This window comes from Oryctolagus cuniculus, chromosome 9, assembly GCF_964237555.1.
Source record: "Oryctolagus cuniculus chromosome 9, mOryCun1.1, whole genome shotgun sequence".
Lineage (NCBI taxonomy): Eukaryota > Metazoa > Chordata > Mammalia > Lagomorpha > Leporidae > Oryctolagus > Oryctolagus cuniculus.
Genome location: NC_091440.1, coordinates 83,569,864 through 83,697,245, shown reverse-complemented (window position 1 = coordinate 83,697,245; position 127,382 = coordinate 83,569,864). Strand labels below are relative to the sequence as shown.

General features: G+C 48.7%; 2 protein-coding genes and 2 long non-coding RNA genes across 8 annotated transcripts; 3 read left to right on the top strand and 1 right to left on the bottom strand.

The window, feature by feature from the left end:
- Positions 1-26,175: 26,175 nt before the first annotated feature.
- LOC138843833 (uncharacterized) lies at positions 26,176-29,348 on the top strand. Its single transcript, XR_011378857.1, has 2 exons — positions 26,176-26,504; positions 28,875-29,348. It is a non-coding gene; the product is annotated as an uncharacterized lncRNA (long non-coding RNA).
- Positions 29,349-43,442: 14,094 nt separating this feature from the next.
- MEDAG (mesenteric estrogen dependent adipogenesis) lies at positions 43,443-67,367 on the top strand. Its single transcript, XM_002720574.5, has 5 exons — positions 43,443-44,043; positions 59,628-59,737; positions 62,828-62,940; positions 64,170-64,455; positions 66,322-67,367. Exons 1-5 carry the CDS (start codon positions 43,763-43,765, stop codon positions 66,444-66,446), a joined length of 915 nt encoding a protein of 304 aa, XP_002720620.3. The 5' UTR covers positions 43,443-43,762; the 3' UTR covers positions 66,447-67,367.
- On the bottom strand, positions 66,823-74,850 carry LOC103352079 (uncharacterized). Of its 3 annotated transcripts, none has more exons than XR_007913753.2 (3): positions 74,626-74,850; positions 73,784-73,887; positions 66,823-67,720 (listed from the first exon to the last, which is right to left on the bottom strand). It is a non-coding gene; the product is annotated as an uncharacterized lncRNA (long non-coding RNA). The 3 variants fall into 3 exon arrangements; XR_007913754.2 differs by having other exon boundaries at positions 74,630-74,850; XR_519610.4 differs by lacking the exon at positions 73,784-73,887 and having other exon boundaries at positions 74,630-74,850.
- Positions 74,851-74,877: 27 nt separating this feature from the next.
- On the top strand, positions 74,878-118,877 carry TEX26 (testis expressed 26). 3 transcript variants are annotated; one of them, XM_008273525.4, is made up of 7 exons: positions 74,878-75,032; positions 83,522-83,603; positions 87,522-87,687; positions 88,605-88,761; positions 108,771-108,947; positions 110,607-110,768; positions 118,250-118,877. In XM_008273525.4, the coding sequence occupies exons 1-7, from the start codon at positions 74,972-74,974 to the stop codon at positions 118,309-118,311; spliced, it is 867 nt and encodes a 288-aa protein (XP_008271747.2). In that variant the 5' UTR covers positions 74,878-74,971; the 3' UTR covers positions 118,312-118,877. The 3 variants fall into 3 exon arrangements, with proteins under 3 accessions (XP_008271747.2, XP_051687798.2, XP_002720654.2); XM_051831838.2 differs by lacking the exon at positions 118,250-118,877 and adding an exon at positions 114,573-116,021 and having other exon boundaries at positions 74,882-75,032; positions 83,519-83,603; XM_002720608.5 differs by having other exon boundaries at positions 74,885-75,032; positions 83,519-83,603.
- The last annotated feature ends 8,505 nt before the right edge of the window (positions 118,878-127,382 follow it).

The window sequence follows — 127,382 nt, the reverse complement described above, 5'->3', positions numbered from 1 at the left end:
CTGAGCCACTTGGCAGGCTCCAGGATGGCTCTGAAACACTGCCACCCAGTGGCCATGCTGAGGCATAGCATCCACACAGTAAGGGAACTGGGAACCCATTCTCCCCTCCCTCCATTTTTTTTTTTTTTGAAAGAGAGAAAGAGCAAGAGTGAGAGACCCTATCCACTGATTCACTCCCCAAATGCCTTCAATGGCCAGACCTGCTCCAGGTCGAAGCCAGGAGCCAGGAATTCAATCCGGGTCTCCCTCTTGGGTGGCAGGGAACAAGTCCCTTGGGTCATTACTGCTGCCTCCAGGGGCCCACGTGGTCAGGAAGCTGGAACCAGGAGCCTGGACTTTGCACTTTGTACTTTGATATGGGCTGCGAGTGTCCTAAGCAGTGTCTTAACCTCTGTGCCCAATGCCCACCCCGCGGAACCCAGTTTTGTAAGCCAAAGAATGAAGTAAGAGCAAAGCCAAAACCAGGAGGCAAGGCTACAAAAAGAAGCAGAAAGACAGGCAGCTACTTTGGAGCTGGTTAAATAGGGCAGGTGACAGAAACGCAGAGAAAGTGGGCAAGATGGAGAGAGAGAGAAAGACAGACTTGTGAGGGGGCGGTGCAGCTGAGAGCTCCTGTTTCCATACCGGAGCGATGCGCGCTTTCCCTAGCTGACGCTGGAGACAGGTGGCAGCAGGGTGAGTCAGGGGACCCTTCGGAGGCTGCCTCTCTAGGGCCGACTCAGCCTCTGCCGTGCCTGGGCCTTCAGATCCCAGGAGTCGCTGTACTTCAGTATCCGCACCCGAGGGTCCGAACAAGACCCCTAGAGCTTCTTTCAGGCCTGGTATTGTGTGGGCTTGAGACACGGAGACACCAGGGTGAGCAGAAACAGACGATGCCAGCTGTGGGCGTTCCTTGAGGGATCAGTGTTTGACTCCCAAAAGGGAGATCCCGAAATAGCTCCTCCGTGATACGGGCCTTGCAGAGAAGGAATTCACACGGGGCGAGGGGGTTCTTAGAAAGAACCTGCGTCTAACTCTCCAGCGCCAACACGTGAGGGTCAGCTGGCTCAGATCTGGAATCCTGCGGCACTTTCAGTGCGTGCAGGGGTGGGGTGCAGAGGAATGGGCCTGAAAGGGTCCTTGTGCACCTTCAACGCTGCAGCTAAACCAGACGCTAATGGGTGAGTAACTTAATAGGTCACCCTATTTTTCAGTAATGTTTTCGCTTTGAAAAAAAAAAAAAAAGACTTCAGTTAGAGAGCAAGTCATTCCCAAGAAATTAGATTCCGCTGGTTGAAATAGGAGACTTCAGCCAGTGGCCCGGGAAACACGTTTGCCAGCTCCTCCGATCTTATCTGATGCCTCCCGTCCTGCCTGGGCCGTGACTATTTTTTGGGAAAAAGCCCATGTGATCGCTCTTTTAAAGACTGTTAGAATCGCTTGCCTCTCCCAGGTCTGAAAGAAGATTTGGGCTCGGGCTGCATTTGAAGAAATGCAGGTTGTATTTCCCCCAGCATTTAGGGTTTGATGGCTTCTGCTTATCTAAAGTGCTCACATTGCAAATATGAGCAGCAGGGCTAGGGATTTAAATTCTGCCTTGATGGGAATTTGAACTGAAACACTCTGCCCACTGCCACTTTATAAGCTGGGACTCATCAAGCCAGCTACAAATACCTCGAGGGGTCCTTGCAGTTACTCAACATAAATCAGCAAAATGACAGGCAATTGACTTTGAAAAGACAGCTCTCACATGGCTGAGTGGCTGGAGCTGCTGGAAGCAGATGCGGGCATTTTCCTGTAAACATGATCGTGATTAGCAGGAGTAAACAGCGGCCTGGGCTCTGCGTGCCAGGCCCCAGCCTGCTCTGGGTATTTCATTAGGTAGAGATCAACGTGCGGCTGGACGCGCAAAGTTGGTAACTCTCAGAACTAAGTTTGTATTTTGACACCTGGCCGAGACTTCTGGTTGTCCCGAAGGTAAGCAGGACGGAAATTCGATGTCGCAGTGTTCTTGTGCAGAGATGAAACAGGCGTGTGGACAGAAGACCTGGCGACGTAAGAGCAGTCCGCAGCCTCGTGCTGGCTGACAAAAGTGTGGCACTGCTCAGATTTGAGCTAAGTGGCAAGGTTCAAAAGGACGGCCTGACCAGTGTCACCCGGGGCCACCAACCTGCCCGTCTGCGGAGGCCTGGATTGTAACCTCAATAGCCAAGCTGGCCAGAGGGGTGGCAGCCAAGTGGGACACGCACGCCCTGTCCAAGGAGGCAGCTGACCTAGCTCTGGCACAGATCATTGCCAACTAGGGCAGAGAGCTCTGGGTTGTCATATCAACTGGGTTCTCCAAAGGAAGCCAGACACCACGATTTTCATGCGAAACACTAGGTGTGCCAAAACAAATATGTTCACAAGTCAAAGGCATCCAGCCAGTTTGCAACCTGGTTCTGGGTGATTACCTTCATATTCAACTCCTCCAAACATATTCCTGCTGTACCAAGTCTCCGGGCCATTTAAAGGGTAGAGAGAGAGAGAGAGAGAGAGAGAGCAAGTGAGCTCAAGTGAGTTTGCATAGACTCTCTTAGAAGGAGTGCAAAATGTATCAGCTCTCCAGATCTAGAAAGGGTGTGTGTGTGTGTGTGTGTGTGTTTAATATCTAATAGGTCTTTCATGCTGTAACTGCTCATCATCACTGGAATAATCGTAACTCACGTGAGAAGTTTAAATGCAGCTGGCATTCACAGAAGGAGACCCTGCTAAATGCTTTGGAATTCCTGTGAATGCCTCCAAGGTAACTTGGGAGTGGGCCTTTGGCCTAGGTGTAGAGACATCTGTATCCCATATCAGAATACCTGGGTTGGTGTCTGGCTCCAGCTCTCTCTCTTTCTCTCTTTTGAAAGGTGTATTTGTTTATTTGAAGGGCAGAGTGATAGAAAGAGGAAAAGAGGGAGGAAAAGGGAGGGAGGGAGAGAAGAGAGAGATCTCAAGAATGGTCTTTCATCTGTTGGTTCACTCTCCAGTTGTTTGCAATGGCTGGGGCTGAGCAGGGGCAAAGCCAGGAGCCTGACACTCCATCTGGGCGGACATCCATGTGGGCGGCTGGGACCCAAGTCCTTGGATCATCATCTGCTGTCTGGCAGGATGCATTAGCAGGAAGCTGGATTGGAAGTGCAGGAGCTGGGGCTTGAACCAGCACCCTCATAAGGGCTACCCTTATTTTTAAGACAGGAATTAAAATAGTGCTTCCTCTATAGCGTTGTGGGGAGGAGCTGCAAGCCAAGTGCGCAGCTCATGTGAGGGTGAGAGGCATGCCTGTGTTCAAGATGGAGAGGAGGGAGCAGTTTGAGGTCATCCCAGGTTTCTGGGTGTTGGAGGATGCTGGAGCTGTCCATCAAGTGGGCGACAGCGAGAAAGAACAGGGTCGGGACACAGGAAATTTGTTGAAATGAATCGGTGAAAATGAGCAACTGCTCATCATGGCTGCAATAATCATAGCTCACACGGGAAATTAAATTCAATTGGCCTGGAGCTGAAGGAAGCCCCAATGAGGCCCACTCCTTAGGGTGGCTGAATTGAAGGCATCAGAATTTGGAGGAAGACAATTGTGGTGGGGAGTTGAGACGTGGCTTTGGATGCTTACCTGGGGGCAGCCTCAGCCTGTGAGCAACTGTGACAACTGTGCATGCGTGAGGTTGCGAGAGACTGGGTGGCCAGAGAGGAGAAGGGGCCTCAGAGACCCCAACCGTAAGAGCAGCCAGGAAAGGAATCGGCGACAGGGCATCCAAGAGGCAGAGGTGACACCTGTGGAAAGGGGCTACAAGGAAACCAAGGAAGAAAAGGAGGATGTGATTCCATCCTCAAGAGGTTTGCAATCTGGGGAAGCAGCCGAAACAGAAACACACGCGGCACGCGGCAGCTGAGAGACTTGAGGACAAGTTAGAGCAGCCCCCGCTCCTATGCACCTGCTGGGGCCGGGGAGCGGGGGCTTCCAGCGAGCAGCACACCCTGGCAGGGGATGTGCAAAGACTTCAAAAAGTGCACGGGGAATAGAAAGAAAAGATGAAGTTCATGTCAGTATAAAAATCGTGAGTCCTATGTAGACTCCATTTCTGCTGATTTCCTGGGTGGGGGTGCACACAGAGGTGGGGAGCAGAGGAGGGACTTGCAGGTCAGAGTGAGCTGGGGGCCCAGGACTGGTGCAAGCCCTGGTCGGAAATGACTTTGGGCAGCACTATCGAGTCGCACTGCCCTCTTGGAGCAAATGTTTTTGCTAAGTAGTCAGGACGTTTCTTCTACTCTTGAGTGCATTTTCGTTTTACAGATTTTCGTTAGTGTGGGCCCCAGTCCTCGGCAGCTTTCCTCTACCTGGTCCCTCCTGATCGACTCCCCACGCAAGCAGACATCGGCTTTCCAGGCTGCTTTGTGTTACAAGCCGTGGGATCCGCACAAGCTGGCCGCCGCTGCAGGGGAGGTGACGCTACAAGGCGCCCCTGGGTTTGTAGAGGAGCACGCCCTATGAGGTCATGCGGCGAGGCCATCTTGGAACAGGGAAATTGTGGCCGCAGAGGTCTGGGGAGTCGACTTGGTTCAAGGACCCACACTGAAGTGAGCTAGTGTGGGCACTTAGGGGTGGAGTCAGTGACACCGCAAGATGAAATCAGAGACTCTGTGGGGTGGAGTCCTAGTCTCTGTGGGGCGGAGTCATGGCTCACAGGGGCGGAGTCAAGGTCGCAGAGGGGTGGTGTCAAGGGCCCTATTGGGTGGAGTCCTGGGTACTGCACGGTGGAATCCCAGACCCTTTTGGGTGGAGTCTCGGGTCTTAGCAGGACTCAGAGGGCGGAGCCAAGGGCTCTTTGGGGCGGCGACAGGGACGCTGAGAGGTGGGGTGCACTTGCTCGGATGGTGTCTGCCTGCAGCCTGCTGAACTTTCAGGGGATAGCTACGGGAAGCAAAGGTGCCTTGTGGGGGACCTGTTTAGCGGTGGGCGCGCGTGCTACAACGAGCGGAGAAGGGGTTGTGTGGGCAGTCCCAAGCAACAGCAGTGAGAGGACAGCTGGGGCCTGAAAGGCAGAGGCGCAGTGCGTGCTGGATCTGCATGAAGGGACGCCGAGGTGGATGGAAAACCCCAGAAAGTGAAGAGTGTGGCCTCAGAGGGAGCCCTCGCCGCGGCATAGCGGGTAGCTCTGCAGAACTGGAAGGGAACCCAGCAGACGGCGCTGGAGGCTGCAGATGGGTTTTGAGGTCTGGTGAGCCCGCACCCTCTGGCCACATACCTGTCTTGGCCTTGGCCTTCCCTGTGGACAGCCAGGACCAGGCCTGCCTCTCTGGAGGAAACAGCGAGGTGGGCTAGCAGGGTGATCCAGGTGCCCAGCATGGGCCCTGTGCACAGGGCTGGGAGCAAGGGTCAGGGCCACATACAGGGATCTGCCCAGGCCAAAGGCAACTGCAGGGGCAGCCCCCAGATAGCCCAAGTCCATCCCAAGGAAGCCCCAGCTGTTGATGCCTCAAAACGGCATGCCTTTTCACTCCTGTGGCTCCCTTTGAACTTGAACTTTGCTAAGCCCAAATAGCAAGAGAAAAGACCAAGGAAGCAGTTGCTGCAGGGGGAGGGACGGGGGAATGCAGGGGCCACTGCCTTAGTCTCTGCGCCCTCCATCTCCCTTTTCCCACATAAAACTGCTCAGGACCCGAAGCAGCTCCGAGTTCCAACGTGGAATATAGCTGCGCACAATATGTTGTTTTGGCAGGAATCTATGAATTTTAGTGTGGAATGTCTGTCACGAGAGCCCATCCAATTAACTCCCTTGTCTAGAAATCAGAATAAATAGTTTAGAGGCGACGGCTGCAGCTTTTGCTCAGACCTTTATATCTCATTTGCTTTCTTGGTGACGCAGGTCTGCAGGCACTGGGATGTACATCTGGGGCAGAGAAGGAAGCCAGCATGTCTTCATGTGGCTTCTCCTCTTAGAGGCGGGGTGGAGGGGCTGCCACGTGAGTGGGGCGAAGAAGGAATTCTGGGAGCTGCTCTGTTAGAGAAGTGTTCCAGAGACAGCCCTGGCACATTCCCGTGTCAGACTTGGTGCAAGGAGTCTGGGCAAGACCTGGCCCTGAACCCAGGAATTTCTCTCCCTCAGGTTTTCCACTGTGGCTGGTGGGCGCAGTCATGCACACTGTGTGCCCAAGGCCCACATCTCGGGCCCAGAGTGCATCAGGATTGGCAGTGACAGCTGGCCCACAGGTGCTGTGTGCACCTGTTGTACCCAGGGACCATTGAGATAGAAGCACCATGGATATATAACCAAGGGATACATTCAGGAGGCCACTGCTCATGCCCAGGGGTATCCGTGTGGGTTCCTGCTCCACGGCAGCCCTAGGCAGGGTGCTTTGCCAGTGCCACAAGTCACCTGTGACATCTGTGGGGAATGCAGCTGAGAAAACTCTGGGCAGAGACGCCTCCGTACACTGAACTTCCTCCTGTAGGGCTCTCTGACTTCAGGTCCTTGCGATGCCTCCATTCCTGTATCCTGAATGAACCTAACGTGAGCGCTTTGGATGCAACCTCAGGAGTAGCAAGGGAAAAACATTTCAGCTGCCCAAGGAAAAAAAAAAACTTGTCCAAGAGCAGCACTCGCGTGTCTTTTTCCAGCCCAGTGCTTCTACAAACCACCCTCCCGGCACCCCGGGGCTCCCTTTCAACTATCCACACTCTCGGACTTTACATCAATATTTCTGCAGCAGTGGCACAGCGCCCTGTCCATGGGCAATGTGTTCCCAGGCCTTTGCTCCCGGGGGCAAAGTGCCCCTAACTAATGAGGACCTGGGAGAAAGGCAGGGCCATCTCTCTGCCATCGCTGCGGTCCCAGGCTGTCAGTCAGGAGTCAAAGGCTCCTCTTCAAGGGCTTCAGACTGAGTTCCTCTTTGTGCTGGGCGCGCTTCCATTTCAAAGGCTCCGCAGCCCTGAGATGCTGGAGTCCTTCCTGGTGCCTCCAGGAGTCTCCATGGTGACGGGGCTGAGTGGGCCTCAGGGAGACAGGCATTCGCTCCGCAACAAGTTCCTCTTTTCTGTTTTTTTTTTTTTCTTCTACTTTTGCAATAGCAGGGGAGAGATGAGCTTGAAGCTTTTTTTGTTTTATAAACAAATTGCAAAATGGGAACTCCCTAAGTTCCTTTCCTATGTGATGGAAAACCTGTAATATGGAAACCTGCATCTGTTGAGACCATTAAAGAAAAAAAAAAAAAAAACAACAGAAGGCAACTAAAGCCACCACTACCTTTATTTATTTATTTATTTTGCATATTTATTTTGCAAGTGTTTGAAGAAGGGAGCTGGTTTTCTTGGTTTCTTTGGTGCAACGACTCCAGGTGAAGTCTCATGGTCAGGGATGGAGACGCCCACGGCTGCAGCTTGGAGGGTGGGAGGCCTGTGCCGCTGCCCCCCTGCACCCAGTGGAGGTCTCCCAGGAGAGAAGAGCTGTGCTGGGCAGAGCAATGTGCCTGCCATATTACAAGCCCCCCGCGTTCACCCTGTGCACGGATCAGTTCACTGTGTAATGGCCAGTGCACTGCCGAGTGCAGTGAAAGCAGTGTTTAATCGCAAGAATGCATTCTGAGAAGTGCGTCCTCGGACAAGGCCGCCGCTGTGCAAATGCCTCAGAGTGCGTGTACACGACCTACGCTGGAGTGCGTCCATCACCAGACGTGGCCTCTTGACGAATCCAAGACCTGCGGCGAGGAGGAGGCTGCTCCCGAGGTCACACGGCCACTGTTTGACAGTCAACTGTGTTCTTTTGCTACGAGTAGAAGGAGCACACTCTAAAAGTGAAAACCTAAGCCGGTGACAGAGCCATTTATTATCAGGTTTCACGCACTGCCTGCTACTGGATGCACTATAGTTTTAAACGACTAAGCACTGCCTTAGCCCTGCTGCAGACTTCCGTGTGAGCACTACTCACCATGTGCCGGGCACACCCGGCCACGGCTGGGCCCCACAGTGGATCACAACATATTCCACATGTGCTCTATACAAACAAGTGCTTCAAGAAATGATTTTCTGTGCGAGCCTGTTCTTTAAGACCTCTTTGAAGCCTCGACTTGCAAAAGCAAATGGCCAAGAACGTGTGGCGCACCCCAAACAGCCCAGGACCCCAGCAGCTGGGGCTGGAGGGTGCCCCTGGCGCGGCTCTGCGAAGATGTTGCCGGAATCCTAAGATGACTTGAATTTTTAAAAACCTGCACTGTACAGTGAAATTTTTCTTCCTATTGTTTTCTTTGTCACGAAGCAAGTGTTCCTTAACTTTTCTGTGCCCTGGTACCTCCTGTCCTCCATTTCCTAGAAGCCCCGAGAAGTTGTATCAGTTCCATGGGTTGCTGTAACAAATGAGCACAAACTTCATGGCTTGAAACAACAGTTTATCTTCTCCCAGTTCTAGGGACCAGATGTTCCCACAGCAGGGTCCTGCTCCCTCTATCTTTATGGGACTTCCCCCTTCTCTCTCTCTCTTTGAGAAACAGTGACACACACACACACACACACACACACTGTACTTCCCTCTACTGGTTCACTCTACAAATACCTGCAGTGGCCACAATGCTAAACTTTATCGGTGTCTCCCACGTTGGGGGCAGGGACCCAGTTACCTGAGCCTCCCAGGGTCTGCACCTGCAGGAAGCTGGAGTCAGGAGCTGGAATCTGCAGTTGAACCCAGGTGTTCTGTGTCTTAACAGCTGGGCCAAATGGCCTCCCGGGTGCATCTCTTATAGGACGCTTGTCACTGGTTTCGGCCTACCCTGCTAATCTGGAGTGATTTTTATCTAAAGAGCCTTAATTTCCATACCCCTTTTCCTAACAAGCCCACATGCACAGATTCCAGCGGTTTGCATGTGGACATGTCTTTGGGGGGCCACCATCCAGCCTCCTCCGGTATCTCTCATTTCTATCTCCAGGATCTAACAGTGCCTGGTACACTGTCAGGGTCCATTAGTCATTCATGTATTTGTGAGGGTTTGGATTTAAACTTGGACCCAAGTGCTGTCTGCTTCATTCCCAGGTCTGAATTAAGGGTGGTTTGTGTTTGGAATCAGCTCAAGGTCTTTGACATTCCTTGACTATGAAAATAGCTGCCTGATTAGTTAGAGTAAATAGTTTCTAGCTTCCCTTAGGGATTCCTGTTAGAGTATTTTGTGCCATTGTTTCAATTTACCGCATTTTAACTAGGCAGCAATCGTGGAGGCACAAAGCAAATATATTTGAAAGGCTTTTCTCCCCAGAAGTGTTTTTTTTCCAGACCCTTAACATATGCCAATAGATAGAGTTTTATTTATGCAACATTCTTTCCTGTGTACATTTCATAATACTTATGAAGATAGAAAGATAATGCATTTATAGTCATCCACAGGTAAACTTAGTCCTGTCCTGCTCTGCTCTGTGGGCACCTATTTAAGTGATTCCCAGGGGTTCCTTTAGGAAGTGACCAGCTTTTTCTTTCTTTACCAACAGAGGTGAGTGTGATGCCCCTGGTGCAGAGTGAGTGAATAGCATCAGGTTTCATCTTATGCTGGAGCACGAATTGTAGGCTTTCAGATCAAAACGTCCCACAGATGCTCTCTGACCTCTGACCTCACAATATGGAAGAGTTTCATTTGTCAGACATCAGTGTGGGAATGGGAGTGGTCTGAGCTCGCCAGTGGGAACTCTCAAAAACAATCTCTCCCTGCACATGTCACTCTCTTGGTATGCACCTTGTAATTCATGCAGCTGGTCTGATTTTATTTGTGAAATGTTTGGGGTCTGGAATCCAAAATCAGGCCCGGTCCAAATTCTTTGTTCCTTCGTCAGACTGAAAATGAGTTCCACTTGCTTTGTTCTGGTTGTTTCCATCCTGTGCTCTTTTAAACAGAAAACTTTGGGGGCTGAGATTTGATTAATCATTTTTATCATTGTTTAGCTGTTTTCTGACAAATAGGCAGCTGAAGAGTGAGAGGAGGGCCGGGGAGAGAGCAAGATCCCTGTCTGTGGTGCTCAAAGCATTCCGCACACATTAGGAAACCGCAGGGCTGCACAAGCTGGACATCCAGCCAACCCAAGCGCCTGGCCCAGCTCAGTCTGGAAGCGCGCGTTGGAGTCTTGGAGCTTTTGATGGCCTTGACACCAGGCCATTCAACGTCAAGTTGTAATAAAATCCAGCAACGGCGCAGCATCAGTCAGCTCAGACCTTGCTAAAAGAGCTCAGCTTCCCCCAGCAAGCCCTGCAGACAGATCCATCTCAGAGCCGGAACTGTGAGCATGCCCACTCCGTGCTGTTTGCTCCGCTCTCTGACACTGTGCAGCTGCCTCTTTTCCTCAATGTGTTTTTGCTCACAGACCAACAGGCTGGCTCATTTGCCAACCAGTCTGCTCTAGAAGTAGTACTTTATGTTTTATTTGTAAATTCATTGACAACTCTGCGCTTTAATGAACTTCTTTGAACTCAGTTGTTTGAGGCTTGAAAGAGGCCGTAGATCAAAATTAGCTTTAGCGGTTTCTGTCGATGTGTAATCTCACCCTGCGTTAAGCTTTTCCCTTGTTTTACGCCCACTGCACACAGATGGGGCTACTTATTCATTAGCGGGATGGCTGCTCCTACGTATTTTTTAAAATGATTTATCTTATCTATTTGAAAGGCAGAGTTACAGACAGAGGGAAAGAGAGAAAGAGGGAGAGAAACACACACACATACACATACACACAGAGGTTTTTTTTCCCTCTACTGGTTGGGTCAAGCCGAAGCCAGGAGCCATCAGCTTCCTCCAGGTCTCCCTCATGGGTACAGGGGTCCAAACCCTTGGGCCATCTCCCACTGCATTTCCAGGCACACCAGTAGGGAGCTGGATTGGAAGTGGAGCAGCCAGATCTTGAACCAGCGCCCATATGCTGCAGGTGAAGGCTCAACCTGTCACGCCACAGTGCCGACCCACCTACATATTATTTTTAATAATTTTTCTTAGTTTATTTGAGAGAGGGAGAGAGAGAGTGAGCGAGCAAGAGAGATAGGATGAATCACATGACTGCTGGCTCATTTCCCAAATTCTCTGGAATCCAGGTCTCCCATGTCGGGGGCAGTACTTGAGCCAAGTACTTGAGCCATCTTCTGCTGCCTCCCAGGGTGTGTTTAGCAGGAAGCTGGATCAACAGCAGGGACTCTGACACGGGATGTGAGTGCCCCAAATGATGTCTTAACTGCTGCACCAAATACCCACCTTGTTGCACGGTTTTGTCGCAAGTACTAGCTGGCTTATTTTGTGTGAAACTGGGTTCAGACCAAACAGGGTGTGTGTGTGTGTGGGGACCCCTGCCTCTGGCTTTCAAGACCAAACTGGGGTCGCTGGTGTGTATGAGCACTAAAAGGCTCATAGAAAATGGAATTAAAAGATTAGTTTGTTTTGGAGCAAAACAACTTCGGAATCCATGCATAGTGTTTTCATAAAGTGTATTTCCTTGTTAGCTAGGCATGTGATGCAGGCTATTAAAGACACAGCTTCTTAAGCATCTTCAATACATCAAAGTGCTGGGCCCCACTTTCCAATTTGCCAGGTACAGGGTGGCCAGGCACATATGGTCCATGCAAGGGCCCTCATGAGAGTGGACAGGGGCACTATGCAGATGGGATGCCAGGACAGCGGGTGACAAGGCCATCCCAGTGATGTGGAACTCTTCTGTCCCCTGGGCTGTGACCAGGGGCTTTTGAAGGCTGAGTTTCCCTCACCCAGACACTTACTTTTCCTGGCATTGTCTGTGACTTCCGGCTTGGTCCTGCTGATCTTGGTAACCCACTATTCTTGGACCACAGGGCCGTCCTCGCTGTCTTTCCCACCTCCACGCAGGGGGTGCTGGTGGTCTCTTGGGGCCTCCTTCTGCAGTGCATCTTCTGTCACCTGAGCTCCCTGAGGCTTCCCAAGTGCTCATCTCGTGCTATTTCGTTATACTTTGGTGTTAGGATAATGTTCCCTACTGCTCTGAGAGAAGGGACCAAGCACAAAGCCAGGACTCCACAGTACATATCAATGAGAACTCCCATTAGAGCTGCTTCTTAGGGGTTTTATTTAAATTCTGTCTTTTTGAGTATATATTTTTTTAAATTATTTATTTATTTTAAAGGGATATATATATATATAGAGAGAGAGAGAGAGAGAGAGAGAAGAGAAAGAGAAAGATCTTCCATCTACGTTCACTTCCCAAATGGCCACAACAACCAGAACTGGGCCAATCAGGAGTTAGGACCCAGGAGCACCCACGTGGGTGCAGGGGCCCAAGTATTTGAGCAATTCTCCACTGCTTTCCTGGGCAAATTAGCAGAGAGCTAGATCAGAAGTGGAGTAGCCAGGACTTAGACCAGTGCCCATATGAGATGTTGGTGCCACAGGCATCTGCTTTATCTGCTATGGCACAGCGCTGGCCTTGAGTATTTTTCTTGAAATGTGATATGGAACAAGTAACCAGAACATTGAAAGCCTTGCTCTATTTGATTTGGTACCCATGCAATTGCTGGATTTGAATGCCAGCTTTTTCTACTAAAGACCTGTGTAGTCTTTTGTAAGCCACTTGCCCTCTCTGTGCCTGTAACCTGGGCATAGCAGTAGCACCTACCTCCTAGGGTTGTTATGAGGACGGAGCCCTCACAGAACAGAGCCTGGCACACTCTCCATGTTTAGTTATTCAGACTGCCTTTCCCTGTTTCTCGAGCCTTTATTCATATGTTTGAGTTGCATTAGAACTAAAAGAAAAGCAGAAGCTACCAGCGTGTGCAGTGTAGTGAGCCGAATGCTCTCCTACACATCGGCACATCACTGAAGATCACTGGTGACCAGGCGGGCTCTTGATGTGACAGAATGAGGAGTCCTCTTAAGTATGAAGAGTTCAGGCCAGCACTGTGGTGTAGTGCGTAAAGCTGCTGCCTGCAGCACCGCCATCCCATATGGATGCCAATTCAAGTCCTGGCTGCTCCACTTCTGATCCAGCTCTCTGCTATGGCCTGGGAAAGCAGCAGAAGATGGCCCAAGTCCTTGGCCCCCTGCATTCACGTGGGAGACCCAGAGGAAGCTCTTGGCTCCTGACTATGGTGCAGCTCTGCTCTTTGTGGTCATTTGGGGAAGGAGCCAGAGGATGGAGGATTTCTCTCTCACTCTCTCTCTCTCTCTCTCTCTCTCTCTCTCTCTCCCTCTCTCCCTTTTATAAATGGATAAATCTCTGAAAAAAACACGAAGAGCCAAATGGGCCCTCTCCATCCCCTCCACCTGAGGTCAGAGGGTTGGAGTGCTGGGTCTCCACTCATCTGCATCCTTGTCAGTAGAAGCGGGGTCCATGGAGGCTGGCGCCACGGCTCAATAGGCTAATCCTCCGCCTGCGGTGCCGGCACACGGTCGGGGCGCTGGATTCTGTCCCAGTTGCCCCTCTTCCAGGCCAGCTCTCTGCTGTGGCCAGGGAGTGCAGTGGAGGATGGCCCAAGTCCTTGGGCCCTGCACCCGCATGGGAAACCAGGATAAGTACCTGGCTCCTGCCATCGGATCAGCGCGGTGCGCCGGCTGCAGCGCACTGGCCGCGGCGGCCATTGGAGGGTGAACCAACGGCAAAGGAAGACTTTTCTCTCTGTCTCTCTCTCTCACTGTCCACTCTGCCTGTCAAAAAAAAAAAAAAAAGGGGGGGTGTCCATGGTAACACCTGCCTCATGGGGTTGAAGCAAGGATGCCATGAGATGACCGTGGTGAGGCATTGTGAATCCTTCTGGTGCATACAACTGCCTGCTTTATGTCTGCGCCTATATGCAACATCGATCCTGGGACATGAGTTGGCTGTTGGGTTGAGGTGTGCTGGGAGTTCTCACATTCCCTTCCACTCTGGGGAACCTTGTGGCCAGACAACACACTGAGAACACAAGTCCCTCTCTTTAAAAAAATTATTTAAGAGCCTGGAGATGGTGGCGGGGGTGGGGGAGAGAGAACCCACAACAGTGGGGGTGGGGCCAGGCTAAAGCCAGGAGCCCGGAAGGCCAGCCAGCACACCACTACGGGAGGCAGGTGTCAGAACTGCTGAACTAAACCCTTGTCTCGGGTCCTCTCTCGGTCTTGGAAGCAATGAGAAGACAGCGCTGTCCCTGCAGTGCAGGAAGGCCAACGTCAACAGGGGAAAGAGCGAAGAGGTCAGCAATGCCGCAAGAGTGACTCTCAGCACCGGAAGTGGTGGCAAGTTAAGGTCGCCAACTGGCCAGCTGAGAAGAGCCAAGACATCTGTGTTTGTCACCATGGAGAGGACTGCAGCGCCCAGAGACACTGTGGGGGGACAGGGGGCTGAGGGCATGCTTGGTTCTGCTCGGTGGGGGTTCTGAGCCAGGGGTCCTCATCAGCATGGCTGTGGCATCCCGTACTCCTACAGTGACCCACCCAGATTGTGGTGGCCTAAAGACCCAAGGGAGGCCGGCACCGTGGCTCAATAGGCTAATCCTCCACCTAGCGGCGCCGGCACCCCGGGTTCTAGTCCCGGTTGGGGCGCTGATTCCTTCCCGGTTGCTCCTCTTCCAGGCCAGCTCTCTGCTATGGCCCGGGAGTGCAGTGGAGGATGGCCCAAGTGCTTGGGCCCTGCACCCCATGGGAGACCAGGATAAGTACCTGGCTCCTGCCATTGGATCAGCACGGTGCACCGGCCACGGCAGCCATTGGGGGGTGAACCAATGGCAAAGGAAGACCTTTTTCTCTGTCTCTCTCTCACTATCCACTCTGCCTGTCAAAAAACAAAACAAAACAAAAAACAAACCAAGGGAATCACACAGCACAGAGTCCCAGGCCCAGGCACACAAGAATGTCTGCTTCCAGGTGCGTCTGGGTCCAGCTCCTACATCTGTCCTGGTCCTGGAGTCCCCAGGGAAGGGACTACACCTCCTCTGCTGATAACACTTGTCCAGCCTTCTTAATGCCCATCCCTTGCTCAGCTGTGCTGGCTGGAAGAGAGCTAAGTTGACTTGCAATCTCCTACGGGAAGCTCATCTCACAGAAGCCAATTGGTAGAGTGGCCGTCGGTTCATCTTCACCCAATCTTAACCTTCGCAGTGTATTTCCACTTGCAGTCTGGATACTAAAGTGGAATTAAGGCTTCGTGACCTTTAAGTAGGGCGCCGGCTGCTTCTCCACCCTGTCCCCTGAGGTTTAGCAAACCGCAGAGTCCAGTCCTGCAATAGCCTTGTTTCTGGAATTCTAAGCTTCTTCCCAGAAGGGAGTGACTCATGGTAAGAGCACACATTACTCAAGGTTTTTACTAGGCAGAGCAAATGCTCCTTTGAGACAGACTTCAAATCCTACTACCTATCCTTGCAACCAAGGTTAAATTTAGAAAGAAAAAAAAAATCTCCAAATTACCCCTACTGCGCTGCGATTCCATGACCCGTACCTCCCCAAGGACATAATGAGGAAGATGGCAGAAGGTCATTCGTTCATCTCATTAGCTTTCGGCAGAGCTCCGAGAGGTCTGCAGCCTTGTGACGCCCGGAGGAGGAGTGACTGTGGGGTGGTCTTGCAAACTCTCCAGTGGCAGAAACTGTCCTCTGTCACCCTTTTTTGGTCTGACAAAAGTCGACTTCAGCGGCAAGCCTAGGAAGGGGCCGGGGCGAGGTTGGGCAGGGATATGAGCACTTTCCCTGGCATTCTCCAGATCTTTCAAGCCAAGCTTTCTTCCACTCCTGGGCGGGGTTTGACGTTGCCGCTGCTCTCAGTTGTCAGACTGGAGGAAGCAGGCAGCTGGGTTCCCGGCCAGGAGCAAAAGGGAATGAAGGCGCTGTGGTCACTTGTGCTAGGATGGCCACAGGCTCCACCCATTCAACCGGCCACGCCCACCTGCTCCCTGTTCCCTCCAAGGAAAATGAGAGACCTCAACGGAGGGACACTTGGGCAAGCCACCGTCATAAGAACTGGAGGGAGGAGTTTCAGGTGGAGTGGGGGAGTAAGAAGTGCAACAGGTGGGAGATGTATGGGGCAGGGAGCGTGCGTTCTTAGAGTGTGCTGCAGACGAGGTATACAGATGCCTTTGCATTTGAAGAAATTTGGTAAAATTCTGGGGGTGATTTTGAACTTCCTCCCGCTTGCAGAGCTGTGTACAACTGGCTGCTCCGCAAGGGTCCAGGCTGGGTCATGGTCATACATGGTGGGTGGGTTCTGGGCACATTCATCTCCGCAGAAAAAGGCTGAGGAAGGTTGTCCCCTCCCTGGAAGACCAAGTACATGGTTGGGAGAGACTTTGGGGGTTTGCGTGTGTGGGCCCAGCAAGGGTGAAGGCGGCCATGCAGTGGTGCAGGGACCAGGCTCGGTTCACAACCACGGCGTATTTGCTGCTGCTGTTGTGTTTCTTCTGCCCTTGAACCTGGAGCCCTGGTCGCCTGGCTGCGGAGGAGTGAGTTCATCTCACAGCATCATGCACGTGCAGGTGGGAGTGGGAGGGCAGGAGGCAGAGACTACCAATGCTTGGTGTCCTTTTTATGACTGACTTTTGCTGCTGGCACCTCTTCCTGGAAAAAGACATCGGCTCACAGCGGAGCAACCCCTGCACACAGAGGTGGAACCGTCCTCCCATCTCTTAGTTCGTTTTTGTTTAGAGGAGCACATAGTTTCCATAGAGTGTCCAGAAAACGGCTCTGGGAAACCAGAGCAGAACCAAGTTGCCGCTTTTATCTCTGGCTCTTTCTCCCTGACGGAGGAGTTGGCAATTTTTGCTGGGAACCATATGGAGCGGGTGCGCGGGGAGGAGGCTGCGGGCCACCCGCTTCTCAGCACTGCTCTGCTCTTCGGAAGTGGACTCTTGGCGCAGCCTTTGCCTACCTCAGATTCTGGCATGAATAATTGCTTGATTGCCTCTCTGTCTGCACGCGATAAGGAATCCTGTCTGGAAATTGTATGATTCTCTTAACAAAACAATAGCCAGACCACCCTGAGCCCCATTTGGGGAGAACAGAAAGAATTCCCTACATATGTTAAGCATTTTGTTCTTTCCAAAGTGCTTTGCTCTGGATTCTTTTGTTAAAGTGGATACAGTATAGGAGGGCACTGTGGACAAAGTGTATCACATAACAAAAGTGGAAGATTTTTGTAACAGTTACTGAATTTTTTTTTTGGAGAGAAAACTGAAATTTAACAGGGAGTGGTGACAGCCCCAACTCACAGTGGTAATGTGGATCCAGACTGGGTTCTTTCTCTACTGTGCCTTCCCCAACGGGGACGAGGAGCAGCCTGGGCCCCACCCAGGGTTGTGCCGAGCCTGGCATTGACATGGGTCCCCCAGCTGTGTTCCCTGATCCAGGGGACCTCTCATCAGCCCTGCTGTCTCGCGCAAAGGCTTCAAGGAGCCTTGTCTTTTACAACCTTGCATTAGTAGAAAGCTTTCCATTTCTATAATAAAATACCTGAGACAGGCTAGCTTTATAAAGAAGAAAGGCTAATTTAGCACACAGTTTTGAAAGCTGGAAATCAACACAGTGTAGTGTAGGCTGTGGCAAACACCTCCTGGTGGCTGGCAGTGGTGCATGTGGAAGGAGGCCAGAGAGGGACTGGGTGGGGCCAGGCCTAGGCTTTCACAACCACTCTCTGTGGGTACTAACCAGGGTCCCATGAGAGCTGCATTAGTCCCTTCTGAGGGTAGCAGCTCCTATGACTCAAGCACCCCCCTCTAGGCTCCTCTTATATATATCACCGATGTCACCACCCTAAGGAGCAAGCCTCCAGCACGTGAACCTTCTAGGGCACATACTCACACCACACCCACACTGTAGCAGTTGCCAACACTGTGTCTTCCACAGATTTCTTTCCCTCAAGCTGAGACAGAGGAGTTGTTGCATTGTCTACATTTCAACAACGAATAGGTTGCTTTTTCTTTATATATCTAAAAAACCTTAGATGAGTTCAATCTGAGTTTCCAAGGGGCTGAACCACATTTATGGACAAAAGAAAGGAAAGAGGTGAGAGCCGGCCACTCCGCTGCTGTAATGGACTCAGTGTTGTGTTACAGGGGACATCCCCTTAGGTTTTCAGTTTGTTCAGGTCCTAAGTCAGGTGGCAGTTGTCCATTACATAGGACTCCACAGAAGCTTCTAGAGCCCCGATTTAATTTCTTTAACACCTTTCAGACCATGGGGGGCTCGGGGCAGCCGAGAAGAGAGGCTTCCTCACTGATGGTGAGGTCTCGAGAGGGTATCATGGACCTCAAAGGTCACAACCAACAGAACAGAAAGGCGATTCGTGGAAGACAGGAGAAGGTATTTGCAAGTCCTGTATCTGACAAGGGACTCATGTCAAGAACCTATCAAGAACTCTTGCCACTCAACAGCAATGGAAATAATCCAAATAAAACGTGGGCCGAAGATTTGAATGGACATTTCTCTAAAGAAGAAACACAAATGGCCAATGAGTGCACAAAAAAATGCTCACCATTAGGGAATGCAAGTCACAGCTACCGTGATCCACAACTCGCACCCATTAGAATGGTGATTATAAGAAAAGATAGCAGAAGGAAAGGGTTGGATGTAGGGAAACTGGAACACTTGTGCATTTGTGGTGGGAACGTGAAGTAGTGTAACTGCTGTGGAAAACAATGTGATGATTTTTCAAGCTGTCTCACAGGATGACCCCATCACCCAGAAGACCCACTTCTGGATAAGTACACCAAGGACTGGAAAGCATGGGCTTAAACCAATGTCTGTACACCCATGTTCATCACAGTGTTTTTCACATCAGCCAATAGGCAGAAACAATCCAGATGTCTACTGATGAATGAGTAAGCAAAACATGGTCTACACACAAGGACTCCATTGTCCAGCCATAAAAACAAAGGAGATTCAGACACAAGCTACAACGTGGATGAACCCTGGAGATACACTAAGTGAAACAAGCCAAACACAAAGGGATAAATATTGTCTTGTTAAATAGAATGTATAGGAAGCCATTGGGTGGGACTGGGGTCCTGCACTAGCAAGGACCAAAGCAAAAATGGTGCTAAATTTCCACAGCACCAAACCAAAACTAGGTCACTTACCTGACCTTCAGAGAGAGAGAGAGAGAAACGGTCGAATTTCCCAATTGGCCAATTTAATAAGGTTCTTTTTGCTTTAATCCTTACAAAAAAGGTAACTTGAAATAACTTGATATTACCCAATCAATTAGTTTTCTTTCCTTTTTTTTTAATTTTTATTTGACAGAGTTATAGACATTGAGAGAGACAGACAGAGAGAAAGGTCTCCCTTCCGTTGGTTCACTCCCCAAATGGCCGCTACAGCTGGCACTGTGCCAATCCGAAGCCAGGAGCCAGGTGCTTCTTCCTGGGTCTCCCATTCGGGTGCAGGACCCAAGCACTTGGGCCATCCTCCACTGCCCTCCCGGGCCACAGCAGAGAGCTGGACTGGAAGAGGAGCAATCGGGACTAGCACCGGCACCCATATGGGATGGTGGTGCCGCAGGTAGAGGATTAACCAAGTGAGCCATGGCGCTGGCCCCAACCAATTGGGGCCAATTTCTGTCTATCTGTCTGTTCCTGTTTTTGTTCTGTTTCTGCTTTCTCTGTCTATAAACCAATCTCCTCTGCCCAGCTCATTGGAACACTTATCCTATTCCATGGAATGAAACATTGCCAAATTCTATAATTGCAAATTAGGCCAATTAAGCTCCATAAATGAAATTTGTTGTAATTTTGTCTTTCGACAGTTTGATTCTACTTACATGAGATGGGATATATGCTCTTATAAATGCTGCTGCCCAGAGCGGTCTGATTCATGGAGATAAAGCAGGATGGTGGTTGCCATGGGCCGGCAGGAGGAAGCAGGGGCCTGGGAGTGAGTGTTTCCCAGGGCAGGGTTTCAGTCTGGGACACTTTCTTCTCTTCCTTCCTTCTTCTACCCCTGACTCAGAAAATAAAAGATCTCCCTCTGCCACTTAGAGTTTGCATTCTCTAGAGTTATATATACATGGAGTGTACAGCTTGTAAGTTTTCTTTGTGTGTGTGTCTGACTTATTTCATCCAACAAAATGATTTTTTTAAAGATTTATTTATTTATTTGAAAGTCAGAGCTACACAGAGAGAGGAGAGGAGAGAGAGAGAAGTCTTCAGTCCGCTGGTTCATTCCCCAGATGGCTGCAATGGCCGGAACTGTGCTGATCCGAAGCCAGGGGCCAGGATCCAGGAGCCAGGATCCAGAGCTTCTTCCAGGTCTCCCACCTGGTGGTTGCAGGGGCCCAAGGACTTCCACTGCTTTCCCAGGCCATGGCAGAGAGCTGGATCAGAAGAGGAGCAGCGGGACTTGAACCAGAACCCATATGGGATGCCGGCGCTTCAGGTCAGGACTTTAATCCGCTGCACCACAGCGCCGGCCCCAAGGATTTTGAGAACCATTCATAGTCTCCAAGAATATTAGTCTGTACCTTTTTTTTTTTTTTTTTTTGACAGGCAGAGTTAGTGAGAGAGAGAAACAGAGAGAAAGGTCTTCCTTTTTCCATTGGTTCACCCCTCAAGTGGCCGCTACGGCCAGCACATTACGGCCGGCACGCTGCACTGATCCGAAGCCAGGAGCCAGGTGCTTCTCCTGGTCTCCCATGCAGGTGCAGGTGCAGGGCCCAAGCACTTGGGCCATCCTCTGCTGCACTCCCTGGCCACAGCAGAGAGCTGGCCTGGAAGAGGGGCAACTGGGACAGAATCCGGCGCTCCGACCGGGACTGGAACCCGGAGTGCCGGCGCCACAGGCGGAGGATTAGCCTAGTGAGCCGTGGCGCCGGCAGTCTGTCCCTTCTTATCACTGCCTGATATCCCACCGTGTGGATATGCACACAAGGACAGATATTGTGAGACTCCACTGATATGCAGTATGTAGATGAGCCCAATTCATATAGGCAGAAAGCAGAATTGTGGCCACCAGGGCTGGGAGGTAAGGGAGAATGCATAGAGTTTCAGTTTGGAAAATGAGAAAGTTCTCAAGATGCATGGTGGCATGGTGGCAATGATTGTACAACAACATGAATGTAACTGTAGCGCCTGAGCTGTACGCTTCAAGCAGTAAATTTTAAAACTTTACTTATTTATTGAAGAGGCAGAATGAGAGGAAGAGAAACAGAGAGAGAGAGAAAGAGAGAGTTTCATTTGCTGGTTCAGTCCCCAAAAACTTGGGCTGAGCCGTGCCTAAGTTAGGAGCCCTGGCCTCAATCTGGGTCTCCCACATGAGCATCAAGAACCCAACAAGGCCGGTGCTGCGGCTCAATAGGCTAATCCCCCTCCTGCGGCGCCGGCACACCGGGTTCTAGTCCCGTTTGGGGCGCCGGATTCTGTCCCGGTTGCTCCTCTTCCAGGCCAGCTTTCTGCTATGGCCAGGGAGTGCAGTGGAGGATGGCCCAAGTGCTTGGGCCCTGCACCTGCATGGGAGACCAGGAGAAGCACCTGGCTCCTGCCTGCGGATCAGCGCGGTGCGCCGGCCGCAGCGCGCCAGCTGCGGCGGCCATTGGAGGGTGAACCAACGGCAAAGGAAGACCTTTCTCTCTGTCTCTCTCTCTCTCACTGTCCACTCTGCCTGTAAAAAAAGAAAGAAAGAAAGAAAGAAACAAAGAAAGAAAGAAAGAAAGAAAGAAAGGGCCCAACAAATACTTGAGCCATCACTTGCTGCCTCTTGATGCACACTAGCAGGAAGCTGGACTTGAACTCGGGCACTGTGATATGGGGTGTGGGTGTCCCAACAGGCAGCTGAATGGCTAAGACAAAGGCCCGCACCGTATGCTGATAAATATTATGTTCAGTGTATTTTATCACAATTTTAAAGACACTTCTAAGCAGGAAGAGATAGAGGAGATTCTCAGGAAGCAGTGAGGCCTGTAGGAGAGAGGGAGGCACTGAGGACCTTGCCAGGGAGGGCGCCCTCTGGAGGCTGCCCCAGCCCTTGGAAGGGGAGCCTTCCCTCTCTGTCTCCCCTTCCAAGCTTCCACACATCCCAGCATGCCCTTGGGCTGGGGAGGGTGAAGAAGGACAGGTCTGGCCCGTTCCCTGTGGGATTTCTTCCAGGTGGATCATCTCTCCTGGCCCAGGGAGAAGGCAGACAGGACAGGTGCTGCCCACCAGGGCCTGCTTCCCACGGTCCCTTCATCCCTCCCCGGGGTAAGTGAGGACACACCTATGAACAGAGAGCTGGCCACAGGGGGACAAATGACCATTGCTGGCCCTCATCCTTTTTTTTTTCTGGTGGTTTTTAAAGCTTTTTAATTATAAAGCTGCAGCCATTGCTTCCAAGCTGTCTCATATGCACTGAATATATATTTTCACACAATACATATTAGGCCCTACTATAAAGTTTGCTATTTTCTTTGCTTGCTATTGCTTCTCACTGCCCTATATGCCCTTCTGATTAATTTTTAAAATATTTATTTATTTTTTAAAGGCCGAGTTACAGAGAGGCAGAGGCAGAGAGAGAGAGAGAGAGAGAGAGAGGTTTTCCATCCACTGGTTCACTCCCCCAGATGGCTGCAACAGCTGGAGCTACACCAATCTGAAGCCAGGAGCCACGAGCTTCTTCTGGGTCTCCCATGTGGGTGCAGGGGCTCAAGGACTTGGGCCATCTTCTACTGCTTTCCCAGGCCATTGCAGAGAGGTGGATTGGAAGTGGAGCAGCCGGGACTCAAACAGCCACCCATATAGGATGCCAGTGCTGCAGACCAGGGATTTAACCGACTGCACCACAGAGCCAGCACCTGATTAATTAATTTTTGTTAATTTTTCTTCTTGCTGGCCTACATTTTCTAGTCATTCTTCCAGGAGAGTCGATGGATAGGACATTTTGGGAGCTCTTACATGTTGGCAAATCTTTTAATTTTGCCCACACACCCGCAGGATGATTTGATCTGGCAGAAAATCGCAGAACAAAGCGACTCTTCCGCAGCATTGTGGACAGCGACTGCTCCCCTGCCCTCTTGCACTGAGGTTGCTGTGAACGATGGTCTCAGGCTGATTCTTGTGCCAAGGGCCTGGAGGGGGACCTACTTTTTCCTCTGTGGAGGATTTAGAAGTTTTTCTTTATCCTTAATAGATTAGCATTTATTTTATTTATTTATTTATTATTTTTTTGACAGGCAGAGTGGATAGTGAGAGAGAGAGACAGAGAGAAAGGTCTTCCTTTGCCACTGGTTCACCCTCCAATGGCTGCTGCAGCCAGCGCACCACGCTGATCTGAAGCCAGGAGCCAGGTGCTTCTCCTGATCTCCCAGGGGGTGCAGGGCCCAAGGACTTGGGCCATCCTCCACTGCACTCCCTGGCCACAGCAGAGAGCTGGCCTGGAAGAGGGGCAACCGGGACAGAATCCAGCGCCCCGACCGGGACTAGAACCCAGAGTGCCAGTGCTGCAGGTGGAGGATTAGCCTATTGAGCCGCGGCGCCGGCCATTTATTTTATTTTAATTTATTTTAAGATTTATTTGAAAATCAGAATTACACAGAGATGGGAGAGGCAGAGAGAGAGAGAGAGAGAGAGAGAGAAAATTCTTCCATCTGATGGTTCACTCTCTGGCCACAATGTCCAGAGCTGCACTGATCAGAAGCCAGGAGCCAAGAGCTTCTTCTGGGTCTCCCACACAGGTGCAGGGGCCCAAGGACTTGGGCCACCTCCTTTTTTAAATTTTTTAAAAGATTTATTTATTTACTTGAAAGTCAGAGTTACACACAGAGAGGAGAGGCAGAGAGAGAGAGAGAGAGAGAGAGAGAGAGAGAGAGAGAGGTCTTCCATCCAATGGTTCACTCCCCAGTGGCCACAATGTACGGAGCTGTGCTGATCCAAAGCCGGGAGCCAGGAGCTTCTGCCAGGTCTCCCACCCAGGTGCAGGGCCCAAGGACTTGAGCCATCCTCCACTGCTTTCCCAGGCCACAGCAGAGAGCTGGATCAGAAGAGGAGCAGCCGGGACTTGAACCGGCGCCCATATGGGATGCCCGCACTGCTGGCCCTCTATGCCACAGCGCCAGTCCCAGATTAGCATTTTACTCCAATGTCTACTGGGATGAATTCGCTTTGCTCTTGTTCAACGCAGCCCTTTTGTCATTCCTGGATACTTTCAGTGTCAGAACTTCAGTTTTAGGAAGCTTCCTATTCCTTCTTTAAATGTTGCTCTGCTCCCCCCTCTCAATTTTCGCCTTTGAGGACTCTTAAAGTTGGCTGCCCGGCCCCCTGAGTGGGCAGTGTGCATTCCTTACTTCTCATTCTTCCACTCTATTTAATTTTTTAAAATCCCTGGGAGGTTTCCCCCATTACCACTCGCATATTTGTCGCACGCACTGACTTCAGTGTCAGCAGTGGTATACGCTGACACCATCGCACAGACTGCTGGTAACACAGGTGGACGTGGCTGCCTCTTTCTGTCCGGCTCCATTCACGGGGACAGTCAGGAGGAATACGCCTACCGGGGTGACTGTGTTCTTTCCGGAACAAGCGCTGGCTCCTTGGGCCTGCCCCACCTACCAGGCGGCCAATCGCAGGCAGTCAGCCGATCAGAACACGCGCAAATAAGGCAAAGGCAGAGCTTCCCAGTGATCCTATATCAGACTGCCACCACGGAGCCTTCTGAACCTCTTCTGGTTCCGAGCGCCGCCCCGTGCACGCGTCATGCATCGCGCAGATAAGCTCTCTCACGTTCACCTTGTCTAACGTGTTTTCTTGGAACAGAGCTGGCATGTCTGAACTCAGTACGTTATCACACTACCACTGATGCTGTCGATCCAGTCCCTCTACTTCCTCAAGGTCTCTCCGATGACTTAGCAAGGTGGGTCCCCATAGCGCGGACCAAGATGTTTCAGACATGTGGTGGGCGCAATGATGCTGAGTTCCAGCTGTGGGGGAGCTGCTGCTCCATGGTCCCTGGATATGGGATTCTCCTGCCTGGGGGCATGGCCAGAGGCCTGCAGGGTGAGGGGCCTGTCTGTCTCAGGGCAGTGTGGTGGGGCATGGCTGAGTACAAAGGATGGCTGAGGTTTTGCTGGGTGTGAGATCTTCCTGGGGTCTTTGAGGTAGCTTCTTCGGGGATTTATATCACTTCAAAACTTGACAGGATGTGGATTTTCTTCTCTCCTGGGTATATGTGTGCTTGTGTAAGGCTGGCTTAAGGGTGCCCCCACCTTACCCAGATAACTGATTCAGAGATGAAAGATGTTTTCTCTCTTTATAGAAGTGAGCACTCATCATAGTGATTTGAGTAAGAGAGTTAAACAGGGATTTCTTTTTTTACTTTTTAGACCAGCTGTCATTAGTCAGGCAACATTTTAACAAGTCAAAAATTTGCTTAGGGGAGGGGCCAGCGTTGTGGCACAGGTGTTGGGCCGCTGCTTGATGCTGATTGCTATACTGGAGCACCAGTTAGGATCTTGGCTGTCTGCTTCCAGCCCAGCCTTCTGCTAAAGCTCCTGCCTGGGAAGGCTGGCCCAAGTGCTTGGGTCCTGCCACCCATCGGGAGACCTGAATGGAGTTCCCTGCTCTTGGCTTCGATCTGGTCCAAACCTTGCTGTTGCAGCCATTTAGGGAGTGAACCAGCAGAAGAAAGGTCGATCTTTGTCTTTCTTCCTCTCTCTCTGTTGCTCTTTCAAATAAAAAACTAATTTAAAAAAATTGCTTAAACTATCTAGCCATTTTTTAGAGTGAAGCTGTGGATTATGTCAATGATTCTGTTAATTATCTTACTTTTTCAGAGGCCTGTCACACTGGTCTACTCATACTTCCAATTTTCCCCAATATTCAGAATTTTCTAGCCCCTGAGAGGATCAAATGGATTCCAGGCAATACTATCGGTTGATTCTAGCTTCAAATCCATCTAACTTTCTACTAGAGAATCCATCCAGGAGGTTCCAGGAAATTTCACTCCCATCCCTGGGGGTGTGCCATGTGGTCTAGGCTGAGCCAATCAGTGCCTTCCACTTATTAGAACACAGACAGTGGTGACAGAGGCGGCTCCTGGTTTGCAGCCACAGCTCCAGGATGTGGGGGAGAAGAGGTGTGAGCAGGTGGCCAGGTGGCTTTTCTATTCAGTGTCCTCAGGATTTCTCCTGGATGTTTCTCTTTTCCTTGTAGTGAATTTATTAGGAAAATTAACTTTTTAGGATATGACTAGCAAATATTTTTGTTCTAATGTGCCCTTTGACCTTGATTAAGGCATTTCTTTCTTTCTTTCTTTCTTTCTTTTTTTTTTTTTTTGACAGGCAGAGTGGACAGTGAGAGAGACAGAAGAGACAAAGGTCTTCCTTTGCCGTTGGTTCACCCTCCAATGGCCGCCGCGGCTGGTGCGCTGTGGCCGGCGCACCGTGCCTATCTGAAGGCAGGAGCCAGGTGCTTCTCCTGGTCTCCCATGGGGTGCAGGGCCCAAGCACTTGGGCCATCCTCCACTGCACTCCCTGGCCACAGCAGAGAGCTGGCCTGGAAGAGGGGCAACCGGGACAGAATCCGGCGCCCCGACTGGGACTAGAACCTGGTGTGCTGGTGCCACAAGACGGAGGATTAGCCTACTGAGCTGCGGCGCCGGCCAATTAAGGTATTTCTTGATCATGTATAAACTGAACAAATTTTAAACAGCAGAACGTGTCCATAATTCCTTAGCTCTTATAGATGGATGCTGTTCTTAGGTGTAAGTATGTGAAATTTTTAGTGTCTGGGTCCTTTAACTTAATGTTTTCAAGGTTTGTGCACATTAGAGCAGGGTGCAAACATATCAGTCCTTTGATAGCAAAATAATCTCCATTGTTTTGATACCACCATACTTTACAGGTGAAGGCCATACGTAGATTTGAGACACCATCATATTGTAGAGTAACGGGGGGATTACTGACGGAAGATCACCGTGTGGCAATCTAACCTCAACTGTAGTTGCCCAGGGATTGAAACTAACAGAAGAGATGACTAAGAGATTAACTCATTACATCTAAGAGAAACCTACAAGGGGCCCTGCAGTGTGACTCAGCAGGTTAAGATGCTGTCAGGGTGCTGGTGTCTGATAGCACAGTACCTGTTCAAGTCTGGCTGCTCTGCTTCTGGTCTGGTTTGGGGTTAATGTGCTTGAGAAGGCAACAGAAGATGGCCCAAGTACTGTAACCCCTGCCACCCAAGTGGATGGATGAGCCCCTCCACTCCAACTCACATGGAGTTTCCAGCTCCTACTTCAGCCTGACCCAGTCCTGGCTCTTCCAGGTTTGAGGGGGAGTGAACAAGCAGGTACAAGATGTCTCTCTCCCTCTGTGTGCGTGTGTGTGTGTTGTGTGTGTGTATGTGTCTCCCCTCCTTCCTATCCTATTGCTCTGCCTTTCAAGTTAATAAATAAGTCTTAAAGATTTGTTTGTTTATTTATTTATATGAAAGGTAGAGTTACTGAGAGGAAGACACACGCACACATAGAAAGAGAGAGAGATCGTCCATCCACTGGTTCATTCCCCAAATGGCCACATGGCCAGGACTGAGCCAGGCCCAAAGCCAGAAGCCAGGAACTTTATCTAGGTCTCTCTTGTGGGTGGCAGGGTTCCAAGTACTTGGGCCACCTGCCACTGCTTTTCCAGGCACATTATCAGAGAGCTGGATTGGAAGTGGAGAAGCTATAACTCAAACTGGCATACATATTGGATGCCAGGGTCTCAAATGGTAGCTTAGCCCACTGTACCCCAACACTGGCCCTAGTGAATCTTAAAAAAATAAACTTCAGAGACTTAAATTCATGGATTGATGGGCAAAAATTGTTTTCTAAGTTTAAGAACTCAGCAAGGTTCCATTTACGCTTTTCTTGTCCTGATCAAGATGCAGAGAGAAGGTTAGAAATGCATTGTGGGTGCATTTTGGAGGTCAAGTTTAGGGAAAGCCAGCCTTGAGTGGTGGAAAGGGCAAATGTTTTGCAGGGAGACAGTGCAGGTTCAAATCCTATTTATGATTTATGAAATGCTTAATCTTGCTGGGATTCATTTCCCTCACTTGGAAAAATAATCATATTTAAGTTCCTAGGGCCAGACATGTAGAAAATGGTAGCTGTTATCTTGTACTTCTTCCATAAGTAGGACAAACTTGGACTCATTAAAAAAGTGTTGTCACGCTTATTTCTCGCTTTTCTTGAAAGGAAAAAATGACATGCCTCTTCAGACTCAATAGCTCAGAAAGGAAAAAGAAAATGAGCACATGGTACTTTCCAGAGAACCAAGATTTCTTACTCAAAATTCAATCATAGCCGCATAATGAGGGTGGGGCACTGCCTTCTTGGATCTCTTATTGCTAAATTTACTAGCTTTCATCTGAGAAAATGAGGGAGGCTTGGGCTCACCTCCTTGAATACCACTGCAGATGTCTCATGCCCCTGATAATGTCCTGTGCGACCTTGAAGAGACTAACAATAAGAGAGATGGACGCCAGTGGAACGCTCAGCACATTCTCTGCATCCTTTCACAAACTTTCAGGACAGTTTCTTCATTCTTCACTCGTAAACTTGGTGCTGCTTCCTCTCCGGCCATATTTGAATCCCCACAATAACGTGATTTATTCACCTGTAGGACCAGAGGAAGAGGGAAAATGGCGGAATACGGCTGGCTAGCTCTCACCAGCGCCCCCTCTGGCCACTCCAGCAATGGCGCCCTGGTGAACAAGGCTTGGGAGCGGGTACAGCCAGAGCCTGGAATATCAGGCTAGAGCTTGGTGGCTTCTGACCCATTTCCTATATGTGCTGTTCTGATCAGAGTAACAGTGAAAGTCTGCAAATACTGTGCAATAGAAGTGGTGTCTTGGGTAACACTAACAAGTTTGGCATGAGGTTTATGGAGAACCAAACCTGCTTAGAGAATGCCAAATTTTTTCAGCCGAAATGCTTGATAATTAACCACTTTTTATTTGTTAAGTTAAAACCTGAGTTTCGCTTTTCTGATTTTTTTGACAGTATAGAAGGCCGAGGCTGTGGTACTCCCGAGTGTGATGTGTCACTGCTACACTCAAGTTTCACCGTCCCCAGTGCCTGGCTGCCCTGACTTAGGAACTGAGTGCAGCTGTCAGTCACTCAGAATCAGAGCCACTCGAGCTGAGCACATTCACTTCTCCAGGTCATGGGAGAACTCAGAGCTTGACCTTGGGCGTCTCGCTCCTCTTACACCTGATGTTGAATTTGGTCGTATTCGTGTACACTGCTGAAGTGCTTGATGCTTCTCAAGAGGTGTTTCTTCACCCCACAAGAAGCAGAGGAGATTTCATGGTCCTCACATTGTACAGGAGAACGCTGGTGTCAAAAGAAATGGATGGGTTTTCTTTCATAGACCCTTTACCGACTTGGATAATAACCGGTTTATAGAATCACTGAGTCTGCAGGAGGTACCACACATTAGATTCACGCTGCAAAATAAATTTGAGTTACATTCAATTTTCAAGTGTAAAAATGACATCGTAAATTTGTTGGAAGACATTAAAAAAGAATATTGCCATAACTGGGGGAGGTGGTGGAAGACTTTATAGCTAGGACTGCCAATGGGAAAGTCATAACGGATACTGTTGCTGGGTGTGAGTACTTGAAGCACCTGTTCTCATGCACACACTCACAGAACCACCAACTAGTGAAAAATACAGCAAATGTAAACTAAAAAAAATTAATATATTTAATATGCAAATAACTTTTTTTTGACAGGCAGAGTGGACAGTGAGAGAGACAGACAGAGAGAAAGGTCTTCCTTTTTGCTGTTGGTTCACCCTCCAATGGCCGCTGCGGCCCACACACTGTGGCCGGCACACCGCACTGATCCGATGGCAGGAGCCAGGTGCTTATCCTGGTCTCCCATGGGGTGCAGGGCCCAAGCACTTGGGCCATCCTCCACTGCACTCCCTGGCCACAGCAGAGAGCTGGCCTGGAAGAGGGGCACCGAGACAGAATCCAGTGCCCTGACTGGGACTAGAACCCGGTGTGCTGGCGCCGCAAGGCAGAGGATTAGCCTAGTGAGCTGCAGCACCAGCCCAAATAACTCTTACAAACCAATAATTAAAAGATTAATCCATATGCTGACAACAGACATAAGTAACAAGTTCACATTGGAAAAAATAAAAATGGCCACTAAACATAAAGAAATACATTTTTAAAGCTTTATTTTATTTATTTGAAAACCAGAGTGATGGGGGAGGAGAGAGAGAGAGAGAGTGAGAGAGATTTTGCATCTGCTGGTTCACTCCCCAAATGGCCACAGTGGCTAAGACTGGACCAGGCCAAAGCCAGGAGCCAGGAACTCCATCTGGGTCTCTCACACAGGTGTAAGGGACCCAAGCACTTGGGCCATCTTCTGCTGCATTCCCCGGAGAAGCTGCTCAGAGCTGGGTCAGAAATAAAGCAGCTGTGATTCTAACAGGTGTTCTGATATGGATGTTGGCATCACAGGCACTGGTTTAACCTGCTACACCACAATGTCGACCCCAAGAAATATTTTTAACTTTCATGGCAACAAAATGAAAATAAGAAAACAGCAATAAAAGTCTCCTGTGTGATGGAAAAAAAGTGAAACAATGCAAGTCCTCAGTGCTGGCCAGGACTTGGGTAACTCAGCCCCTTGGTGCCACTCCTGGGAACTGGGGCATTTTGCTCCAAAATGCAGGAGAAAGAGCTTGGCATCTGAGCCTGTCTAGGCTTGAATCCTCAGCAAGTAACTGGACAAGCTGCCAAAGACCTAAGCGCAAAAAAATGTAAATGGTAGCATTTAGTTCATAACAGTGAAAAAGGAGAAACAGCTTAAAATACTGACAATATAGGCTCATATATTAACCCATAGAAAGAAAGAATACCAATACTATGAATAAGTTGTTGTAATTTTACTTAAGAAAGATGTGTATATGTGTATATGTGTGTGTGTATACAGTCATTATGTATGTGCAGTGATGTGTGTGTAAACACACCAGTTGTGCTGCCAGTCATTTAAAATATAGCATATACAATCACATACACAACTTGGCAATACTCAATAACAAACAACTGTGTTACTGGTGAATGTGTTTACTATACTTTCTCTTACTATTTCTTAAATATTTTTTTATTGGAGAGGCAGAAAGAGAAAGAGAGAGGAACAGAGAACTTTCATTTGTCAATTCACTCACCAAATATCCACAGTGGCCCAGGGCTGGGCTGGGCTGGGCTGGGGCTGAAGCTGAAGTCAAGAGCCAGGAGCTTACTCCAGGCCTCCCATATGGGTGGCAGGAACCCAATCATTCAAACTAGCACTGCTTCCTTCCAGGGTCTGCAGTTATAGGAAGCTGGGATCAGGAGGGGGAGTCAGGACTCAAATCCAGAAACTCTGATATAGGACATGGGTATCTTAACCGGCATCCTAACCATTAGGCCTGACGCCTGCCTCTATCCTTATTTTAGTGTTTTTCTCCTACTTATACAGAAAGTGTTTCTTGTAAAACAATACACCATGTTACACCAGCAGCAGCCTGAACATCCCTTGTTGACTAAATTTCTTGATTGTGTCACTTGATTTCATCCTGTGTTTTGCTTAATTGTGGCCATGGGAGGAGCAGGCTCTACCATATGTAAATGCCGTGTAGCCCAGTATGCCGTAGCCTCTATGTATACATTAGCTTCATGTGAGTCTGCTCCATGGTGTTCTTAATGGTGAAACTCCCTAACAACACAGCTCCGGAATAGACCCCCATCTTTGAGTGATGCATAATTGTAGACAGGTAGATGGATAAATAGGGCCAGGCACTGTTCTCATGCTTTACATAAACAGCTGAGTTAACCCCCATGAAGTGGGTACTGTCACAGACTTCATCAATGAAGGGCTGAGGCTGAGAAAGGGAGGCACTTGCCTAACGTTACACATTGGCTTCAAGGAGGTAGGATTCAGAACCAGGCACTGCGGCCTCAAAGTCCCTGGTTTCACGCAAACAACACTGTGCCAGAGGACAGAGTGCAATGCTCTCTCCATGCCCTCTGCTTTGCCTGGATGGAGAGAGGCCGGGGGACACCTGAGGTCCCACCTTCAGCACTCATCTCTTCATGGTAGGATCAGAGAGGGGGCTTTTGTTCATTAGTTGAAACAAATTAAAGCAGCAGTTTCTGCACTTAACACCAATCACTTGGTGGTAAAACACAGAAGTCTTGTTAAAGTGGCAAAGTTGAGCGAATGTTCGTTTTTCCCCTGGTTCCCCTGTTTAGGAAACTCACAGGTTAAGATAGGGTGAAGGGAGGGCAGCTTAGCTTTCCCAGGGCCTGCTCTCTGCCAAGCCCTTGATTGTGAAGCCTCATAAACAAGCAAAATATGTGCAGGGAGTTCTGTTGTTGTGTTTTTCATTCCATGTCTTCTGGAACATTCTGTGCCTGTCATGTGTTTGCCTCTAGAGGGATAACTGTGCGAGGCCCAGCATTCCAAAGCGCTGAGTCCGGAGCACGAGTTCAGGTCCCTGGTGTGATGGCTACCCTTCTCGCTGCTCTGTCGGCCCTGCATTGCCAATCCTTGTCATTTTTGCTTAGGGTTTGTTCAAAATCCCCAAGGATATCGGTGTGAGGAAAATGTGCAGATTTTTTTTTTTTTCTTACTCAGATCACTTTAGCTCTTGAGATGGTAACCAATGCCAAGGGAACTGGAAATACTACAGTGTTTCCTGGTGATAAATCAGCACACTTTGAGAAGGGTAACAGGGGTGTGTCTCCTGAAGTCTGGCCAGCTTTGTACCCCCCAAGGTGGACCTGACTGGACTCCTCAGTACAGTAGGAGTGAGGATGGTGGTGATGATGGCTGTTAGGGTTTTCCGAGTGTTGGTGCTGTGCCCCCTGCCTTGTGCAAAATGGACTGCACACAGTCCTCTGTGTACTGCCCCAACAGACTTTACGGGTGGGACGGGAGGGCATGCCCACTTGGGGCAGAACCTACTGGCTCAGTGGCCAGGTGCTAGCGCAGAGCTCCTAAGGGGCCGTACTGGGACCTGATTCACTCTGTCCAAGTTGAAAGTGTGTGCCTGACCATTCAAGTCAGAGTCCAAGGCCAGGGATAATTGAGCGTTTGGAAAGTGGGGGTCCATTTCCCCCTCTTTTTCTAGCCTTGGAAAGCACTAGAGACAAAGACTAAATCCGTGTTTGTGGAATAAATGAACAGAGAGCCACCACCCACATGACAAAGGGTGTGGACAATAGAAAAATGCTCATGATGTAAAATCACTTTTAATTATTTAATTTAGTGGAGGGCTGGGAGGAAGAGGGGCTGGGTTTTGGGGGTGATTTTGATCTGGAGTTTCTGGAAAGGTGGGGGTAGGGTAGGTACTCTAGGACCTGAGTGTTGCTTAGAGAACAGGAGCAGCTTATCTAGATCCTGGTCTGGATCCCAGAGCAGGGACTGATACGCTTTTTCTGGAAAGAACCATGCAGTGGATATTTTAGGCTTTGAGGGCCAAGAAGTCGGTGTTGCACTCAGCCTGCTGTTGTGGCACGGAAGCTGCCATGTGCAAATGCACGACTATGACTGTGTGTCAATAAAACTTTATTTTTATGGACGTGGAAATGTGGTAGTTTTTTATGTAGGTCATAACGTATAACTGTTTTTTTTTTTTTTAATTTTTGCCGATTCTTTAAAAATGTGTAGCAAATTCTTCATTGTGGTCAAACACAAGCAGCCCCACTGCTGCTCTAGGGGCCAGACAGATGGGAGAGGCAACTTTTCCATCTTTCACGTCTCATTGGCTTAGCCACGGCTACCGTCACTAGGCTGTGTATCCCAAAAATTCATATGCTGAAAGCAAGCCACCAGGGTATTAGCACTAGGAGGTGGGGTCTTTGGGAAGTGATTAGGTCATGAGGGGGGGGGGTCTTCCTGATGGCATTAGTGCTCTTAGGAAAGAGCCTAGAAGGAAAGGAGTCTCATCCCCTTCGGGCACGTGAGCTCACAGCTAGAAGGTTCTATCACTGAAGCAGAGAGTGAGCCCTCAACAGACACCACATATTCTAACCCTTGATCTTGGACTTCCCAGCCTCTAGGACTGTGAGCAATTACTCTCTGTGATTTACAACTTACTTAAATCTAAAGAGGTGCACGGAGGCACCTGGGGCCTCTACTTCCCTTCCATAAAATGGGACTGTGAGTAGTGCTGAGCCCGGAGGATTAAGTGAGATCATCCGCTGAAGGTGCTTCAATGTCACCCAGTGTCAGACACATAGAAGCCCTCACTAAATACTAGCCGTGGTCATCATTGTCATGCTTGATTCCCTCACTGGAGTGTGGCAGGCCGTGGAACCCCAACAACAGCTGGGCCCATTTGTTTCTTCCAGGAACAGCAATGATGCTGAGGGCATTACAGGGTTCCCTGGGTTTATCTCCTAGACCCCCCCCCCCACCCAGGTCCAGAGTGGGTGTCTTTTCTGCAGCCTGTGTCGCTGAGAGCCATTCTTCACGCTGTGTTCTTTCATCATGAGACTGTCAGTCAGGTACAGCCACGAGAGGAGACACGGGAGAGACCTGGGCGAATGGCCTTTATTACACTCACGTCCTAGAGACAGGAGGCATGGCGCCCCACACTGGGCCACGCGGAAAGACACCAGCATGGTCAACAGGCAGGAGCAAGGTGAAGTCTTAGGCCATGGCCTTTATTGGCATTTCCATGGGAAAGCTGCTTTGAGCAATTCTGATCAGGGCTTTGGGCTCCCACGGCTGCCCTGGGATGATTAAGGCCAAGAAACAGCATCTCCTGGAGGTGGGGGTTGCCCTGCACTGGCCAGCCATAGGAAGCCTGGCTTCCTGTTGGGTAATTTGCATATCAAAGGCACGCTCCGCAGATAAAGGCTGAGTCCCATAGGAATCTGCCAGCCCAGCCAGAAAACATCTTTCAAGATGTCAACATATTGTAATAGACAGGTCTTCAAAAACTGTAAACCCTTGTATATAGAAACTTGAAAAATCCTTACAGTATCCCCCCTTGAATGAGATTTCTCCTGCATCCAACTTCATTTAAGCTTCTGGAGTAGCCCTTGGTTGCTTGCTTGAGGCAATCAACAGATCTGTTCCTGGGCTACAAGACTCCCAACCCCGACGCTCACCTGCAGTATCTGCCTGTGCTGCTGCCCCACCCCCTCCCCCACAATGCTGCGAACCCCTGGTAGCTTGACTCTGAGACCCCTGGAGATGGGGAAGAGGCTTTAAGCACCTGTGAGTCCGAGCACCCAGCCCAGCATTCAGTTCGTGTCTGTAAAGCCGAAGGGCACCCCGTGTCCACACTTGATTCTCAGCCGCCGACTCGCTCTTCCCCGTGTCATTTGCACTTCCTGTCCCCATGAGCCAGATGCTCCCAGCTGCGGCCACATCCTGACCCACATTGGCCTCAGTGCCCCAATCGCTGAGTGCCCCACCAGCAATTAGAGGCTGAACCAAAGTGCCCGGGGAACATACGTAACCGGGTGCGAACGGCTGGCGTGGGCCGGCTTCCGGAGGCAGCCTGCCACGGCCAAGAGTGTTGATTTGAGCAGTGAGCTCAGAGTCACAGAGCCAGAGCCCAGTGAGGCAGGCACAGCGGTGAGGAAGTAAAATTTTCCATTCCCGTTCAACCGTGACTCAGGTTGTCAGGAAGCAGTGCAGTAACCATGGGCTTGAACTCTAGAGGAGATGGCTTTGCAGATCTGGCCTTTCCCGTCCCCATATGTTCCTGCTTGGGCTTTCACAAGGCTTCAGCAGTTATCACTGCAGAAAAAAAGGGGGGAATCAGGAGCATGTTCTGTATATTTTGTTTCTTTATTTAATAATACTCAATAGTCCTTATTTACGCCAGGCGCTGTTCTAAGAACAGAGACTGGATGCTGCCTTTCCTTCATTCAGCAAGAAGAACTTGGACATCGTTGATGAAACCTCATTGTGCTTGGCGTTAAAAGGCACAGGTGGAGCTTTTCTCTGTCTCTCCTGTGGCTCTAGTGGGGAAGGCAGATGAGGAAGTCAATGACACATCGCTCGCATCCATGATGTGATAAGGGCGGGCACAGTGTGTGTCACCGGGCCCATGAGACTGGGAGGAAGGACTTCTAGCACAGCCACGTGGAGGTGACATTCACACTGTGTCTGCAAAGGGGAGGCAGGCTCTGCAGGGCGAGAAGGGGGCCTCGGAGCAGGAACAGCCTATGCCCAGCCTTCAGGGCAAGCCAGCCGCCTCCCCCAAGCCTTGAGCCCGGCTGTATCTGAGCATGAGCCGGGTCTCGGTGAGCTGGGGCTGCTGTCTTGAAGCAGCAGAGACTGGGTAGCTTAAGAAACACAAGTTTTGTTCCCTCCAGCTCTGGAAGCTTGGAAGTCCACGGCCAAGGTGCGGGTTTGGTTTCCCGTGAGGGCTCTCTTCCTGGCTAGCAGTTGGCTGCCTCCCACTGCATCCTCTGGGGACCATTCATCTGCGCTTGCACACTCCTGGACTCCCTTCCTCTTCTCCCAGGGATCCAGTCCTGTGTGCTCAGGGCCCCAACCCTGTCACCTCATTTCACCGGAATGACTTCCCTAAAGCATCTCCCAATACGGTCACATGTGGTGGCACTGGGGTCAGGGCTCCAGTGTATGGATTTTGAGGACACCACGGAGTCACGGGACATGGAGAGGAGGTACGTGAGGCTGGGATAGTGGCTACTGAGAGAAGCCTGAGGTTTGCAGAAGGCAGAGTCAGCAGGTGGAGGTGGCCAGTTGGGTAGGAGCATTGGGGTGGAGGGGCGGTGGACGCAGTGGGAGGAGGTGAGAGCGGCCAGGATGCCTTTAAAGTTCTGTGTGCAGGGCTGGAGACGCCTGCCTGGGATGAGGAGCTCAGGAGAAGGAGCCAGCAAGGTAGGAGGGAGACAGTGGGAAACCATGAGGGGAGACTGAGCAGGGAGTTTGGTCTAATGGGCAGAGACACTGAGAAGCAACCTGGCCTAGAGCTGGAAACTCAGATCTCAGCAGCTCTTTGGCCTAGAGATCTGGCCAAAGCCAACCAGGGAAACGGAAGGTAGCCAAGGACGGAGCTCTGGGACTCTGGCCAAGGAGTGGCCTGAGAACAGAGAAGATGGCCATGAGAAGCGAGGGAACTGGCACAACTGGACGAGGAGTGCCAGTGTACCAGGCACTGTCTTAGATGTTGTGTGTGGGCTGCTGTCTTACGGAAGTCCCCTGGTGCAAACACGGAGCAAACTCCTCAACTGTCCTCACCAGGCACCAGGCACAGCTTGGAGTGCTTTGCAGTAGCTTGGTCAATCCTCGCCTCCCCCCCAGCTCCCACCACCAGCCCCACTAAGGAAACTGAGGCACACAGCACTGTTGCGTTCAAGCTCATGGGTGATAAGGCACCAAAGTCCATTGCTCAGTTCCACTTCTCTCTGCATTGCACTGACTTCAGAGATGAGAAAATGAAGGATCAGAGAGTTTGAGAAACTTGCTTAGGATGGCACATTAGCAAATGTCAGAGTCAGGCTTTTTTTTTTTTTTTTTTTTTTTTTTTTTTTTTTTTTTTTGACAGGCAGAGTGGACAGTGAGAGAGAGAGAGAGACAGACAAAGAGAAAGGTCTTCCTTTTTCCATTGGTTCACCCCCCAATGGCTGCCGCAGCCGGCGCACCCCACTGATCCAAAGCCAGGAGCCAGATGCTTCTCCTGGTCTCCCATGGGGTGCAGGGCCCAAGCACTTGGGCCATCCTCTACTGCACTCCCGGGCCACAGCAGAGAGCTGGACTGGAAGAAGAGCAACCGGGACAGAATCCGGCGCCCCAACCGGGACTAGAACCTGGGGTGCCGGCGCCGCAGGCGGAGGATTAGCCTAGTGATCCGCGACACCGGCCTCAGAGTCAGGCCTTAAACTCTATAACCATTGCAGGTGTCCCCACATTATCTGGCTTTTTCGCAAGCTAAGGCAGGAGAGCATGGCAGGGAGCAGTGTGGTCAGGGCCATCAAAGCAGAACATGTCAGGTGGAATTGGCCACAGAGGTCACGGAGCAGTTTGTAAGGTCAGCTGCAGTGAGCCGTGGGCCAAGGTCAAGGTGTAAAGTCTTGAGGAGTGAGTGGCAGGAAGGAACTTAACAAGATTCTTTCAGGAAGGTTGACTAAAGACAGAGAAGAGAGATGCGAACATGGCTAAACAGAGAGGTGGAACATAACGATCTTTCGAGAACTCGTTTTAAGAAACCTGCAGCTAAGTGTGTGCTGGTAGAAAATCCAAGTATGGCGGTAGCAGTGGTGTATACTGATGTCCTGTCTGTGTGCGTTTGGTAAATGTGTCATGATCTCCACATGTGACCAACTTTGAACCTGCACAGCTGAGAAACACAGCCCATGAGCTGTGGGGTCTCCACAGCAGGGGCACCTGGGGATGGCACATCCTCATCGTGTCTTGTTCTAATTGCCAGCATAACTATGGACTCACCAAGGAGGGGCTGCTTTGCTATTAGCAGTCTGTAAAACTGAATGGCTACAGCACAGCTAAACTGAACCTCACTTGTGACCCAAGAACTACAAATAGAAATAGCTATGAAGCCTCCTACTCTGATACCAAAATTTAAAGCCACAGGAATTCCCTGCCAGAGAAAAGACGAACTGGTAGGATTATTTTGGAAAACAACACACTTTATGTGTTCCTAGAACCTTGCTCATTCTCATAGCACTTGTCCATTTCAGAGAGTTTGGATACGGAAGAAAGCTGAAGTGCAAAGATGTTCACTGCAGTGTTGTTTATAATGAAAAAAAAAAAAAAAACCTGTAAATGATCTACATGTTCAAAGTGAAAATATATCTAGACAAATAACGGTGCAGCCATTTGATGGAAAATTACTAGTTTACAATATGATTTACAAAAACAAAACAGTTTTAGAAACGTGATGTACATATAGTGAGAAATGAAAGCAAGTTGTGTAAACAAACAAATCAGCAATTTCAAAAAGATCTTCATTGGCAGTGTTGTGTTTGCCTGGTGGCTACTTTGATAATGAACAAGAAACTGAACCTGAAAACATCTCTGAGGCTGAATGTGGAGGAGCAGTGGCTGACATGACATGGAACACTATTTTTTTTTTCTGTTCACTATTTCGTGTCTTTCTCTGGCATTCTGGTCGTGCATAAATTTTCCATAAAGAAATGCAGGTGTTCTGCTGAAAATGCATCAGCCGAATCCTCTGGGTAACCACCAAGAAAGCATGTTTAAAATGCTTTTATTATGCCTGACATCGTTTTTCTGCACAAAACAGTACACATTCATTTGGAAAATACAAAAAAAACCACAAAAACTTGTAAAATTGGAGAACAATGAAGAAGCCAAGAAAACCTCACTTCATTCTTGTACACAGATAAGAAATGTTGGTACTTTACTGGGGGGGGGGGGGACCTGATTCTGACAGCAGTGACTGCCATGCTAATCGTAAACAAGTGCATCTAACTCTGACTTAGAACTGTGATGTGACAGCTTTACCTCCCAACGAGGCCTAATTGTGGCTAGACAACGCGGTGTAAGGATGACCAGCAGTTGCTGAGTTTGCTTGAGTGGGGGCTCGGACGGGGCTCTGAATGCCCTTACTGGACCTTACTTCTTGGAGAAGCAATTTTGTGGCTCTTATCAGTGACTCAGAGGCACGTTATAAGCAAAGTCTAATGAGATACCAGCCTGCTACTTGCCCGTGGTGCACGTAGAGTAAGAAGACGATGGATCCCGGCCTTCCTCCCTGTGGTTTGAGGATGAGCGCATCCTCTCGTCATTCACCTCTGTCTCTCCAGCACAGCCTTGGCCCTGGGACACAGTACATGATCCATAAATGTGTGTTGCAATATGCTAGTGGCCTGGGTTCAAACTCCTATCCTATCACTTTTTTCAAAAAAATATTTATTTATTTATTTGGAAGTCAGAGTTACACAGAGAGAGAAGGAGGGGCAGAGAGAGAGAAGTTTTCCATCCGCTGGCTCACTCCCCAGTTGACCGCAATGGCTGGAGCCGCGAGGATCCGAAGCCAGGAGCCGGGAGCTTCTTCTGGGTCTCCCACATGGGTGCAGGGGCTCAAGGACTTGGGCCATCTTCTACTGCTTTCCCAGGCCATAGCAGAGAGCTGGATCAGAAGAGGAGCAGCCGGGACTTGAACTGGCACCCATATGGGATGCTGGTGCTTCAGGCCATGGCGCCGGCCCCACCCTATCACTTCTTGGCTAGAGGATCCTATCCAGTCCCCTGGCTTCAATCCCCATCTCAGAGCAAAAGATTTTCAAATGTCAGCCGCTGACCCCACCTGCTCTTCACAGCTCCGGGCCCACCAGCTAGCTGCCTTCCGGACTTTTCCTCTTGCCTGTCCTTAAATAGCCGAAGTCAGGAGGACCCACCTTCACTCATGTGCTCTGCCTAAAGCTGCTCTTTGTCCCACAACCCTCTGCTTCACTAAGGGCATTCCTGTCTAGGTACCTAAGAGACACGCTGAATTTCTTTTCACACTCCTCGACAATGTCTGTCTGCATTTGCATCTCAGTTCCTGCAGCTGCTGTTAGTTCAAACCCTCCGGAGTCTTACCTGGACTGTTGTTACCGCTCTAACTGGTCCACCCACCTGCGATCTTCCTGTTTCCAGACATTGCACATGGTCTTAACCAAAGGTCTGTATCTACACTCAGACACAATTCTATTGCTTTCCTGCCTTCGCACTATTCAAAGGCTCCCTGTTGCTTTAAGAAGCCAATTTCCTACCCAACTCTGAAGACCCGTCACTATCTCGGTCCACCTTCCCTTTGGGTCTCATCTCTTATAAAACTTACTCCAAACACACACAGGCTGCATAAGCCACTCAAAGGTACTGCAGTACCTTTGTGCACAGGCTGGGCCAGGATCTTCTCCTCCAGAGTCTTACTGGTGGTGCTCTTCCACCTGGGTCGGAGTGCCCTCTCTTTAAGGTCCAGCTCTTACATGACCTCCGATTACTCTTGGAGGCTGCAAAGCAGACCCGACCACTTCCTGAACCTTGTTCTCACAGTACTTCAGCCATACATCTATTGTAACACTTAGATCTACAGGATACTATTTTTTAAAATATTTATTTGAAAGGAAGAGTTACACAGAGAGAGAAGGAGAGGCAGAGAGAGAGAGGTCTTCCATCCTCTGGTACATTCCCCAAATTGCCACAATGGCCGGAGCTGCACTGATCCAAAGCCAGGAACCAGGAGCTTCTTCCTGGTCTCCCACATGGGTGCAGGGGTCCAAGGACTTGGGCCATCTTCTACTGTTTTCCCAGGCCACAGCAGAGAGCTGGATCGGAAGTGGAGCAGCCAAGACTTGAACTGACGTCTATATGGGATGCCGGCACTTCAGCAGCTTTACCCACTACGCCACAGTGCCGGCCCCTCTACAGGATCCTTTAATTTGATGATGGTGGTGAAGAGGAAGAGGATGAGGAAGAGAAGGAGAAGGAGGTGGAAGAGGAGGAGGAGTGGCCTCAGAGGTGAACACCACGTCTAATGCATGGTAGTGACTATGTGTCAATGTGTGGGCAAAAATGAACTGTTGCACAGGGTGTGATGGATCCAGCTCTTGGCTCTACATCTCTCCCCTTTGAAAACAGCCCCAGCCTCTGTGTCCTGTCCACACTAGATCCATCCTCTGGGCACCGATCCTCAAACTTCACTTTGCAAAATAATTCTTGGAGGGCTGGCGCCATGGTGTAGTGGATAAAGCTGCCTCCTTGAAATGCTGGCATCCCACCTGGGCTCCTGTTCTGAGAACTGGCTGCTCCACTTCCAATCCAGCTCTCTGCTGTGGCCTGGGAAAGTAGTAGAAGATGGCCCAAGTGTGTGGGCCCCTGCACCCACATGGAGACCTGGAGGAACTCCTGGCTTTGGATCAGCACAGCTCCCACTGTTATGGTCATTTGAAGAGTCAACCAGCAGATGGAAGATCTCTGTCTGTCTCTCTCCCACCCCCTCTCTCTGTAAACTCTGCCTTTCAAATAAATGAATCTAAAAAAAGAATTGCTGGTACTCATTTCACAGGCAGAATCTGCTTCCTCCTTTGCATAGGACTGATTCAGCAGTGACTGGCACATCTTACTTGGAGGTAATCTATGGCTTAGCGAATTAGATCCGTTCAGAGGCCCAGAGGGAAGTAAAGGCTTGTCCAGAGGAAGGATACATATACTCCTAGAACCGGGGAAGAGAATGAAGCTCATTTTAGCCTGGAATTTAAATGAGATAAGGCAGAAGGACTCATTCAATTTGGCCAAAACTGTGCGAGGGTCCCTGTCCCTGTTGGTTGGGGGCACAGAGAGACCAAGCTATCTCAGCTTGACACCACTTTCAGGGTCTAGCATTCCTAAATGCAGTACCTCAAGAAGCCTCAGAACTGGGCTAGATTCCCCTCCCATATCACGCAGGCTTATCTGTACCCAGAGCTTTCCACATAGCACATTTTGCAATTGTTGGACTGCTTGCCTGCCTCTCTATTAGACTGCAAGTTGGGCAAGGGCAGGGATTGCATTTCTTTTCTTCTTTTTCTTAATTGAATTTATTTGAAAGGCAAAGAGAGAGAGAGAGAGAAAAAGAGAGAGAGAGAGAGAGAGAGATTTTCCATCTACTGGTTCTCTCCTCAAATGCCCACAACAGCTGGGCCCAGGCCAGGCAAAGCCCGGAGCCTGGAACTCCATGTGGGTCTCCCACGTGGGTGGCAGAGACTCAGGTGCTTGAACCATTGCCTGCTGCCTTCCGGAGTGTACATTAGCAGGAAGCTGGAATCGGAAGCCACCTGGGACACCAACCCAGGCTCTGGGATACGGCATGTGGGCAACGGATCCCAAGTCATGACTTAACCCATACCAAACACCTGCACAAGGGCTTGTGTTTCTCATCCCAGCCATCTCAGAGGTTAGCTTATTGTCTGTCTCCTCGAAGATGTCCCAGAAACTCATTGATTGGAATGAAACAGTCTTCCATTCACACCGCAGGGGACCACCGAACACCTATGCACCTGGCATTCAACTCTTCATAGTGCAACAGAGCAGAAGAGCTCTGGGTCCACTGGGGAGGCAGGGCAGGTCCGGCTGGCTCTCTTCTCTCCCGGCTTGAAGGCACGCTGTGTGCTAGGGTACAGCGCACCACAGTAGCAACAAGGAGAAGCAGGGCCCGGGAATCCACGTGGGGGGGGGGGCATTTTGGAAAAGTGAGAACCAGAGCCATTGGTAGGAGGGAGCGCCCCCAATGCGAGGAAGGCTGGGATGAGGGAAGAGCCGGATCTGGTCTGCATGGACCAGAAAAAGCCGAAAACAGGGTGGGAGGCTGTGGTTGGCCGCTGACCCTAACTCGGGGCGGGGCTTGGCCTGAGGACCCGGCTCCAATGCGGTCCCCTACATCCCTGGGGCAACACATGCGGGGTGGGGGGGAGCTGGGGGCCTCCTTCGCAGGAGGGATGCTGTGGCAGGCGTGGGCAGGTGCTGCGCTCCCTTGCCCGGGTAGGACCTTGGCCACCCCACGCCCCAGCAGCGTCTGCCGGGCAGGGCGGGGTGGAATAGCTAATAGGAACCGGAGGGGGATGAGTAAGCCTTGGCTTTGAGCAGGCGCCGCCAGGCAGGAGCGCGCCAAGTTCGGAGGCAAAGCTAACCCGGCCCTGAGCGTCGGAGGTCCGGCCCGCGGTCCTGGGAGGTGCCTGAAGAGAAGATAAAACGCGCAGAGACGCGCTGGGGCCGCTTTCTGCGCTCGGTGCCTGCAGCGCTCCTGGCCCAGGGCGGCAGCTCGGGACGGGCAGGCCGTCGGGGCGGGCAGGCGGGCCCGGGGCCAAGCGGGCAGCCCGATACTCCGCGCGGCGCACACGCAGGCAGGGTGCCTGACCCCTCTCGGGGACGTTCAGGTGCGGGCCCAGACCGCCGGGGCATGGCTGCGGCGGCGGTGTGCGAGCCGGTGGCCCGGCCGAGCCTGACCTCCATCTCGTCGGGGGAGTTGCGCAGCCTCTGGACCTGCGACTGCGAGCTGGCCCTGCTGCCGCTGGCGCAGCTGCTGCGCCTGCAGCCAGGCGCCTTCCAGCTGCGGGGCGACCAGCTGGTGGTGCCCAGCCCTGGGGAGCCGGCAGCCGCGCGCGGGGGCTTCAACGTCTTTGGCGACGGCTTCGTGCGCCTCGACGGGCAGCTGTATGGCCTCAGCAACTACGTCAAGAGGTGGGTGGCCTCGCCGCGCGCCCCGGGCCCGCCACCCGGTCCCTGCAGACTCCCCGCACCCCCCAGGAGAGCCCTGACTGGCCTAGTCTTCCCCTTGCTGACTTCCCCCAACCCCGGGGAGCCTGCCAGCTCTCCCCGCCCTGGCTCGTTCTGCCCTTCTCTCTGACATGTTGCAGCTGCCCAGAAGGGTGTCTGCGGGGCGCAGCTGGGCGGGCAGGGCATCCACCCGTACCAAGCACGTAACTGGTGGTGGGCGCTCTTTCCACTCCGACTACCTAACTGGGTCAGATGAGGTCAGATTGGGGGCACACCCTCTAGGGGATGTTTGCAGCTCAGCGGGGGCTGAGAGACTCACACCCTTGGCTTGAGATTTGGGATGTGTCGGGGTAGGGCGGCGAGGGAGGGAGGGTGCACAGTGTTGAGCGCAACTAGCTGCTCTTGGCAAGAAGACCCCCTTGGAGGGGGCGGGCAACGTTTCCCACCTTTGGCGTCCCTTAAGTGTGTCACAGATAAAGAATGGAAGACAGAATTCTTGGCAGAATCTGGGGAACAAAGCTTGAGAAAGCCTAACAGAGGGCCACGGGGGCTACTGGATGACCAGATGGCTTCTAGCTAAACAGGTGCAGTCAATGTAGCTTCTGGGAGCCTGGCTCTTGGGCCAAACCTTTGGCTTTCCTGGAAGGAAGGGCCTCCACAGATGCTTAATGGTTGTGGCCAAAGTGACAGAAGCACCTGGGCAGAAGTGACAGCAGCCGGGGTGTGGTGCCTCTGTCTGAAGCCCTCTGTGATCAGGTGGTGTTGCCAAGGAGGGCATGTCACATCTGCTTCTACTTGACCTTGGGGCTCCCAAGGTCACCGTGGCCGGTGTTGTCTTTGTGCTTGGGCAGTGGAGCTGAGTACAGAAAAGGGCTGAGCAATTTGATTCAAAGCTAAGGAAGCTGGCCAGTGCTAAAGATGCCTGGGACAGCCAAGCTGTGACGCCCCGTGCGTGGGACAGAGCCAAGAAGCTCCAGCCAACAGAACGAGATACTTAAAATGCCGCCTTCAAAGCTGTCCCGAGAAAAACCTTCATTTTCCGAATCAAGATGGTGAGGGCTTTGCATACCTGGAAACCCTTTTCCTGGCAAGAATGTCTCCTGTTTTTAGCGAAATGAAAATTCTGATCCAGAAGCAGAGGACTGTGGGCGGAACTGAGTCATAAATCAGATGTACAAAAATTTAAAAAGAAGATGCAGGGGCTGAAAAACGGAAAGGCCTAGATTTGAGGGTGTGGTTTGTGGAGAGAGCCACCTCCTCCACCTTTGGATGCTGCAAAATGCGGCGTGATTTTTGAAGTGTGTCACTAACCTGGACATCTCCCGTACAAAAGAAAATCAGAGAGTGTGAAGCCGAGAATCCACAACCAGGGGCAATGACTGGGTGACAAAGGGCAGTGGGCACACACAGCCCAATAACAGGTTCTCCTGGCTAAGCAATGGTGTGGGGGCTTTGCACTCTGCAGAGCCTCTGACAGCCCTGCAGGTGAAGGGAGGAGCAGGCGTCTTCCTCCCAGGGGACACACTGAGCAGGGGAGGTGGGCTTTCATAACTAGGCATGCAGCCCTGAAGGGCAATGGGGAGGGACCCGAAGTCTCCAGGAAGACACAGAGGACTGGCCAAGGGCAGCAGTGAGAGGCGTGGCTCTCGTAAAGCAGGCAGTGGAGGGCATGCAGAAGCGAGAGTTCACACACCTGCAGCTGCTGTGCTTCCGCCTGCCACAGCAAACCAGCTGTCTTTGACCTTGAGGATGGCTTAGAACCCCCGCCCTCCAAATGTTGCTCCACATATAGCCATGCTTCTTTTTATTTTCCTTCCTCCTTCCCTTCCCTCCTTCTTCCCTCCCTCATCGTCTTCTCCTTCTTCTCCCTCCTCCTCCTCCCATTTCTTCCTCATCAACAAGCTCTGGTCAGTTTCCTCAAAGAAAAGGTTTGCCTGATTGACTTTTCATGGTCTGTTCTGGACTGCTTATGAAGATCTCAGTATCTCCCAGATTGGGGACAGGCAGGTGCACACCCTATGGTATTTTTCCACCTGCTGCACCCAATTCAGTTGTGAGGATGCCAGCTTCGCTTTGCCTTGTCTATTGTCTGCAGAGTCAGCCTGTCCCTCAGCACGCTCTTTGCACTTGTCACAATGAGTGGATGGCACCTGGAGTTGATGGACTCATGCAACCTTTTTATCTGCCATTGTGTTCCTGCCTTTGGTGCAGGGCAGTCCCGAATCAAGGGCAGCCACCAACATGGCCAGGGATCGTGAAAGGCAAATTTCTCAGGCAGTTGGATCCCAGAGCTTTTGAGAATCGTAGGTAGAATTTTTCTCTGGAAATACAGATACGTGGAGTCTTCGAAAAGTTCAGGAAAATGTGTGTTGTGAAAAACTACGCATGAATTTCAAAGCTTTCCTACCAAAATATACTTATCTGATTTGCAAATTTCACAGAGACAGAGACAGTGAGCAAGAGAGCTCTTCTCTGCTGGTTAACTTCCCACATGCCTGCAACAGCCCCAGGCTGGAGACTGAAGCCAGAAGCCAGGAACCCAGCCCAGGCCTCCTATATGGGTAGCGGGAACCCAAATATTTGAGCCATCACTGCTGCCTCCCAGGGTATGCATTAACAGGAAGCCAGAATTAGGAGAGGAGTCAGGACTCGAACCCAGGCACTCAGATGTGGGATATGGCTGTCTCAATGGGTGGCTTAACTCCTTGGCCAAATGCCTGCCCCAAGCTTATCTTTTAGTTCCGTCTGTTTAGGAAATCTTGGAATTCAGCTCCCATGTACCTAATGTACCTGGCCATCCAGGTGGTTGATGAGCTTCTCCAATGCATGTGAAGAATCCTTGCTCTATTAACGCATTTGGATTTTTTTAAAATTCAGTTTGTATTTTTGGTGTGGAATAAGCCTACATTGTATGTAAGATTCCTTTCCTGGGCCTCAGACGTGAGTGCTGTGACTCTTTGAGGTTCTTTCCCGAGGAACCCTGGGAGACCAGAGCTACTGCCTTTGAGGGTCAGGTGATTCATTTACTCAGAGAGCGCACATGTGAGCCCAGTGCTCTGCTCAGGTGCTTCCTCTGGCCCTTGAACACTGTTCTGAAGACATATGCACTAAATAAACCTAGCATCCTGTGCGTGGGGAGACGGTGTAGTGGCGGCCACCACAGGACTTAAATTTCCTTCGCGAGCCTGCCTTAAAAATATTTGCCCTACTTTATGAGATTTATAGCAAGACTTTTGTTGGCATTGCTCCCTTTCAAGCTCAGAATTTCTAGCCATGTTGCAAACAAAACCTGCTCAGGACATCAGGTGTCTGTCATAGCTACTCAAGAAATCATTCATTCAATACAGAAAAGCCCAGATCACCATAAGTTATCTCTCTCCCTCTCTCTCTTTCTCATGCACACACACACACACACACAAACACTGCCCTTTTTCTCTATAATGTAGCCTCTTAGTGAAATATAATGGCAAACATAACCTCTTATGTCCTTTTTTAAAAAGATTTTATTTATTTTTTTGAAAGGTAGAGTTACAGACAGTGAGAGGGAGAGACAGAGAGAAAGGTCCTCCTTCTACTGGTTCACTCCCCAAATGGCTGCAGTGTCTGGAGCTGAGCCCATCTGAAGCCAGGAGCTTCTTCCAGGTCTCCCACATGGGTACAAGAGCCCAACCACTTGGGCCGTCTTCCACTGCTTTCCCAGGCCATAGCAGAGAGCTGGATCAGAAGTGGAGCAGCTGGGACTAGAACCGGTGCCCATATGGGATGCCCGCACTGCAGTGGAGGATTAACCTACCGCTCCACAGCGCTGGCCCCTCTTATGTCTTCTTTCAGCAGTCCCATAGCATGAAAGAGATCGCCTGGTAATAAATCCAAATCAGCAATAACAGTGGTGGCTACTGATATTGACGCGAAGGCTAGGGATGGTGCAAAAGCGGGTACTACCTCGCAGAAACTTACCAAGTCACACCCTTGCTAGTTCCTCTTTTTTTTTTTTTTTCTTTTCAACAGATGAGAGTACTGGGACTTGGAGGGATTAAGTAATTTTCCCAAATAAGCGGCTGCTGAGCTGTAGAATGAGGGCTCCTGAGCAGCACTGTCTGCTTTTAGCAGCTGCCCTTGACCCTGAAATCATCCTGACTTAACTTGGACAGCAGCAGCTTTCTCACCCATGTGCAGAACGTACAAGCAAATACCTGGAAGTCCATCGGCCACTCAGCCTCTTGTACAGAATCATCCCGAAAGGGGCAGTGAGCACAGTGGTTTTAAAGGAGCTGCTAAAAGCAGACGAGAGCTGCTCCCCTTGCTAGGTAGATGGGGTGTGGTCACACCCACCTTGAGGGCAGCCACAGTGGGCAGGAGACTCAGTCTCGAGGAAGTATGGATAACCATGAGCACCAGGTTCCGTTCTTCGCCAGCTGAGTGACTTTGGGAAATGTAGTCTCTGTGTGACTCAGTTTCTTTAGCTGCAAAATGGGTATAACAATACCAGCAATCTTACAGGGTCATTGTTCAGCATTGAACTTTATAAAGTCTTTAAAAACAGTGGTTGGCACTCTAATGGCCACTTGACAGATGTTAGCTTTCTTATATATTGTTGCTATTACGTAGCCTATTAGCCAAATGCCTTACCTACATTATTAATCTGTTGGCCACTTCATGCGGCTCTTGTTGTCAGCCAGATTTTACCGGTGAGGAAGGTGAATTTTAGCAAGGTTAAAATACTCACACTTGGATCTGATAATGGGAAGGCCGTGAGCCAGCAGCTTTTTCCTGGCTTCCTTGTTTGGGAGCCTTGCCCTGGACATGCAGCCGTCCACTTCCTTCTTGCTTGGAGTTCACCTGAGCCTCATGAAATGCCTGCCTGTCTGCACAGGGACAGCTAGCTGCAGTCCCCAAGGCTTGGCTAAGCGGGGACTCCTCCTGGGGTCCCCCTTCCTCTTATTCTTGCCTACCCCTTGATGATGTACTTGGTTTGACACTCTCTCTTCCAGTACCTGACTCACCTCTATACATAGCTCTAATTCCAAGCCCCGCCCTCCCCTCACCCCTTCACACACACACACACACACACACACACACACTCCCTTTTACGGAAACAAGTGCGTCTCTATCTGTCTCTGCCTCTCAAATAAAACCCTTTTTTTTTTTAATAAAACAAAGAGCAGGTATTCAGCCTAGCTTTTAAGACTCCTGCATCCTACATCAGGGGGCCTAGGATTAGAGCTCCAGCTCCTGACCCCAGCTCCCTGCTGATGCAGACCCTGCGAGGTGGTCCTGTTCCTGCTACTCATCTGGGAGACCTGGATTGCATACCCTGCTTCTGGCTTGGGCCCAGGCCCATCCCTGGCTATTGCTGGTATTTGGAAAGGGAATCAGGGGATAGGAGCTTGGTGTGTGTGTGTGTGTGTACCTGTGTACCTGCCTGTCTGTCTCTCTGTGCCTCCAAAATAAGTTTTTAAAATTATGATTTAAATGACTAGGACATAACGCAGTATCGCTCAGACACATGGATGCAAAAAAAAAATCAAAAAAAAAAAAAACCTGCGATTTCTCTGACTTTTGATTTACCAGTTTGGATGGCAGAGACTGTACCTTAGATGGGGCACAAGCCTCCTGGGAGTCACCTGAAATGCAGAGTCTGAGTGAGAAAAGTCAGGAAGGGGCTGGAGCTCTGCATTTTGCAAGCCCCCTGGTGAGGCCCATGCTGTTCCTATGTATGCCTCATTTCATATTGAAATGGTCTGTTTGCCTATCCTGTCCCCACTGCGGGTGGACGAGGTGGGGGAGTATGTGGAGGGGCTGTGTCTCTGGGCAGCAAGATTACTTCCGTTCTCATGAGTAATTCTTTGCTCCTTTTCGGAGTTTCACACACTACACATCGAGAATTGCCTAATGAGCGGATGACTGAATGTGTGTATTCCTGAGTCAAGCCACGGACACCCGTGTGGTAACTGTGCTTAAATTCACTAGAGCCGGGGCAGGAGGAGGAGGAGGGCAGGAAACAGTGGGCAGCCCCGCGGGGGCATCTTGCTTATCCGGAGGAGAGTGTCCCGGCCAGCGTTTGCTCGGCGGGCATTGCAACCACGGTTACAAATGCTCCCTGCAGAACCTGGGCCTCCTCCGCAAAGCCTATGGCAGTGTGTGTCCTGCTTTGTCTCTGCTCTGCCCTCTGTATTTTGTCTTCTTGTTTTACTTTTCTCTTTAGTTATAACAGACACACATCGTATACAGTTTCCCACGTGAGCCATGTTTATGTGCACGGGTTAGCGGCTGCCTGGGCAACCACACCCTGGTGCAGCCAGCACCATCATCCATCGGCAGGATTTTCATCTCTCAGAGTGAAACTGCGTCCCCGCTACACCCTAACTTCCGCTCGCCCTCCCTGCAGCCGCGGTAATCATCGTGCTAACGTGTGTCCCCGTGAATCTGATGAGGCCGAGTCCATCATGTAAGTGGGATTACACGATCCTTGTCTTACCATGGCTGACGAGTTTCACTCAGCGAACCTGTGCGATGGCATGTATCCGTTTCCTTCCTGTTGGTGACTAATATTCCACCCTGCTTCTCTGCTGCATTCCATGTACAGGTTCCTCTGTCAACAGACACTTGGTTGTTTCCACCTTTTGCCATTGCGGATAATTCTGTTATGAGTGCAGGTTGTCGCTCCCCCTCTTCGTGGAGGAGCAACACAGGACCCTGCGCTGTTCTTTCGTCTGCTCGGCCCTCCCCGGGTTTGCTGCTGGTTCTTCCCGGGTTGGCTACTATCCCTTCCACCTCCGTGGAAGGGCAGTTCCCCCTGGCCGCATTCCCCACTTCCGCAGGGGAGCGGCACACTGCCAGCCAGCTTTCTCGGGGGCTGCACGGGTTCCCTTAGATGTTCCCCATAGATGTTCCCGGTGCATGCCGTCTCTCTCCTCCTTCATAGTCCTCCTCCGCCAATCCCAACTCGGCTGAGTATGCTGCTCTCCAATCAGGAGCAAGTCCTACAGTTAATTGGTTGAACTGGAAGCAGCTGTGCGGAAGCTGCCTACTTCTCTCCCAGCGCCATATTGTGGGAGAGCAGATGCATAGAATAAGTCCTAATTCGAGTAACTTAGTCTAGTCCGGATTGCTCCCCACAGATCCCCCTTTCTTTTTATTTTTTAGCGTTGATACGCGCCTGTCTTCGGTGTCCCGCGGCACACACTCTGCTCTACTTGCTAGAGTTGCCACAGGCTCTTACAAGTCCTATCAATCAGGAAAACCGAATCCGGGTCCTCTCTTCGCCATTGTGAGGAGGTTTTTAGGCGCTGATGCGTGCCTGTGTTCGGTGCCCTGCAGCGCATGCTCTGCTCTGCCCGCAGGGGACTTACAAGACCTATCAGGCAAACCGAATCCAAGCCTTCTCATTGCCTTATTGTGGGGGAGACTTATTAGTGTTGGTTCGTGCCTATCTTCGGTGACCTGCAGCTCATACTCTGGTCGAGCTTTGCTGGCGCTTACCGCCTTAAATCAGGCAGACCGAATCCAAGCCTCCTAATTGTTACATTGTGGGGAAGCCTTACTGATGTTAATTCGTGCCTGTCTTCGGTGACCTGCGGCGCATAAGCTGCTAGCCGCCGCAGGTGCTCATCGTGCTCATCGCCTCACTTAATCAGGCAGACCGAATCCAAGCTTTCTTATTGCCATGTTGAGGGGAGGCCTTTCTATTTCTCTATTTCTCTATCTCCGGGCATTCCTATTTCTCCCATTTTACTTCTATCTTCCAGCATTCCTATTTCTCTCACTTTACTTCTAAAACTTCTGTTTCTCTTATCCCTGCGGCTTTCCGGCAGCGCTCGCCCCGAGGCTGCTTCTCGGCACCTCGCCCGCGGCAGCTTCACGGCTCTGCGCGGCTTCCCGGCGCCTCGCCCCGCCGGCGCCCGCCCCGCGGCGGCTTCACGGCTCTGCGCGGCTTCCCGGCGCCTCGCCCCGCCGGCGGGTTCCCGGCTCTGCGCGCACGCTCCGCTGTCTCCACGCACTTCGCGCCCGCACCACGGCCTCGCGCCAACGCCCCGTGCTCTCTCTGCACGCGGCGGCTTCCGCGAATGTTTCCGCCACCACCGGCATTCAGTCCAAGTTCCCCGGACTAACCTGGCGAATTCTGGCGGCCCACGTCTCTGCCTCTGGTTCCAGATCTTCGCCTCTTGCTTCCCGGGGTGACCTGAAGAATTCCAAGGTGGCTTATATCTCCGCCTCGGCCTGCACTCGCGGCTTCATCCTCCCTAACATTTCTCTCTACCCGGTATGTTTCCTTAAGTTTTCTTCCAACAATATTCCTCTCATTTCTCCTGGCTTCTCCCCACAGTCCGTATCCGAGTCCAAGCCTCCTCCAGGTTTCACTTTCGCTTTCAGTCTCCTAGCTTCCCCGCCATAGTCCGCATCCGAGTCTATGAAAGCTTTCACTTTCGCTGTCAATCCTAACTTCTTTCCCACAGTCCATATCCGAGTCTATGCCTAGGCTTTCAATAGCTTCTTCCGGCACCTAGGCTCTTTGCTAGTCTCTCTCTCCGGTATTTTCCCATTTCTTCCCGTTTCTTCCCTCCTAAGTTTGCTATCCGTCCTAGGTTTCCTATCCGAGTCAGGTTTCCTATCCGAGCTAGGTTTCCTATCCGAGTCACGGCACCATTATGTCGCTCCCCCTCTTCGTGGAGGAGCAACACAGGACCCTGCGCTGTTCTTTCGTCTGCTCGGCCCTCCCCGGGTTTGCTGCTGGTTCTTCCCGGGTTGGCTACTATCCCTTCCACCTCCGTGGAAGGGCAGTTCCCCCTGGCCGCATTCCCCACTTCCGCAGGGGAGCGGCACACTGCCAGCCAGCTTTCTCGGGGGCTGCACGGGTTCCCTTAGATGTTCCCCATAGATGTTCCCGGTGCATGCCGTCTCTCTCCTCCTTCATAGTCCTCCTCCGCCAATCCCAACTCGGCTGAGTATGCTGCTCTCCAATCAGGAGCAAGTCCTACAGTTAATTGGTTGAACTGGAAGCAGCTGTGCGGAAGCTGCCTACTTCTCTCCCAGCGCCATATTGTGGGAGAGCAGATGCATAGAATAAGTCCTAATTCGAGTAACTTAGTCTAGTCCGGATTGCTCCCCACACAGGTGCGCATTGTCTGCCTCATGTCCCTGCTTTCACTTTTTTGCTATACTCAGAAGTTTGAGTGTCATTTTATTATTTTATTGTAATTGACAAGCAACAATTGCCTATATTATATATTTATTGGGTACGATGTGATGTTTTGATATATGTCTATAGATTTAAACATTTTTTAAAGTTTATTATTTATTTATTTGAGGTGAGAAAGAGACAGCACAACCCTTCACTGGTTCACTTCCCAAATGCCAGAAATGGCTGGGATTGGGCCAGGTCTAAGCCAGAAGCCAGGAACGCAATCCAGGTCTCCCAGGGAGAGGTGAGGATCTCATCATTTGAGCTATCACCTGTTGCCTCCCCCAGTGCACATTAGCAGGAGACTGGGATAGGACTGGAACCCAGGCATTCTGATATGAATTCAGGCATCCTAACCTGTGTCTCAACCACTAGACCAAAACCCACCCCCATACATTTTATTCATTCATTTTGTTTATTTGAAAGAGACACAAGGAGAGATCTTCCATCTTCTGGTTCACTCCTCAGATGCCTGCAACAGCCAGAGATGGGCCAGACCAGAGTCAGGAGCCTGGAACTCAGTACAGATCTCCCGTGTGGGTGGCAGGGACCCAAGTACTTGTGCCATCACCTGCTGCCTCCCAGGTTATGTGTCAGAAGGAAGCTGACTTGGAGGTGCAGCTGGGACATTTTAATACACACACACACACACACTGTCCTTTAGGGGAGGGCCATGACATTGAATTCCTGTTTGTCTTTGAGCAATAAATTCCTAGGATCAAGGGAAATGTAGGGCAACTTTCCAGATCATTCTAGAGATGACAAGGAAACTGCAGGAAGTCCTGGAGAATGGTGGGCATCTTAGAGGGCAGGGACCTCAACCACTGCTGCGTAGCTGGAAGCAAAGCCCAGTGCTTCCCGGAACCCGCCTCCCACGTGTTGCACCCACTGAGCTGTTCTCTGAAGCATTGCAGCCTGAAATAAGAGGAAAGAAACGGGAGCAAGAAAGGAGATGTTCTTGTTCAACTGTCTTTCCACCATTCTTCCTGCCTCACTCCCTGGTAACTGAGACAAACGCAGCCCTGGCCGGGGTGGGGGTCAGAGCTCATGGAACTTCACCCTTCGTGCCAGCTCAGTGGGCAGCATGAGACACAGTGCTTACGGAGCCTCACTGGGGGCCAAGTGTGTGCGTCTACCTCACGTACGCCTCATTTAACCACCACACAGAAGGCAGTGGCGTCCTGCCCCTGTTACCACTGAGGGACCACAGGTTCAGATAGGTTAAGGAACTCACTCAAGGTCACGGTGAGTGGGGGCTCTGAAACTGAGTCCACATGCCCAGTACCTTAGGATGCGAATTTATACACATACGTGTGTGAATTATGTATTTTATTCATGTATATAAACTATATAAATGGGTTGCTCTAGATTTTTTTTTTTTTTTTGGACAGGCAGAGTGGACAGTGAGAGAGACAGAGAGAAAGGTCTTTCTTTGCCATTGGTTCACCCTCCAATGGCCGCCGCGGCCAGGAGCCAGGTGCTTCTCCTGGTCTCCCATGGGGTGCAGGGCCCAAGCACTTGGGCCATCCTCTACTGCACTCCCTGGCCACAGCAGAGAGCTTGCCTGGAAGAGGGGCAACCGGGACAGAATCTGGCACCCCGACCGGGACTAGAACCCAGTGTGCCGGCGCCGCAAGGCGGAGGATTAGCCTAATGAGCCGTGGCGCCAGCCTAGATCGTTATTTTTAATTGGTACCTAATAAATATACAGATAAGGGGGTACTATCTGACATTTCGACACAAGCTCATGATGTGTGATGATCAGATCAGTGTAACTGGCATAGCTATCACCTCAGGTGTTCATCATTTCTTCCTGTTGGGGACATTTAAAATCTTCTCTGCTAGCCGTTTGGAAATATTCTATCAGTTGCTGTCAACCATAGTTGCCCTACTGTGCTGCAGGATGTTAGGGGTTATCCCTCCTCTCCAAGGGTTCCCTGTGCCCGTTACTCATCCTCGCTCCATTCCCCTGCTGACCCCTTCCCAGGCTCTGGTCTACTGAGCCTGGTTTACTCTCTACTTGCATGAGATCCATTTGCTGGTGCAGTGTTTGCCTTCCCGGGTCTGATCTGTTTCACTTAACATAATGTCCTCTAGGTGCATGACGGGGTTCGTGAATTAGGGCTCTGACTTGGAACGCCATGCTTCCCGTGACACGGCCGTGTCTTCTGGGGGAGCCAAGCCAGGCTTAGGAGGTTTCAACCTAGGAGCACTTGGGGGAGAGGGGGTGCGGGCAGGGGAAAGCAATGAAGAAACAAGGGATGAAAGAGACTGTTTTTCCTCCCTAATGGTAACTTGTGTGAACAGAAATAGTCAACACACAGAGGCGATATTGGCCTTAGCCACTCTGAAATATTTGTGAATAAAGATCAAATAACCAGATTCTAATGTAGCCTGGTAAGGCTCTTCTTAAACTAATGATTAAATGTCAGATACTTAAATACCGGTGTGATTTCACAGCTAAAGCCTCTGATCATTTTGTGCTGTAGTGCCTCATGTAACCAAGCTTTATAGTAGTGGATTTGAAAGGAACAGTCACATTCACTTACTTCTCTGGAACTTGAATGGTCAGATCGTAAGTAGGAGGCTGGACACACAGGGATTAGTGAGGTGCCGTTAAGCTCCACCCCCCTTATTTGCAGTTTAGCTTTTGGTAGTTTCGGTCGCTCACGGTCAAGCGAGGTCAGAAAATATTAAATGGAAAGTTCCAGCACTAAATCACTTGCGGATTGTCACCGCCCTAAGTAGTGTGATGAAATCTGTCACCAACCTCTCCATGTCAGGGCACGTGAGGCATCCCTCTGTCCAGTGCATCCGTGCTGTACAAACTGCCTGCCTGTGAGTCACTAGGTAGCCTTCTTGGTGATCAGATCAACATGCTGGGTGTTACAGTGCTTGGGGCAGGGGCAGGCACCTGCCGGGGGTCTCTGAGGGCATCGCCTGAGGATGACGGGCACAGCTGTGGTTCCCGTTTGTGGCCTGGGGACAGGGAGGGACACTGCCACCATCTCTGGTCTGTGAATCCTGGCCGCCGGGCCCTGGGGTGGGAGTGTCTCACACAGCTGCTCACATGAGGAGGTTTATGGACCAGTACAGCCCTTCAGGTGGCTCTGAGTCACCGAAGGTAGGTTTTGTCATGTTGCACAGAGTTTTATCAGTCAAGTCATTCTGTTCCATTCGGGCTCTCAGATGGGTAATTCATGTGTAGGTCACACGTTCCACTCAGTATTCCTCCCTTCTCTGATCTTGCCAAATGACCATTTTTTGAACTGTCCAGAGTTCAGAAATGTCTTCTACAGAATTCTGGGGAACGTGATTATTCTCCCAATCACTGGTCCTTTCTAAACTGATATCGCTGTCTTTGTCTTTAAACTTGTGGGGTTCAGTGGGAGAAAACCGATGATGTCAAAATCAGGTGATTTTTCCAATCAGGCAGAGGGAAATACCACACTGTCCTTTGTGCCATTATAAAAGCAATCAAAACTGCAAATTCCCTGGGTGGCCTGCACACAAACACCCAACATTTACCCCAGAGAAATTCAGTCACACAATGGGAGTAGGGAGAATCGAGGAATTGTCTTGAGCAAAAGAATAAAGGTGCTTCACGATAAGCAAGCTTGAGGGAGAGTGTGAAACTCCCCTTGGATGAACCCCAGATGGGGTCCGACTCTGCTCCCACCCCAATCAGGCACCTGCCCTTCTGATGTTGATGCCAGCTGAATAGATGGATGGAAGAGGGGTTACAGGATGACGCAGAGAGACCCTTGTCCTGCTCTCCTCCCACCCCCTGCTTGCTAGGTTCTGAGCCCCTCACATATAAGAAGACACCTGTGCAAGCCCACCTGGTGCCAGCACATCTTTGTGGCTTCATGAATATTACTGAATGAATGAATGAGAAAGAATGAATGAACAGTGATTCTCTCTTTCCTCAATCTGTTTTCTTCCTTCCTCTGGTACCATTTGACAGTTGGCCACTTGGGAAATGCCCCTCCCAGGCTTCCAAGGTGCCCCCACCTGCCCCATCCAGGTGAGGGTGTGGGTGGGGTTTAAGAAGAAACCTAGCCGGCGCCGCGGCTCACTAGGCTAATCCTCCACCTAGCGGTGCCGGCGCACCGGGTTCTAGTCCCGGTTGGGGCACCGGATTCTGTCCCGGTTGCCCCTCTTCCAGGCCAGCTCTCTGCTGTGGCCCCGGAAGGCAGTGGAGGATGGCCCAAGTGCTTGGGTCCTGCACCCCATGGGAGACCAGGAAATGCACCTGGCTCCTGCCTTCGGATCAGCGTGGTGCGCCTGCCGCAGCACGCCAGCCATGGCGGCCATTGGAGGGTGAACCATCGGCAAAAGGAAGACCTTTCTGTCTCTCTCTCTCACTGTCCACTCTGCCTGTCAAAAAGAAAAAGAAAAAAGAAGAAGAAACCTACAGAACCTGCCTGGCATCCTCTTAGTCCCATCCCTTCTTACACCCTCCAGGTCCCTCCTCGCACTCTGCTGTTTCTAAAGCCCCCTGCCCACACCTCCAGGACATCAGCACCTTCACCTCCTTTCATTCTCTGGAATACTCCAACTCTGTGCGCCCTGCCCCCATCCTAGGCCCAGCCCCCCAAGCCCCACTGGTGCAGATGTCTTGGGAGGTGGAGAGTGCTTTAAAAGCCTGATGAAAGCAAAGGCAGGAAGTGTGTTAGAGTCTCCATCAGGGGTCGGATTTAAAAGCTCTCAAAATCAGGTCTGACAATCCCAGCAAAAAGATAATGACATAGGTTTCTAAGAAACCAAGCTGAGAGACAGGGAGTGGATGCTGTGTTTTTCTGCCTCGGGGTAGATGGTCTCCCTTGTGATCTTGACCCACACATGGGTCACGGTCTTGTGTGCTGGCCCCTCTGAGGGGGTTGAGGGAAGCAGGCTTGGGGAGAGACAGCAGAGGACTGTGTAGTCACGGCCCCCTGCAGCAGCTGCTTGTTCTCTGAGATTGTGATTTTCACATCAGGCACTAGAAGGACAAGCAGTCGGGAAGAAATGCTTGGAGCTGTCCCTGCTCGCGATTGATGTAAAACACGCATGCTGCCTTGTAGCGCAACAGCTCAGCCCCGCTATGTGCTCTATACAGATGCTCACAGCTGCGGCAGCAGGAGCCGGCTCTGCGCTTAAGAGGGACCAAGGCAGACGCATCCTTCAGCCCATTAGATACCACTCAGCCAGCCGTTGTCCACACCATATTTGAGCTTGGCTGTAGCTAGAAAATCAGCCTTCTGCAAAAGCTAACTTGCAACTGGATCTTTTTGTAGCCATGTGAGTAGAGACTTAGAAAGGCTACTTGGAAAATTTGTAGGGCAGGGGAGAAAAGCTTGCATGCTGGATGACACAGTCGAGATTCAGAAAGAGTTTTGCTAAGCTGGAATAATGAACTAAAACCAAGGTGACTACATTTAATCAGCATAGGAGCAAAAGTCTAATTTTTTAAAATTACATGAACTCGGAACCAGGGAGATGTGAATTGGTAATAGTTTGTATGTGTGGTTGTTGCTGTGGATTCATTCCTGAAAAGAGGAGCGTGGTAGGGGCAAGAGGCGCGGAGTCACCACACAGACCCCGGGAATCCGGTGCAAGCAGGCCAGAGGCGACCAGCGTGCAGATTTGTTTATTTCAGTTGCTACAGCTGCTTATATAGCCAAGGCAGCCAATCCGGTCAAGGGGTGGTCTATGCCCTAACCAATCACAGCCTGTTGCCAGGCAGTATCCAAAGCCATCCAATCACAGCCTGTTTCCAGGCGGGCTCCGTTGCCAGGTGGGATTCAAAGCCATTCCTGAGTAACTGACGCTTGCTTGCCAGCGGCCATCTTGGCATGGCCTTCTCATTCCACCACATGTGGTGGTTGATTGAGTCATGTGAGGGGGAGCTGGGTTTGTCTTGGGATTGGAGAGGAAAAGTGGGGAGGAGATGGGAAGGGAAATTGCAGATTCACTGGTCACCAGACAGTGACTCCACTGAAGAGGACTCACCCATTACACCAAGAGTGAATTCAATCCATCCTCTGGCCAGACGGGCTTAGAGCTTCAAATGGTCTCCTAGAGCCCAATTGAAAGATGGTTGTCATTTGTTAAAGGTTACCACTGAGAGCTAAGCACGAAGCCAGGCCACCCCACGGATCATGGCACCCCTGGGTCACACTCTCTTCCCTCAGTCCATGAACTGTGACGAGGGGAAGCAGATTGATCGATGTGGTACAAAATATGGTGACCTCTGTAAAAGCACATTTTGGGGGCTTCCCTCCAAGGTTCATGCCTGTGGAAGGGACCTGACCAGCAGCACGTCCCACTCCTGACTTAGGTGCGAGGGTGTGTTACATTTGCAATTATCTCTGCTTTTTTGTAGATATGTGGAACTGACCAACTACTGTGATTATAAGGACTACAGGGAAACCATATTGAGCAAACCCATGCTGTTCTTTGTGAACGTCCTGACCAAAAAAGACACCTCAAAAGGTAGGTCTATAAACATTGTTGCTTTGGTCCTGCCTTGCTGGGTGTTGGGCCGAGGCATGCTGAGGGGTAGGAATGGGGCATGAAGAAGACAGGTGGAAGTCAGCTTCTGACCAGGCCAGCAGTGAGGAGCCTGGTCTCAGAGGGCATCTGAAGCACAGCTCGAGCCTATGGAACCAGTCTCTAAGTGATCTTAGAGCAGACACCACCGCTCTCGGAGCTTTCTTCCTACTTCCTGTGTCGGTAAGAACTGACCTGACATCCTGAGCCTTCAGAGGTTCCACTTCCTGTCTAGGCAGGAAAGTGAGTTGACATCCCGAACCTTCAGAGGTTCTACTTCCTGTCTAAACAGGAAGTGGTCTGATGTTCTGAGCCCTTCAAGGTACCCAAATGACTGGAGCTCTGAGGATGATTTATAACATGCTCTGTCACACCTCTAACACTATGCTTGAGGCTTGCTTTAATGTAATTAAGCGGCACAATGGCCCTACAGGTTTAGCATCCAGGTGGGGACATTGTGGAGTATGAAAGTCATCACAGTCCAGGTCTCCAGCACAGGTGGCAGAAACCCAACCATTTGCGCCATCACCTGTTGCCCCGCAGGTCTGCATTGGCAGGAAGCTGGGGCCAGAGTGTTGAACCCGGGCACTCTGCTATGGGGTGTGGAAATGTTACTGGTGTCTTAAGCACTAGGCCAAATGCCTGCCTGCCTATTTTATAGATGGGGAAACTAAGATAAAGAAGTAGCACTCGTAGATGATTTCATGTTTCAGCCCCTGGTGTTAGAATTTCACATTTTGACAGATACATCTCTTTATTATTTCTTCCAAGAAATCATATTAACCGATAAGGTTGACTATTTTATCTGATTAGAGTTTTCCTTCCTACTCTTGCTCAAAGTGGTGTGAGGAAAATCATGGGCATAAAGTTCTATGATACAGGTAGAACTTCTTGAGCTTGCTTCCAAATAGCTTTCTTAAAATGAGAAATAATCTATCCATTTCAAAGAGACTTCCTCAGACATCCACACCACTCAGATTCTGCGTAGTCCGTGGTTCAAAGTCACGATGCTCTCTCTGCAGGCAAGGCTGGGTACAGAATACACAGGAATCAGCGGTGCTTGTTAGAACAGCTGAGCCCTCATGTTCTTTGGCTTGATGATGACCAGAAAGCCAGAGAGTTCTCCAGGCTGTGTCAAGTACACCCCACGTCCATCTCTCAGAATGAATCAAAGGAAAGAATCAGGGACCTCTCCTTCTTGACATTTTAATTAAAGTACAGGGAGTGATACCAGGAGATCTTGGTGCTGTAGGACAACCATTGTGGAAGGAGGTACAGAAGTAAGTTCTATGATGCAGAAACTTAAGACAGTCAAGTTTAGACTGTGATCAAGGCAACATGTCCAGTCCTGTCACTATTCTAAAACTTCACTTTTGCAAAAAATCAGAAAAGCTACCATTTTCTCCCAACAAGTACGAATGCTTTCCAGAACTTTGTCATAATAAATATACAGAGAGACGATGGTTGTAACTGCGTGCTGTTCTCTGGAGCTGTGCAGTACACAACCTGCTCAACCAGCACAATTGTGGAATAGGATAGCCCTGAGTATTTAATGACCCTAAAAGTTTTGTGGGTTTTTTTGCTGTGTGAAACTTAATTCAAGGGATGGATGTTCTGTGGCATGGCAGGTTAAGCCACCACTTGGATGCCTTCATCCCTTATCTGAATGCTGGTTCAAGTCCCAGCTACTCTGAGCTTCTGATCCAGCTTCCTGCCAAAGCACCTGGGAAATAGCAGATGATGGCTCAAGTATTTGGGTTCTTGCCACTGATGTGTGAGATCTGGTTGAAGTTCTTGGCTTCTGGATTTGGCCTGGCTCAGCCCTAGCTGTTGTGGGCTCTTGGGGAATGCACCAGAGGATGGAAAATCTCTCTCCTTCCCCCTCTTTCTCTTACCCTCTGCTTTCCAGTAAATAAATAAATACATACATAAATCTTTGAAAATGTCTTTAAAAGGAGGCAATTCAAGGTATCAAATACCTCGCTTGTTTTATTTGCTTATCCATCTTTTATCTCAAAGAAGATATAAAGTAATTTATACATAAAGTGTCCCCAAAAATAATTTGGAAGAAAGTAAAACAGGGATAGGAGAAAGAAGATGAACAAGGTTAACTCAAAATGCATTCCTTGCAAAGGTAAACCCTTCTTATTGGAAAAACCACAGGTCTGGCTCTGAGGTGTCTCAAAACCACACCCTGGCTGGCACAGACGGAGGGGGGACAGAGGTCTCGGTGGGCCTCCAGGTGAAGTGCTTGAGCCCATGGAGCTTGATGCCGGGGGCTGGGAAGATGAAAAGGTTGCTTGCTGATGCTAATTCGCATCTCCTAATGAGTCAGTGCTTCCATCATGCAGAGTTGGTCAGAACAAGGCATAGGGGTTAATAAAACAGCGACAACAGAAAAACTACCACTAGGACACACACATGGTGTTATTTAAACAGTGGGAGGTGCTTTCCACATCTGGACTTGTGATAGGGCCAAGGGCACAGAGGAGAGTCTGTCTCAAACCGCCTTGGTTCTTAGAACCCAGAGAACACTGGTTGGCTGGAGAGGCTGGGGAGAGATGGAGGAAGGACAGACAACATGGAAACCCTGGGCAGCTTTCTTGCTGGATTGGGCTGATTTTCTGCTTTGCAAATGAGGAAATGTCAGAGAGAGCCAAATAGCAAGGTGAGGACGTGAAGCCAGCCGGCTGGATTTTGCACACTTTTGTCCATGCCGTGCATATCTGCAAAGATCAGATTGTGGAAATCGTGACGTGTGAGACTTCTGTGACAAACTGCCATCCCGGGGAGAAGCTGGTGTCCTGAAATGCTTTCACAACAGCGTTCAGCTGGGTCCCCGCAAATCTGGAAAATCCTTGCAAACATTTCTAGAAACCTGGTCAGGCTTTGCAGTGAGGGTCTGAGGGAGTGGCCAGAGAGGAGTGAAATTTGCAGCGAAGGGGGGAAGCACTGTGTGGGCAGCCCCTCAGAAAATGCTTATGTCCCTGGTGCACACTTCCGTCCATCTGAATTCCACCCGCTGGTTTCTAGAGAGGACGTATGCCTTCCTTGTGAACACAAGGCACCCCAAGATCAGAAGACAGCTGGAGCACGGCATGGACATGGTCATCTCCTCAGTGATTGGAGAAAGTTACCGACTCCAGGTAAGCCTGCGCCTGGCTGAATCCCGAGCCGCCAAGCTCCCGGGGGGACCTGTAAGTTCCATGCTAGGAACCAGCCCCAGCGCCTTTGCGTAGTTCCAGGCGACCCCATTATCTGGGAATCTTTTGGATTCCTGAAACCGCAGGTTGTACCAAACTCAGCTCACATGGGGACTTCCAAACTTCATGGCCAGTAGGATTAAAAGATAAGATTATTTTGGGGCCAACTGAATTGAAATACATGCAGATGAGAAGGCCTGCAAAAAGCGGAATAATGCCTATTCTGAAGATATGCATGACTTTCAAAGCTTACTGGCACCAAAATCAACATATCGTTTAATTCAGTTGTTTCACAAGCTATTTGAAGTATTCATATACCATTTGATCCCATACATGCATACATATGATAAGGTTTAATTTATAAATTGAGCACAGGAAAAAGATTAGCAACAGGAATTGAAAATGGAACCGTTATCATACAAAATAAAACAATTTATTTAAGACTCTGAAATTATTCTTTTTTAGAATTTCCTGTTTAATATTTCTGGGCCCCTGGTGACTAAGTCTGTGGATGTGAGAGCACAGATAAGGTGGGACTACATATGCCAGTCGCTTTGTTCCCTGGTGCATCACTATTGCTACCAATAACATCACTCAGTTTCTGGCAACTTATTAGAAATGGAGTAAAAATAAATATGTTTGACCACACAGTTCAAAATCTTTAGATGGAATATGGAACACAAAGGTCTATTTTTTTTTTAAAAAAAAGACAAAATTTAAGAATCTTTTTTTTTTGACAGGCAGAGTGGACAGTGAGAGAGAGAGAGAGAGAGAGAAAGGTCTTCCTTTGCCGTTGGTTCACCCTCCAATGGCTGCCGTGGCCAGCGCACCGCGCTGATCCGCAGGCAGGAGCCAGGTACTTTTCCTGGTCTCCCATGGGGTGCAGGGCCCAAGGACTTGGGCCATCCTCCACTGCACTCCCTGGCCACAGCAGAGGGCTGGCCTGGAAGAAGGGCAACCGGGACAGAATCCGGCACCCTGACCGGGACTAGAACCCGGTGTGCCGGCACTGCAAGGCGGAGGATTAGCCTAGTGAGCCGCGGCGCCGGCCAAAATTTAAGAATCTTTGTGAATGAGAAATAAGGGGTGTGACATTTTGGATAGCAGGGAGCTGTGAGTTCTACAACACCTAAGCGCATGCACTTGATTTCCTGCTTCTTCCTCTTTTTCAGTTTGATTTTCAAGAGGTGGTGAAGAACTTTTTCCCTCCAGGAAATGAGGTGCTGAATGGAGAAAACCTGAGCTTTGCCTATGAATTCAAAGCTGATGCACTGTTTGATTTCTTCTATTGGTTTGGCCTCAGCAATTCCACTGTCAAAGTGGATGGCAAAGTTCTGAATTTGTCAAGCAGCAGTCCAGAGAAGAAGGAGACGATTAAGCTATTTCTGGAAAAGATGAGCGAGCCTTTAATTCGAAGAAGCAGTTTCTCAGACCGGAAATTCAGCGTCACTTCCAGAGGTAGGGTGAAAATTCTCGGGAGTGTGTGGGATGTGGTTATGCAGAGGGTAGAAGGACGCCATGGTGGGAGAGGACAGCCAGGTAACTGGAAAGGCAGGCCCTACTAATAAAAGAGCGAGATCCTACCACGTGAGGCGGAAAATAAGGAAAGTTCACCACCAAAAAGAAACACAGTGGCTTTTCTGTAGGTTTTTCTTAACGTTCAATATTTAATTATGGCTGTTTATTATTAATGAATGCGTATCAATTAGTTCATAAGCATTTGCAATATTAAAGTGCCTATTTATACACATTTAAACATCATTGGCAAGAATTTAAACATGATGAAAGAATGCTGCATTCCCTCTGTGTGTGTTCGGGGTGAAAGACTGTTATCAGTTATCAGCTGGGCGTGGAGTCTTCACGCTCCATATGCACCTCTAACAACATCTGGAAAGGCTCTCCGGATCTTGCGAGATCACGGAAGGATTACGGGAGGTTTCATTGAAAGCTGTCACTGGCATGTGGGGAGGGGGGGTCCTTGGTTTTGAAGCCCAGTGGCTCAGGCAGGTGGCGCCCACCCCCTCTCCTCCGGAGGTGTCCCCCACAGAGCCGGTTCTCTGACTCCTGCTGGGCTGGGCTGCAGAGCAGCACCTTGATCAGGACTCAGGCGCTGTCTGCAGAGAGCCAGTGTCCTCCAAGGTCACGTGTAAAACTCTGTCTTTGTTGATTGTATTTAATGGCAGTTGCTTCTTCCAAAGCTTACAGCAATAATGCTTACTCCCAGCGACTTGTTGTCCTGGCCGTGATCTCTCTCTCTCTCTCTCTCTCTCTCTCTCTCTCTCTCTCTCTTTCTCCCTCCTTCCTTCCCTCCTCTCCTCTCTGTCTCTATGCTTCCCTCTGTCCATCTGTCTCTGTTCCTCCCTTCCCTCTCCATCTTGGCCTCTGCCCATCTCTCTCCCTCCTTCTCTGTCTCCTCTGTCTAGCTCTCTTTCCTTCCACGTTGCTTGAGCTTGTTCAGTCTCTGTCTCACTCTCTGTGTCTGTCTGTCTCCGTCTCAGTCTCAGTGTGTCCCTCTCCTTCCACGATGTGTTAATCCCTGTCTGTAATGCTGCTGTGCTCTGCCTCATGCAGCAGTGGTGGTGGTAGGGGTTACACTTGGGTGCTTTGTGGGAAAGATTGACTGCTGCCCTGTTCCAACAGTATCACAGATACCCAATCCTTCCTCCAACACACTCAGCCTCACCCCTGGGCCGCAGCAGCCTCGGCAAAGTCCACCTGGTTCGCCATGGCTTACGCATGTCCCATAGGCTGCCATCTCAGGGGTGCCACGGAGCGGATGAAGTTGGGCAGTGCTTCCTTGCAAGTTTGCCCTGAGCCAGCCCTGGGGCCATTTCAGCCCAGGAGCAGTGCGACAGCATCCCTCTTGGAAGCTGTTACAGGCACTGCAGATGGCACAGCCAAGACACACCTGCTGCTCTGGCTGGCAGGCTGAGCCTGGCTCCCAGCCCCTGGGCACATGGGCAGAGCACAGGGGCACACTGCTAACCAGGCTCCATCCCCTTCAAAAACTGCCCTCTGTCCTGGGCCTCTATTCCCCCATTGCGGGCCTTTTGCCATCAGGTGAGAGAGAGTTCGTGCCGCTCACTGCAGACCTACTCCAGCCTGTGGGAAACCAAGTGGCAACCACATCCCATTGGTAGACAGAGAGCAGTGCATTTCTGTTCAGCTTGTGGAGTTCTTCTGAGGAAGCCAGGCTTCCCTGTTAATTCTTGAAATGGTTATGCTGTGCGAGTTTTAAAGACACTGTTGGTTTTTTGGATTTTGGATTTTTGTTTGTTTGTTTTTGCCATGCTAATAATGCACGTCTTATTTCCTACTTTTTAGGTTCGATAGATGACGTTTTTAACTGCAATCTGTCACCCAGATCATCCCTCACAGATCCCCTTTTGGTAGAATTCCCATTTCCCAGCGTTCTGGAAGCGGAAGAGACGCCCAAGCAGTTGGTCTGATTGGACTGAACTTTCCAGCAGCTCCTGCGCTCCAGGCCTGGGCGAGACTGCAGGGTGAGGGGACAGGAGGAGGTGGGAGGCAGGCCTCTCCACCTGCTTGTCGGCCCCTGGCTCCCCCATGGCCTCGGCAGAGGGTCCTTTCTTGCATTTCTCTGCATGTGATGCCTTGGCAGGCCCAACACACTTGACCCTCTTAAAGGTTATGGCTACTGGGATGGAAGGGCTGTGGGCCCCGCTCCCCCGGCATAGCTGGCTGGCTGGGTATATCCTCTACTTTGAACACTTCTCCAAAGAGGCAGAGAAACTACACTTGCACATTTTGCTTGGGACCCTGCCCCCCTGGGAGTTTTCCTGGCAGCCATTGTGGGTATTGTCTGGTCTGGGTGTCCACTGAGTATGGGTTGGGAGGATTTGACCCTCTGCTTGGGACATCCTTGAGTCCACCCACACCTAGCAAGCCTGGGGTTAGCTGTGCTGTTCTCTTGTAAACCTGAATGGGCACAAAGCCTGTGGCATCTTTCAAAGGTGGGCAGGTATGTTTTTTATCCTGCCCATGTGTATACATTCAAGGTAAGGCTTCCTGGGGTATGGCCAGGTTAGCAGGAAGGTGACCTTGCCCGCCCACTGCCCCAAGTGTGAACTCCTTGGGCCTCCAATGGAGGAGGCAGCCAGGTGATGTGAGACCAAGTGGCGATGCCAAGGATACTACAGGTGCACTGTCCTCCTTGGGAAAGCACATCGTGTGAGCTGAGTATGTTAAGCAAGCTTTTAGCAGTCCTAACACAAAAAGCAAACTAGCCGAATGCTCTAAGGCTACCATAGCACATTGTTACAGCTGTACGTTCTTCACCACATAGCCACAGTGGAATTCTTCCAAAGCAAAAATAAATAAATAAAAATCTTATCAACTTACCAAAAAAATGAGTCACTACTTATGTTTGTAATGAGAAAGATTTGTAGATCCTGAAAACAATTCTCTCCTTTATAGAAGTGCTCCTGTGTGACACATTTCACTAATACGACTGTGGGTCCTGCCATTTTTACTGGAACTGGATACAACATTGGCACGATTACAACTTTTCTTAGTGTTCAACCTAGAAGTGCTTAACTGTGTTGTCAAGTGTGTGGGCGATGTTTCCGTTGCGGTTTGTGAGTGGCACACTTGCCTTGTCACTAAGTTGCAGTAGGAATGGTGGTTTTCACAGACATCTTCTCAAGAAGAGCCTTTGGAAGCACAGAGTTACAGAGGACGTGGAGCACCATTTGAGAGTGACCTTCCAGAAAAGAGAAGGGGAATCCTATTTAATAATAGGTGAGAATAAACATTTCAGTGAAAAATGAATAGTAGCAGCAATAAAGTAAGGTTTATATCAGTGCAAACAAACCTGAGGTAGATATCAAGTATTAAATACTTTCCATAGGAAACTCTACAGACAAAATTGACCAAGAAGAATTTTTAAAGTTGCTAAATTGAGAAAAAATACCCCTAATTGCCCCAGGAATGGACTAACAGCTGGGCCGATCCTCCTTCCTTCCTTCCTTCCTTCCTTCCTTCCTTCCTTCCTTCCATTAATATTAATTTTTTTCAAAAGGCAGAGTTATAGAGATTGAGGGAGAGACAGACTGAGAGATCTTCCATCTGTTGGTTCACTCCCCAGATGGCTGCAGCTGGACCAATCTGAAGCCAGGAGCCAGGAGCTTCTTCTGAATCTCCCATGTGGGTGCAGTGGCCCAAGCATTTGAGCCATCCTCCACTGCTTTCCCAGGCCATTAGTAAGGAGCTGGATTGGAAGTGGAGCAGGTGGGACTGGAACTGATGCCTATATGGATGCCAGTGTCACAGGCAGAGTCTTAACCTACTATACCACAGTGCCAGCTCCAGCTGAAGGTGTTTTAATCATTAAAAACCTTTTTAGGGCCAGTGCTGTGATGCAGTGGGTAAAGCCACTGCCTGCAGTGCCGACATTGCATATGTGTGCTGGTTGGAGAGCGGCTGCTCTACTTCCGATCCCACTCTCTGCTGTGGCCTGGGAAAGCAGTGGAGGATGGTCCAAGTCCTTGGGCCTCTGCACCTGTGTGGGAGACCCAGAAGAAGCTCATGTCCTGGTTTTGTATTGGCGCAGCTGCAGCCATTGCAGCCATTTGGGGAGTGAACCAGCAGATGGAAGACCTCTTTCACTCTCTCTCTGTTTCTGCCTCTGCCTCTCTGTAACTCTGCTTTTCATATAAATAAATAAACCTTAAAAAATACCTTTTCTAGGGGTGGGTGTTTAGCCTAGTGGTTAAAACACTTTGGATGCCCGTATCCCTCATCACAGTAGCTGGGTTCAATGCCCACTTCCGGCTCCTGGCTCCGGCTTTCTGCTCATGTGCATCCTCGGAGACGTGGTGATGGCTCAGGTAACTGGGTTTCTGCCGTCCATGTGGGAGGCCCGGCTCTGGCCAGGCCCAAGCCCAGCCAGGGCAGGTATCCTTGGATTGTAACAGTGGCTGGGAGTGCCTCCCTCCCCCCGCCCCCTTCCCCATCTCTTTGCCTCTGGAATACACAAATGAATAGTTTAAGAAACAAACAATTTTCAGTTGGCTCTGAACCAAACGCATTCGGTCATTCAGTATTCACTCAGCAAAATTCTATCGACTGTCTAAGGGAATATACACTGTGTTAGTGTGTTTTATTGGCAAATATCACAAAGAAGTGATGCTGGCCAATCTTTAAAATCAATGAAAATTCTAGGAACAGACCTTCCTGAGTAAAAGAGTCTTCCATCTGGTATAAATGGGGACTCCTGCAGATATTTTCATATTTATAAGATCAATAGAAATGTGTAGGACAGTGACCTAAGCAGTTCATCCAGTCCTCATATATCTCATTCGTTTAACACATGGTTACCCTGCGCCAGGCCTAAAAAGATGCGACCGGCCGGCTCCACGGCTCCCTAGGCTAATCCTCCACCTTGCGGCGCTGGCACACCGGGTTCTAGTCCCGGTCGGGGCGCTGGATTCTGTCCCGGTTGCCCCTTTTCCAGGCCAGCTCTCTGCTGTGGCCAGGGAGGGCAGTGGAGGATGGCCCAAGTCCTTGGGCCCTGCACCCCATGGGAGACCAGGAGAAGCACCTGGCTCCTGCCTGCGGATCAGCGCGGTGCGCCGGCCGCGGCTGCCATTGGAGGGTAAACCCCATTGGAGGGTAAACCAACAGGAAAGGAAGACCTTTCTCTCTGTCTCTCTCTCTCACTGTCCACTCTGCCTGTCAAAAAATAAAAATAAAAATAAAAAAAATAAATAAAAAGATGCGACCTGGCATAAAAAGATGCCTAAGCATTACCCTTGCTTTTGCTTCCACTTTTATTTATTTCATTTTATTTGGAAGGCAGAGAGACAGACACAGAGAGCTTCTCCCTGCTGGTTCACGCCATGACCAGGTCGATCTGGTTCTTCCACGTGGCTGGCAGGGATCTCCAAGCACTTGGGCCATCACCTGCTGCCTCCCAGAGTGTGCATTAGCAGGGAGCTGGATCGGAAGCAGAGGAACCAGAACTTACAAAAGGCGCTCCAATAAGGGATGCAGGCATCCCAAGTGGCAAATTAACAGCTGTACCAGACACTCGCACTTTGCGTATTTTTAAAATCATTCACATATTTATGTATTTGAGAGGCAGAGAAACAGAGTGCTGGCATCTGGTTCACTCCCCAAATGCCCAAAACAGCCAGGGCTGGACCGGGCTGAAGCCACGAGCTGGGACCACAAGCCAGAGAGGCAGGAACCCAACCACATGAGCCATCAGTTAGCGCCTGCCAGGGTGAGCGTTAGCAGGAATCAGAAGCAGAGCCAGGACTCACACCCAGGGTACTCTGAGACAGGACGCAGACGCACCAGGCAGCACGTTAACCCTAGGCCAAGCGCCTGCCCCAGTCCTTGCATTCAAGGAGTTTCCAGTCTTGTGAAAATATGAGAGGTGTGCAGGCTAAAGAGCACAATAAAGTAAGTGCTAGGAGGACAATGCAAGAAGGGAAATGGCTAGCAGGTGTGTGATCCAGTTTTAGAGGTAAAATTGATGAAGAGTAACTACAAAATTTATTTCCAAAACAGATATATAAGGATGGATGTAGCCAGGTGATTGACTTAGGCAAACTCTCAGTAACCTTGAAGGCTATTAATTTATTCCAAAAGAATGCAAGTCTGCAAGTTATTTACAGAATGAGGGGAGGGGGTAGCTCCTTGTGGTTTGCCTTTTGGCTAAAACTCCTGCTGGCCTCAGTCCTTAACCTTGGCCTATGAACTTGTTTACTTAAAAAAAAAAAAAGATTTTATTTATTTTCTTGAGAGGTAGAGTTACAGACAGAGAGAGGGAGAGACAGAGAGAGTGAGATCTTCCATCTGCTGGTTCACTCCCCAAATGGCTGCAACAGCCAGAGCTGGGCCGATCTAAAGCCAGGAGCAAGAAGCTTCTTCTGGGTCTCCCAAATTGGGGCATGGGCCCAAGGACTTAGACCATCTTCCCCTGCTTTCCCAGGCCAACAGCAGAGAGCTGGATCAGAAGAGGAGCAGCTGGAACTCGAACCAGCACCCACATGGGCTGCAGGTGCCACGGGTGCAGGCCTAGCGCACTGCACTAGCCCCTTTCTCTTCCATTTTAAGTTGTATCACTCCTACCTGAGCCACTCCCTCCCGGCCACTTTCTTCTGAGAAGCTAACACTTGAGTACCCTACACTTGCTGTCTGCCCGCCCTGTCTTTACAGCTTCCCATCACGTTCCGTGGTGTGTGTGTGTGTGTGTGTGCCTGTGTACATGCAGAAAGACAGTGATTTGAATCATTTCCATGGAAACAGCCAATTAACACTTAACCCACTCAATACAACTATTCTCAAGGGTTTGGGAGCAATCCAAAGCTTTGTGAAACGCATGTCAGTACGCTAGAGGTTTTAATTTCTGAAGGATTAACCTGGACCGGCAGCGTGGCAAGGCTCTTAGCCTCCCCTCCTGCTTCTGGGGAAAAGAGGCCAGGATTTACCTGGCCCTTCACTCCACTGTGGGATGCAATCAACGACTCACCCCAGGCTCAGATAAAGCCCCAGCCACTTGGTGGCACAGCCTGCGGGGACTGGTTCTCAGTGCCCCCTCTGCAATGTGACAACCCAAACACACCTCTTGGACACTGGGTGGCCTGAGGTCCCTGCTACCTGGGACCCTGATCCATCCATATCCCCTCTCCCTCCTCACCTGACTGCGTGCATCCATCTCAGGCATTCCTTTCCCAGGAAGCTGTTCTCTCCTATGACGTCCAGAGCGTTGCTCTTAATATCACATACAACCCATACTCAGTGCACACCCAGTACTTGTCGAGAGCAGGAAGGCAGTCAGACAAACCAGCAATCCCTTGGATGCATGTGGCTTTACAGTGGACGGATTATAGTTGGGATTATTCATCTCACAGCCCCACAGGTGGATTGTACTATGCTTGTGTTGCAGTCCGGGAAACCAGGGGCCAGCGATGCAGCCGCTGCCTCCCAAGGGCCCTGGGCAGACAGGGACAGAGAGCTCTCCCAGCTCATGCAACTCAGTGCACACCCCCACCACTCCCCAGTGTTGAGACAGATCAGGATATTAATATGAATTCACTTTTTATATGCTATGTACTTGCTGCTCTATTTTAAAAATATATTTATCTGAAACTATGCTATGTTAATTAGCTCTACCATTTCCAGACAGTTAATCTGTTATTGGGTGCTACTTTCTTAATTTAGACACCACTACTAAATCCTGATTTAGATTCATTCCTTTTAATAACATCAACAGAAGTCTATGCCTTCCGATGTGTTTCACCATTCATGGCTTTACATTTTGAGAGTCTAAAATCTATGCTATTCCTTCCATTACAGGGATCAGACTGTACCACAAGATTCTAGCTTAGCTCTTTATTTTTAAGAAATTCCTTGCATTATGTCTGTGGAATATTTACTTCCATGCCTGTTCTGTTTCCTTGAATAAACTCCTGCTTTGTTACGCTTCCTGTTCTCCTATGGCCCTGTATTGGGATGACCCTCCTTCAAAGACAACCTTCTGCTGCTAACTGCACTCTAAAAATGTTGTGCGGGGCTGGCGCCATGGCGTAGTAGGCTAAGCCTCCACCTGCAGTGCCAGCATCCTATATGGACACCAGTTCAAGTCCCGGCTCCTACTCTTCCTATCCAGCTCCCTGCTAACATGCCTGGGAAAGCAGTAGAAGATGGCCTAAGCACTTGGGCCCCTGGCACCCACATAGAAGACCTGGAAGAAGTTCCTGGCTCCTGGCTATGGGTCGGCCTAGCTCCTGCCATTGCAGCCATTTGAGGAGTGAACCAGCAGATGGAAATTTCTCCCTGTCTCTCCCTCTCTCTGTCTGTGCCTCTCCCTCTCTCTGTCTGTAACTCTGCCCCTCAAATAAATAAAACTTTGGAAAAAATGTCATCAGCATCATCCAATGCACATTTCTTGTCTTCTCTTTTCACTAACTGGCCAATAGCTGTGCTGTAACCTGGAGGCACCCAGGCCTTACTAAGCCCTCATCACTATGTGTCAAATTGCCAGGAAGTTGCCAAGAACACAGAGTATGGCAAAATGTTTGTGGGGGAAAAATAGGATTTAAAAAGAAGTTTATGTGGGTGCAAAAAATTGAAATGCATGCAGGGAAGGAAATCTTCAAAAATTCAGGAAAACCGGGTTCTGCACCAAAAGAAGCTTCTCTTTTTAATTCTTTTCCATGAACTTTGGTTTGTTTTTGAGAGGCAGAGAGACAGACATAGAGAGTTCCAATCCACTTGTTCACCCCCCAAAATGTGGCAACTGTGGGAGATGGACTAAACTTATAACAGGAGCTGGAGGGGCCGGTGCTGTTGTGCAGCAGGTAAAGCCTCCGCCTGCAGTGCCAGCATCCCATATGGGCGCCAGTTCGAGTCCTGGCTGCTCCACTTCCGATCCAGCTCTCTGCTATGGCCTGGGAAGGCAGTGGAAGATGTCCTAAGTCCTTGGGCCTCTGTACTCACATGAGAGACCTGAGAGAAGCTCCTGACTTCAGACCACTGCAGCTCCGGTTATTGTGTCCATTTGAGGAGTGAAAGAACTGATGGAAGACCGATTCCCACCCTCCCCCTGACCCCCACCGCCTCTGCCTCTAATTAATTAAAAAATGATCCAGGAGCTGGAACTCGATCCAGGTCTCTCACATGAACGGTAGGAACCCAAGTGTCTGAGCCACCAGTGCTGCCTCCCAGGGTCTGCTTTAGCAGGAAGCTAGAGTCAGGGGCTGGACTGGAGCACAGAGCCGAGGAACTGCCATGTGGGAAGGAGGTTCGCCCTCACCTGCTGCTTAGCAGGGCCGTTTTGGTGCTCGCTGGGTTGAAGATGAAAGCCCCTCTCTGCTCAGTGAAAACGCAGATGCAGCGTAGCTCATGGGTGTAGAAGTGCTATAGGCAGGCACAGAGGATAAAACTGATCAGGTGTGTGAGCTGGAAGACCACGCCTCCACCATGTGGTCCTCTGTGTGACCTCATGCCCCTGCCTGACCACACCTGTATGCACAGCTGCCAAGCAGGGTAATTAACCACTCCCCTTTGGAAGTGGATTAAAGGCCGGAAACACAGCGGGCCCAGCCTTTTTGCCTCTTTCACCACTTTTTGCCCTTGCTGCCCCCTCGCCATCGGGCCACCTGCTCCATGCTTTCTGGCCTGCATGCTCCTCCACGTAGCTGGCTCCTGGTACTGGGTCTGAATCCAGATTTCCCTTTCTTTCTTAGACAGGGCCCTCACTCTCCGATGCATTTCTCCCACTGATTGAAAACCTTAAAAACTTATCATGGTGCCTTTATTTGTGCCAGTATTCAGAATTCTTCTCTAAGTAGGAGGCAAGAACCCATAGGCTTATTAATATTTCGGATATCTTAATAAGCACCCAAAGCAGAAGGACATGGAAATCAGCAGTCAAAGCGCCCCACGGTTCGTGGCAGGAGGGACACGGAGGGCCCTGCGTCCTGTGCACAAGCTCACTCTCCGCTTCTGCTGGCTTCCTAACCCCTGGGCCTGGCGAGCCCTGCACAGCCCAGACTCTCAAGGAAACTCTGCTTGTGCCCCCTCCTTACACCACACGTCTAAGGTTTTGTCTTCTAGTTTGGTTCTTATGTCTTGTGAACATCATGATAGCTTTACCCACGTGTGCTTGAGCCCGAGTTACGGGTAGATGCAAATTCGCAGCTGCAAATATGAAACCATGCATTTTTGGTCAATCCTCCACTCGCTTTGCCCGTCTTACTGCGGGGAGCGATCATCGCAACGGCGTCATCCTTTGGGATCAGAATTACTTCTGTGTGCTTTCTGCTCCGCGGCCTCCAACGCCCCGCACACCTGGGCCAGCAGGCGCTCAACCACTGAGAATGCGAGCCGCGTCTCCATGGCGACGCGTCTCTGAGCCGCCAGGCGTCACAGAGGCCGGGGCGTCTCCCGCAGCACCCAGGCCCACTGGAGCCAGGCTGCGACTGCCTCCCGGGGGAGCAGAATGGCTCAGCCTGGGCTTGAGGCTGCCTGCCCTTCTCTATGCGACCCCAAGCTGCAGACAAGTAAGACTTCGGACGGCGGGGCGGGGCGCAGTTCGGCCAAGGGTGCTCTGGTCTTTAAGGACGATGCCTCCCTCTTACGGATGGGCCCGATGGAGAGAGAGGTGGGGAGTCCTGGAGAAGGGCAGATGCCCGTGACCTTGCTCCTCTCAGGCGCTTCCGCGCCCTGGCTGCCAGGTCCCCTCCCTGAAGCCCGCAGGTGCTTACATCTTTGGGAAAAAGGCCTGGTTCCAGAGGGGCAGGAACAGGGATGCACTGGTGCCTCCCCAGGAGGGAGGGGGCCCAGGGCAAAGGCACAGGTCTGGGGAATAGCAAAGACATCGGGGGCTGGGCGTGCAGAAAGCAGGCCAGGTGGATGAGTAGAGAGGCAGGGCCCCCACGCGGCTGTGGTGGAGCTGGGCCTTGGGCCCCCAGCAGCTGCCTTGAATCTGGGCTGATTTCCTTCTGAGAGACCTGCAATTTAACAGGTGGACTGCTCTGGGCCCTCCTTCCGCTTACAGATGCAGCAGGTTTACCAGCTCGACTTTGTGTGTGTGTGTAAGGAGAGCCACTGGTGGTGGGCTGGCACCAGCACTACCGTGCAGTCAGCTCCACGTGGTCTTTCCCAGCCACACCCTGGCTCCAGAGCTCCAGGTCACCTAGGACTGTGCTCCCAAGAGAGTGAATGATATGTGTATTTTTTTTCTAATTCACTCCTTTGTAAATTAAGACAATCAATAGAAACAACTAGTATAGAGAAACAAATACACTCGTTTTCTAAATAACCACAAGGTTAGCAGAGGGATGGAGGGGGGATGTTTCACCCCAGACTTCCTGGTGTTCATTTTGAATGCCCTCTTCCATTTCCTGCCACTGTGTCTTGGTTTCTTTCTTTTAAAGATTTATTTGAAAGGCAGGGTTACAGAGAGATATAGAGATAGAGATAGAGATAGAGATAGAGATAGAGATGAGGGAGAGGGAGAGGGAGAGGGAGAGGGAGAGGGAGAGGGAGAGGGAGAGGGAGAGGGAGAGGGAGAGGGAGAGGGAGAGGGAGAGGGAGAGGGAGAGGGAGAGGGAGAGGGAGGGAGAGGGAGAGGGAGAGGGAGAGGGAGAGGGAGAGGGAGAGGGAGAGGGAGAGGGAGAGGGAGAGGGAGAGGGAGAGGGAGAGGGAGAGGGAGAGGGAGAGGGAGAGGGAGAGGGAGAGGGAGAGGGAGAGGGAGAGGGAGAGGGAGAGGGAGAGGGAGAGGGAGAGGGAGAGGGAGAGGGAGAGGGAGAGGGAGAGGGAGAGGGAGAGGGAGAGGGAGAGGGAGAGGGAGAGGGAGAGGGAGAGGGAGAGGGAGAGGGAGAGGGAGAGGGAGAGGGAGAGGGAGAGGGAGAGGGAGAGGGAGAGGGAGAGGGAGAGGGAGAGGGAGAGGGAGAGGGAGAGGGAGAGGGAGAGGGAGAGGGAGAGGGAGAGGGAGAGGGAGAGGGAGAGGGAGAGGGAGAGGGAGAGGGAGAGGGAGAGGGAGAGGGAGAGGGAGAGGGAGAGGGAGAGGGAGAGGGAGAGGGAGAGGGAGAGGGAGAGGGAGATACCCATCTACTGATTCCTTCCCAAATGGCCACAATGACTAGGGCTGGGCCAGGCTGAACCCAGGAGCCTGGAGCTCGATCCAGGTCTCCCCTACGGGTGGCAGGGACCCCACCACTGGAGCCATCACCTGCTGCCTCCCAGCGTGCGCATTAGCAGGAGGCTGGAATCAGGAGAGGAACTGGGACTCAAACCCAAGCATTTCAGTGTGGGCTGTGGGCATTCCAAGAGATGCTTTAACCACTGTGCCAAACTCTCGCCCAAGTCTTGGGTCTTTAATAGCCACCATGTGCTATCCCATCCTCCTTTGCTGGGAGAGCCATCCTCCAAGTGAACTTGGTGCATTGCTGCCCAGCTTTGGTCCGCAAATAGGAATTGTTTGTTGATGATCTTGACAACAAACACTGAAGTGTTGCTATAGACAGGACTCTCAGTGGCTGTTGTTAGTTTCTTGAGTCTGCTATACAGAGCCACAGCCCGGTGGCTGAAAACATTAAGAGTTTATTTCCTCGCATCTCAGAAAACCAGAAGTCCAAATGTCAAGGTGTAGACAGAGCTTCATCCCCTCTGAGGCTCCAGGGGAGAATCCTTCCTTGCCTCTTTCAGCTTCTGGTGGCTGCTGGCATTCCTGCCATGTGGGCGCAATGCCCTGTCTCTGCCCCCATAATCACAAACCTTTATTCACTTCTGTGTGTGTCAAGTCTCCCTCTGCCTCCCTGTTAGAAGGCCACTTGTCATTTGCATGTAGGGCTCATGTAGACAGCCCAGGATGGTTTCCTTAGTTACAAAGACCCTTTCCCCAAATGATGTCACAGCCATGGGGATGGATTGTCACGTGGACATATCTTTTTTGGGAGGCACAGATTCTGCACACTACAAGGGCTTCACGTTTATAAATGCCTTTAATTCTCAAAACACAGGCTAGAATTATTAGGTACTGTTACTACTTCTCTACCAGGTTATTGTGAGAAAAAAATATTATATGTGAAAACACTTTGTCAAGTGTAATATAATGTATGTATTAGCTACTATTGTATAATACATTCAGAGTTTCATAGTAGGAGGGTATACTTCAAAAAGTTTGTGGGAAAATGGGATTAAAAGACAAACTAATTTTGGTGCAAAATTAATTTGAAACCCATGCATAGTTGTTTATTTATTTATGTATTTGAAAGGCAGAGCAGTAGAGGGTGTATGGAGGAGGCAGAGACAGAGAAAGAAATCTTCCATCCACTGTTCACTCCAAAAATGGCCACAATGACTGGGGCTGGTTGAGACCAAAACCAGGAGCCTGACACTCCATCCAGATCTCCCATGTGGGTGCAGGGGTCTAAGTACTTGGGCCACCCTATTTATTTTTCCAGGTGCATTATCAGGGAGCTGGATCTGAGACAGAGTAGCCAAGACTTGAACCAGCACTCCCATATGGCATGCCTGTGTAACAAGTGGTGGCTTAACCCACTGCACCACAACACTCACTCTTGCATAGTTTATTAGTAGTACGCATTTCCACAAAATTTAAAATCCGACATGTGCATGGGTTTCAACTGTTTTGCACCAAAATATACTTATTTAAAAAAAAGATTTTATTTATTTGAGAGGTAGAGTTACAGATAGAGAGAGGGAGAGACAGAGAGAAAGGTCTTCTATCCACTGGTTCACTCCCCAAATGGCCGCAATGGCTGGAGCTAAGTTAATCCGAAGCCAGGAGCCAGGAGCTTCCTCTGGGTCTCCCACATGGGTGCCATGACCCAAGTGCCTGGACCATCTTCTACTGCTTTCCCAGGCCATAACAGAGAGCTGGATTGGAAGAGGAGCAGCCGGGACTAGAACCGACACCCATATGGGATGCTGGCGCTGCAGGTGGAGGATTAACCTACTGCACCAGAACGCCAGCCCAAAAATATATTTATTTTTAAGTGCCACTTCCTACAAGGGCTTTGGAATGCCCTTGTGTGTATTTTTTAATGGCAAATACCTCCAGTGGGGTCCAAGGTTAGCGGGCCAAGAATTTAGGGGGTAGCAGGTGCCAGGGCAAGTGAGGCCTCGTCTGCCTTTCATGAGCCCTTTCTTTGCTTCAGTCACATTGGCTTATCTGTCTCAAGTCTGACTCTCATACCTCCTGCTACTTCACTTTCTCTGTAAAGTACTTTATTCCATGCCTTCCTGTTTCTCTGTCAAACTCCTACTGTGCTAAGTCTCAGCTCGGATGCCACCTACTGGATGGAGTCCCTCCTGGACCTACCCTTGCTGTCTCCTCTTATCCAAGCAGGAAGAGTGGGAGATTCCTCAGGTGCCCAAGACCTGCAGGATAGCAGCACAGACTTGTGTTCATGCATACACAGTCCCTTCCTAGCTGGGGTCTTCTCCAAGGCAGAGGTCCAGGCTCTGGATCCTGGTGCGGAGCACAGGGCTTGCTCCATGGTAAGGATCCAAGAACAAGAAAGGAAGAGACAGAATCATGGGAAAGATGGACATGAAGCTGCCGGGAAAGACACGTAGATACTCACCCCTGGGGGAGAGGCGGAAGCAAGCAGTGACACCCAGAGCACACACCCAGGATACTTTCCAATCTTGTCATTACGGATTTGTCATAAACTTGTTTTTGCTTATTAAAAGGGAGAGCCACACACACCCACAGATCGAACCAGTGTGGGAGGGAGAGAGAGAGAGAGAGCGAGCGAGCGAGCGAGCAAGCGAGAGAGATCTTCCTTCTACGGATTCACTCCCCAAATGCCTGCAACAGCCAAGCCTGGGCCAGTCAGAAGTCAAGAACCCAGAACCCTATCTGGGTCTCCCACACGGGTGGCAGGGGCCCAAGTACTTGAGCCATCGTCTGCTGCTTCCCATGATGCATTAGCAGAAAGCTGGTTGGGAACCAGAGTATCGGGGACTGGAACCAGGCCCTCCAAGATGGGATCCGAGCATCATAAGGGGCAACTTAACTCACTGCACCAGAATGCCCACCCCTTTTTAAAAATAATGCTTAATATTTATTTGAAAATTAGAATGATTGGGGAGGTATATTACGGATTTTTAAAAGAACATTTCTATTGATGAAGAGGTTCAATTCCCGTGGCATATTTTATCTTCAAAAGGATTTCCAGTAGATGTAGAATGCAAAGAAATGCAGACCTGGTAAGAAAGATTGTAACAAAAAATCATTAATACAAAATTAAAGGGAGTTTCATTGTGCATCCTAGTAGATTCAGATTAGGGAGTGGGAGGGAATAGGAGTGTGTCCTTAAGTGACATGGGGCGAGGGAGGACCCGGGGGCAGGCGGCCAGCTATGACTCTGCAGACTCCTAGAAAGGGAACAGGCACTGAGCGATTGACAGATGCCAGCTGCCAGCCCCAGCCTCTCCCGAGAAGGGGAGAGACTGCAGATGGGGCCCCGGGAAGGGCAGCTTGCTAGCCCACTCAGCTGCTGCCAGGGTGCCACGGGCAGTGCTGTTCCTCTGGGGCTTTTGAAGCATATTTGAGCCAACCAGGAAAGTCCTTGGCCTGGGTTTGTGAATAAAAGAAAAAGAGGGCCAAAGGACTCATGGGCTCTGTGCTCAAATTCCTTCCTGACCCTCACAGAACTCCAGCCTACAGACCCTAGTCCCGTTAGCTGTCGGCCACAGCGCTGCTTCCCATACTGTCCACAGGCAGAGTTCCCACCAGGACCTTTACTTCTGATGTGGGAATAACGTGATTCCCACTCCACCAGGAGTCTGAGGAGACAGCCAGAGTGGGGTCAGCACAGGCACAGGGTGTGGACACTGGAGCCAAGACCTCAGTTCTCTGGGAGAAATTTTTTTTTCTTTTCTTTTTTTTTTTCTGACAGGCAGAGTTAGACAATGAGAGAGACAGAGAGAAAGGTCTTCCTTTTCTGTTTGTTCACCCACCAAATGGCCGCTACGGCCAGCGCGCTGCGCCGATCCAAAGCCAGGAGCCAGGTGCTTCCTCCTGGTCTCCCATGTGGGTTCAGGGCCCAAGCACTTGGGCCATCCTCCACTGCCCTCCCAGGCCACAGCAGAGAGCTGGCCTGGAAGAGGGGCAACCGGGATTAGAACCCGGGGTGCCGGCACTGCAGGCGGAGGATTAGCCAAGTGAGCCGTGGCGCCGGCCCTCTGGGAGAAATTCTGAGTGGAGATCACACTTGAACTGTGGGTAGGCAGTAGGAGGGAGTCACAGATGGGCAGATCCGACTACCTGACTGGATGTGAGGGTCTGTGAAGCTATCAACACGCAGCTGTCTAGGCCACCTGCAATGCCAGCATCCTGTATGGAAGCCTCAGTCCTGGCTGCTCCACTTCTGATCCAGCTCCCATCGCTAATGCACCTGGGAAAGCAGCAGAAGATGACCCAAGTGCTTGAGTTCCAGCCACCCATGTGGGAGACCTGGATGGATTTCTGAGCTCCTGGATTTAGCCTGACCCAGCCCCTGGCTATTGCAGGCATTTGGGGAGTGAATCAGTGGATAAAAGCACTCTCTCTTTCTCTCTCTCATGCTCTGCCTTTCAAATAAATAAGTAAATCTTAAAACAACTATCAACAAGAGATGGGGGAATGAATATTAAGAAGTTCACAGGTGAGGGTCATAAGCTTTTCAAAATGCTGGGAAACTGAAGAAAAATACTTTGTGGCAATTGTGATAGGCTACAGGAGGAGAGACAAATGCACAGGCAGTGAGGTGGCCACAGTATTCTAGGAATGAGGGCCCAGAGCCTAGTCAGCACCGTTTGTTCACAACGTAGAGATACGTTGCCAGGTGTTGTGGCACATGGGTGAAGCTACCACTTGGGACACCCACATCTTACATCAGAGTTTCTGTTGCTACACCTGATCCAGCCCCTTGCTGATGGACCTGGGAGGCAGCAGATGATGACCCAACTACTTGGGCCCCTGCTGTCCACGTGGGAGACCCAGACAGCATTCTTGGCTCCTGGTTTTGACTTGCTCAGCCCTGGCTATTGTGGCCATTTGGGGAATGAACCAGTGGCTGGAAGATCTCTCTCTCCCTCTCTCCCTCCCTCCCACTTTCAAATAAATAAATAAGCACATCTTTTTAAAAATGAAGACATGTTAACCCGGGTTCCTGTGGAAAGGAGAGAGTGATAGGTAATTGACCAGATGTGAAGAATGAGATAGTGAGTAAACTGTAAATTTTAAATATGCATAGTGAGGACTATGTTCTAAGACTTCCAGGTGGATGTGTGATTCCATGGATAGTACTGGATCCTAGATACAAACACTGCGCTACCTGCCAAGTGACTAACGAGTGGGTGGGTAGCTTCCACAGCGTGGACACTCTGGATAAATGGATGGGTCACATCCTGGGCAGAACTGAGAGACCTGGTGAGACTTCCTTTTACCTAAGCAGAATGGCAGCAATTTAAAATGATTAATTTTTAGAATTTTCCATTTAATTTTTTTCTTTTCTTCTTAAAGATTTATTTACTTATTTGAAAAAGTTACAGAGAGAGGGACACACACACACACACACACAGAGAGCAGGAGAGAGAGAGAGAGCAAGCTTCCATACACTGGTTCACTCCCCAGATGGCTGCAAGGAGCTAGGAGCTTCTTCCAGGTCTCCCTTGTGGGTCTCCAAACACCTTGGGCCATCTTCCACTGCTTTCCAAGGCCATTAGCAGGGAGCTGGATCAGAAGTGGAGCAGCCAGGATATGAACTGCAACCCATATGGGATGCTGGCATCTCAGGCAGTGGCTCTACCCACTCCGCCACAGTGCCGGCCCCCATATAATCGTTTTCGGCCACAGCTGACCACCAGGTAACTAACACTGCAGAACACTGCAGAACGGGACACCGTAGATGAGGGGGACTACTATATTGCCAAGCTGTTTGGTGGTACCCTGTGGAGAGCAGGAAGCAGGGGCAGAGCAGCTATTGTTGCTCCTGTCCACCTAATGGCACTTACTTCCTCAGGAACCATCTGGGAGCATTTGCCGTGGGTGATCCCCCCTCCTCTGAAACCCTTGCTTCCTCTGCCTTTAGGAGGCCTCCCACTGCGGGCTTCTCCTCGCCTTGCTGACCCTTCTCCTCGGCCGCCTTTGCTGGCTGCTCCTCCTCCTCCTCTCCAAGAGGCCCAGGCATCAGCCTCTGGACTTATCCTCTAACTCAACTCTGTCCCTTGTTGATCCCGCCCAACTCATAGACTGAAATGACATTGACACTGAATGACTGTGCAGACATTCCAAAGAATGAATTAGAGCCACTCCAGATGAGCTGGAAGTTAATTCCATAGGACACTGTTAGTAACAGATACAAGAACAGGATACTTGGTGTCATGGGAGCTCAATTTTGTCAAAAAAAAAAAAAAAGGCCAGAACATTTATATATGTCTATAAAATCTGCATGTGATTACATCCATATGTATACAGGGATGGAAAGAGACAAGTGTGGTTGTTAGCAAGGGCTGCCTGGGATGAGGGTTAGGGAGGAGGGTGATAACAGGTAGGAAGAGGAAGAAGCAAGGAGAAGGTGTGTCCCTGATGTCCAGGATAGAACTTGGCAAGTCTGAAACGCTTCCCTGTTGTCACATCATTTCCTGTGTAACACAGTTAATCTAATGTGGTGAATGAAAAGCTGATAGGTTCAAACACACCAGTGCCCACTGGTACCTTAAGTAGGCATCCTGAGATAGAATTTGAAATGGACGACTGCCTTCTTTATATATTTAATGTGCGGCTTGAATCCCTTAAAATAGCCTGCAGGAGTGCTCAGGAAGAGCAGCAGGGCCTTTTTCCCATGAAGTTGAGCTTCCCTTATTTCCTATTAGATGCTGGGAGTTGCCTTTTGTTTCCTTGGACTCTAACGTTAAATTACTATCCAAGGTGCTTCCCCTCTTGCACAAGTGATTTTGATTGCCAAACAAGAATTCGATCAAAATATCCTGGGTCACCTCGTCTAGAACTGCTTTATCTTTCCTTTAGCAGGTGAAAGCCACTGGGATTCCTATGCCACCACCATGCGGACTGCATTCACACCGAAAACAGGAGCAGCGCCTGCATTAATCCGGTAGATCTCTGCTTGCGTCAGGTTGATATACACACTCTACATTGTTCACTTGTTATTCAGAATCCAAAACAAATAGGCTAATTAGAGAGGACTTATAAAAATGCACTAAGGTGGGAGCTACGGTGTGCACAGCTCCCCAAGCACCAGAGAGAACATTTCCCCTCCTCAAATAGTATCCAAACCTCTTAGAGGAAAGCCAAGAAAATTCTCATATTGTGTGTTGTGGGTTACAACTGACCCAGTGTATTGGTCAATAGGATTGTGTTACCGAAACATTAGGTATGACTTGAATCCATTCCCTTCTGTATGTATAGTAGTAGGCAGGCCCTGGCCATTGAACACGTGGTTGAGTGGTTGAGTCTTTATCACAACCACCCCCAGCCCCAGTCTTGGAAAAGGGGAGAAAGCCACAGTCCTGTTGTCAGTACATCCACTCCTCCAGCGATGGCCTTGTTGGCAGCTTCTTGTCTCGCCCAATTCTACCTGACCCGAGGGTCCTTCAGCTGCCTGTCTAAGTTCATCAACTGGGGAGTGCGAGAGGGACTGGTGGAGCCGGTCAACTTTCCTTGCATTACCAGTAGGTGTGAGACCATCCCTGAGCGACTCCAACGACCTGTGGTTCCTCTGTAAATTGTTTCCAATAAAGAGGATCTGGGCAGGAAGCAGGCATTTGGCCCAGGGGTTAAGGCAATGGTTGGGACACCTGTGTTCCATAATGGAGTACCTGGGTTCACTCCCCGGCTCCCTCTCCTGACTCCCAGTTTCCTGCTAATGCAGACCTGGCAGGCAGAGCTGGTGGCTCAAGTAATTCAGTTCCTGCTGCTCATGTGCGAGGCCTGGATTGAGTTCCTGGCTCCCAGCTCTGGTCTCGACCCAGAGCCAACCATTGTGAGCCTTCCGGGGATGAACTGGTGGCTGGGAGCTTTTCCTCCCTCCATCCCTCCCTGCCTCCATCTCAAAAACAAAATGAACAAGTGCATGTTATTGAGAAGTTAAGTGGATTTTGGCAAGAACGTGGGTGTGGAATCAGCCGGAACAGAGTCTAACCTTAGCTCTCTGCTGGAACCCTACCTAGCTTCCCTGCCTTAGACAAGTCACAGAGCATCTGAGGCTGTTCACGGCTGGTGGGGGACTGCTGAGCCCTGCCTGGTGGTGGTGGGGGCGCTGTCTCCACCAGGACACAAAGCCCTGGTACTTGTGCAAAGAACTCAATAACCTTCATTAATTTTCCCCTCCGTGTTTGATTGACTTCCCAAAAGCGCAAGGCTCCCAGACCCTGGTTTCTGAGCTGCTGGTCTTCCTGCTGAGCTGCGTTGTCTCCCTTCACTGGGGCATTGACCCTCTGACTGCAGTGAATGGGCCGGGTTCCCTGACAGTAGCAGTGTCTGAAGAACTGTTTGGGAGGAGAGCGAGCCAAAACCAGATTCTGGGCCAGTGGTCTTCAACCCCATTATGTGGAAGGGTCTCATAAAAGTTTTCAGCATAAATTTTTATGGTTGTAAAAGAAAACTTCCAGCCCATCCTAAATATTGACTTTTCAACTACAACTCTTAATAGAACCAATGGGTACTCTAAATGCCTTGGCAAATTAACACTCGCAAACCCCTTTAAAAAACAAACACTCTCCTAATTGATTTATTTCATTCTCTTTCCTTGCTGAACTCATTCCCACTCGACTTCCTCTGTAGACTTTTCTCCTGCTGTAATAAATTTTATGTTTGAAAGTAGCTTATTGATCAGTCTATTATACCACTTTGCAATTATTTTCATATATTAATTGAAATTAATTTTTAAGCATGTTAGATGACTAAGTATTGAGTTATCACAATTATTTTTAGATCACAATTGCTCAAAGCAATAAATACATTTCAGTGTTAATAATTACTAACTACAAAGTATATTTTTTGGAACTGCACTTTAATGAGCTAAGTGGGGCCGTTTTGTTTTTCAATTAGTTCACAGAGTCAGTTTTGAGGGTTGTTATTTTTAGAATGAGACTGCAATCAGCATCCGTTTTTTTCTGCTGCTCTTTTGTTCAGTTGATAGTGCTGAAGAATCTTGCTCATGTCTCTCTATAGATGTGAATGCAGGGAGTCTTGGTGTAGCAGTTTTTTGCTAAACACTCTGAACTCTGACTTCCACGCCAGAAATCATGAAATGAGTTTTAATGAATGATCAGCTGACAACAGGGCGACTGGGTGCCCCTTCTGTTTTCTTGGAAGCGTCCAATGTGATGATTTGTCATCCAGATATTGAATTAGCCCCATATCAGTTTCTGAGAAATATACCGGAAGGCACACCTTAACAAATGACGGATAAATTACACCTGCTACTCTTCCACTTGGAGTAATCTGTTCAACACTGTACACTTAAAAGAACTTGCAAAGTGAAAACATTAATTTTAACAAATATTTTCTGATACCATATTTTTGAAAGCTTTTTATCTTCACATGCTTTCAGTATATTTTTATCAAAATCTTGGAACTGCAGGTTATTTAGCTCATTCAGTCGACATCTTCTTTACCTTATTGGCAGAATCAGTCCTTGTTGTCAAACAGATGAGCGAAAGTAGGTTTCTCTCTCGCCAAACTAAAATCTTAACTACACTTCTGGTTCAAATAAATGTTAGCATATTTTAAGGAAAATTATAGAAACTACTGAAAACTACATTATAGGATGCATACTTCAGGGAAGATTGCTGTGAGTAGACAGAGGAAATGTAAGAAAGATTCAAGTCTGGAATGATTAATCATTTCCAAGTCACAAAAGTATGCCGTGAAATGTGCAGCTAAATGTGAAAGTTATCCGTGAAGTGAGGAGTATGATAAAAAATACATAATGTCCCTTAGTTAATGTGTTCTCATGTATATAGAACTCTGGTGCTTGACTTTCTGGAGTAAGCAATAATCATGTAAAAATCTCAATTTCATTAGATATCTAATTGAGCATTCGCGATGATTTAATGAAAAAGAAAGTTATGTACAGGGAAGATTAATTGATCTGACAAACCAAAATATACTTTGATTTATTATTAAATTAATAACAAAAATAAAATGAACATTTGGCTATGTTGGAGTAAATATTTTATAATGTGATCAGACTAAAAATACAGTTTAAATACCTTATCGAGTGATGAAAACAAAATCTGAAAAAAAAAAAAATCTCAAGAGTTCTATCTACCAGCTTTATGCAATGAATCTTTATAAAACTTGCTGGCCAGGACTGGACCAGGGCCAAAACTAGGAGCTCAGTCCAGGTCTCCCACATAGGTGGCAGGAACCCAGTCACTTGATCATGCCTACTGCCTCCTGGGGTGCACATTAGCACCACGCTGGTATCAGGAGCCTGAGTCGGGTATCAAACCCAGGTACTGCAATATGGGATGCAGGCATCTTAACCATCAGGCCAAATGCCCATTCCTCAGGTCCCAAATTTTGGTCAAATATTCATAGGTGATGTTCTGTGCATTCATCCAGAAGCCCACAATACGTGGTGGCTCCTCTTTTAGTTGTAAGTGATCACTGTTGGTCATTGCCCTGGTGCATGATTTCACTAGAGGCTTGCAAACCAGTTATATGCTAATTCTCATGGCTTTTCCTTTTATTAGTTGGAATACTTCAGTTTTCATTTTATCAACTGGACTACTTTGCACCAAATTTGATTGCATTGTATAGGAGAATATCCAATTTTAAAAAAAAATTAACAAAATCAATTTCAGGTAGTTATTATTTGTTATTTCAACTTAGGCATCTCATACTTACGTTAAGAGCCATCCTAAGACACAGGTTATTTCTTTTCAAGGGAATCTTAAGTCTGTCAATTTTTAAAAACATCTAACAAGTAAAAGGATTTGGGATGTATACTATTGTGAGATTTGGCATTTAATCACTTACTGTAACTTCTACTGTTTCCTTATAGTCAAAAAAGTATCCGAAGATTAGGATATACGTATTCACTTAGTGACCCTATACCCAATCAGACCCTGTACAATGATGAATATGTTTGGAAATCATATTCTAAGGAAGACTTGCTTACAACCGGGACTTCAAGAAGAAGCAGGCACCACAAATCTCACCCCAATCAAGTAAGATGCTACCAGCATATCTGTTGTACAGTGTCAACATCCCATGAGCATGACTTTGAATATATTGCCAAGATCTGTCATCTACAACCATGGGGTGCATGGTCCTTCTCCCATTTATTCCTAACCACTTCTCTATCCACCAGGGGGGTTTTCAAAAAAGACCTTTAAAAAGTTCTCCAGGCTGCCCCTGAGGCCTCTGCAGGGGACACAGGGTTTCTCTCTGGGGCTCCCAGGGGAATCAGCCGCAGTCTCTGCCAGGTCTAGAATTAACATGAGTTTTCTTCCCCCTTTGGTTTTTCTTAAATGATTGTTTATTTTCACCCTAGTTAAAAGGCAGAGAGAGAGAGAGAGAGAGAGAGATGGAGATGGATATTCTATGTGCTGGTTCACTCCCCAAATGCCTGCAACAGCTGGGGCTGGGCCAGGCCAAAGCCAGGAGGCTGGAACTCCATCTGGGTCTCCCATGGGAGTGGCAGGGGCCCAAGTCATCATCTGCTGCCTCCCAGGATGCAATAACAGGAAGTGGAATGGAAGTGGTGGAGCCGGGACTCCCTTCCAGGTATTCCAATATGAGATGGGGGCCTCACAAGTGACGGCTTAGCCTGCTGTGCTACAACACTGCCCTCCTCCTCCAGTTTTGTCTGTGAGGGAATTCTGGTTGGAATCACAACTCTTTGGAGCTGGAATTGCGTTTCCTTGTCATCAATATGGAAAAGCAAAGATGTGCATTGAATGCTTGGATTATAGCTAGGGAATCCCACAGCTCCCAGTGACAGGCTGCCTGCATGCATGCGCCAGCAGTATGATGCTGGGGTGTAAAGGATTCCAAAGACTCTGTATTCTGAAATGCTGATATTCTTGATCTATTGGGTGAACCCACATGGATTTTTTTTTGAAAACTGTGTTTGCATTGATAGGACTTGTTTCTTTGGACACTACCTAAAAGTCAACCAAGGACAGCACCAAGTACCTGCCTCCCTTGGAAAATCCCTGCTTCCGTGGAAGAAGTTCAGAGGGCACTATCAAATCAGTTTGTTTCCTGTACTAAGAGAGACTTTGTGGACATATCAAAAGGTAAACCTGTTTGTTCTTTGCCTTTCCCTGGTCGTGTGCTGGCCCTGGAGTCATAGTGGTTGGCTGCAAAGAATCTGCAGTGTAGACATGACACAGGGCACTTCATAAGCAGTCAAGAGTCAGAAGCTGCACCTAGTCAGAAACGCAGGTTGCTGTGGGTGCAAGAATGGAACATGTGGCCCACTGGGGTGAGGGAGCCAAGTATAGCTCAGAAAAGACTTCCCTTCCCGGGCCTGACTGCTGAAGAGACATTAGCCAGGCAAAGGCCCAGGGGAGTGTGCTGTGCTGGGGCCCTGAAGGCTTCAACAAGCATTTGAGGAACTGAAAGAACTTCGGGATGCATAGGGTGGACTTGGGGGCGAGGATGGAATGAAAGAAAGGACCCGTGAGAGCAGAGGGAATGCAGTCTTGAAGGGTGGCATAAGGCATGCTAGAGTTTGGGGTTCATTCCAGGAGCAACTCAAAGGTTTTTACGGGGCGGGGGAGATGACACAGTTCAGCTGTGAGCTTCAGAAGCTCCCGCCCCACCCCCACCGGCTGCAAATGCAGAAGGAAGGTGGCCCTGGCCGGAGGAGCAAGGCCAGCCACAGACTGCTCCAGCAGCCTAGGGAGGTGCGTGGTGACGTGAAGCAGGGCAGTGGGGGTGCATCTCCAGGCGTCACATGCAGGGTGTTGGGGTGGGCGTCGTGGGGGATAAGCCACTTCATGGGTGGGCACTGTGGCTCTTGGCTCACCAGCACCCATTCCAGGGGGCTCACCCTATGTGATGAAAAGAAATGATTGAACAAATGAAGGAATGATAAGGGCCAGTGATTGACAGGTGCTAGGGAGAAGGGAATGAGAGGAGCCAGCTGCCTGCCTTGGGATGGGATGGTGGTGAAACAGGGTCTTCTTATTTTCTGCCTGTGCAGAGACAAAACCCAGCACTCTCTTCATCTGCCTCCTGAAACAACATATACCTCCTGGGATGGGAGTTCTGCTATTCGTATTTTCCCCTGGAAGGGTCTGGATTGTTCTGTGATTCACCTGACCCTGCCCCCTTGACAGTTTTCTGTAGCATAGAGATGACGGCATAACTTTGTCACTGCTTTGTGCCCATTTTTCTCAGGGGCCCAACACGCATTTGATGCATAAAGATACATTTTCTAGAAATGTCATATTTGCTGATGCATTCTGTTCGTGTATATCAGGATGCAAGGCGCTTCACTGAGGATTCGTGAAAGTTGATTACAGGTAGTTCAAAACCCAGAGGAGCCTTGCTTTCCCTCAGTTTTGGAGAAAACAGCGCACTCTGGTTTCTGCTGCAAGCCTTGTGATCAATTGGCTCCAGGTGGAGCATGGGTGTTCTGTCTGTGACAATGCAGTGGCAACAGCTGAGGGCTGGCTGCCATATGGGATCTGAACACAAGCAGGGAACGTGCAAGTCCACAGCTTCCTGGGACTGAGAGACGCGGCAGGACAAGGCTGAGCCTCCCAGGGCCTGTGTGCTCCGCCCCCTGCTCAGGCCGCAGGCGCCGAGGCTCTGTCTCCCCTCTGCTGTTTCTGCTGCATCATCTCTCCCTCTCGGGGATTACTCCTGCACTCCTGGCACACACACTGGCTGCAGTGAGCACCATTGAAAACCAAGGCAAGAGCGTCCCTGGACCCTGTATCTCCCTGGAGCCACTCCACATTGCTCTGCTCCCTCTTTGTAGACTGCTGTTGTTTACTGAGCCCTTGACAGCAACCCAGGGAGCTGTACTCCCAGCCCTGGAGCAGGACTCTGAAGCTCAGAGGGTAAGCCACCCTCACGGGGTCACCCAGCTAGCGACAGGCGGACTCTAGGCTTGGAACCCAGGCAATTTGGCTCCCCTTGTCAAAACCAAGCTTCAGCTTCCTCACAGCTGAAATTCCATTACACATACTGCTTCCCATTCTTAACTTGTTGGTTACTGAAAATGATAATTTACTTTTATGAAACCCTGATTACTCAAGAGCTTATGAAGAAATAGCAGCTGTTCTTTGTGCCCTGCCCCACACCCCAGCCCTAACCCAGCTTCCCATTGTTAACCAATTTCAGTCCTTTCAACTCTTTGTTCTTACGTGATCCTCCATCTTTTTAAATAATCGCTTCTATAGCACTTCCTTGATTCATCAATTTTAGGAATTGTTTCATGTGCTGTTATGGTAGTGGAGGACTTGGCCTTTCCATAACTCCTTCATACTCCCCCTCCATCCATCGTCTCAATGGACTTATGTTACATGTTTTTGGCAAAACTTGATTGGTAACACTTATCTTTGGATGATGATAATATGACATATTGGGATCACAATATGCTAGATTACACTTATGTAACACACACTGCTGAGTTAGGTTGCATTTCACAATTGTTTATTTTACTTTTCTTTTTATTTCTTATTGTCAGAGTTAATACCTTTTCCCCATATGCTTAATTTTCTATGTGCCCTCACTAATTTTCCCAAATATTTGTCACCCATTTACTGAGATTTTTTTTTTCCCAAGCACAGTTTCCGACATTCCAGCCATTCGAAGGTTTTTGCTGGAGGTCTTTTCTGATACCCTTCCTTCTTGGCCTCTAGCCTGGACTTGCTCTGCAGGTTGTTGCCCACTCATGCCCTGTGACTCGCTTTGTCATTATTCTGGGAACTGCTTTTGTCTCTCTCCTGCCTGGGATCCCCAGCTTCCTGAGTCCACATCTGCCTCCTCCTTTCCCCCCTCCTCCCTCAGTTTACTGAAGCACATCTTCTTGTAGCTTCCTAAGAAAGAGCGCACAGGCGGACATGTTTTGAGTTTGTTCTTGCCAACCTAAAGATGCCGTTCTCCTCATTACATTTAAGTGATAGTCGAGAGTCATTTCCCTCCAAAGGCATTCTTCCATATGTCTTCTAGCACCCAGCATTTCTACATAGGAGACCGATGCCGTCTCAATTCCTGGTCCTTTTATAGGTTCCCCTCTTAGAAACACTTTATTTCTGACTTTCTGAAATTTCATCATTATTTGCCTTGGTGAATCTTGTCATTATGTTGGGCCTTTCAGGGCCCCTTCAGTTCACATCCTACAGTTCTGAAAGATCCCCCCACCCCCACCCCGCATCAGTCCTTTGTTCTTCTCTCTTTTCTTTTCTCTGACTGCTGCTAGTTGGATTGATCTTCTAATTACCTTTTCTCTCCTAGGGCCTTGCTATTTGTACTTTTGTTCTATTTATTTGAAAATGTTTTGCTTTTTAATCCAACTCTTCTATTGAATTTTTTTCTTCTTCTATTGAATTTTTAAAAATTTATTTATCTGAAGAGACAGAGAGATGAGGTGAGGGAAAGAGAAGAGAAGAGAAGAGAAGAGAAGAGAAGAGAAGAGAAGAGAAGAGAAGAGAAGAGAAGAGAAGAGAAGAGAAGAGATCCCATTGACTGGTCCACCATCCAAATGCTTGGAGTGGCCAGGCTTGGGCAGGACTGAATATGGGAGCCAAGAACGCAATCTAGGTATATGGTATTGGTATGAGGGACCCAAGTAATTGACTGATTACTTGCTGGCTCCCAGAATGTGCATTAGCAAGAATCTGGAGTCAGGAACCAGAGCGAGGAATCAAAACCAGGCACTTTGATGTAGGATGCAAGCATCTTCACCAGTGTCCTAACTGCTAGGCTCAGCATCTGCCCTTGTTGAATTTTCAGTTCTCCTAGTTTTACTTTCTAAGCTCTTTCTTCCTCTCTCTCATTATTTTTTAAAAACAGCAACCTGTTCTTGCTTTATAAGTACAGTAATTCTCTTAAAATTTTTAGGGCATTGATGATACACTAAATTCTTAGCATTTTCATCTGTTCCTTGCATTGCTCCTGGTTCCTCTGAGTATCCCACAGACTAATGGAAATTTGGCTACCTGTTCGTATTTACAAGGGAGCAGAGGTGGAGCTACTAAGAAGCTAACCAAACTTAAACTTATTTCTGTGGGCTCTTCTCTTTCTTTCTTTCTTTCTTTCTTTCTTTCTTTCTTTCTTTCTTTCAGATGGATTTATTTATTAAAAGAGTTACACAGAGAAGAAAGGAGAGGCAGAGAGAGAGAGAGAGAGAGATCTCCCATCCACTGCTTCACTTCTCAGTTGGCCACAACAGCTGGAGCTGTGCCCATCCGAAACCAGGAGCCAAGAGCTTCCTCCGGGTCTCCCACAAGGGTGCAGGGCCCAAGGACGTCTGCTGTCTTCTACTACTTTCCCAGGCCATAGCAGAGAGCTGGATTGGAAGTGGAGCAGTCGAGACTTGAACCGGTGCCCATAAGGGATGCTGGCACTGCAGGCGACAGCTTTACCTACTACACCACAGTGTCAGCCCCAAGGGGTCCTTCTTTTTCTCAAAGTGGACGCACCCAGAACATTAAGCTCCAGAGCTCAGAAAACCTACAAAGCAGGAAGGTACAGCACTCACATCTGCTTGTTAATTATGCAGAGACTTGTTGGTTGGTGATTGGTTTAGGCGATGAGGAACTCCTGAGTGCTGTGTTTGCGGGCCAGTGAGAAGGAAACACATGACTGTGGACATCCTGAGAGCATGACTGGGGAAGGGTGGGGCTTGGGTCTTCCAGCTGGTGTGCAGACTGCCCATGACCCCTCTTCCCCGACCCAACATCCCATTCCTACTGTGGCGAGCATCCCTGGGTCCAGAGCATCTTTGGTTCAGTTTTGTGGGGGATAAACTGGTTAGGAAGTGTTTGAGCCTCATTTTTTCTGCTGTAGCAGAAGCCACATACTGGGTAAACCATAAACACTAGAAGTTTATTTGGCTCCTTCTGGAAGCTCAAAGCCAAGGTTGAGGGGCTGTGTCTGAAGGGTCTTCCTGCTGCAACGCAAGATGGTGACAGCTCCTCAGAGAGGAAGGGTGAGGGTTGCACCTACACTTTTATCAGGAGCTCACTCCGGAGAACACTAACCCCCTCAGTGATCTCCTTAACCCATTCTCAGGGCAGGACCCTCACGACCTAATGACCCCTGCAAGGTCCCATCTCCTAACACTGTCAAAACGGCAACTTAATTTCAACCTGAGATTTGGAGGGGGCATCCAACCACAGCAGGAAGGGCCTCATATGGCTACATGGGCTTAATGTGGTGATGTAGGGAAACACTCTGTGCATCCCCGCTGGCAGCCCAGCCTGTGCTTCCAGCCCCGAGCCTCGCTCCCCGCCTTCCACTGCACCTGTTCTGTTTGGGTTTGCATCTGCTGGAGTTCTGCAGTGTGGTTCAGTTTGCTTCTTTGTTCCTTTCTGAAGTCACCTACGTTTCAGCTTCCTCAGCTTGGCTCATCCAGTTGCTACATCCCGATTTGATCTCCATCCTGCAGAAATGTGTGGGACGACCACTTGTCGCAGCACTTAATTCACCGTGTATGACACCTGCATTCCATGCTAGAGTGCCTGGTTCCAGTCCCTTCTCCTCCACTGCCGATCCAGCTTCCTGCTACTGCTCCCCCTGGGAGGCAGCAGTGATGGCTCCCGGATGTGGGTCCCTGTCACTCATGTGGACTGAGCTTGGAGATCCTGACTTCTGCCTGGTCCAGCCCTGGCTGTTGTGAACATTTGGAGAGTGAACCTGTGGATGGATGACCTTTATCAGCATTCTCTGCCTTTCAAAGGAAACCAAAGTTAGTGAAGATGTGTCGTGTTTGTAATCTGTGATCATTCTGAAGTTCTGCAAGGGAGGGGTCCTAAATGAGTGGATTCGATCCACTGGGTTGAATGGACGCGCCGCTGACCCTTCAGCTTCTCCGCTGCTTCTCATCTGCTTTCGCGTCCCGTCCAGTCATTGACCGCATTCCTCCGTGTCCAGCTCCTCCTGTCTGCGTCCTGCCCAGTGCTCACGCGTCCTTGGAATGTTCTTCTTTCTCTCTGTGCTCTGTGCTTCACACTCGCCCCGTTCCCCCATTCGTTCCTTCTTTCTGGTCATTTTTCTATTTGCCTGCTAACTAGTACAATTCCTGATTCCATTAAGAGCAAACTCTGCCGGCGTACTCCTTCCCCAACCTCTCCTCTGACCCTCAGTCTCCTGCACTGTGGTACTGAGTAGAATTTCCATGAAGCAGCCAACTCACCACCCTTTCCTTCCCTGGCAACTGGTCCTCCTGTACCTTTACCCCATGGCACCTGGAAGACTTTCCAGTTCTCTAAATCGGATCACACTATTCTATTGCTTCCTTTCGCTGGCTGTCCAATTGCACCTTGGGGAAAAACCCGAATTCTAGTTCCTTCTCTGGATTCTCAAGGTGCTGTTGGATGGATCCTTGGAAGCACCTCGCCATCCTCCCTTGCCCATCCTCTTCACTTGCTGCTTTCCGGCCACAAGGGCCTCATTCAAGTTCCTGTAAGATGCCAAGCTCTCTCCCACCATATGCCCCTGTGCACCCTGTCCCCTTGGTCCCCAGTGCTCTTCCCCAAAGCCTTCTGTGGGTTCCCTTTGTCATTCCGTAGATCCCAGCCTCTATGTCCCCCTCTTTTGCCAGTTTCTTTCCTTCTTATTTTATCTGAAGAGACGTGTCACTGTCCCATTGGTTTTCGCCCGGTGTTTCATATTTTGAAGTCGTGTGTTACCGTTCCCGCCTTTTGTAGTTTTAATTTTGCTCTTGCTTCCACTATTCGGCAAGCTCCCCAAAGGCCTTCATTCCCTCAGGGTCTGGTGTAGCGCCTGGAACAAAGCAGTACTTCTCTGCTGAATGATGGGGAGGATGTATGGGGGTATCTTTTTTTTATATATATTTATCTGAGAGGCAGACAACAGGACAGACAGAAAAAGAGAGCAATGGACGATCTCCTGGCTCACTCCCCAATGCCCACCATGCCAGGGCTGGCCTGGGGCTGAAGCTGGGAGCTGAGAGATTGCTCCAGCTCTCTCATGTGGGTGGCAGGAACCCAATTACTTGAGCCATCACCTCTGCTTCCTTGGGTCTGACTTGGCATGAGCTGGAGTCAGGACTCAAATATGGCACATGGGCATCCTAGCCAGCAGGCTAAATGCCTATACTGGGAAGTGCCCTTTTGGAAGTTAGATGGCTACACAATGAAAAGATTTCTGCAGACAAGCAGTACGGTCATGGAAGCAGCACATGAAATGTCAGCATTCTTAAAAGATGTCTTTGAGCTTCTGGTCAAAGTCACTCATTCAGCTAGAGTAAATTACGATTTCCCCATGCGTAGGTAAATACCCAGCACCTGCCAAGACTCCCTCCTAAATCTCTCAGCTCCATCTGCCTCTCTCCCTCCCCATGGCCCCGGTTTAATCAAGCTACCAACGCCTCTCTCGGGGATGACCTGCCATCCAGTTCTGGTTTCCAGTTTTTTCCCTTCTGTCCCATGCTACTGTCATAGTGAGTTTCTGGATGTGCTGATGGATGTCCCCTTATGACCTACACGCCCTCATGGAGTTCCTGTTGTCCTTGGGATGAAAGCTAAGAACCTTCACCTATAAGATCCGTAGCGCCTGGTTCCTGCCAGCATTCTTGCTCACCTGTGCCAGCAACTACGTACGCAGAGAAGGCTGTATTGCTGTTCCTCCTCCAGCCTCACTGCACCCCTGCGGGCTCACTGCTTCCTCCCTGGGGAACGCCTTTCCATTCCCCCTTGCAGCCTATGTCCCCCTGTAATTTCAACCTTAGACAAGGGCTCCTGTTTATCTCCCAGAAGCCTTCTCTGAGCCCCAGCTTTGGGTCAGTGGCTTTGCTGTGGGTCCTTCCCTCCCTGGTAGGACTCCTCACAGGACACTGTCATCGTCATTTTTGTGTGTAGGTAATTCTTGAAGTTTCTGATGCACAGCTTTGCATCCTTATCATCGGATTTGTGCAGATGAGTCAGAGCACTGGCAGGTGCATGTTTCTACATTCAGGCCTGACGAACCTGGCTTGGGTGACTTAGATCAGCTGGTGAAGGCATCAGAACTACTTCCCGCTTGGCTCTTGATTATGCACCCACAGTCCTAGTGAATCAGAATGGTCCTTGCTTACGCCTTGCTTTTAAAATAGGTCTTTCTACAAATGCCATACCTAATGTTTTTTTAAAAATATATATTTTATTTGAAAGAAAGATGAGAGAGAGACACAGAGAGAGTACTTATCCATTGGTTCACTCTCCAAATTCCTGCAACAGCCTGGACTGAGCCAGGCCAAAGCTAGGAGCTGGAAACTCAATCCAGATCTCCCACATGGATGGGAGGGTTCCAGCTACTTCAGCCATCACTTGATATTGCCCAGGTGTGGGGAGCAACTCGGACTAGACTAAGTTACTGGAATTAAGACTTATTCTATGCATCTGCTCTCCCACAATATGGCGCTGGGAGAGGAGTAAACAGCTTCTACGCAGCTGCCTCCAGTTCGACCAATAACCTGCAGGAACTGATCCTGCTCCTGATTGGAGGAGAGCAGCGTGCTTGGCGTGTGGGTAGCAGAGTTGGGATTGGTGGAAGAGGACTATAAAGGAGGAGAGAGACAACATGCACCAGGAACACCTAAGAGGAACATCCGGATAACATCTGAGCAGCCCCCGAGAGAGCCGGCCGGCGGTGTGCCGCTCCCCCGCGGAAGTGGGGAAAGTGGCAGGGGTAGCCGCCCTTCCACGGAGGTGGAAGGATCGGCAGCCAACCCGGGAAGGACCAGCAGCAAACCCGGGAAGGGCCGAGCAGACAAAAGAACAGCACAGGGTCCTGTGTCATTCCTCCACGAAGAGGGGGAGCGACACCCAGGGTGTGCACTAGCAGGGAGCTGGAATCAGGATTGGAGCTGGGACTAAAACCCAGGCACTCTGATACGAGATGTTGGCTTCTCAAGCAGCTTCTTCTTCTTTTTTAAAAGATTGATTGATTTATTTGAAAGAGTTACACAGAGAGAGAAAGAGAGGCGTGGGGGGGGGGAGGGGAGAGGGCTTCCATCCACTGGTTCACTCCCCAGTTGGCTGCAACGGCCGAGCTACAGTGATCCAAAGCCAGGAGCAAGGAGTTTCCTTTACATCTCCCTTGTGGGTGCAGGGGCCCAAGGACTTGGGCCATCTTCTACTGTTTTCTCAGGCCATGGCAGAGAGCTGAATCAGAAGTGGAGCAGCTGGGACACAAACCAGCGCCCATATAGGATGCCGGCTCTGTGGGTGACGGCTTTACCCGCTACACCACAGCACCGGCCCCCAGCTTCCTAATCTCTGTGCCAAACCTCCACCCCATACCTTATTTTAAATGGGCTGGTTTCCTTCCTTGTGATAAACTAGTGTTGTAGTTTAGTTGGCAGATGAAAAAGAAAGAGACCAGGGAGTGAGCCCTTGGGGGGCAGGGAAGCTGTCTGGTAGCAGCTCAACCCTTGGGGGTACTGCTGATTTGGGGCAGGTACTGCTGACTTTGGGCAGTGTTTTTCTCATCTATGATGTCAGCACTGCTGTGGGGGTTGGGGTTCAGCTTTCGGTTGGATCTCTCTGAGTTGGGAACCTCTCTTCTTTATGATTCCTGAAGAAGCTCAGTTGCATGAAGTTTTAGAACAGCAACCAGAGCACTAGCTGGAAAGCCTTGCCCACACTATGGCATGAACACTCTAGTTTACTAGGAGTTCCCTGAAGCGTGCATCACACAGGCCATCAGTAGAGTGCGCCTCGGGTATGATTAATCCATAGTGATTAACGTTTCTAGGCTTCTGTTGTTCACTCATTATCTTAGTAAATATTTAATGGGATCTATTCATGTGATAAATACTGGGCATCCATGAAGAATAAGACTTCATCTTTGACATGAAAGCAAGCCTGGGTCCTGACTTTGCCTTTCCTGGGTCTTCCTCTCGGATGGTCCCACTCCCCACGGGCCCAGCCTGGTCTGTGTGCACTAGACATTTGGGACCTTTTGCAGCCTGGTGTCAGCTTGCCTCTGCTGTTTACCCATGCTGCTCCTCTCACACCCTCACACCTTTCAAATGCACACTGTGCATTCTGCCTCCGGGTTGACGCACTGTCAGAGCCCTTGGCTGTGTCTGTCTTTGGGTCCTGTCCCTCCTCTTCCCGTCTCCCACACAGCCCCTCTCTCCCTCTCCCTGGGCTTCACAGCTCCTGTGCAGAGAGCACATGGGCAGTCTCCTCGCAGCCTAAGCCCCCAGAACCCACCTTCACACAGCCTGTGTCTGGGGTGTGGTGCAGCAGGTAGAGACACCCTTCCTATAGAATACCAATTTCTCCATGTGGGAGCCACAATTCCCAGGGCTAGGGTTGCAAGACTTGTCCCATTCATTGTTGGCTTGTCCTGCACCTAGATTTCTAGCCACACTAGTTTTAAGGTCATCTTAAGAGCCAGTGATGCTCCATTATCCATAACCTTGGCATATCACACAGAACACTTATAGGCACTGGAAACATGTGCTACTGGCTGGTAGCTCTGGGGAGTCACAAGTTCCAAGCATTTCAACAGAAATTTTTTCCCTAAAAGGCTACAAACATTAGTCAACGACAGAAACCACGTGGTAGGTGGGAGTTACTGGGAACAATACCAGATGGTTTTCAGAACTATCTTTAAAAAAAAAAAAAAGATTTATTTGTTTGAAAGTCAGAGTTACACAAAGAGAGGAGAGGCAGAAAGAGAGAGAGAAAGAGAGAGAGAGAAAGAGAGAGAGAGAGAGAGAGGTCTTCCATCCGCTGGTTCACTTCCCAATTGGCCACAATGGCCGGAGTTCTGCCTATCCGAAGCCAGGAGCCAGGAGCTTCTTCTGGGTCTCCCACGTGGTGCAGGGGCCCAAGGACTTGGGCCATTCTCTACTGCTCTCCCAGGCCACAGCAGAGAGCTGGATCGGAAGTGGAGCAGCCGGGTCTCAAACCAGCCCCCATATGGGATGCCAGCACTTCAGGCCAGGTCGTTAACCCACTTTGCCACAGCGCCGGTGCCTCAGAACTATCTTAAGGGGTGCCCTGAGTCTGAGCCTTTGAGCTGCTTCTCCATGGGCAGTGTCTGAGGTGGCTGTGAGGGCCCGGGGGTTCCTGTGTCCTCTCTCCCCGCAGTAGCTAGAGTAAGTGGCAGCAGGCCATCCAACCCTCTCCTCTTCTGCGAGTCCAGCCAGGGATCATTTTATTTTTTAAATCAATAGTAAATGCTCTCAGCTGCTAGTAGATGTGATTATGCACCCTTCGATATATAATGTACACCAGTAAATCCCATTGCAAATCATTTGATAAGCAATGCATATTAGGACTTATTTTGCAAAGGCATATTGAAAAACTAATTAGGAAGAGAATTGAGTTCAGAGTCAAAAGTAATTTGCACTTTTTGGACATCGCTCCTAACATCCATGTTCTTAATATCTTTGTCCTTTTGAGCAAAGAGAGTGTTAGTCCAGTGGGCCTCTGACCTGAGGCTCTGTTGCTGAACTTGGGAATGAACTCATCCTGGGTGAGCTGCCTGGTGACTCTCTCTTTGGAATCTGGTAGTGCTTGTGGGCCTGCTGCTTAGCCAGTGCTTCATAGATTTCAGTGAGCTTATATTTAATGGGTACTTTTTTGCAGAGATATTTCGAACAAATAATCATGTTATTGCCTACTAATGATGATGATGTGTCATGTACCCCTCCATCAATACGGGCTCAGGCCCTAGTGGCTCTTTTCCAGGTATGGGGGATAATATATGTCACTCCCATCTAGAGCTGCATGATTAGGCAAATAAAAATACAGGTGGCCCAGTTAAACTTGAATAATGATATTCAGTAGATAATGGATTCTTAGGCATAATTATACACACGAAAAAGGATTCATTGTTTATCTGAAATTCAAATTTAACTGGTGTGGCTCCCCCAGCCCAATCCAAAGCTCTCACTCTGCCCTCCCATCCCTACTCAAGAGACCTGGTAGTCTTGGTGCCGTGATCAATGCCTTCTGTGCCCACTGAGCAGAATAAACAAGCACTCCTCCCAGGGACACAAATGCATCTATCAGAAGCCACCACTGAGGGGCAAGGCAGTGGTGCAGTGGATTAAGCCACCACTTGGGATGCCCACATCCCACATTAGAGTGCCAGTTCAAGTCCTGTCTACTCCACTTCGGACCTGGCTTCCTGCTGATGTGCCTGGGAAGCAGCAGATAATGGCTCAAGTACTTGGGTTCCTGCCACCCATGCAGGAGACCTGGATGGAGTTCCTGGCTCCTGGCTTCAGCCTAGGCCAACTCTGGATGTTGTGGCCATTTGGGGAGTGGATCAGTAGGTAGAAGGTTTCTTTCTATCTATCTATCTATCTATCTATCTATCTATCTATCTATCTATCTCTATCTCTATCTCTATCTCCCTCACTAGTCTTTCAAACAAATAAATCTTAAAGACAATGAAACCATAAATAATATTTTTTAACACAAAACATTACTTATCAATGACTTCATTAGGACAGCAGTGAAAACCATATATCCATATATTTGGGAACATATCTTTTATTTTTTGCATTATATATTTTTATATTCTACTTAGATTTAGGAATCTAACAAAAACATTAAATGAAAATGGAACTTTAACAATTTACAATCACTAAAACAGTATGCTTTCTTAATGATTATTGCAGTCCAATGTAATATTATATATTACTTAATTTTTTTTCAATTTCACCCATATATATTGACTTTTTGTACTCTCTATATTAATTACCACAAATTGGAGAAAACATGATATTTGTCTCTTGGGGTTTGGCTTATTTCTCTAAGCATAATGGTCTCCAATTACATTTTATTGCAAAAGACAGGATTTCATTCTTTTTTATGGCTGAGTAATATTCCATTGTGTATGTAAACTATACTTTCTTTATCCAGTCACCTGTTGATGGACACCTGGGTTGATTTCGTATCTTAGCTATCGAGATTTGAGCTGCTATAAACATGGGGATACAAGCAACTCTTTCATATAATAGCTTCATCTCCTTTGGGGAAATTCTCAGGAGTGGGATGGCTGGGTCATATGGTAGATCTATATTTAGATTTCTAAGGTATCTCCATGATGTCTTCCATGATGGTTATACCAGTTTTCATTCCTATCAACATTGTCTTAGGGCCCTCTTTTGCACCAGGAATTTCTGACTTCGTGGTTTAAACATCTGCATGGAGATAGTTTTTAAAAAGTGGAGACAGTGCACTCTCAGGGAAGAGTTAGGGAGAAAAATTAAAGAGGAAACTCCACAAAAATTAGAGGAACACAGCAGACCTATGTGAAGGATGTAGACACGCACAAATCAGGACCCCGGCAGCCTAGAGCCTCCACACCAGCTTTGGAGAGTGAGATGTGACCAGACTGCAGTGGCCCAAGACACTGGCAATAAAGCTGCAGGAAAAGCCTGGAGGGAATCTGGCTTGGAGCCCTGTGGGGGTTAGCGTACCTGCCAAACTAGAGAAGAAAAAAAGGGGGCATGTTTCTTTCTCCCCAGCACCCTGCAACAGCGCCCTGTAACAAACCAATAGAGAGTGGGTGCCATTTTGGGCAGACATAACAGCTTCGCCAGCTCATGTCCACACCCAGCAACCAACTAAGCGGAGACTCCCATGTCTAGCAGGGAGAACTGATTGGGGGTGGGGTGCTCATGACTTTGGGAGGCTTGTATGCTGAGACTGTGACAGCATGAGTTTGCAGGACGGTGAAAGCATTGAGTCTTTGTGGGAAGCCTCAGGATGTGGTTGGGACTTTGGGCAGTCACTGTGGGAGGCTCCAAACACTCAGAGCTCCCAGGTTCCCTGGTGAGGAACATTGCTGGGGAATCTGTGCTTACACTGAGGACTGCACATTTCCTTTGTGTGGTCATTGTGGCAGCACAGATGAATATTATACCCGATGGGGCTAGCACCCAGGCACTGGTCTCCTTTGAGGGAAAGAAATGAGCTGAGTCTACACAGCCAACAGAGCAGAACAAAACCTCCCCTTTGATTAAAAAAAGAGAGAGAGATATTAACCATGCCCAACCTGGGTGTCACTTTAACACTCCCTTCACCCTGGAACACAGAATAGAGCTCCCTGGCCACAGCCACCACATACCTCTAGGTATTCATTGAAAGCAGACACTCCACTAATCCACAAAGACAAAAGCCACAACAGAAAAAGAAAAAAAAGAAGGAACTGAGTATCTTCACAAATGCCAAATAATAAACACACCAATTCAAGAAACAAGAATAAGAAAGACAACATAACGGCCCCAAAAGAATACAACACTTCAATACTAGATTGTAAAGATGAAGGAGATTGAGGAAATGCTAGAAATGGAATTCAAAAAATTGATCATAAAATTACTTAGAAGTAATCAGAAGCAAATGCATGAACTAGTGAAATCCATACATGACATAAATGAAAATTTCTCCCACGAAATTGAGACTTTAAAGAAAAAACAAAATGAAATCTTGAAAATGAAGAATTCAATAGAACAAGTAAAAAAATCAGTGGAAAGCCTTAACAACAAAATCGGTCAAGCAGAAGAAAGAATATCCAACATAAAAGACAAATCGCAGGAAATTATACGGTCAAACCAAAGACAAGAAGCAGAAATTATAAAACTAAAAAACAATGTTGGGAATCTATAAGATACTATCAAATGACCCAACATATGGTTCTAGGAGAACCTGAAGGCATGGAAAGAGAAAAGGGATTAGAAGGCCTTTTTAGTGAAATCATAACAGAAAATTTCCCTAATTTGGAGAAAGAAAGGGACATCCAAGTACAGAAAGCACATAAAACTCCTAATAGACATAACCAGAGAAGGTCTTCACTACATCACATTGTAATCAAACTCTCCACAGTAAAACATAAAGAAAAGAGTCTAAAAGATGCACGAGAGAGATGCCAGATTACTTTCAGAAGATCTCCAATTAGACTCACAGAGGACTTTTCATCAGAAACCCTACAGGCTAGGAGAGAATGGCAAGATATAGTCGAAGTCTTAAGAGAATAAAACTGTCAACCCAGAATATTATACCCAGCAAAGCTCTCAATTATGAATGAAGGTGAAATAAAGATTCTTCCATGACAAATAGAAATTGAAAGAATTTGTCACCACTTGTCCAGTCTTGCAAAAATGCTTAAGGATGTGCTACACACAAACAGAAACATGGTCATTGCTATGAAAGAAGGGAAAGGCAGAAAATCTCCCAGTAAAAGTACAAAAGAAATCCAAAGTAAACAATAGGAATATTTATGGAAAAATGGCAGGTCCAAATCATTACTTGTCAATAGTTACCTCGAAGGTGAATGGCCTCAACTCTCCAGTTAAAAGACACAGACTGGCTAAATGGATTTTTAAAAAATCATCGATTTGCTGCCTATAAGAAACATATCTCACCAACAAAGGTTTCACACAGTGAAAGGATGGAAAAAGATAATCCATGCCAACAGAAACCAAAAAAGATCTGGTGTAGCTATTCTAATATCAGATAAAATAGACTTTAACACAAAAACTGTTAAAAGAGACAAAGAAGGGCACTATTTAATGATTAAGGGATCAATTCAATAGGGAGATGTAATTATTTTAAATGTATATGCACCTAATTACAGGGCACTTGGCTATTTAAAGGAAATTTTAAGGGATCTAAAGAGAGACATTGACTCAAATACATTAGTAATGGGGGATTTCAATACCCCTTTTTTAGCAGTGGACAGATCAACCACACAGAAAACCAGCAAGGAAACAACAGAGTTAATTAACACTATAAACCAAATGGACCTAACAGATATCTACAGAACTTTCCATCCTACAGTTGTAGAATACACATTCTTCTCACCAGTGCATGGAACTTTCTCTAGGATTTACCACATGCTAGGCCATAAAACAAGTCTCAGCAAATTCAAAAAATTCAAAACCATGCTGTGCATCTTCTCAGACCACAATGCAATGAAGCTGGAAATCAGCAATTCAGGATGCAAACACATGGGGATTTAGCAACACGCTCCTGAATGAACAGTGGGTCATGGAAGAAATCAAAATAGATATCAAAAAATTTCTAGAAACAAATGAAGACAATAATACAACATATGTCATGGCTATAAGAGAGCGTCTAAGATCAATCCCATTCACAATAGCTACCAAAAATATCAAATATCTTGGAATAAATTTAACCAAGGATGTCAAAGATCTCTAAGATGAGAATTACAAAACATTAAAGAAAGAAATAGAAGAATATACCAAAAAAATGGAAAAATCTTCCATGTTCACGGATCAGAAGAATCAATAGCATCAAAGTGTCCATAATACTGAAAAAAAATTTACAGAATCAACATGATACTATCAAAATACCAAGGACATTCTCAGATATAGAAAAAATGATGCTGAAGTTCATATAGAAACACAGGAGACCCCCAAATAGCTAAAGCAATCTTATACAACAAAAACAAAGCAAGAGGCATCACAGTACCAGATGTCAAGAAATATGACAGGGCAGTTATAATCAAAACAGCCTGGTACTAGTACAAAAACAGGTGGAAGGCCAATGGGACAGAATAGAAACACCAGAAATCAATCCAACCATCTACAATCAACATATTTGACAAAGTAGCTAGAATCAGTCCCTGGAGCAAGGACAGTCTCTTCAACAAATAGTGCTGGGAAAACTGGATTTCCACATGAAGAAGTATGAGGCAAGACCCCTACCTTACACCTTACACACAAAATCCATTCAAAATGGATTAAAGACCTAAATCTATAACTCAATACCATCAAATTTTTAAATAACATTGGGGAAACCCTGCAAAACATTGGCACAGGCAAAGAGTTCTTGGAAACCCCAGAGGCCTAGTCAGTCAAAGCCAAAATTGACAAATGGGATTACATCAAATTGAGAAACTTCTGTACTGCAAAATAAACACTCAGGAAAGTGAAGAGGCAACTGACAGAATAGGAGAAATTGTTTGAAAACTATGCAACTGACAAAGGACTAATAACCAGAATATATTAAGAGATTAAGAAACTCAACAAAAACAAAACAAACAACCCAGTGAAGAAATGGGCAAAGGACTGAAACAGATATTTTTCAAAAGAGGAAATCCAAATGGTCAACAGACACATGAAAAAATGCTCAGGATCACTAGCCATCAGGGAAATGCAAATCAAAACTAGAGTGAAGTTTCACCTCACCCCCATTAAAATGGCCTTCATACAGAAATCAACAAACAACTAATGCTGGTGAGGATGTGGGGAAAAGGTATACCAATCCACTGTTTGTTGGAATGTAAATTGGTAAAGCCACTATGGAAGACAATATGAAGAAACCTCAGAAGTCTGAATATAGACCTATCGTAAGACCCAGCCATCCTTTTCCTGGGAATTTACCCAAGGGAAATGAAATCAGCATATGAAAGGGTTATCTGCATGCCCATGTTTATTGCAATTTAATTCACAATAGCTAAGACATGGAATCAACCCAAATGCCTGTCAACTGAAGACTGGATAAATTATGGAATATGTACACTATGAAATACAACACAGTGGTAAAAAAAATGAAATCTAGTCATTTACAACAAAATGGATGAATCTGGAAAACATCATACTTAGTGAAATAAGCCAGTCCCAAAGGGACAAATACCATATGCTCTCCCTGCCTGTGATAACTAAGAGAGCACCTAAAAGGCAATCTGTAGAAGTGAAGTTGACACTCTGAGAAGCAATGACTTGAACAGCCCTTGTCTTGCGTGTTGAGCAACAGTTTATATATATACATATGCGTATGTATATATATATATACATGTATATATGTTGAATGCTTAACATAGTTAATCATATGTGTATAAAGTCAATTGAAAATAGATCTTAGTAAAAAAATAAGAGTGGGAATAAGAGAGGGAGGAGGAAGAGGGGTAGGAGTTTGGATGGGAGGGAGGTCATGGTGGGAAGAATCACCATGTTCCTAAAGTTGTAATTATGAAGTGTCTTAAGTTTATAACTGTAAAACTATGTAGTTCTGCATACATTCCTATGGACTTACTTCTAAGGGTACAGTTTAAAAACTTGTTATGGGACCTCAAATCCCCTTAGGCTGGGTGGTGAAAATACCATCTTCATTGTGAAAGTAACCATATGGATAGGATTAAGGGTCCTGTAATAATAACAGATAGAATTACAAAGGAGTGAATGCTCCAACATGGGAAGCAGTCCATACAATAGACTCTTAGAATGACAATCGTTTTAAGTAGCACTCTGACCTCAGAATCAACCCTTAAGGCATTCTGGCCTGGCTGAAAAGTCCATAAGAGCATTTCAGGCATGGAAAGCCAAGGCACTGTGGTAAAAATTGTCCTATATGAAGGACCTCATTGGGTGAGACCCCAGTGAAAAGAACTGGTCATCAAAGAAAGAAGTACTTTTCTCTGAAGGGAGGAGAGAACTTCCACTTTGCTTATGGCCCTGTCTAAATACCGATGGAGTTGTGGACTCAAAAGTCTTCCATAGGCAGCTCATGTCAAGGGCCTGGTGTGATCACTGACATCATACTTGAGTGTTAATTGTTAAATTAACAACAAGAGTCACTGTGCACTAACTTCCCATGCAGGACATCTGTCCTCAAAGAGTTTTATTATAATTATGTCTAAGTGCTTCTAAAAGATGTATCATGCTTGGGTCTTCTTAAAAGTTAATTAAGTTTCTAAAAAAAAAAGTGAAGTTAACTTCAAGATGCAATGACTATTGAGGAACAGTTTTTTGTTGTTGTTTTTGTGTTTTTCATGCAAATTGTTGAACTCTTACTTAGTATTGAGTTGGTCTTCTGTTTATAAAGTTAATCCAAAATGGATCTTAGTGGAGAATAGGACTGGTGATAGGAGAGGGAGGATGGGGAGGGGTTGGAGTGGGTGAGAGGGCAGAAATGGTGGGAAGAATTACTATATTCCTAAGGTTGCATTTATGAAATGCATGAAGTTTATATTCTTTAAATAAAAGGTTTATTTGGGGGAAAAAAGTCTGCAGTGAAAGTACAGTATTAGGGGGCCTTTTTCTTCACATCCTTGCCAGCATTTGTTAATTTTTGAATTTTTGGAGTAAAGAATGTTTTAAAAGAGAGAGAGAAGAAACCACTCCTAACCATGTGGGTATCCGAGAGTAGCTACAAAAGTTCATGGAAAATGGAGTTAAAAGATTAGTATAGGGGCTGGCTCTGTGGCATAGCAGGTAAAGCCACTGCTTGCTGTGCCAGCATCCTGCTGTTTGGGACCTGGCTGCTCCACTTGCGATCCAGCTCTCTGCTGTGGCCTGGGAAAGCAATAGGAGATGGCACAAGTGCTTGAGCCCCTGCACCAGGTGTGGGAGACCCAGAAGAAGCTCCTGGATCCTGGCTTCAGATCGGCCCAGCTCTAGCTGTTACAGCCATTTGGGGAGTGAACTAGCAGATGGAAGATATCTCTCTCTGCCTCTGCTTCTCTGCAATTCTGCCTTTCAAATAAATAAATAAATAAATTTTTTAAAATAAAATAAGATTAGTATAATTTACTGCAGTAATTTTGAAATCCATGCAGATGGTTTTCATAATATGCATTTTATGAGCTTTTTTTAAAATACAAAAATAAACTTCATAAAAATTTATTTTTATTTGAGAGAAAGAAAGAAAAAAAAAAACCCATCCACTGATTCATTTCCCAAATGCTCACAACAGACAAGGCCGGGAGCCAGGACCTCAATCCAGGTCTCCCATGTGGGTGGCAGAATCCAGACTACCTGAGCTATCACTGCTGCCTCCTAGGGTGCAGATTAACAGGACACTGGAATCAGGAGCCGGAACCGAGAACTGAACCCAGGTACTCAGATGCGAGATGTGTGCCTCTTAATTGGCATCTTAGCTGCTAACTTCATGTCCCTAAACTCATCTTCTAATTCAATTTTCTGTGCACTTCTTAAAGTATTTTTTGCATTCTTCCTGTGGCTGGTAAAGCAGAAAGTTAGTTTTTGGTTAACATACGCACAAAAACTACACCTGCAAATACAAGAAGAGTGGGATTTAGTGTGAGCAGTTGGAAGCTGCTGCCACCAGCACAGCAGAGTGGACAGCTATCTGGAAATAACTATTGCCTTCTGCTTCCACCCCTACCCCAGCTCAGAAGGTTAAGAAAAGTTCTCCAGTGTCTCTCGAATGGAAAAAGTTGATTCCCAGACCTCTTGACACTGAATTTCGACGCAATTACCAAACTCCAGCTAAAATCCCAGAGCTGCAGGATTTTAGCTTCAAATATGGATGCTATTCAAGCCTGCCCATTGCTTCTCAGGGTCTAGGTAAGTACGCCTGTAGCCTGGAACCAGTTTCACAGAACCCACGCCTTGTTCCATGATTCCTCAATGCAGAAGGCCCTGGCAGCCAGTTTGGACTGCAGGCAGGGGGAAGCCGTGGTCTTGGAATGGAATCGGAGCCTGGGCTGTGGATCCCAACCTCAAACCCAGGAGAGGACTGATTGATTGCCTGTGCTGTGACCCCAGCAGAGCCCTAGCCTGGAAGGGCAGAGGTGGGGGTTGGGAAGACTTCCTCCTAATGAAAGGAAGGATATGATTGCTGTGAAGTGAGAGAGAGAGAGAGAGAGAGAGAATTGGGTAGGAGTCAGAGAGGACTTGTCAGTTACTCACTGGAAGGGTCTGCACAGGGCACACCCAGCAAATCTTTCCAGACTTGGCTCCCGCCATTGAAATGAATGTTCCTTTGTGGTTCTCAGTCCTAGTGCTTCCAACATGGAAGTTTTAAAAATTCCATGATTAAGTCACCTCCAAGCACTGGTTAAAAAGATAGCTGGGTGTGCATCTGAGACTGATCTATTCCTGGAACACAGCTGGGGTCAAGTCGTACTTGAGACTAACATTACAGAGTGGAAGTTCAGCAAAGTGGGGAGACAGGGCAGCCAAGAAGTCACTGGTCTGGAGTCTTGGGTTATCTGAGGACCGCCTCCATCCCATCCTGCCAAGGGCTGACTCTGTTCCTGGTGCGCTTCAGCAGGGCGCCTCCTCCCCCAAGGCAGCTCAATCCTTGTCAGATGTCCCAACTGAAATTCCAACAGTTGGAAGATCCCTTGCTCCACTGCTACCCATTGGCTCTGCTTCTGCCAATTGAAGTTCACTAGTGTAACTATCGTTCTATGAAAACCCCATCACATGCCAGCAAAATACACTGATAGGACATGCATATGTGTTGCCTTTTCCAGTTCAGACAGTTCCACACCCACAGATACTGTCCTAGGGATGTAGCAGTAAATCCCTCACCAGTCTGCTCCCTCCATTTGACCAATGCCCCTTTCTAGGGGACACTTGGAACTAGACATAGCGGTTAAGGTATTATAAAGGTTTACAAAGACAGAGAAAGCTGTAGAAGTTAGGTTTTCATAACACATCTTCATTATTATTTTTCATGATGGGTCTATAAATATTAAATGAACAATATTCAGAAACAAATACGAGCGAGCTGGGGATGCCTGCACCTCACACTTCCAGTGTTGAGCACATGTAGCATCGTTCTTCCAAACGGGTCATCCTAAGGTGCCCAGGTCGTGGGGGAGGTCTCTGAGTGTGCCAGATGATGTCCTGATAGACAAAGGAGCTTCTCCAAAGGCTGGTGTGTGTTAGATAAGCAGCTGGCGGCAGTTGCCATCCTAGCCCGCTGACCTGCAGAGGAGGGAGAACTCCCATTCCGAACACAGCGGTCAACCTCGCCCCCCAGCCACTGCCTCCCATTCCTCGCATTCCCAACAGCGGGAGTGCCGGCTGCTCAGCACAGGCCATCCCTGGAGGCATCAGTGGAGCCTTGGTTTGCAGTACCTCGACAGTACCGCGAAGCCTGCTGGTGACACTCCAGTCGGGCTCAGGGCTGACAGGTGGGCGTCTACGCAGTCAGGACAGGCGGTCTTGGCTGAGCTGGCAGCCCAGTAGCTTGCTCACCTGTGTCTTTTGCAGTCCCCTCTGTGCTGCACAGTTTCATGAGGAATCAGGAGCGCACCAAGAAGCAGAGCATATACCAGAGCGACTACGGGAAGGCCTACCTGGACGTCCTAATGATTTTAAACTCCTTTACTCCATCCCAAATCAAAGACTACCTGCAGGGTGTTTCCCCCAAAGGTAAGAGGAGTTTTTAAGTTCCTGTTTGTGTACTTATAGATCATTTCTTGACACTGAATAGTAAGTGCTCCAATTTCTTTTTGTTTTTAAGATTTATTTATTCATTTATTTGAAAAGCAGGTGACAGAGAGGGAGGGAGAGAGACAGAACAAAGGAGATCTGTCTGTTGGCTCTGTCCCCAGATGGCTACAAAGGCCACGGCTGGGCCAGACTGAAGCCCAGGAACCTGGAATTCCACACAGGTATCAGGCCCAGGCACTTGGACTGTCCTCCACTGCCTTCCCAGGTGTATTAGCAGAGAGCTGGATCAGAAGTGGCGCAGCTAGGACTTGCTGGTGTCAAAAGCGGTGGCTTAACCAGCTGCACCATAACACTGGCCCCAACTGTTCCAATTTCTAGTCATTGGTGTTGAATGTCCACAGAAAAGAAAAATATTGACTAAAAAAAAACTCATCGAGTTGTGCAAACGTGAAGCCTTTCTTAAAGGAGGCCCTGGTGACTGTGTTACTGTACGCTTAAAAGGAGTCACATAGCTTTTCATTCAGTTCGCATCTCCTTTTGCCTGTGGTTGAATCGCTCTGCATATTTCTCTCTGTTACCACTAAATGATTTCTCCAGCAGGCATTGTGCTAACTCATAGTTTCACTTTACTCTGTTGAATTTTGATTTCCTGTTTGGTACAATACTTTCTGGGGACAGACTTTTTAAGGTCCCTGAAAAATCTCCCATGTATCATCCCTTCAAAGAGAGTAAGTGACCTTCTCAGGATGATACTGCTCCTTGTGTTCGTTTCTTAACTTCCTCCTGTAACAGTTTGCATGTTTGTCTTCTATCTTTTTAAAAAAGATTTATTTGTTTATTTGAAAGGCAGAGCTACAGATAGAGGGGAGAGAGAGAGAGAGAGAGAGAGAGAGAGAGAGAGAGATGTGGTTCACTCCCCAAATGGCTGCAACAGCCAGGACTGGGCCACGTCAAAGCCAGGAGCCAGGAGTCAGGAACCCATCCTGGCTCCCTTGTGGGTGACAGGGGCCCTCATCTGCTTTCTCAGGTGCATTAGCTTGGACCTGGATTGGAAGTGGGGTAGCTGAGACTCAAACTGGGGTTCTGATATAGGATGCTGGTGTTGCAAGCGGTGGCCTACCCCAGTGCACCACGTCGCTGGCCTATGTTCGTATGTTTTCTAGTGAACATAATATATGAGTTTACAAAAACACGTGCTTTTACAGTGGCGTGTGTGTGGCAGAGTGAGGAGGGAGTGGCGTGTGACCCCTTGCAGAGGTGCCGGGAGGCAGCTGTGGGGAGAGTCTGCTTCTGAGGTCTTCATAAAGCTCATGGCAGACATGTTTTACAGAAAAACAAGGCAGAGAGTGGAAAGCATTTTTGTATGAAGATAAATTGATCTTTTGACTTCACATTCCATGAACTTTTGAGCGACGCTGGTGTAAGCAGAGGTTCTCGTTGTTCTGCACCCAACAGCTCATTTCACACACCCCGACTTGTGTTCTAGGCCATGTGGCAGCTCTAGTTGGTTTTTCTGCCCAAGATGAGGTGTAAGAGCAGGACGGCCCCCAGAGCCCTCTGACTGCCCTCACCTCCCACCTGCCTCTCTCAGGTCCCCAGTTGTTCTCTACTTGTTTCCAGCCACAATGAGAAGACCTTTCTCCTCTGTGGTCCTCACTGAAACCCTTTTGTCTGGGATGTCCTGTCTCAAACAGCACTGTGGGTGAGCCTGAAATGGAGGTGTGTGTGTGTGTGTGTGTGTGTGTGTGTGTGTTAGGAGGAAAAGGATATATATCCCACCTTTGGAAAAGCTTAAATGAGGGACTGTAGGAAAGCACAAGCAGCAGGTGTTTCACCTCATAGGCAGGCAGAAGTTTGTGTTTTCTCCTGCGAGTCCCTCTGCTCTAAAAAGACATCTGTGAGCCAGGTGGACACGTCAAGGGGAAACCAAGATGCTCCTTGGGATGTCTGCCGGCCCCATCCTCCCGAAAGGCAGAGCGGAGGCTCAGCACCTGCTCGGGCTGCCCTGCCCCAGCGTTGGTACACGTATGAAAACCAGGGAGCCCTTTCCGTCTTCAGTAGTCCCGTTGTTGGACCCCACAGAAAGACGGCTTCTGCCTTCCTTAAGCAGGTGCTGCTATCTGCCCAGAGACTGCCATGCAGATGTGCCTGTCACTGCCTGGCCTGCATGGACCCCGGTGGCTGCAGAGCACCTGGTCTCCGGTAGTCTTGTCCTGTGTAATCGGAGCCCTGGTGGCATCCCCTACAGGTGAACTGGGGACTCTTCAATGGGTGCTCTGGCAGCCTCTGCTCCACCTGCACCTCCGTGACCTGCATGCTCCACAATCCTCAGGCAAGCTGACCCTTCCAGTAACACGCTCTGTCCACCCAGCCTGGGTTCCTCCCAGACCGTGAGATGTGCCCTCCGAGCCAACAAGGCGAACGAGGATGGACTTGGATTTTTGCCTTCTTAGCTCTCTGGATTTCCTGGTTATCTTAGCACCACACTGGAGGCAGGTGCCTGAGGCTCATGCCCCTTTGCTTTTCTGGACTGTCCTGGACTGGTGACTGTGTAAGACCTGCTTTCCCTGGGATTAGCTTCTCTTTCCTAGCCATGCTCTAGCTGGCTCCCTCATCAGTGCTGCTATTCTGGGGGCTGACTTGCCAGTAGGAAGTTCTCTTTGAATTCCTGTGCCTCTGTCATTTGCCAGTATTAAAGATGACACTAATGCTCTTTGCCTGGTGAATCTTTCAGCAGAGTTCTTTGGCAGCAGGGCTGAGCAAGTATGAGAGAATAAGGGACCTATGTCATAGGCTGAGTTAATATAGACTCAGCATCAGTCATTTTCCTAGGGTAGGAGGCCCTGAGGGAGTAAGCGCCCAGGACCAGAACTTGAGAGAGACAGAGAGAGAGAGGACCAGCCTTCTCCTTAAGGCAGCGGCCTAAGTCAGGATAGAGAAATAGCCTGGAGAGGCTTCAGGGTGGGATGGGAATGGAGAAAACTCCAGAAAGACAACAGACAGGGAGGGAACAGCTAAAGGAGAACCTTCTGCTCCCACTACCCGTGTGTGTGGTACCAGTGTGTGGTACAGGTTGAGCATCCTCTGTCTGAACCTCTGAAATCCACAATACTCCAAAATTGGAATCTTTCTGAGCACTGAATGATGCCACAAGTGAAAAGTTCCACACCTGCCCTTGAGTCACAGTCAAAACACAGGTGCACCAAAAATATATAAAATTAGCTCCAGGCTGTGTATCAGGGACATGCAAAACATCCATGAATTTTTGTGTTTAGACTTGGGTCCCATCCCTAAGGTGTCCCATTGTGTATGTGCAAATATTAAAATATCTGAAAGCATTCAAAAGCCAAAACACTTCTGGTCCCAAGCAGATAGGATAAGGAATTCACACCCTGTATCGAGTGGCTTTATTTATAACTGGAGGGGACTGAACTGCATGTCTTTAGTAGCTGTTCTACTTCCAGAATTATTTCCCAAATCTGATTCAGACCACCAAAAACTTAACTCTTCGGTCATTAGTATCCATGGGTAGTGACCCAGTTTCTTGACACCTGAGAGAGAAAACTGCTTGGACTCTGGTTTTCTGTGAGCTTTTTCAGGTAGGATTTCCCCCCCCCCCCCAATCTCTTCCTCCAACTGAAACTCCTGTGAGTGCAGCTGTCTAGAAGGCACTTCTTCCTGGCCTGAGACTCAGTAGTAGGAATACGTTTACTGGGGGAGGTGTTTGGTCTCGTGGTTAGGATGTTCACATCCCATGTCACAGTATCTAGATTCCATTCGCAGCTCCAGCTCCAGCTCCTGACTCCAACTTCCTGCCAATGCGGAGCCTGGGAAGCAGCAGGTGATGGCTCAAGTCGTTGAGTCCCTGCTGCCTGTGTTGGAGACCGGATTGAGCTCTCATCTCCCAGTTTCTACTCAGCCCAGCCCTGGCTGTTGTAGGCATTTGGTGAGTGAACCAGTAGGCAGGATCTCTTTCTCTCTCTGTCTCTGTCTCTCTCTGTCTCTGCCTCTCAAATATATGTTTAAAAGGTTTTTTTTTTTTTTTTAAAGAATGCATTTACTCACCCACTCATTAAATTTCACTGATTGGATACCTATCATGTTCACTTGAGTCAACGGTAAGCAAAAAACAAACACATCTTCCCTGGGAACTCATTGCTGGGTGTGGCAAACAGAGTTACAGTGTCATGGGTGCAGTGCTAGAGATAAGCTTTGGGTGAACAAGAGGCCTGCAAGGGCCATTTCCAGCTCTTTGGATTGGCTTGGGCTGAGGGAAGGCTGCCCAGAGAGATGTCCTCCATGTCTCAAAGAGGGATCTGTGCCAGCGCCATGGCTCACTAGGCTAATCCTCCGCCTTGCGGCGCCGGCACACCAGGTTCTAGTCCCGGTCGGGGCGCTGGATTCTGTCCTGGTTGCCCCTCTTCCAGGCCAGCTCTCTGCTGTGCCCGGGAGTGCAGTGGAGGATGGCCCAAGTCCTTGGGCCCTGCACCCCATGGGAGACCAGGATAAGTACCTGGCTCCTGCCATCGGATCAGCGCAGTGCGCCGGCCGCAGCACGCTGGCCGCGGCAGCCATTGGAGGGTGAACCAACGGCAAAGGAAGACCTTTCTCTCTGTCTCTCTCTCTCACTGTCCACTCTGCCTGTCAAAAAATTAAAAAAAAAAAAAAAGAGGGATCTGTTTGACAAGGAGAGGCAAGGCCATTGCCAGCAGGGGGAACGTGGGGACACGATCTGCATCTGCATGTAGCAAACCTGGGTAGCATTTAAACTACAGGTGGCAGCCTTGTTGAACAGTCATTTAAGTTGACATTAAATTGGACACAATCTCATCTTTTTTCTATTACATGCCCAATGTGATTCCTCTGGATTACCTATCTTTGACGTCAGAAGGGAGAATTTTTTTTTTGCTTATTTTAAAATAAAATGTTTAGCACAGGGTGTAAAATAGAGATGCTGCTTAAACGGAAAAGGATCAACAATAGCAACTGCTGGCGATAGCAAGTCTTGTTCCCGGGTACTGCAGCTGGGAATATCGAAGAGTACGATCCCTTTGGAAACAGGTCTGGCGGTCTCCTGTAGGGTTAAACATGAACCCGTTCCACACTCAGAATTCTGCTTCTGGGTATTTTCCCAAGAGAAAAGTAAATGTGCGTCCACAAAAGGACTTGTACAAGAATATGCATAACCACTTTATTCTTAAGAGCCCCAAACTAGCCACAACCCAAATCTCTATCAACAGGAAGAGAGGATTAAATGAGCTGGGAGATATTCACATAGTGAAATGTTGCTCGATAGCATGGAGAAACCAGTGGTGGATGACTACAACAAATGTCTGAACTTCAAAAGCATTATGCTGCGTGAGAGACGCCAGACACCGAAGGATGCCTTCTGTGTGATTTCATTTATTTGAAGTCTGTGCAGGCAAAACTTTCAGCTGTGATGAAAGAACTCAGCGCAGGAGGTGTTGTCTTGGGGCAGGAGGTGTTGGCTGGGAAGCAGCTGGACGGGTCTCCTGGGATGGTGGAAATGACTTGTATCATTGTGCGTTTTATGGGTGTGGATGACAGGTACGCATGTTCCAGTTCACCAACCTATCACATAAGATCCATGCGTTTTACTGTTTGAAAAGTATACCTCAATTAAAAATGCTGGGCCCCACAAAGATATGGAGTAGGGTAGGGATGGTTCAAAATTAAACACAAGCTGTGATTGTCTGGCCTAACAATTACGACACAGGTTCAGATGCCCATGTCTCACTTCAGAGTACCTGTGGCTGATCTCCAGCTCCTGACTCCAGTCTTCCTGCCAGTGCAAACCCTGGAAGGCAGAGGTGATGGCTTGAGTAGTTGGGTCTCTGTCTCCCACATGGGAAGCCTAGAATAAGTTGCTGGCTCCCAGCTTTGGCCTTAGTCCAGCCTTAGGCATAACCGGCATTGGGAGTGAACCAGTGGACTCAGAGCTCTCTGTCTTTCGCTGGATATCTGTCTATATGTATCAAATAAATAAAATTTTTAAAAAGGAAATCTTTTTAAAAATACAAAATTAAACATGGCATTGTAAAAGCAAATAAATGCAAATACAATGAGAGAAAACTGGGACACACATGTGCATGCATACACACACACACACACATACCCCTGCTCTATTAGCCTCACCTGGCATTTGTGACATCGAACAGAATGACATACACATTGTACATGGTAATGTGTTATCACTTGCATTTACTTCTTTCTGCTTTGGGCTGTACAGATGACAGTTTCTGGAAGTGAGCAAAGTTTTACAACAGTTCCACTCCGTGCCATTAAACAAATATGTACAAGTGATTAGGATTAGGGGATCAACATGTTAGTGGAAAACTGGAATTAAAAGATGTTTATTTTGTTAAAAATATTTTGAAATCCATGCATATCTTTTCCATAACATGCATTTTCCATGAACTTTTGAAGACCCCTTGTAGATGTTCAGAATCAGATAAGAGTCCTCCATTCTACAGGTGAAGAAATGGAGGCCAGGATCTTTTCAGAGGCTAATAATTCAAGAATAGCAAAGCCCAGCAAGCGCTATGGCACAGCAGGTTAAGTTACAGCTTGGGACACCTGCATTTCATGTTGGAGTGCTGGGCAGAGCTGGACATGCTGATCCAGGTGCACATTGCTTGGCTCCTGAGTCCAGCTTCCTGCAATGTGCACCGTGGGAGGCAGCAGATGATGGCCCAAGTACTGGGTCTCTGTCACCCACGTGGGAGACGTGGATGGAGTTCCTGGATCAGCATGTCCCAACCCTAGCTCTTGCAGACATTTGGGGGAGTAAACCAACAGATGGGAAAATCTCTGTGTGTGTGTGTGTGTGTGTGTGTCTCTCTCTGTCTCTCTCTCTCTCTGTCACTCTACCTTTCCAATAAATTAAAAAAGAATAAAAAAGAAAAAACTGAACAATGTTGTTGGATGGAAAAATATCCCTAAGAAAATTTTGGAATAATAACCTCTATTGTTTATCACCATTGTCTGCTACTGGGCACCAGTAACAAAAGGATAAAGCTACTATTTATGGAGTGTCTTCGATAGGGTAGTTCTGTCCAGGTGCTTCACACAGAGCATCCCTCCCTGGTCCATTCCAACAACCGTGCAAGGTACGGACTGGGAACTGACTTCCAAGGTGAACAGCTGAAGAAGCGGAGGGGTTCAATGGCCTGTTAACGCACGCCAGCACAGAACTGAAGCTGTGTCTGCTTTGGTCTCAGATCCACGTTGTTCTCAGTGAGCCTACTGCTCTTTTGAAAATTAAGTTTACTCTTGTCAGTAATTGTGAAACTGCCTCTTAGACAAAATATCCTTTGATAATATTTGATTTCTTATCAAATCTGTTTATATAGTACTATATTATCATATTTTCCACCTCCTCAGAATTTTCCTGTTTAGCATTTAAATACTCATGTGGAAATTGTCATCCTGTTTTGCAGACAGACAAATTCTTGAGCGCTTTATTCGTTCTCACTGTAACATTGACAAAGGTAAGAAATGAAAGAGGAAAATAATTCAAGTGAAGAAAATCTCCAAATCACTGGAAGCACGGGGGCCTGCCTAGTCGTTCTCTTAATAATCAAGGAAAAATAATATGGAAATTGTTTCAAATGCATTGTGATAGTCATGAGTTTGTATATTTTGTTGTGTTTCATTTTTAAACAATAAAATTATTTAAGGCTACAAATATTCCCCTGAACACAGCTTTAGCTATATCCAAAAGGTTTTAATGTAATATTTTCTTCTTTTCCCTTTTGGATCCTTAATTTGCGGTTTCAATTTTGATCTCTCTAAGAAGGAAGAATTATGTGGGAGAGATTTCTTAATTTCTCAATAATTAGAGGATTTGAAAATTTTATTGTTGATTTATTTTTGAAATAATTGAAGGAAAAAATCTCTGCTTTGAAAATTTACTCAAAGTTTTCTCTAATATTATTAATCAAAATTATGTATTTGTGTTAAGTGAATATAAGAGAAAAATTTTTGTTTGTTATGTATTTTAAATCCCTTATATCATTGTCTTGTATACTTGAACTGCCAAATTCTGAAAGAATATTAAAACTGTTCTACAATGAACTTTTTTTTGTCAATTTCTCCCCGTGTTTCTGAGATTTTTGCTTTATACACACACACAGAGTAATATATATTTATATTGTTTATAAACTATATATATATATATATAGTTTATCCTATCAAGATTTGTGACTTATACAGAGCTTCCCCAATTGGCTAACTTTTCCTTGTTACATGTTCTTCCTCTGTGCCCTGGTTGTGGGCCTAGAATTGGATTTCAAATGATATAAATGCCGCCATTCACGCTCATTCATTTTTCTTTTTCTTACTTTAGGATGTCCTGGCCTGTCCTTAATGCCCAGTCTTTATCACTTTTTAAACAAAAATACATGCATACAAAATACATAATATATTTCTAGAAACGCATTCTACCTGAATTTTATATTATAATTAATATGACAATTTTTGTCTTTTTTTCAATATCTATTTATTTTTTATTTGAGAGGCAGAGTTACAGACACAGAGAGAGGTCTTCCATCTGCTGGTCCACTCCCCAGATGGCCACAATGGCCTGGGCCAGGCCGATCCAAAGAGCCAGGAGACAAGAGCTTCCTCCAGGTCTCCCACATGTGTGCAGGGGCCCAAGGGCTTTGGCCATCCTCCACTGCCTTCCCAGGCTACTAGTAGAGAGCTGGATTGGAAGTAGAACAACTGGGACTTGAACCAGCGTCCATAAGGGATGCCAGCACCACAGGCAGAGGCTTAGCCTGCTACGCCACAGTGCCGGCTCCAATCTTTGTCTTTTGATAGATGGATTTAGTACATTATAATTGTGATGTTTTACTTCCTTGGTTTTATATTTTCTATATTTTTCACTATTTTTCATTTTGCTTCTTTTGGCTTTGCTTTCTCTGATTTTCTGCATTTTTCCTCCACTGTTAATTTTTAAAATATGCTATTTTTTTATCATTCATGGTTATTACTAAATTTGTATTTCTCTACCAATAGGTAAAAATCACAGTCCCTATGCTGCCAGTTTCTTTTACTTCTCCCATTCTTCTCTTCCTTGAGATTTTCATTTCCCCATTCAATTTTGTATTTCCCTCTCTGTTCCTTGCGTATGCTCTTGTGCACACACACATGCGTGTGCACACACACACACGCATGCACACACATACACAGGCACACACACAACTTTGACGCTAAGTAGTTTTGGAACTTCATTCTATTAGGAATTCCCTTTTCTACTTAGAAAGGCTCTCAACATTTTACAGATTTTTAGTCACATTATCAGTATCTCCCCCTTTGTATAACCATCCTTGTTTCCTGTACTTTTTTTTTTCCAAACCATGAGCTCCATAATCTGATTGATCATCATTTGGTTAGAATACATTCCAAGTATTTCCTTGGATGGGTGACAAGGACTGCAATACTCTAAATCCTTACTTGTCCAAAACACATTACTCCTCTGCTCTAACCGATGTTATCTCAGCCAGGTATACAATTATTGGTCTTGTTTCTCAGCAGTCCATAGTCATTGTTACACTTGGTTTCTGGTTTAGAGTATAATTTGCAAGTCACCAGTGTGATTCTACTATGACTGTAATTGTTGTACAGGGGTATATTTTGCCTCTCCATTAGCATTTGTCCCAACCCGTTGGGCCAATGCTTGAACATCAGATTGCTTTCACGCATTTGTTAGAATACTAGTGGCCATAGCAGGAGCCAGCCAGGAAGTTTGCATGGATTCTCCTAGTTTAATCCATATGGAGGGGGCCAGCGCTGTGGTGCAGTGGGTTAACGCCCTGGCCTGAAGTGCTGGCATCCCATATGGGTGCCAGTTTGAGACCTGGCTGCTCCACTTCCTGTCCATCTCTCTGCTGTGGCCTGGGAAAGCAGTAGAAGATGGCCCAAGTGCTTGGGCCCCTGCACCCGCGTGGGAGACCCGGAAGAAGCTCCTGACTCCTGGCTTTGGATTGGCTCAGCTCCAGCCATTGCGGCCAACTGGGGAGTGAACCATCGGATGAAAGATTCTCTCTCTCTGCCTCTCCTCTCTCTGTGTAACTTTGACTTTCAAGTAAAATAAATAAATCTTTAAAAAAAATACATGTGGATATGTGATGTGGGACTTTCTGGCTGTCCCCACAGCACCCACTCCCAAGCAGAGGTCCTTTCAGGGTCAATGAGTAGTCCTTTCATGCCATAAAAACCTATGCAGCACCTGCTATGTGCCCAGGCAATGTTTTAAGCATTGGGAATGACATGCTAATGAAAGACAGACATGGAGCTCACCTTCCAGAGGAAGGGACTGAAGAGGTTCCTACTGAGGAAACATCATTTAAACGGAGACTTCAAAAGCAGAAAGAGCCACAGGAAGGGATGGGGACGTAGCTTTCCAGGCAAGGACAAGGGCCCCAAGGCAAGACAGAGCTTGTGTTGTAGGAGCCAGCAGAAGGTGGAGCAGCTGATGTCTAGTGAGCTGGCTGGGGACAGGGGGCTGGGGGCAGGGGGCACTCATGCAAGAGGAGGCCGAGCAGGCCCGGGTGCCGTCGTATCCCTGACAGCCCAGGCTCGTGCACTGTCCTAGTTCTTGTGTTTCAGAATATTCAGTAAAGTCTACTGATTCAAATCACAGATCACCTGTGAGCCCAGTGTAGGTTTATGCTAATTCTCTCTGTCAAACTCTGGCAGCAAAGCTCGGTGCAGGACCAGAGTTTTCAGCTACTGTGTCTAGGATGCATCAAACTTTCCACCTGCCCCACACCTGGGAGTCCCGAGTGCAATCCCTGACCTCCTAGATGATTTGTTTTCAATGCTCATGCATTGAAGTTCACTCTGCAGTAACGTTCTATGGGCTTTGACAAAAGCATCCCCCATTACAATACTGTACAGAATAGTCTCAGAGTCCGAAAACATCCTCCATGCTCCACCTATTCAATACACCCCACCTCCCCTCAAACACATGGTTGCTTCTTTGGAGTCTTTGCCAGGGGTGGGACAGTCAAGAAAAGCCAACATCCTCCCTTTCCACAGAGCAGACCACCTATGAATGTCTATTGCCATCCATCTGGACTCAGCCCATCCTACACAGAAAGTTCTAGAACTTGCCAGTGACTGGCCACTGTAGAGCCAGAAATTCTATTTGCAACTGCAGTATTGAGATGTACTCTCTGACATTTTTTACTTGAGGCACTGCAGTAGTAAATTCTTGTTCCAATTCTTTTTAAAAAAAGATTGAGGGGCCGGTGCTGTGGCACAGCAGGTTAATGCCCTGGCATAAAGCACCAGCATCCCATATGGCGCTGGTTTGAGACTCAGCTGCTCCACTTCCCATCCAGCTCTCTGCTATGGCCTGGGAAAGCAGTGGAAGATAGCCCAAGTCCTTGGGCCCCTGCACCCACGTGGGAGACCCAGAAGAAGCTCTTGGCTCCTGGCTTTGGATCGGCACAGCCAATCAATCCATTGTGGCCAACTGGGGAATGAACCAGTGGATGGAAGACTCTCTCTCTCTGTAACTTTGACTTTCAAAAAAAAAAGATTGAAAGGCGGAGTTACAGAGAAGGAGGGAGGGAGAGAGAGGGAGAGAGAGGGGGAGAGAGGGGGAGAGAGGGGGAGAGAGAGAGAGAGAGAGATTGTCTACCCACTGGTTCAACCACAAATAGCCACAAGAGTCATGGCTGGGCCAGATGGAAGCCAAGAGCCTGGAACTCCATCTGAGTCTCCCCATGTGGATGCAGGAACCCAAGGATTCAGGTTTCTTTTTTTCTTTTTTCTTTTTTTTTTTTTTTTTGTAGATTTTTTTTGAAAGGTAGAGTTATAGACAGTGAGAGAGAAAGGTCTTCCTTCCATTGGTTCACTCCCCAAATGGCTGCTACAGCCGGAGCCGCTCTGATCTGAAGCCAGGAGCCAGGTAATTCTTCCCGATCTCCCATGCAGATGCAGTGGCCCAAGCACTTGGGCCATCCTCCACTGCCTTCCCGGGCCACAGCAGAGAGCTGGACTGGAAGAGGAACAACCAGGACTAGAACCCGGCGCCCATATGGGATACTGGCGCCGCAGGTGGAGGATTAACCAAGTGAGCCACGGTGCTGGCCCAGGATTCAGGTTTCTAACCCAAGGATTAGACTTCTTTCCCAGGCATATTAGCAGGGAGCTGGATTGGAAGTGAAGCAACCGGGACTCAAACCAGTATCCATATGGGACGCTGGCTTTGCAGGCAGGGGCTTAACCCACCGCATCACAATGCAGGCTCCCAATTCTTCACCTCTCCCAGTATCTTTACCTTTGTGTCACCTGGCCAGTCCCTTCTACCATAGATGGACTCTTAGCCTTCGACTGTAACACTCAGCCAAGAAACTTTCTTTGACCAGGGGGCTGTTAGCAAACACAGGCCTGAGCTGTCTGTTGATCCCAGAAGGGAGGATGAAACACCCTGAGGAGAGCCACTCCAGCTGATCTGCCCAAGGAACCCACAAAATGTGCGTGAGAATAAACACTTTCAGCCACGTGCCATTGAGGCACCAGCTCACTGCTACAGGCACAGTGCTTATGGAGGTGAGAGACGTCTGGACCCCTCAAAGTGAGACACAAATTAAAAATACTAAGATATGCAATCATTTAGAAAGGGGTTGTGTTTGAAAACAGGAGAGAGTGGTCGTGGTTCTTTTGCATTTCAAGACCTTCCACAGGGTGAAGGCATTTTCCCTGTTGGACATGTCAAAGGTGCTGATGAGGCCAGAGCCACTGAGTGTTGCAACGTGCAGAGGATGCGAGTGCTCGCTTGAACAGAATTCCTTCTCAGGGCAGAGTAGCCATGCCCCTGGTGTGGGGAGCTAGCATGAATTTCCCTATTATTAATTTCAAGGAGAATTGTTTCCAACACACATTATTATTCTGGAAGTTTCTCTTGTGTGGTATCCCCTCCAGAGCTCTTTGATTTTCTTTATACCCTCCTGCAAAACTTACCTGTCCCCCCACACATCCTATCCAAAAAAATAATAATAATATAGGAAATTTTTATGCTTTCCAGAAAAACCTGTTCTTTATTTTAACCTTCTAAAAAAACCCCTATGATGTGTGTTTAAACTTTCTGTATGTTGTTTTAAAAATGCTTTTATGAACAGAAGAGTAGAAAACAGCATCACTTGAAATTAAAGACTGCAATAATTGGCTTTAAAAAGTAGGAAATAGGGGTTGGGGCCGTGACTCACTTGGTTAATCCTCCGCCTGTGGCACCGGCATCCCATATGGGCGCCGGGTTCTAGTCCCAGTTGCTCCTCTTCCAGTCCAGCTCTCTGCTGTGGCCCGGGAGGGCAGTGGAGTCTGGCTCAAGTCCTTGGGCTCTGCACCTGCATGGGAGACTGGGAGGAAGCACCTGGCTCCTGGCTTTGGATCAGCGCAGCGCTGGCAGTAGCGGCCATTTGCGGGGTGAACCAACGGAAGGAAGACCTTTCTGTCTCTCTCTCACTCACTGTCTAACTCTATCTGTCAAAAAAAAAAAAAAAAAAAAAAAAAAGGAAATAAAGCACTGTGGCTTATATGCAGTTGGGTTTTCATTCTGGGCTAAAATCTCCCTTCTGTCCAGGTGCGTGTGTCAGACGCAGTACTTCTAAACTTAGCTGCATTATGGGATGACCTGGAGAGGTCTTAAAATCCTGATGCCCAAGCCACTCCTTGGACCAATCATACCAGAAATGCTCGGGACAGAACCAGGCAGCAGTAGGTGCTCAAGTTTCCCCAGGTGATTAAAATGCACAGCAAACAGAGCTACTGAACCAGAGAAAGGATCCAGGAGGTAAAATGCACCTGCTGAGGTCAGGTTGGTAAATTTGTCAACACCTAGGCAGGGAGTAGGATCCCCTCCATTTGTTTCAAATGATGAGACCACCTGTGATGACATAATATGGGGCAGGGCTCTGAGGCTGGCAGCAGAAGAAAACTTACTGTTTCTAGGCCTAAATGTACCAGGGCACTGGGGCCCAAACAAAGCCAGGGCTTGGCCGGAGCTGCTGCCCCTTGGGAACCATACCAGGGAGGGACAGAGCCACTGGGGAGCCGTGACACGGGAAGAGTGGGGAAGAAACCCTCTGAGAAAATCTGATCTCCCCGACAAGCCCAGCTCCAGGCAGGGACACAGTCCAAAGGGCCGGGCTCCTGTGGCACAGAGTGGACTGGACATGGTTGTCAATGGGCATTTGTGGGGCCAGTGCAGTGGTGTAGCAGGTTAAAGCCCTGGCCTGGAGCTCCAGCATCCCATATGGGTGCCAGTTCGAGTCCTGGCTGCTCCTTTTCTGATCCAGCTCTCTGCTATGGCCTGGGAAAGCAGTAGAAGATGACCCAAGTCCTTGGGCCCCAGCACCCACATGGGAGACCCAGAAGAAGCTCCTGGCTCCTGGCTTCGGATCAGCACAGCTCCAGCTGTTGCAGCCATCTGGGGAATGAACCAGCAGAAGGAAGATCTCTCTCTCTGTCTCTACTTCTCTCTGTAACTCTGTCTTTCAAATAAATAAAATAAATCTTTTAAAAAAGAGGGGGGACATTTGCAAGCTACACGGAATATGACCTACATAGCTGGTCAGGCTGCTGCCCTGAAACCCAGAGCCAGAAACTGAAGATGGTCACTGAATGGAATTTCACAAGTGATTTTCACAAAACCAAAAGGGAATTCACTCATGTAAATAAAATCTTATTTTAAAATAATCATTTTTCTGGGGGCAGGCGTTATTGTACAGTGGGTAAGCTGCCACCTAGGGTGCCAGCATCCCATATTGGTGTGCTTGGGAGTTGTGCCTCCACTTCCCATTCATCTTCCTGTTAATGTGCCTGGGAGGCAGCAGGTGATGGCCCAAGTACTTGGTCCCTGCCACCCATGAGGGAGACTTGGATGGAGTTCCTGGCTCTTGGCCCCAGCTATTGTGGACATTTGGAGAGTGAACCAGTGGATGGAAAAAAATTTTTTTCTCTCTCTCTCTGCCTTTCAAATATTTTTTTAAATAAAAATGTTAAAAAATACTTTCATTCATAATTTATTTTAAAATATTTGTTAAATATTTTTATGCCAAACACCACATTGTATTAGATACAAAAGCAAAAGACACAATATCCATTCTTCAACAAGAGTCTAGTGGATAATGAGTATAGGCAAATTAACAAATGTAATGAAATTCATTATTTTGCCAGCCTAAAGCCGTGCGCCTTACTGCGGGTGGCACGTTCCCTCCGCCCTAGCTCCAGCCCTGTTGTTCTGATGCCGGCTGCAGGCTCAGAGCTGTGCCTTGCCCAGGCCAGACACTGTGCCGAGTACGACCCCTTTCATGTTCGGGTTCATGCTGTTGGGAAGCAGAAGCAGCCACGTCCAAAGCCACCTGTGGTCTATCTTCTGGCCTCACACAGGCACCCAACCCTGAGGTGGAGAAGTGACAGATGACACACGAAGGTGGGAATTCTGGTGAGACGGTAAGACTGCAGTATCTGAACTTGACCCCCTGCCAACCCTGGACATGACCGAGTCATCTCTGCATTTGGCGACAGCTGCATTGATTCAGCTCTAGCTGATACAGGAATTTCGGTTAAATCTGAAGAGACGTGCCATGGAGACATGTGCAGGGTGCCGTGTGGTTTCAGAGGATGCTTGCCTAACCCAGCCAGAGGATCAGGTCTGGTTTCTGGAACAGAGTGAGGCTCTGATCTTTACTGGAGGCAAAGGCACTGTAATTATTCTATTTTTAAAGGCAAGAGTCTCCTACTTCAATGCCTTTAGGGGAAAACAGGAGGCGGGAATGCAGGCTTGCTTTCTACACTGCTTTACTGCTCTCACTCAAGACAGAGCACTGCTGGGAGCAGATACGTGTTTTTCCGCACACTGAGCAATTGGCCGATACCAGCCAGGTGACCTGCAGCACAGTGGCACTGTGCTACTCACTGGGATCGGTGCAGACCCTGCAGGTCCAGGAGTGCTTGGAACTTTTGCCCTCTCCCTTTTTGATTGGGTTATTTGTGTTCTAATTGTTGCGTTTGGGACATTTTTTAGTTTTGTACATTTTATTATATTCATCCACTCAAAAAAGCAGAGTGACAAAAAGAAAGAAAATCTTCCATCCGCAGGTTCATTCCCCAAATGCCAAGCCAAAGCCAGGGGCCTGGAATTACATCTGGATCTCCCACTTGGGTGGCAGGAACCCAAGTACTGGAGCCCTCATCCACTGTTTCCTAGGTGGTTAGTAGGAAGCTGCATCAGAAACAGAGTAGCCAGGGCTTGAACTGACACTTTGATTAGGGCTGCAGGCATTGCAACAGGTACCTTTACAAACCACTGCACCTCATGCCTACCCCTGGGAATTTTTTTTTAAAAGAAATGTGTTCTGGATACAAATGCTTAGGTAGAAATGTGGCTTGACACTTCTTCCTCCCAATTTGTGGCTTGTTTTTTCATTATCGCTGTTCATTCCCCAGATGGCCACAATGGCCGGAGCTGTGCTGATCCAAAGCCAGGAGCCAGGAGCTTCTTTCAGGTCTTCCACGTGGGTGCAGGGGCCCAAGGACTTGGGCCATCTTCTACTG

What these genes read in the sequence shown, in the direction of transcription:
- MEDAG (XM_002720574.5), top strand. Translation starts at nt 43,763, where the DNA reads ATGGCTGCGGCGGCGGTGTGCGAGCCGGTGGCCCGGCCGAGCCTGACC. An exon ending in CTCAGCAACTACGTCAAGAG is followed by an intron (nt 44,044 to 59,627) that starts GTGGGTGGCCTC and finishes GCTTTTTTGTAG; the next exon opens with ATATGTGGAACTGACCAACT. An exon ending in GAGAAAGTTACCGACTCCAG is followed by an intron (nt 62,941 to 64,169) that starts GTAAGCCTGCGC and finishes CCTCTTTTTCAG; the next exon opens with TTTGATTTTCAAGAGGTGGT.
- TEX26 (XM_002720608.5), top strand. Translation starts at nt 74,972, where the DNA reads ATGGCTCAGCCTGGGCTTGAGGCTGCCTGCCCTTCTCTATGCGACCCC. An exon ending in ACAAATCTCACCCCAATCAA is followed by an intron (nt 87,688 to 88,604) that starts GTAAGATGCTAC and finishes TTGCATTGATAG; the next exon opens with GACTTGTTTCTTTGGACACT. An exon ending in GCAGGGTGTTTCCCCCAAAG is followed by an intron (nt 110,769 to 118,249) that starts GTAAGAGGAGTT and finishes CCTGTTTTGCAG; the next exon opens with ACAGACAAATTCTTGAGCGC.